Genomic DNA, 144,179 nt, shown 5'->3' with positions numbered 1-144,179 from the left:
AGCTGTCGATTCAAGCATATAATTACAATATAAACTGACGTCTGCTAAGTGCTTTATTAGGTACATATGGTCTTCAGTACGTGTCATAAAAATGGACTTTAAATAATCACCCTCTAACCGCGTAGGTAATAATGCTGAACAAACAACACAACCCTACTAACGAAATATGTTACCACACTGATTGTATATTTTGGTAACTTATAGATTTTGCTGAGTACACAGGGCAGATTGAAACACGATTGTAATCTTTTGTTTCATTTCAAATAGCTAAGACAAGCTTTTTTTGCTTGCTACATCGTTATAAGTGTTTATAATAAGCGATTTATCTAAACTGTAGGAAATTTCAGTAAATTATCATACTCATTTTCCCGTAGCAGTAACTGTTATACGGCTAGACAAACAGTGGCGAAATAAACACGGTAGAAGAAACACACCGTCCATTAGAAAGTAGAAAATGCTTTCGTACGAACGGCCGCACCGTGCAAAGTGATTATAATCCGAATACAGTGATCCGAAGCTGTAGATGGCGTAAATACAGTACCGAGTACGACGTCTTGAGAAATTTACACCATTGTATAGCAATACGTTAGCAATCAACGTTCAGGTCAAGCGCCACTGCGGGTAACTTATCCTAGCTGGACTATTCTGCCGCCAGCTGTCGCTATCTGTTTCCTTCGCACTGGATAAACAATTGTTGACAACGCTGCTCTAGAAAATACTATAAAAGTTAGCAATAATGTAGAATGGCCAGTAATAATACATCATAATACATGTAACGCGTCGGCTCATCAGTAATTAGGCATCTTTTCCAATAGTCATTGTACAAGACGCACACTTTATCCGCAATTTCTATGACGACAGCTACTATTTTGGCATGCCTCTGATAAAATCGTTTACTGGAAAAAAAAATTATATATATATATATATATATATATATATATATATGCTTCTGATAGTTAACGTTACGGTGTTAATTTATTACGGCTAATAAACTTTACTTTATTTTGTTAGATAACAAGAAAAACCACAGTGTTTATCTAGGCGGAACCTCGTGAAAAATACGTACGGGTAAAGCAAGCATTTGCTGTATAGTTGGTGAATTTACTAAGTTTAGATACTTTCGAATTAATCAGCCGTATAGTTTTGGCCATAACTAGTTTAATTTCTTACTTAAGCTATAGGCGTCAACTTGATACGTGTTGTAGAAAAAGTTGTCCGAAGTATTGAATATGCTAACGTTTTTGACGAACGATTACTTAAGTGTGCCAGGTCCGAAACTGAAATACGGACCTTTCGGCGTATATGAATGCAGTATAAGGCTTTTGAACGACAATAGCGTTCTCTCGATAGCTATAATTCTAAAGTAGCGTTCAAACGCATACCTCAAAATTTCCGGGACGGGACGTCTTACCTGAGACGAAGACGCGCAGGAAGGACGAAGCGAAAGCCACACCAACAGACTCGTTTAATTGAACTAGAGGACTAACCTAACTAGTTGTACAAAAGCGATCGCTCAGCTTTTATGACTTGGTAAGTATGGAACATGTAGAAGACTCGGTCATAGCTCAATCGCGTAGTTGTCCAGACATTTTATAATATTGATTTTATCGTACTGTATCTAACTGATTCTGCTGGCCCTACCTGGAGTTCCTTCGGCAGGCTTTTAATCGCCTTTCACGTTCCTTAACTACCTATTTTATTCGTTATTTAGTTCTGGCAACTCTGAGATTGAGATTAGCATACGCACACGACGCTAGCTTACGGGAAGCAGACGTCCACTGTGCACGCTTCATAGATATCTAATACAACATTGTAGCTTTCTAAGCTTTTCTTGTTCCTAGTAACTGCTCTAGTCGAAGTCCCGCTCAACCACAAATGTCGTTGCCGTTGCCGTTATCGTTGTTCGATATCTGAAAACGCAACTTTAGTCAAACACGTGTCGGATTATTTGACTACATAGCTTTGCAGATGTTGGCACACTGGATAATAGAGTGTATTGTGCTGTAACTCATTAAATAGAAATGATTCATTCATCGTTGTAGAATCAATTGCTCTAATCAATATTTCTTACTCTGAGCGCTTTCTAGTTAAGGTAACTGATCTGTGTCTACGTAGGGCGGAAAGACCTTTTCATGTACAAAAGTGGTGAGGGGTGAATGAGGGCATGCGAAGCCTAGCGCAAAAACCGGCTGTGCACGTCATCGCCGTGATGTCATAAGCGCCGTTGGGTTGCCTGGCTTCGCACCAATACACCCACACGTTGTGGCACAACCCTATACCCGTCGACTTTTCTATTCGTTGCTTGTCTTGCCAGCCCATCAACAAGCGCATGGGTCTCTTGACGCTTCGGCAGAAAGCAGAACTATCAAGCGACTTCTCTGGGGCAAGTGTCGATCAGCGAAAGACACTGAGGGCACATTTCAGCAGATCGCTATGGATTTTCCACTACCCTCTTGAGGGAAAAATTGGAACCCTTCTATTTTTCAATTCCTTCTCGATTTAATCAAGGAGCCGGTGACCTTCCGCTACATGCCTTCACGGTCGACCACATCGATGTTTTTTCTAATACCGGAGTCACCTTTACAAATCAACACTCTTCTCTATATTTACAGAAAGGGATAGATCTAAAGACCGTACTTTGTTCGAATTTGTCATCTTCAGGTGTTAGCGTAAACACACACAAATAGGTACTTATCGATGAACATATTTTCCTGTAGCTAAAGCATTCCGTACGGTCTCTACAATATAAGCAGGTTATTTTCAACGCCGACTCGTACTCGTATCTGCTTGCTGACTTGGTCATGTGTTACTTAGTTTGTGTGTGTGTGTGTGTGTGTGTGTGTGTGTGTGTGTGTGTGTGTGTGTGTGTGTGTGAGTGTCTGTGTACCAACGCGTTCTGGTTTTACCTCTGGTAAAGGTGCTGCTATATAAACTTGGGTGGAAGCTGCGGAAGCTGGAAGCTACGGTCAGCAGTTATCTGCCGGTCGCCGTAAGGAGGATTAGATAGCCAGCCAGCTCGGTGCCGTCTCGTGATTAATTAGCGAAGCTGCTGAATTTAGCAGCAATAGCGTCACCATCATACTTTTCTCCGTCTTTTTTGGATGGAAACTTAAATTAGGCTAGGATCCTTAAATAGTGCTCCACCTGCTGCGTGAGAGACAAACGTACCTAAATGAACCTAAAAAAAAGGAAACGCTCAGAGCGATCACTGATGAAGTTAGTCGTCGGTGTGAGGTGCACTATTGTAACCCATCAATTATTAACATCACTTGAGCCATTTTTCTGTTTTAAAAGTGAACCCAGCCTATCCGGGCCTTCTGTAGGTTATTGTTGTGAATGCAAAATATCGATCTTGAGCTCGCCACGTGCACGCCTCGTGCACGCCTCGACGTACACCATCAAAGCTATTTAAGAGATTGTGCCTCACCACCACCACCACCGCCACCTTACGGCTTGTCTTGACGTATGCTGTAGCTATAGCGACAATCTTCTATGCTTCGTTGCGTGATTCTATAGTGCTAACCAGGAGTATATTAATCTGCCCATATCTATGCGTCGTTTTCCGCTATGCTCTGCTGTTGTAGTATGTGTTTTGTTTAAGCAAATGTCTGCAATACCGTAAGCGATCTACGCTCACCCGCTCTCATGCCGGTTTTAGATCCTTTACTGAACATACAGGGATACTCCGAAGAACTCAACCGCCCAGTTATTTCAGACGAATTCGTCTCAACTATAAAACGACAAAAAGGAATTGATTCAAAAGGAAAGTACCATGGTGATGTTTAAAAATCTGTTATTTCAGACAGAAAGCGCAACAGAATAGTGTTGATTCGATTTGTTGTTTGCCCTCACTCAACTTAATTTTCAAGTGAATGTGGGCAGCTAAACATTTGACTATAATTACTGGTCCCAGTGAGAGGATCCCATGCTGCATTTGTATTACATGTACTTGGTTGTTCGTTTATAACAAAGCAATGCTGAGAAGGGCAAGTAGCTTTTGGTTCCCGACGACCTTAAACCTTCGTCTCGTACGGTCGAGATTGCAAGTCGCTATCTGTGGTTTATCGAGATTTTCGTTTTGTTAAATTGCTAAATGATTGCAGGTTTTAGAGAGAGAGAGAGAGAGAGAGAGATAAACTTGTATATATACAAAAAAACGTCCTCACCAGTTTCACCCTGGTCGACTGTTTCAGAAAGTGAATGAATTCGTTGATTATTTTTAAATAAAATTGATTAAATTTTTTGCTAAATAAAACAGTAGGGGTCTATGAAATCAGCATGCTCTTCGCTTTTTACTGTAAACATCCTCTGAATAGAACAGAAAGGCCGGCTCTTGGTCTCTTTGCTAAATGGTCACAAAAAAAAATATTCTATCCAACCGCATTTTCCAACGATTAGTAGACAACGTCATTGTCCGTAGTTTTTATCGATAGGCGATTACTCATCGTCATCGGTAACCACATTTAGCCCTCGCAGAGGTTAGAGTTGACTCAAAAGGAGCGCCATTGACCCAGGTCGAGAGGGGGTACAAGGTCAAAAATAGATTTTTCTATAATGTTAGAACAGTACTTTCTCACGTCTCAAAGCAGCGCAGACCATCTTAAGTGACTTGAACGAGAGTGGCCCCTTTCTATGGCCGCGAGGCCATAAAAACTAAACAATTGAGATCTGTATGACACATATACTTTAGAATAGTACAATTATTTAATAGTTTCGATTTTTTGTTAAAAAACTGTGGATAAGATCGTGTGTTGGGGTCACTTTCTTAGAGTATGTTTTCTCAAACATTTAAAAATATTTATCTTGAAAAAAAAAAAAGCGTCTACCTAGCACTAAACAGAATACAGTTAACCATCGTCAAAATTTGGTATATTCGTACAGACCCGTGCTAGCTAAATGTTTGTGAAAAATAGGTATGTGACAACATAGTCTCCAGCAGACAAGAAGGTTTTTCTCAAAAAAATGAAGAGGTCTGTATTCCTAGACACAACATAAACGCAATATCAGTACTCACGCAGCCGTTAAGTGGAGCGACCTATCTACAGGTAAAGCTAAAAAACTTTCTAGTCTAGAGTGATCTCTCTGAACTTCTTGCTCTAGAACGGTTCCACCTTTTCATTTTTTTTTTTAACAAAAAAGATTTGGCTATCTGGCCTATCAGGAGTTAATGCAAGAAGTTACTGGCTTATACACACGACGAGCAACAGCACCGATACTTCGCTGGTAAATTGCGCCTGTTCTTAGATCCTTGTTAGATAAAAATCTCAGATAACTTGTTTTTCAAGGTTAGGATTGATTTCGTACTCGTAAAACGTTAGAGAACAATGTCGTCTCAGTTGTTGACAGTTAACTTTAAACAAACGCCGTGATTTGAGCGAAAGGCTCAGTGAGATGTGTTCAACATCGCTAAGCAATTACTATTAGTGTTATTGTCGTAAAGCTTATTTATTTGTGGTCGTCAGATCGGTAAGGCTTTATCATACCGTATCAATGGCTTGAATAGTTAGCTGTAGTTGAAACCTTTTTTATACTGAACAGCACTCTGTGTACGGCATCGTAGAAAATTGACATCCTAATACGTAGATCTGTTGCAAACTTGAAAGGCTGTTGATCGCCTTATTCTTCAAGGCCTCATTACTTCCGTAAGGACCCAGAGAATATGAGCTCGACTTCTATTAGGGTATAGAGTAATTACTATGATAGGCCTACTTTTCCAAAATATACTTATCTGAAACTTTTTGAAGAAACAAATTAAAGCAGCGTTAGGGATGATAACTACTATAGCTGGTTAACGCTTTATCTAAAAGTTATGCTTGCTGCCCTTCCCATGGCACTGTGAGACGCCGCGGTAGGGTCAGTGGCTTCGACAGCGCAGATTTAAATGAGTCCTGTAGATGACTGACCTCTGGAAAAACGTATAATAACAAGTTATGACGGCATATTAGATAAAAGCAGACCCGCGATAATACACCATAGCAAAAAAGTGCGCCACGTTCTGTCGCGTGAAAACGATGATCACTCGTTGAAATAACCTTGCAATCGAAGAATTAGATAAATCCATTTTATGGGTTGCGTTCACGTAAACACTCGTTGCATGCATATGTATGAAGTCTCGAAAAAAGCGCTCAACGACATTGTCACGCGTGGATCTGAGTAATACTACACGTTTCTCACGCAAAAAGTTCCTAGAGAAACAACACCAACGACCTAACAGATTTGGTCGTTTAATTGAGCCGCTCGTGTCCTGTGTGACCGAAATCCATGGATCACAGTTCTACTAAGTAAAACGCTGTTGAAAAACATACATGCTAATGTATTTGTTCTATGTAATTATTGACTTCAATAACGAGTCTTCCTCGATTTATCACACTCTAGTGTTCAGTGCTCGCTGTTATTTATTCTGTTAACGTACGTAATTCGCGGTCCAACATTACCTTGGCTTCAATTATGATGTATTTTATAATTATCCTTTATTGGAGTGCCAAGCAGGCTAGAGGAACAACATCGTCTCGTTCATACACACCGAAAAACAAAATTTCAACTTTCTGTTGGTAGACCTTAAACAATGACGTAAGTTAGTTCCGAACTGAAAAAGTTGAGTAAGAATAAGGGCACCCGTACCATATAACGGCTCTTAAAAAGGGAATCGAAACGAAGCGCGACATCTGCCTTATAATGGTAATAACAATAATCATTATTATCGTTGTTAGAAGATGTAATTCTCTATAGCACTATAAATATAAAAAGAGAACGTAGATAAAAAGTGAGGTTAAAAACTTCAAGAAATATTTGAAAATTAACGGCACGTTTGCTGAAGATGGAAATTTTTTTGTTATGCACTGAACTTATTGACTATACGGAATGGGCAATTCGAAAAGTTAGGCCAACACTTAATCTCTACGATTACATTAGTGGATGTCTATTTTTTTTTCCAACTGTAGAAGAATGTTATAACCGCGACGTTTTCGTTTGGATTCTTATTCGGTCTAGACTTTTTTTTCAGGGGCTCCGCAGGCCTGAATATCAGCATTTTTAGGGCAGCAAGGTGTAATCTAAGGCAAGACTTGAGGCTGAAAATTTAACGTAAGGACTAATGTGATTGCAAAAGCGAACTTCTATTGGTTTCGGTCTTACCATTTGCCCGCAGCTAATCAGATGCGAATTAATTTATTCCTTGCATTGAAAATGAGTTCGGCAACAGATTACCGCTGGTCATCATATGTCACAGTTCGTCAGAGTTTCCTCCGGCATTCTTCTGCTATCTCTCTTCTACTCCGACAGAATCTGATTGTTCTGCTCGCTTTCGGGTGAACCTCGAGACTAACTCTGATTTATTTTACATAGAACCACTTTTCTATTTGTCATCTGCGATGCTAGATCTCCGATGCTATTGTTAGTTTTTCTCTGAACATTCTACATCGTATCGTTTTAAGGTCGTTATAGGACTGCGTGCTTTAACATTCTGCAGTTCGTAGTACATAATAATGCCAGTGTTGGTAGTCGATATAACTATCGGGCAAACAAGCCCGCTCTCATCTTCAGTATATGGACCAATGTGGTAAACGCCATAATACAACTGATGTAAACGTAAACGTCATGACAGTATCTGGGGATTAGAAGAATAGATAAAATGTTGCGTGGAAGGACTCTAGTACTATATTTCCTGTATGGAGATACGTTTGACTTCACGTCGCGCTGCCCAGACCTACTCGTGATCTAGGCTTCCGTTGTTTCTAAGACCGATTTACTCCCGACGCCATCGGAGTAAGCGGCAACAGGCCCATACAACCAGGCTCGAATCAAAGTACATCCTGGTATCAGTCAGTGTACAGTTACGTCTGACCACACAAAGGCCTTGGCTAACTTTCGCAGGACTGGTCGTCATCCCTACTGATGTTCTATCCTTTTATTATTACTTTATGATATTATAATGCATCGGTATTACCATCGCCCACCGAGTGCTAGCTAATTAATGCGTCACTGGAAGTGGTACATTTTCAGCGGGCATATAATTCAGTCGATTTGCAGCACCGCGTTTGAGTTTCAGTAATCCTGAAGGTTTGCCATTGTGGTCCGCCTTGCTTTAACAATTACAAGCTGGGACCATCAGCACGTAGCCCCCTCATCGGTTTGATGGCCCGTTTTTGGGACAGCTTTAGGGGGCTCCCTTTGCACCTGCAAGGCTTTTCCGGCATATAATCAGACTAACTCAGCGTAAGAAATCACTGCTGTGATGAAGTTGGCAAAGGCAACCGAGTTTGCGGTTATATAATTGTTGGGCTGGAACACCCTGAATTCGAACTTGAGCCCCAGCTATCTAGCCGGTACACCATGTCCAGCAGTGCTCGTTTAGTTAACACAACACGCTGGAACGTATACCGGTTAGCGGCAAAGGCGCAGCCTGTGCGGGAAACGATCGCTGAGCTTGTGTTTAAAGCTCTCTAAAGTAGTTGATTCCCGCTGCAACGCGCTTTTGATCGGCCATCATTTGGTCGATCGACAACACTCAATCTTCACTTAGGCGCTCGACGTATCGGCTCGCCGGTGTCTATATCGTCAGTCATCTCACCGCTGCCACCAAAGTAACGCCCACTATCCTGGCTTTGTTGTTGGCTGACAGGAACGAATGCTTCATAGCGACTCACGGTGATCCTATATAGCCGCGGTCATGTATTTATTCATAGATTAATATTATGTTTGCATATATATATGTCATGAACAGTTGTAACAGGTAAATAAATAAAGTACCTTGTATTCCATAATAAGAGCATCAGTGGTCGAACTTTGGAGAAGAACGCGTTGAATGCAGATTCTTTATTTGAAAGAAAATAACAGAAAGAAAAATTGCGACCGTTGCGCCTTTGGTGATGCCTGCGATTGGTCGTAAAGACGGAACGACATGTCAATCGAAGCGATTCTTAGACAGAATCCGTCTGACCCGCCTATTCATGAACGAGGTACTTCCGACGACTTTGAACGATACGATTTGGTTCCCTGTAAAATCGTAGTACCTTGTAGGCATAGCAAACGTCCTTCCTTGGCCGACTGTTGCAGGCTTTTGAGACCCTGCTACGGGAGCCACGTGGCATGTGCTGAACAAATCTTCCAGCCTTTAGTCTGTTTTAGCCTGCGAATAATTGACAATTCCGCTGGGTGTTAGTGATGTTTGCTTGTGCTATTCCTGCTGCAGCTGATGATCGTAGGTTGACTGAAACGGCTAACACCGAACAGAGTCAAAGTGCCATAGATATTATTATCTGTTACCTATTGCTGGTGGCACCAATTCTCGGTCATATTAAGAAAATGGCTCAACAGAGATACTCCGTCCCTTGTCGACAATCCAAAAACTCTTGGTACACGAAGCAGTATGCCTCTGTGTCTGTATGTTCTCGCCACGCACGTACGATCGTATCCTGAGCTCAATAACATCGCTATTGACACCAGCAGGCTCGATAGCAGCAGAAGATAAGCGACGTTCATAGTCCTTATCAGGCCTGGAAAGACAGCCGTTGTCGTTTCAAGCATTCGATGTCCATTTGGTTATAAGAAGCAGCGCTTGGAACCGTATAGAAACACATATCAGCGCAACACATTGACTATTCACTCTCCACCGCAGCCTTTACGATTAGCACGGACAAGAGATTAGAAATGCCTGCCATATTTCCTTGCATACCCAGGACGAGTTGGACACGACGCTCTTTCACAGATGCATATAGATGGAAATCATTTTCGCTGTTAGCAACTGGAAGCGGGCGAGAGCTTTTATCGTGCAGGAAGGCGGCAGATCGTTTCGACGAAAAATCGACCAAAGCGGACATAAATAACTAGATCTCGAGAGGTTGCGAAACGAGACCGATCAAGAAAAAAAAAAATAGGCTAATGTCCACCATATGTACATGTACCATACCGGCCGAATGAGTAAATAGCCAATCTTCACAAAAACCCGTAGAATAACAATTGAAGTATAGCTTTTAATCGACTGTCCTGCGTTTGCTAATGGAAATGATGGGTCTAGGCGACTTTTCCCCGGTGTCGTCTGGCAAGAACAGAACGATAGTGTCATATAACTCGGGCTGCTCTCTACGGAGCTTTGCTCACGCTGACTACGTTCTAAATTGATCAAAACAGCTGTTATAAGTCGACGCAAATTTTTTGTCAACTGCTAGTTTATGCCAAACAATACGCAATGGGCAAAAATAAGCCACTGGGAGACTGAATTGTTTAGCTGTTCATGGCCGAAACAAAGTACTAGTTATGGCTCGTCCTTAACATTGCCGTGTGTGTACCGTGAACCTTCCCACTTGAAGGGCAAATATAACCGGCATCCTAGGCCGTATCGATTATCCACGAGGGTCTAAGTTACCTAAAGCAAACGTTTCGAGTTTCACCTCTAGCACAAAGTCAAAACATCTATTCTAAAAATCACGCTCCTAAAATCAGTGAGCAAGTACGCCGCGTAATGTAATTATTACGAAAGCTATACGCTGCGTGCGCCATAGTACTCACAACGGCGTCAACTCAGTATCGTTATCGCTTTTGGCGTTTCCGGCATATTTATAGCATTTTCTCCTTCTTTACAAACGACATCCCCCATCTGGCCTCTAGAGATCTGACGTCTCTGATCATAGAAGTTATGCTATGCTTTTCGCCTGATTTCTAGTCGCATAGCTTGCTCAGGCACACCATCTTATGCTTTTCGTACCAGCCTATGTTAAAGGGATCAAGGTCAATTCTTTGTACGGGAGATTTCTAGAATAGATGGTTTTTACTTAAACGTTTGGATTCGAATGGAAGATATTATACTTCCTGAGTCAGTATGAGGGAACTCATAGGCCAGCCGTCACCTATCGGCACAGGCCAATCATATACTGACAAACGCATGACAATAATGTGATAACTATGCTTAATAAAGCATTATACTATTTATATCCTTGAAAAAAATTATACATTTCATGAATCAGTGATGTTGCACAAAAACTTTGCACTGGTAGGTAAAATATCCATGGTTTTGTTAGCGTCACAAAAATACTGACCAACATCTTAGGCTAACCATCATCAACCTTGGCCATTAGAAAAATACCTCAAATTACTTTTTGTCCTAGATAACGTCATCCGGCTGTCAATTTTGGGCCGCATGGGCGCACAGTTTATACACGTTTATGTGCATCTATATACATAACTATGTTGTGTATTCTAGTATGTTTTTCAATTGGCAAATTTTAGTTACGTCCGATTATTTTTTTTTTTCGTTGAGAGTCAACAAGATGCAGCAGGTTAATTCAAACTCTTTCTTCTTCTTATTATTAGAACAGTTTGAGAAAAGTTCGCCCAGTGGCAAATTCGACTTCAAGCTGCTTGGGCATGTGGCCAAATACATATTTAATATAGTTTTTAAGCAAACAAAAAAATATTATAAGATCATAACACTTCTTAACATAGCTGTGTGACCCTACCTGGGCTTTTTGAGCCCAATATATATGTTCAAATGCTGTGGGCGGAGCTGAAACAGTTGTAGCTCTACCCTATTTTAAGTCTTTCTGAATATAGCTGACGATTCTTTATTTTAGGCTCTCCCAGTCACTACCTCAAATGTGTAAGGCGTGAAGTATAATTATACCATATATTGTACTGTGTTTTTTTTCTACCTGACATATAATCAATTGATAGCGTTGCCTGGAACAAGCGAACTGGCAGAAATTAATCTAAATTGAGAATGTGCATACTAAACACATTTACATTAGAAAAACAAAAAAAAGAAATGCAATCAAAGCCCTAACAGATAAGGGGACCTACGACGGCAAAGCGTCACTACACAGATTGTTACTGGCAAAAAATCAAATACTCGTCGTTAGACAGCTCACCTGAAAACGTCTGGATCCTGACATAATACACTGAAGGCAAGCTAAATTACTACGAAAAAAACTTTACTACTATCAAATGGTTATATAACAGGTATCATGTAAAGCAATATCAATAAAAGAATAAGCCAAAATTGCACGTATCATAAATAAAGGAAAAAAGCAATTCTAATGATCCAGTTTTACTATTGAACCATGAATTTTATCCCTCTAGAAACCGCGATAATTACAGTGGCCGTAGCAAAATAAGCTCAGGCAGTAAGTAATTTTCAGATTCTCATATATTTACTTGATCGTTTTAACTAGGTAAGACGATTGTCGTTATTGAGCTGTCGAAGCATGGAGTACAGCCAGCGTTCGGGACCGCATCAGTCGTCTGCCGGAGACTGAACCATCCGTACAGACGTTATGATCGTCGCAATTTTTAATAGAAAAGCTTGACACATGACTGTCATCAGTGAGGGAAGCGTATTGAGCTGTAGGGCTATGATCCGCTCAAAATAAATATATATTTATAATTTTTAATCTAAAAAATACGCCAACCAGGACGTCGATTTATCCAGTCTGCCCCTATGGAATACTTCATCAGACCTCGTTGCATCGAAACGGGTAATTTTCTTTAATGAATAAATATGCCGTGAAGAACTCATTCACTTCACCCTATTTGTACTTTCTGTCGGTTAAGACAGTCGAAAGCTGCGCAATGCCAGCGTAAGGTGGCCTTCTGATGAGGCAGCACCATTCTGTGCGGAACATGTGCAGGCACATTGATGTACCTTGTTCGCTTCTACATTTTGTTCTCAATGGTATATCCACATAATTATTTTTCCACTAGGCAAGTTGTGGCGTGGTAGAGGTCGAAAAATGCTACATAATCATTTTATACGTACTATTTACCGAACGATCGTGCGATTGCTTTTTGAAATTTCTGTTCATAACAAAAGGTCGAATTTTTGACAATATGTTGAAATCAGTATGTGTTATATAAGCGACGACGTTCTTTACTGATCGCATCTGTCTGTCCCGACGGATTCTCAGCTCATACAGCTGTCTTGTATGCTTCCTGCTTAACGCCACTCGAAAGACCTGACATGGAACTAACAGTTTCAACACAAGCGATGTCGAACGCCTGAGCAGAAAAAGAGATTTTGCCGTGCTTACTACGTACGAGCTTGATAGGACGGAAGGCCGTCTTGTTGACTGTTAATTCTCACGCCGTGTGACCTCTCGCCTGCGCAACTGCCCTGCTGCATTGAACTGTAATTGGCCTGACTATCAGCCCCCATTCGCTCACATGCTAATGCATAGTGCTCTTAATGCATACCTCATATCCGGCTTTGCTTTTCGCCTAGACAGACTTAAATAGATACCGAAAGTAAACAGATAAATATAGATAGCAAAAAGAAACTGCTAGAGGACTGCCCGAAGAAGGGAAGAAACAACGAGAGAAAGACCTTGCAGTAGTGAGAGGCCACGGCCGGGTCTGGGTCAAGGTTGAGGACAGAATGTACTTTTCGATACATGCGTCACCATTACAATCATGATCGTTTGTTTTTGTTTCCTCGCGCAAGCTCTGGGAAACCGAATAGTTTGCTGGTAGTGGCAAGTCCGTACAGATGAGACCGCTGGCAAGAATATCACGTCATTGGTATCGAAAACGGAAGATTTAGAGTGATTCCAGATGACGTCAGATAAACAGTCTTCCGTGGATCGGGCAATATTATCGGTGCGGGGTAACCAAACGCCCATTGACCGTGGCTGCCTCCGTCGCATGTCCTCTGGCGGAACGTCTGCCGGTGCATCTCAGGGCTACGACAGAGTTACGACGTTAAGATTAGAGTGTAGCATTTGATAGCTGGACTCTGCGGTCTGGATGACATAGGCCGGCCATATAGACGCACACACACGTACGAGCCCATAGAGCTTTGTTTGTCGGCCTCGATTAGTGACGCTAATGTTGCTAAGAGCTGGCGATTCTCCACTCGTGGAAGTGGACAATTGCCAAATATAGCAGAATGAATGTCTGCGTATATGAAAGGATAATAATGAAGGACTTACGGAGGATTCTCTGTTTCAATACTGCTAAAGGAGCTATCAGTATGTCATATACACGCGAAACAATTCGTCCCTGGCAGATTAGATACTAGCAAAATACGAATAAGGGAAACCTTGAATGAAATTAGAAGGTGCCTTATGTGCGGCTCAGTGCAAGGCAGGACAAAAAGAAAATCTCTCCGAAGACGCGATTTTCTAACGTGTCATATTAACACATTAATATTCTGAGCTTCGATTGAAAGGGATATACACTCAATTTTATTTATGAATTGCACAGGTCACATATAACATCCTACACTTAAAGTTTTTTTGTTTTTGTTTTTTTTTTTCACAGTACAGTTATGAGGTGTTGTCATAAACAAAGTGTACAATGATTCGACTGCTGAGAACGCTTCGCTTTGCTTGCCGATTCGTTTTTTTACAGACCAACTCATAAGCAGATGATTCCAGTTACGGATTATAAGCTCACCGCTTTTTAGCACGGCTGCTTTTTTCCAAGACATCTGGGGGAGTAGAAAGGGGCTGAGGACAAAGTATCCCTGGAAGTACGAGACGCGACACTGTTGAAAGGATTTTAGGAAGACGATTGGTAGACATCTCTTCAAAGAGTGATATCTCAAACGCACTCTAATAAATGCTTTCGCGTCTCTAGCGTTCTCTACCAGTCAGATACTGTGTCATGTTATAAACCATTCTGTTAATATATCTTAAACATCGAACGGAAGAGTCCTGACACGACATCAATAGGTGTCCACGGTAGAAGAAGAATTCTTGAAGATGTTTCATCTAAAAAAAAAGCCCGAAAACAAAAGAAAAACGAAAGAGAGCCGATATGGATGTTATTTAAGACTTTTAAAAATGGATCTCTTGTAAATAGCGCGCAATGTAACCCACAATGACAAATGCTTTCACATGTTACCGAAATAGCTGGAAATCCAGTTGTAGCCTTGTCGCGTGCTCGATTCGAATGTAGGACGCGATCTCTAATCTTCGATGTGTTTGCTTGTCCTGTTTCACGCTGGCCCAGCTGATATTAGAGCAATCTCGATAAAACCGCTCTCAGGTTTACGACACGCAGTCGAATCGAGTAAGGTGGATGTCTCAAGCCGAATTGCACAATTACTTTTTCATAACATACAATGTTTATACAAATCACACCAACTGTTTATACTGACATAGTTTTTGATCGATTCAGATGATAAATAAAACAATTGTATCATTTATATTATGGAATAGAAAATACAGCAGGGTACACGGAGAAAAAATCCATCGTTACCTTTAGTAATCAATGTCCTGTGGCCGATAACCATACGCACTGTCTTAGTGGTCGAAGTTCTGCTCCTTCGAAAATAGCAAATTGTCTCTAAACATTTGATAAGTTGTCAACTTTTTAACGTAAACTGTATTTGAGCTGTTTTCAGGGTCAGCTATACAAAACTTAGCTTAAAGTACTCTAATCTTGCCTATGGTAAAATGCAACGCGATACTGGGTACTGAAAATTGGCTTAGACACATAATCAGATGCTACTAGATACTCTAATTTGGCGCTGTTGCGACTGAAGATAATTGTCTTACTTTTGAAAGCCATGCGATTAGCTACTTCAGCGTAGTACGTATATAGACGTAAGGAACTATCTTACAAGGAACAGGTTATGGAGAACATAAAATAGTATATGTATGACGGTTATCGAAGAAGCTCGACAACACGCTTCACATATATTAATACGAGTATTTGTTTTTATTCTTCCAGGCAGATTATTTTTTCCTTCATTCTATTCAAAAACGAGTGAAGTGTATAACATGCCGGTCTCCAATGAAGATCCCCAATGCGGTCCAGGTCAGTCCGGCTCCCGCTGAGTGAACGCGGCTATTTCAGCCGATGTCTGCTCGCTTCCATCTGATCGAAGCGAGTCAAACGTACGAGCACTCGGCGTGTTCCATAATGGCCCGCTGACTGACTAATCATCAACTGGCAAAACTTTATGGCCTGATCTAGTGACCTCGTGTCAGCAAATGGTCGCCACTCGCCCACTCATCGATCGATCGAGGTCGAGGATGATTTTCCTTTGACACTGATAACAGTCTTGGCGATAATCGTAAGCGAGTCAATGATCCGAAACCACCCATTCACAGCGTACGTCAGCCAAACACCGAAATACATCTATATAGAAAATGCATTTGTATTCAATGGAAAAGATATATCTACAGAGCGACCGAAAAGTACGTTAAGACTATCGATGTCTTCGATGTATCGAGAACACGTAAGAGAACAATGAGTCAATAAAATGAAGACTATCGAATGAGACCATCTAATTCAATCGATGGATCCCTAATGTTAAACAAAATAGATTATACACCGAAGTTACTGTGCCCGAGGGCGGAAGCGTAAGGTTCCCCATAAAACTACATAACTAAACGTCTTCCTCAATAAATTTTATTTGATGACTCCAGTTGTTGGCGGGTATTTTAAACGGGTTCCAAACAACCATGTCCCCTAATGATTGCCATCAAATATGCTAACAATTATTAATACTTACCAAATATTTAAGAGGATTTTTAGGGATATGAAAAAACCTGAACATTTTGCCTGTACTCAATAGCTTCCAGAAAAGCCATTCTTAATCCGTCCTGTCCTTTGAAAGAAAAATAGTACTGACTGACATAATATGCTATCGCGCTACTAGTAAGCATGCGAAAAGATACGTGCAACGGAAATCTTAAGTAGTAAGTTTACATCGTGGTAAATAGTAGTTGAGAAAAAATGAAAAAGCCTTAAATAACTAAAATAGACCATGCCTTAAATGGTCCAAATTAGGACACGTCTGATTGGATTTGGCAGTATATTTCGACAGAGAAAAATAGGTGTCGGGACCTCAAATATAGTACGGAAAACTTCTTTTCCATGGCTCTCCCAGTCACACATACAGATGCGAAAAACCAAATAAGTGATTAGCCTATATATACAAATAGAAGATATCGGAAAAGCTGACTAGCCCTGATGGCACGAGCCACAGTTTTTTTCCGAAATGGAGACAAAGCTATCGAGAGACGAGGCTAAAAGCTTTAAAGGACACGAGACAGGCGGGACCAATCAGCTGGTGATGATGGGAATGATGACGGTAAACAGCATTAGGCAGAGACGCCGCCCAATGCTGCTGCTGCTGCTGTCGTCGTCGTTGTTGTCGTCGTCATCGTCGTCGTTGTTGTTGTTGTCGTTGTTGTTGTTGTTGTTGTCGTCGTTGTTGTTGTTGTTGTTGTCGTTGTTGTCGTCGTTGTCGTTGTCGTCGCTTAAACGGTGGAGACACGGATGCGGAAGCGACTGGATACGTCCGCGGCCATCTCTACGATCTGTGCGACTACGTGAGTGTTCCTGAATGACTGAATATGGGCATGTACGTACACGCTCATCAGGACGGACGCGCTGTCACTCACTCGTGCCGTCGCTAACAGCCCACTCATGAGCAACGTAAATATTAACAACAAGACCATCAGAGCGACTGGGTCACAAATAGAAGTAAATATAACCGCATTTCTCTCAGCGCTGCGAAAAAGTGACGTGTCATCGGCGTTCGTCGATCATACGTTGATGAAAACAACACAGTTAAAACAGGTTTTGTAAAAAATCTGGGCCTATGTCGAAAATGTTGAATACAGGTCTTGGTTGACCGCCAATTTGTAAAAGATTCAAAAAAAAAAAAAGCAAGGATAGACCTACGGCAAAATACTACCGGATACTGGCTAGAGTTTGATGCCGGTCGCTCCGTACGACTTTTTCTCTGACTTACACAGTTCTAAATGGATATATTTGTAAATTCTGCATAGCGCGCCTTCAATGATCGTTATGCTATTGTAACTTTAGGTTACGTCTCGACTCAACTACTATTACCAAGCACATCGTGACGTTCGACAATATCACAGTGTTACATTTAGTAACGTTGGCGCCGAGACACCGCTTATTCCCCCCAGCTTTTCTCCCGCGTAATACTGTATGCTTTCCATCGTTTGCCATCATTTCGTCATCCGTTTATTTCGCACAATTTAGCCACGCATAGGAACATCCGATCCGGGTAAATCTAGGCAGTCGGAAATAGACTAAGATTGATTTTTAGGCAAATCCTAATAGGAGCGGCCTTTTGCCTTTATTCTTATCACATTACAGTATATACGTACCTATATGGCCTTGACCTCTACACTCGACGATATAGTCTTCAACATCGAAATGTACACGCTTTGCACCGGCCACTCCATGCAACAAGGGCATCTTAACTTCGTTATCATGGTAACTTAGAGCCATTCGGCCTCTGTGCATTTCTGGGCATCTACAGATAAACAAGTATAGATCGCAATCACGCTCAGACAGTTGTTGGGCCCAGCAGTATCAGTGCCATCATGCCTGTTCAGAAAGCAGTTATGTAATTGATTTAATATAATCCTTTAATTTAACGCTAGCATATCTGATTCAACCTTTTCCTAAGGAAAATCGAACAATTGGATTTCGTCGCATATTTCTCCCGTTTTGGCATCAATTATACTTGACCTTATAGTTCATATTGTGAGTCCCATACACCGTTATGTAGCACAATGATTTGGGCATAATGTATTGGATGGCACCCGTCCGTAATGATTATTGCTTTCGAACTCAAGATACCTGAACGCTGGACGGGCTCTAGAGACAGCATTTTACATGTACGATTACGTTTGCAACACGTAACAAATTGAAATACAAAGGAAAAGAAACGCGTTTATATCAATGGAAGCTCGACAACTAGCGCTTTGCTGTGGTACTGTAGTAAGTTCGCTATATAATACTAGGGGATTCTGTTCGTTAGTCTCAGCCGATAACAACTACTAACTAATTACTGCTTCTATGCGCGTACGGTTGTTGGTGGGACTAAGATTCCGTACTTGTTTTTTGTAGCATTGCTAGCACAGAGCTATCTTGACTTAATGAGTCCTCCTCAACAGCTACTCTGTGGTGTTCCTTAGCTCCTTCGTCAAGCCTTATGTTTACATTGGTATCTGACGATTTTGTGGGCTCTTGTGTCGGGTTGCCATAACTATCCACCAACGAATCTAGGTATTCTGGATCGCAGTGACTGTGATAAACCTCATGATGCAGAGCTGGAGGATCGGACTCCTCATCATGAGCCGGTTCTACATATCCCGGCTTATTTTCGCTTGTACCGTTTGACGGAATTTCAATGTGTGGTGAACTATGCGGAGAGCTAGGTTTTGAACTGAGCTCATCTTGTTTAGCCGTAGGTGCTAACTGACGCTCGCTTGACGTTTCAACAGATTGTCCAAATGAAGAGATCGATGGACTTAAAGGCGAGTCCATCTTTTAGGGAAGCCGAAACGGACTTCCACGGTCCTATTTTAGGTCTTGATCGGTAATGCGAGCTTCGTTATTTCGTATTGAGGGAAAGCTAGAAGAGGCCTAATCTGAATTGAGGTTGAAAAGCTACAAGGCTGTAACATACGGAGAGAAATCGATACGGGGATCTATCGTGAGCATCGATCTAGTTCGCATGGGGAAACTGTCTAGCAATCTTGTTAGATGGGGGTCCATTCATTGTTTCACTTTGATAAAGTCCAGGGCTCGGTCCCGCAATGAAGTACAATCGTAACTAGAATATGCCCTAAAGATAAACGTGATCAGCTATTTTGACTCAGCCACAGAGTGCTTCAAAAAGGTTACCAGTCTCATCATAGAGAAGTTACGTAATATCCCTGAAAGGAATTACGGAGGCTCGCTTTTTTAGAACGCCGTACTGCCGTGTGACTTAACAAACACCCTGAAGATAGCTGGAAATTAAATTCACTTGGAGATGTCGTTGCTAATTGCTTACGTATTGTGAATTGGTTGAAGTCTCACCAACAACGTGCATCACAAGTACGATCTGAGGAAGAAACAAAGCTCGTTGTCTTGTAGATACCCCCGCGATAGTATATCGATCATGCGAATCTTCGGAACAAAAAGATTGTTCTGATGGTGTTTACGCATCGGCAGGTTTTCGATTTGAACCGAGATCCGCTGTGTGAGGCAATGTGTAACCACAACACCGTATATGAAACTGGAGACATTTATTCTGGCCCGGCATTAATATAGCACACAACATCAGGTCTGATTATACTGCAGGAACAGACCTCTCCACTCTATCAGTACTAAAGGTTTGGGTCCTTAAAAAAAAAAAACACCATTCAACCCATTTGGCTATTCTTTTAACGTATTTTATACCACTGAATAGTTGTAACTACATCGAAATGTAATATTTTAACTCTGTTGTTTTTACTAAACCGATTACGATTGGCTGTTTTTCCCCACACTGCGTAAGTCCATAGTTTTCGAAACCTATTACTTCGATGGACCTTATGTGGTTTTGAAACCCGCCATTACACTGGTTAGTATTTACTTTTATAGCTAGTATCGAAATGTTTCATATAGTTAATTAGCCTTACGATGGCTGTCTCAGCAATTGCATCTCTTAACTTTAACTTCTTGTTATATATAGTGAGACGTAGATGTCAGTACCGTTGCAGCGTAAAACTGTTCTATCAAAATCTTTATTATGAGTCTATCGGAGTGATATTCAAGTGTTCGAAATTAAAATCTCCGGAACGACGGCATACAAACACGGAAACAATACGATTATAATATTATTACAGGATAATACCCTATTTGCTATTAATTTAAATTAAAAACTATCGCCACCAGAAACAACAGCGGAAAGATTTCCTCAGGCTCTCCGTGAACCCGTAATCTTGACGGAACAGTTGTAGATTCGTAAAAAATAATGATTGATCGCATAAGCACCATCTGTATATCTCTATCATGAACGTTTCGTGATAGCCAGTATCAATCATTAGTTCACGACAAGAAGCAACGTCATGCTTCGTTCCTTACCACGAGCACATATACGGATCCGATCTCTTTTCTAGAAACGCAATTAAAATATTTATCGTTATGGCGAAGCAGAAGGGGCAACGCAAAAGTAGAGCAAAGCTGAAAGATGCCAGTAGTCCCCTCGTCAGTCCTCACTTCAGCGTGAGTAGGTAAGTCGAGCGACAATTGAACTGTTACTGCTTTATGAAATCACTCCCGAATTAGGTGTGATCAACTTTTTACGGAACGTTAACGTCATACATGGGCATAGATCAGCGCTGGAAATTTATCCAAGTGATTCTGTACTGTGCCGGTAAACACCAATTTCGTATCGACCTAATCGGTGGCAAACAGAATCATTGGGCGTATTAATGAAAGGTATCAAGGCATGACATGAGCGACATTTTAGGCGTGACGCAAAACAGTGACAGGCAAAGCGTTTGCTTTTCCTTTCTCAGGTGTAAGGCACAAAACATCATTTTGCACTCGAGCTCCTAAATGCGTCTTACCATTGACGGATTGTCATTGCTCCCTGGCCAGTTGGACCGTCATACTACATCTATTGATTGCCACTTAGTGGGCCATATAGGCTATTGAGCCCAAATTTTATTCATGGGCCGGATCTTTGTAGTAGTATTTTATATTTGTATATATATTCTATATTTGTAGTAGTCATGTGACGTCTGGTGACATTTCGAACCTCAACGGATGTCGATACTCTCAGAACCGGGATGTTCGATGTTGCTATTTATCGATTACACAAAATTAGGAATATGTTTGGTCAGGAAATAAGAATTCATTCATATACGGCGCTTTAAGCCTTTGTGCATAAAGAGAGGTAAGTCGACCAGAAAAATCATACTACTTTCTTATAAACTGCATCTTATTTTTGCATCCCCCGATGCAGGCACCCCACGGACAGCCATGAATTGAACTTTCGTTTATACAATGGATTTGTTCGAAACGTGACCACTGGCGGATTTTTGTCAAAAAGTCGTCTTTTTGTCTCATTTTTGTTCCAGTATGCTCGCCAGCCCATATAAGCCCTAGAAATTTAACTATGCAATGAACAGAAGTTTTTTTAAGTTGAACTTCAGCTCCAAAAACAAACGTGCCTAGTGAGCAAAATGCGAATTTTTGGTATCTAGTCAATTTCAAATCCTGTCGAGGCCAAAAGACTGCCGAAACTGTCCGGACTACGTGTGCTTTGTGCGGCATTAACTTTGCACCTGAGAAAATCGTTCAAGCAAGAATTGCCAAACTCTATAGTGACATCTTGGAGCTAGACAACGCACCCGGCCCGGTAGGCAATCTGAAGTCAATGAGAACAGTCTGAGAACATTTTTTAAGAAAGAAAGCCAGCCGATGACTGTGAATCGACCGGGAAGATGAATTGCAGTCGTATGATTATTAGCAGATATCCTAAATCTCAAATCAAAAACCTGAATGACGCATACCGGCTAAATGAAGAACTTCTCATTGTCTCTCCACATCTCACCCGGCACCGTCCCACACAGCGCCAAGGTTCGACGTTTGGCCAAATCTTTATCCTAAAAAGAACGTCACCCGCGTGAACTTTTATGCTAGGGCATTAGGGAAGGTGGAGCTCTATGGGCCACCCTGATTTCTCTAGTAAGGAATCACTGAATATAAATGTTAGTGCTACGAACCTTTCAGAGCTGTTTTAGATGTGCATCAGTACAACTCGTGTTAGTGGATTATTTTTATTGTGTAAATTAATAACTTAGAATTCTTTAAGACATAACAAACATAGGATGTCTTTCGGAGCTTTTATGCGATGCTATATAAACAAAATAATCCTTTTTTTTTTTACCTACAGTTCCAGTTGCTTTTGAACTGCATCTCAGGGTCATTACATCAATTTGTACTATGTGACCACCTTATGAATCAGAATGAATTGGCGCGCGTATATGGATTACTGCATTTTACGCATATATGAACGTTTATGCCGTCGACTCTAATTTTACGGGAAAATTAAGGGGAGCTAAGAACCCTAAAAACACAAATAAGCTAAGTAAGAATACGAGCCTATGTGTGTATGAATGTCAGGTTAAACGGGATCATCTTATCTTCTCACTCGTTGTACTAAATGTCGTCGTTGTTGATAATAACGCGTCATTTGATATTGTTTTTGAGGCAAATTTTGATGGCCTTATTGGCATGACGCACAAAACGCTTAGCAGTATTATCGACTCGTGGACTATATTGCGAATAATTAATTTATCAAGTATAATTGTGTATATTCTCTAAGAGGTTTTACGTAACGCTGTTTACGCACGATTGGGCTTAGCAGAACAATGACTATCTAGCGTGGCCAATGGATGCGGGACTCGGTTACAAAGGGTGGCTTTTATTTTGTTGAAACCACTCTTAACACCTCTTTTATGTGTCATACTAAGAGTCCGACTCATCAGTTAATAGTACTGCAAGCCGGTCACCTCGGTTAAGTTCCCAGCTGCGCCAGGCGAGCCTTTTCCCAGGGGAAGCAAATTGTTACCTTACCGTCCACTTTGTAAACCCAGCCTTTACGCATCGTCTGTCTCGCTAGCCCGGCGAGCCTAGCTTTTTCTTCTCCACAACACTGCATCTACTCCCTGTGTTTGACTTCTCTTTGGATAGACATTGACGTCTTATGAACCCCGAACGCTCTGTAAGAACAAGGCTTCAAGGCTACGCCTGGTGTAGCCATTTCTTCCGCACTTCGATACAACGCTGTGAGGTGTATCTGTAGAGCCTTCAGGGTATAGCAGGTAGAAGTTCGACGAAGCTTTTTGATGTATAAGGCCCTTCGTTCGAAGAGTCCGTTCGAAAAAACTGCGTTAGATAGAGAGTTAATTACCCTTCCTTTCCATCTTCTAGGGCCTAATTATTATTATTATTATTATTGGTTTACGTTCTGAACGCCGGCCCCTGGTGCGAACAACGAAACGAATACTATTAGGTTTGCCATTAATCTGGTGTTGTTTCTTTTAGACCTACTAACAGGTCTGTCTGTACTGCTTATCTCTTTTTCGCTTTCAGATCTCAAGGAATTGATCCTGCGGATACGAATGCTGCCTATGTGCTAACCGTTCGGTGCGAAAAATCCCCTGAGTACTACTGTTCTTCAAACCTTGTAGAACAACTTCCGTTAGGCCCTCCGTTACAGACGGTCTTGTCCATGCGAGGGCTCCCGTGCAGAGCTATCGACTCGTCCACCACAATAAAAAGCCTTTGTTTACCTTTCCGCGATCCATAAATGTTAGCCATGATCTTTTCCAATCCTGTCATGATCTTTTCTTCTTTTTCTTTGCAGCTGCGTAACATATGTGTGCAGATTTCCTCATAGCTTAGTCAAGGATGGCCCCCAGGCGCCGCCCTATGGGCGATGTTTTAATATCCGCCTTTTTTTGTTTATCTTCGCGCATTTTTCCTCTCAGTTAACACCTGACGATTTGATCAGTAGTTATAGACGTAATAGTTACACGAGTTTCAGTGCGATCAACTGAGCTTTAGAGGACACGCGCACGTTGTCACTGTTCCTCTTTGCTTCTCACAAAAAGCGTGATCTTTCAATATGGCAATATTCAAATTTTTCAAAAGCCGACTTCACATAGTGCAGCAAGGCTTCATGTGGAAATACGGTGAACGAATCAAACTTTTATCGACCTAATTTGGCAGTAAATGGTTGTAAATCAGCGTCTCTTCTAGCGATAAGCTTAGCTTTTTTTTTTTTGGAAAAAAAGGCTAATACTGGCCCGCCTAGTTCCCTCTACTTGAAAAAAATTAGACCCCTCCCACAAGAGCTTAAGCGAAAAGTTCTTTTACGTCCATCGAAAGACATTGTCTACCACTGGCGCGTGAAATTCATAGGTAAGTAGTTGACAATCGAGAGGATCTTGAAAACTGGGTTTGTTGTTGAAATATGGGAAAATGTCGTAGACGCTCGTGGAATAATTTTTTTCACTGGCGAAGAAGTGATGCTTTTTCCATGCTGTTCAAAGTACAAACTGCTCTTCGTTTCCATCATTAGTTAGATTCAAGGTCGAAACCGCTCACAGACTACTATGAAAAGGTTCAAAAAAAAATTGCAAATGCTTATCAACCGACCGTAACTCCACGAAAAGCTACGTTCACTTCTAGATTTGTCAAAATCACATTTAAGCAAGCTTCATCCAAAATTCAGCAGACTTGAGGTTTCGTTTGGTAGTAAGCCAAAAGTCCCGAATCTCTAACGACTCAGCAGGACCAAAATGTCTAAATAACACAAAAGGCACACAAAATCAGAAGGCAACCAACCCTATAAAAGTTAGATAACCTTATCTTGAAAACAGCATCTTAGCCTAACCAAAAATCGCTTTGTACTTTTTTCGTTAATTTTCGACTTAATTTTCACTTTAATACCTATCTTGGATTTTCTGCTTTGACAGACGCATTTTTTTGGACTCTGCAGTAACTACACAATGACCAAAATGGCATAAAGCGTTCTATTTACAATTTGTGATTTCAATGGAGATTTGTCTGATGCGAAAATGTTAGGTAATAGCTGATTATCTCTCCTGTTAATAAAAGAACATTGTGTTATTGCCATGATGGTTTCTTTCTACAAAAAATTGCCCGTCTTTTGGTAATAAGAGTAGCTGCTGATATGAAGTATGCGACAATATATAGATATATTTGTGTGTGTATACATCAAAGAGGTGTTTTGTGTGCTTTCCAAATGTATTATTTTTGCGCGTGCTTTAAGTAAATATAACACTATGATTTCAAGTTAAACTTCGGACTATCTGTATAGCGATCAGCAGATGACCTTGTGCCTTACTTGTATATACGCAGCGGTAATACTGTTCTTTTTTTGTTGTAGAGCCTCTTCGTAGACGTGCTATCAGTCTTGTTTATAATTATCACAACAGCGTATCTATCGTGAAAACTCATCATACCTTTGACGCACTTTGCCCTGTCCTTTGATTAGCTTTCCATTTAGGTCGCATCTGTCTGTCGCTTTGATTTGAAGATAAGCAGGTCGTGAGTGTTGGTATGCTGGCAAGGGGGAACATTTCTAAAGATTACTCAGTAATTTCCTGAGTGTTTTTCTCAACGACTATCACCCTCACGGATGGCGGCAACATTACGTTCTATATTATAGACAGAATAATGCATATACATTTATATTATGATATATTGGATGCGTTCCGAAGTGCCGAGGGATGTTCTTCGTAAGCATAAACAGGCCAACTTTGCAACAGGTGATAATTGAAAACTCGCTATTCAATGTGCTACTACGAAAGTAGCTTTCAAATGTTCTAGGTTTATGAATAACCCAAAAGCCTGTTTCTCTGTAGGGTGGCGCTGATACAACGTTGGGGTGGCGCTGATACAACGTTGGGGTGGCGCTCTTGTTAACGCTAGCTGGACAGCGAAAAAATTTTTAGACGGCTCTATATCCCAGCACAATGGCAATCTATTATACCCGCCGAACTTGCCTGACTATAAATCATACTTTTTCAGGATGTCTGGCCTAAGTGGTCCCGAGCTACACGGATACCACCGCGCACGAATTAGCCTGTCCTGATGTAATAAAGCTAGTAAAAAAAAAACGCTGCTAATTTTTGTTCATTTAACATACAAGGGACGGCCAAGTAAAGGACTTGACCGTCCTCCGTTCGAGCGTCAGAGAATCTAGCTTTAGCAACGCTCTCTTGGTACGCACGAAGTTCCCGAACGCTTCTCCCCGGCTGCTGAAGCTAAAAAATCCGAAAGCAACGTGGTCTCTTCGCCCGGAAAACGGTGCAAAGGAAGCTATTATTTTTTTTTATGGATCGGTTCCCGTTGCCTAGCGTTCGTATCACGTCAGCGTAACCTTCTTGAGGCATGTCCTGACTCTCTGCGCTTCTTAATCCTTAAGGCACTCTTCTTGGATTATCAGACGTTCTATCAGTTTTCGAAATTTTTTTTCTTACCGTCAATCCCGTTCGTTTCGGACAATTTCCATTGAACCGTACGATTTCGTTCATTTTACAGGGCAAACCTCGCCATTAGTCGGACATGGTTAGCTCTGTAAAATTCTGCCGTATGCCTTCAATATTCAAGAACCATTTATGGTAATATCAAATATATATATATATATATATATATACAATGTAGTTTAAAGTCGAACAATTTCTAGACTATTTGGCCCAGAATAATAATTTTTTTTGCGCTCTTGTCTTAGCGCTCCAACAGCTTCTGGAGAGCTTGTATTTCAAAAATTATTCTTAAATGAACTGTTTGTTCATATGGGTACGATTCATCCGCTACTCTTGACACCCAACAGAAGCCAATTTTTTCTGAGACAAAACAACCAATTCGTAATGGCGAACACCAGTGCATCGTTTGGGCGAAGGTCAGCCACCAACCATCCAACTTCTTCGCGCTGGAAGAACCCCCACCAGGATTGAAAACCTTTCTTTTTACCCAAAATAAATGGTTCAAGTTCTTATTAATTTTCACACTGCTTCTAAAAGATCTGAGGAGAGCTTTCCTGAGGAGTTAAAGGCAAACTGGAGGCAAAATACAGTTTTGATTCATCAGTATGGCTCAAAGGGCATTGTTGATATACCTTGGGTTTTGCTATAGAAATAATTATATATTATATAATAAAAGAAAAAAAAAAAAACAATCTTTATTACTATGTTCAGATAAGCTAAAAAAAAGTTAGTCTTCTAACCTTTTCGGGTGTTTTTGCACTTTTCAACTTTTTGACCATTTTGAACTTTTCGCCTCCTATCAGAGGCATTTGAACAAGCTCACTCCTATTAGTATTGCTCGACATCAAGGATATTAAATGCTGATCGAAGAAGGAATATTTTAAAAAGGGCTCGTTATCAATTCAGATTCCAAGTTAAAAATGTAATGGCAGTAAATGATGATTATATTGAATAAACTAACGATTGCTGGGAACGATACTCCTAACCCATTCAAAAACTTTTGTTAAAATATCTATTTTTGTTCAGAGACAAAAAAATCCCGATTTGAACGTGTCACTCCGTATATATCGGCAAAAAGAGTATTAACCGTTTTTCCATCTAGATTACTAAGTACTGTATCTCAGATAATAATCGGATTGCGTATCGGTCGCAGGACATCATTTGAAAGCTAAGATTTGATGGAATTCTTCTGTTCAGTCCTACGATAAGATACTTTGAAGGTGGGTGAAACTGCCGTAAAAGTTCTTACAATTCTACTATTGATCCTCTGACTTATAAAAGATCATGTTGCGTATGGTCAAAACCCATTATCGTCCAATTATGGGAAAAAGTTGATAGAAATTGAGCGATGCAGACATGTTGACTAGCCATCTGAGTAGAAGACATATTAACTATCAAACAGTTTTAAGCCATTTGAGGAAAGCTCGCTATAAGAAGAGCCCAATGTATGATACTCCGTGCATGAGCTACGTTAAACATTTCTACCCACCAAACTCTATAGACACTGAACAGAATTGAGCCATTTCTGAAACGGCTCATCAGGGAGCGATGAATAAAAAAATACCCATTCAAAATCTACGCAAAAGCTTAAATTGACGCGAAAGAGGTTCACGCTATGTGTTTGATGGAACTTCTAAGAAATCATGTATAACGCGAGTTGCTGACGTCTGGCAAAACGATCTATTCAGACTTCTGCTAGCAACGACGAACAGAAGATCGAACAGAGCAGAAAGTAGACAGAAAAGGCGTCATCTCTTGTTCCACCACATCTTAAACTACCCGGAAAATAATTAGAGAACTCTGATTTCATTGCGCAGTGCTTGCTCTATAGCCTGAATTTCGTATCACCAAACGATCATGTATGTCGGTTTTTGCAGAACTTTCCTAGTGGCGCTGTTTTAGTTTCAATGAAGACCAATCGTTTGTCACAGAAGCCGCAGTGGTAGATCATCGACCAAACTGGTGCCTGTTTAGCTTAGTAATTTTACTTTAAAATACTTTTTCGCTACGTGATTATATGTAGTTTTCAAAAGTTATCCAATACACGAACGATGAGGTGGAAAATGTGTAGCCTTGCCTCATCCCGTTCAAAGCTACCGTCAGTAATGGAATTAGGGTAGAGATGTTAAAAATGATAAAAAAAAAAAAAAAAAAAAAAAAAAAAACACTTCTTCGGCATCATGAGATTTGCCGAAAAAAATACAAAAGATTATTGATTTTTTTCTACACAAACGAATTCATGTTGAAAATCAAAAATCATAGGAAAAAAGAGGCAAAATTCAACGCTTTTATACAACGTATTTTGTGCTTCATTTTGCATCTTGTATTCTAGTAGTTTATAGCATATTTGTAAGTTTCGCTTGAGAAGGTCGGAATGTTTCTGGCTGACGTGACTTTGGAAGAGGCAGCTAAAAACGGCCGCAAGGAGAGAGTTCAATCACCCAGACGGCGGCAACCAAGCGTATATTGCATTGCTCGTGATCGGCATCGACTAACGTGGCTTAACGGTAGGGGCTCGTGTTGGTTTTTTCAGTTCATAGGCTGTAGTCTAGCTCATACGAGACGGACATGTGATCGTGCTGATTTACGTACGTATCACTAGAAAACAGCATAATCTTTTGCCCTCAACTGAGGTGTGCGCCAATTAACCCACAAGTTCGAAGTTTATTAGTTCCTATAGTAATATTGTCGTATCGTACTTGGATAGGAAAAAAAAATAGTACTGAAAGTATAGATTTTCCACTGTTTGACAGCCACGGATACTAGCGCTTAACTAAGCAATGACGAGAGCAACAATATCAATCAACTCGTTTGTTTTATTCATTGACTGGTGAAAATATATAGTGATGGAAAGGATCTCAATGATTCTATGGAATCGTCAGCTTATAGCAACGATCATTCGTACAAAAGTCGTGAAAGCTCCTGTAGCAACGATGCTACAATATCATCACCGTCGTAGAAAGTTGTCCTAATTGACTTTATCCAATATAAATCGTCTAACTAAAATAACAGCCTATTCATGTTCATTGTTCATCCAAGTCTCGTGTAGCGCTATTAAGGGTAGGTAAAACTCGGCGACCAACTGCGGTCGATATGGACGATGCCGTCTATGAAGAATGGAAGAGCAAAGGGAACATTTTGTTCCATTTGATTTGGGCACTATTATAGATCACGATGAATTCTGGATGGGTCACTAAGATTGAGAATGAGAAACAACTATAGAATAGACTAGAGGAGAACCCTTGGACAGGGGCGTTGTGTCTGTGTGTATAGGGGGTCGGAGAGATGGCCAGATAAATTCACTCAGCACCAATAAATAGTATGGGACGAATTACTGTCCCATAATAGATAACTGAAAGAACGCACTTCATCACTAGTCTATCTGTGTCTTGTTTGAAGGATAACATATCCACTTCTCGCATGTTTAGGGTAATTTCTAATCCCTATGCCAATGAGAAGCGGACAAAAACACCCCACTATCAAAGGTGTTTCTGACGGTAGCCAACTACCTTGCGAATGTATATTAGTGAAGTCAATGTTACGATATTAACAGATGACGCTATAAATGCAATTTAAAAGAATAGAGAAATGCCCCTATAAGCTATGCTGGAACCACGTGTACATGCGAAGGTGCATTTAGGACAGGATCAACTCAAGCAGTGACAAGTAAGCTGCTATTATTGTGGGGTGTTACCATTTTACCGAATCATTAAAAGTTGTCACCAACAAGAGTAAATGTGCACATAAGCTTAGAAGATTAGGATCAAACATCATAAAATTAAACATATTACTATTTTTATAATGGCGGTATTTACAGAAGATAACAATATATCGAGAAGATCTGTCGAATATTGAAAAATCTTCAAAACATCGAAAAAAAAAAAATTTAAAAAAAAAACAGAAATGAGAATCCGAACGGAACGAAAGCAGATGTCTAACTGTATCGTTCTACTTAACACCGATTAGAAAACTCATCGTTGAGGGACAAAGAGCTAAAGTGTTTTCGATAGAAACGGATGTACAGGTAGTCTTGATATGAGCATCAAGGTGGCCGACTAAACCGGTTTAGCAGTCAGCCAAAGCAAAGCTTATTCTTCGGCATCTCTTGAGGACCGTTCACTTACGTCGAAGCAGACTGCCAAAGGCCAAAGTAAGGTCCATGTAAAGATTTTGAGAAGAACCTAAAAAAACCTTGGCTCCTTCCTGGGGGGTTGGGGTTGGCGGGGGCGGGGCGGGGTGGGGGTGGGGGGCTAGTTCCATAATTGTCGTTGATGTTGTTGTGGTTCTATTTTCAACCCTGGTGTTGGCGCGCTGTCGCTTGAGCCTTCTGGACCTGTGATGCTTGTGCAACCTGGAAAATCGTTGTAACACATTTATAAGTAGAAAGCTTTATTCATTGAAAAATACAACAATAATAGCAACAATAATAGTACCTGGGCAGCAGCGGCCTGCGCTTGTGCAGCAGTCGCCTGTGCCTGCGCAGCTTGGTTTGCTTGTGTCTGAGCTTGTTGGGCCAAGTATGCCTGATACGCCTGATAGGGGTAGGCTTGCGAAACAGAAGTCACAGGCTGACGCTGAAAAATTGTAAAATAAAGTAGGTTTATATTCATCTCTTTATAAATGTCGGCATCACAAGGACATCATTCTACTTTGATTGGGCTGGTCGCTTGTTTTTTTAGACAGTTTTAGACAGGAGTCATACCGACAGTAGATAACGTTAAGCAGAAAAATGTGCCAATAAAATATCCGTCATATTTTTAAACCAGCGAACAAATACGAAATTTCTATTAAGAACGTTAACTTCATAACCGGGTCCCGCGGAGAGATGACCGGCCTACAACTGAAAATACCTTTATCAGGTACTATTGCCGTATGTGCGATATAAATTACTAGAACTAAAAATAGAAGCAGACAAAGCTCACTTATTATTAAACATTTCCTTCTCTAAATTTTATTAAAACAGTAAGACAATCTATACATATCTGCAAAAAGAACAAATTAAAAATTTTTGTGAAATACGTGGTGTCATACAATTGCCTACCGATGCAGACCATTTTATATACTAAACTATAAATATTGATTTGAAACATCGTAGATATGTTTCAAAATCAGTTATTACTATCTACTCGATTCCGCAAGTCATGAACCAATCCCACTTCTCTAAAAAAACTTTGGTTAGTAACTTTTACGGCACTGACGTTAACATTGTAGTTTGTGATAGGGGATTTATACAGCTGGACTTTTTTCTACATTTTTAGGTTGAATAAAATGCCACTGATACATCGTTCGGATACTGTTAGCACGCCCATTCAACCATGGTATCGTTTTCTAATAAATACCTAATAAATACCCATAACAATAGTTCTCTCGGCTGTACCAAACTGTGGTATCAAAATACTGTGTGACACTTTACTGTGCTTTTCCTTATCACAATCACTAACAGAGCAAATCTATCTTGGGTGAACCGAGACCTTAAGCCACTGAACATGTGTTGACAAAAGGCACCGCCAATCCGCTCTCAATTACTCTTTAGAACTTTGCCCCTAACAGATGCGCCTTTAGGTTACGTTCGATAAAACGTGCTCCGGGAGCTATTGTTCCGAGAATTAAATAATGGCTTTAAGAGACGGGTGGGGTACGTGTGCATTTGGATGACTTCCACATGACTATGACAAGATCTCAATGGCATTCCCTAGAAAATGCAGGTTGCATTTGGACAGCGGTTCTTGGAGCCTTCAAAGCAATAGTCTGTGTCTGTCTGTCTATCTGTCTATCTGTCGAGGTCGAAAACTACTGAACGAAGACACCATAGAGGAGATGAGTTCAGCAGACCAACAGCTTTACAATAGGCCGCTAAAAATAAAAACACCCAATTTATGTGTCATCGGAGAATTATGTAATGCGGCGTAAAATTCGGTGCGGTCTAATACGGCCTTTCTCCAACCATGAATGTGTGCAGAGAGAGACCAGAGTGACGAAAATTTGCTTGTTTTTACATTCATGAGAAGAATATCACTCGTTTGCGGGCCTTCAATCTGACACGAAGAAAAGGTCGGCCACGAACCAATAACGTTTATCTGCTGACGCTTGTGTTGCTACTGGCAATTTGGCTACGACAATAACGTTTTTATCCTCGTTACGGCCATTAAATTGGGAAATGACTTCTGTTATAGTACTTTCTGCTGCTATCAAAGTGTGCTCGCTCAGCGATTCTAGATAAATTCGCACCCGCATTGATTTAGCTAAAATCATCACTGGCTGTTGTTCCGTATCTTATCTATGTTTATATTTACTGTTCTGCTGAGCTCTTCATCTTGAATGTTACTCTTAATTTATTTTATGCGTGCTGGTGATGGCAGTCGCAAAAACTTCTCAAATCTCCGCTTATTTTTTATCCTTTGGTCTAACAAGCATTGTATCGCAACGCGTAGTTCATCTGTCAGGTTTCGCATAGAGACAGCAAGCACAACATGAAAAGGTACCACAATGCTGTACACAGTCATGACGACGGAGTAGTTATTTTGGGTGATGCGAACCCCACCCGCGCCATCTTATGACACCTAGGTAGCACGCACGCCCAAACACTCTTTAACAAATGACAAGTTTCTACCCACCCTTGTCTAAACCGAAGTCAATCGACAGAGGGACCAGCGTTCGAGACATCGTTACTGCCGCTTTTTGGCAAAATTTCGCGCCCGCTACATATTTCTAGCGTGCATTTCACAAACTGCCAATTGTATTTCTAGCATCATGTGTTCCTCGTCGTTACTCCTTCACTAAAAACAGTTCAATTCATAGGAAAAAAATTAAAAGTATTGCAATTGTCCATTGTAATAAAAGAGCCAGTCAAGGAACGCTTCCGTTAGGACGAAGAGATGTTCACGGCAATTAGATCTGTGGCCTTATAGTTGGAGAATATGGCGCTGGGCGCAGACGAGTCGTTAGCGTGGCGCCTGTCTGATGATTAGCGAAATCAGGCGAGCAATCAGAAAGAACATCGGCTATGCCTTGCTTGCTTCAGACATCGAACAGGGAGGGCACAATAATGGTTTGTAGTCCCGATGATTCTGCTAAAAATCGCCTATCCCAACGAAACAAGAGTAGGAAAACAGGGAGCTAGAGCTTATACATACGGGTGATGCTTGCTTGCTTACTACGTTTCCACGTACGAACATCACTGTAATACTGAAAGGAAGTAACGTCTCGTAAAAATCTTTTCAGTAGTCTCTGACGTTCTCGCAGTCTATGGCCAGTGCGTTTCCGCTGCGCGTGTAGGACATGGAACGTGTCACCCGAATGGGTTTGTAAATGACTGCATAGTCGAATATACCGATTCATCTACATCGATGATTTGTTTGCCCGACTTTTCGTATGTTGGCCTTCTTAACGCCTCATTCATTTTTCGACAATTGGCCGTGGACGCTTACAGACCCTTCGACAACCAGCATGATTCAAATCTAAAGCAACAGACTGATCCGAACTGTTTGTGAATAGCTCGGAACACTGAAAAGGACAATGAGCACTGCTAGTAGAAACGAGAACCGCAAACAGTCGATAAGAGTGCTGGACATGCCAACAAGCTGGCTGAGAATTGTATGGGCATGACCCGGAGGCGTGAGAGGTCGGAAGGTCATGAAGGAAATCGAAAAGGAAGCTATGAAATATGGACACATTCTGTTCATGAACCAAATATCTGCTTTTGATCTGGTCTGGTATCAGCGAAAATTTGGCCGGGCGAGAACCTCTTTCACGACAGCAGTAATTATATTGCGGATTAGAAAATTATGTTGACTTGATTAAAAAGTCATATTACCTTTGATCTGGAAGTTCTCATTCATACACCCTACAGTACCTGTCAGCAAGAAATAAATCAGCTAAAACCGATTAAATATGATACAAAAATAGCAGTCAGTATAATGTGACGCAGCTAACGAGCCGATACAGACATTTTTTTGTACTATATACAGATACTTTTGTGCTGCCGCATACCTAAGTAATACTCTCTATCTGAAATCTCTCTCTCTATCTCTTTCTCTATCTGAAATGTAAACAATTATGCACGTTTTGTTATGTCAGTCAATGGCGAGCGATAGCTGTGGCGACCCGAAAGAGCTAACGACGGAAAAAGGCAACTTCCTTCCAACAGTCTGCCTAATGATCAGGTTAGCACTCAGTCATCTTCCAATGGTTGTACCTTAGTCGAGCCTAGACATTGTATAGTTTAACCTTAGCCAGGCTCGATAGCGAAGCGTATCAATGTGCCGTAACGATAGAATACATGATTGTTTAAATCCATTAATGACGGAACGTATAAACGCGGTTGAATGAAGACAAATAAAATGTGCCGTGGCAAGTTGGGTTCCAGCTGTGTGACACGGTTCCTGCATCATCCTAAATGCCTCGGTGCATGAATTCGACCCCAATGGGCCCTCGCAGCAATCGGCATTTTACCTTTCTAAGGAACTGACGAGCTTGGCCTCGAGCACATGTAGCATAATAGTAACATGGAACAACAATATTCGACACGTTTATAGCATTTGGCAGAAGAAAGCTAAATCGCTACTCAAAGAAAGTGAATGTGGCCTCTGTCTGACCCACTGACCCAGATCGAAACAGTCATCTGAAGATGGTCGACATCCATCATCAGCGTTAATACCATCAGCAACCTTATCCTTAACATCAATTTGAAAGCCATTAAGCTGCCGGCATTAAACGCTACCCGAAGGCCTCCTAACACCAACAGACAACCCATAGATAACACACGCCGATGATCGGGGCTCGCATTCCTCCTTGTAAAAACCGACATCAGTTTTGAGATTGCGTAACACTACAGCAAAAGCAACAACGACAACAACAATAACGCAGGCCATGGGACCAGAAAGAGACAGGGGACGAGATCCGTGGCCAGAGGCTTAAAGGAAAACATCGATTGGCCGTTAAGTCATTGTCCGGACAATGATCGGTGTCATGGTGGCGATCATAATCGAAAACGACACATCGCTCACTTGCTTAGTGCCAATAGACTCTTGGCCAATAGAAAATTGTAGAAGAACCTCGAACCATTAACAGACGTGAAAAATGGACAAGTACTGACATTTTAAGCAATCGATGTAGCCATCCAAAAAAACAATAGCAGAATTCGTTAAGGTCAGCCTGCGCATGTGTTTGTATCTTTGCGAAACGTTATTTGGGCGTATGCGACCGGAAGCAAATTCTCTAGCTTCTCCTGGCCAAAGACCGCACGGTTCGTTGAAGGAGTGCGTTATCATTCGTACCTGACTTGGCCGTTGCAATCTAATCTACAGCGAAAAATGTGATAGAGACGATAAAAACCACTCCGCTTATCCTTATGCGGAGACAAAGGTATAATTAGATTTTATATTCATAGTGGATCCAAAGTAATTTCCGCTCTATCATTTCGGTAATGACTTCTTCTATATTGTTACAAAAATGAGGCATGCAATTAAAAAGTATCTGAAGCACAATCGTGACATGTAGATGTTCGACGTCCGATTCGTGAGAGGCAATACCCATCAGATGCTAAATCTCTGCCAGCATGCCCCATCTCTCTATCAGAATCAGCCAATCCTGTTGTTCAAATTGTACATAGATGCCGGCATCATTCACTGTATTTCAGTCGTTTTCCTCCCTTCTCTCGAACAACGACGAGCAAATTGCCACCTCTGATCATCGGTTTGTTGGCGGGTCTACTTCAGTAAAATGATGGCCCTTAGCCATTCTTGTGATGGGCAAAACTGGGTCAGCGAGCAAAAACGCTAAACGGAAATTTTTTGTGTTCTTCTCTCCTTCGTAAGAGAGTTGCAAGCGGGGAAGCTCCACGCCCTAAGCAAATGATGGGAAATTCGCTTAGCAGAAAACGTTCTAAGGCAACAGTAACAAAGATTTAACAACATACAGCAACTAGATCTGGGTCCATGCACGAGTACGTTACTACTCGTTGTTGAACCTCGTTTTCGTGTCGTTAGTGCTCTTGTTGTTATTCTGTTTGTCGGCATTTTCCTCGCTCGCATCAGTTTTTCTTTTTGCTCAGTCTACCGGTTAAAAAAGTCCACGGAGTCAGCCCGAGGGACTGAAAGCTGTCTGTCTTCCCGTCTGAGTTAACATAGTTGCGCGAGCGGGATGATATCTGCGCGAGAAGGTGCCTTTCGATAATGCGGTGGAATAGAACGTAGTAACAGTTAATACGGGACAGCAAATCAAGCGGCTTGAATGTAGCAACAGGCTTACACAGAAAGAAAGATGGCTGTCGTGCTCGTCGACATTTTCGTTGAGAAGTTAACGAAGCATCTGACAGCTGGACGAAGACGAAGTTACAGCAACGAAACGAACTGCAACTTGTTGTCAGATGGGGTGGAGTGATTGAAAAGTTCACGAAATAAGTAGACAGAAACGCATAGGAACAAAAGGGAGAGATGGCAAATGTCTACTCAGGGCTCATTCTTGACACTCATCGTTCTACCAGGCCATTTACAGACGTCGTCCTTTTTCTCCAAGCAGTCACGTTAGGAACGAGCGTCAGCTCATTTCCGTTCTCACTTCAGTCCAAACGAGTGGCGTGGATATTGCGTGACTAAGTATTGTTGGCAACAGTGCTTTCACTTTAGATACAATCAAAATGAAGTTATTTTTTTTTCTTGCACCCGATGAACGTGTAACTTCAATGGAGATACAAAAACGTTACGCTTTCAGAAAAGTAAGATCAGCCCTATGTATGATGTTGTAGGATAACGTGAAATATATGCGATGGGTTTTATATGGATTCACAGATGGGTTTACCACTCGTATAGTTCTCTACTAGCCAATAGCTATTGTCCAGGGTGTATGTAAATCGAAACATTAAACGTTACAAACACAAACAGCACTTACGTGAGAAGCGGCAGCCGTGGGATCAGCTGACACGGGTTGTCCATAGCGAATGGCAGCATTATCCAACATTGTCATTATGTCATAAAACTCCTTCGGCACCTATTTGGATTTAAATAGTATATATAGCATAGTAAACATTTTGAGACAGTTGAAATTATTGTAAGAGTTAGTATTAGATCTTTATCCACAGCTAACCTTGAGACATTATTTAAAACCTAATTTAGTTCATATTTAATATGATGTTTTAAACAAAACGTTGGCGAGCAAGCATGCTACTGCCGACCCCTGGCCTTTATCGTCATCACGTTTAAGGATTAACGATTTTCAACGATTGGCCAAAAAGTTCCCGTTAGGTAAAACTTCAAAATTAGACAAGAGATGAATGATGGAATTCATAGGTACTAGAAGCCCGATCTAAGGACGCTTTCAAGGCTTCATTCAACAAAGTTAAAGAACTTGAGTGAGACGAAGGTTAACAATTATATCATTAACAGTATCTTCAACTCGTACCTGCTCTCCTCCAAGACCTGCAACACCCTCGTACCCAGTCCTTTTGGCGAAGCCCAACATTCCTAAAACAAATTAACAGTGAATAAGTGTCCTAACAAAGCGCTAATTCGTATTCAGAGATCTATGAAAGCTTAGATTTCAAACACACATTACGATACAACGCAAAAGGCCGGTGGTAACGAAGAAAAAATGCACGGATGTACAAAGCGTACACGGTTGATAATGAACAAAAAGACAAAACAAAACAGTGTTTCCAGAGGACATCGACCCAGGTGCGCGACGCGGACCATAACAATAATCTTAGTTACGCTGGCAAAGAAGCGTACTCAATCCGACGCATCTACACAGATTGGGGATTACTAGCAACTGCTGACGGTAACCATTTAAAGTTACGTCATTGAAAACTTTACTTTTACGTAGGTCTATAATGGTGATTATATTAAATATTGTTTGTGTGCCGTATCTCACCAGGCAGAGATGAAACGACGCCGGGAACCATTCGCACGAGTGACACAACGCCGGTTGCTACAAGAAATGGAACTACGACAGAGTTTACAATCGGTTCGAACCTATATTACAAATAAAAATTGCATCAACTTAACGTTCAAGTTACCAGGCTTAACTGTACGGTATAAGTCATCTCCAATCGATCTGTTCGCAAGTGTCATTTATTTGTGCCGTTGTGTTTCAATAAACTTCGAAATTAATAGAATGTTGAAAGGACGCTTTCAATTCTGAGTCGAAAATAAAATACTGCTACATTGGCCGCGCGAAATCAGATGTGCATAAGAAACGAGCCAAGGCTATGTTTTCAGTGTTCTGAAGATGATAATTCAACTGAAACGTAATCAGATGAAGAGTCTAGCTGGCAAACATTTTGAAGATTTCAATATATATTGAATCATCGATGATCTGTATCCGCTGCTGTGTTTGCTGATTTCGGTGCCACTACAAGGAATGGTATATTTATTTAGTCGGAGCGTTCTTCGTTCTGTGACACCAAACGACCGCATCTCTATATCATATTCTCAATTTAATGGGCACACGCGTGAGTACGCGTTCATGTCTTGAGCAACGCTATTCACAGGTCTGCCTACTTTTTTTCTTGCGAATTGTGAACTTATTGATCGTAAGTTAGAGAGTCCTAGGGCTAGAAATGATCGAAGTCTAGACAGTCGACATGTTCACTTTGGGAACTACGACTTGAAACGTGTAACAAATTTTAAGCGCAGTTTAACTTTTTTCGAAACGGTATTGTATAGGTTTCGAAAGTTCAGGCACATGCGCTTTAGAAGCAAACAGTAACTTGCAAATGAGAGCTAGTATGACAAGTTCTAATTGCGGCTTAAAGCACAGTCGAGGATGCTCTTCGTTATCTTCCTTTGACAATTCTACTTCACTTTTTTTTACGTAGATTAGTCGAATTTATAATAAGAAACATTTTTATGAAACTCGTACTAATATACTAGACAGGGTAATTTTTGTTGGTAGTACCAATTTTATAGAGGCGCGTTGCATAGCTGAAAAAAACTTCAGGTCGACGTATACGGTTCTATGAAAACCAACGTCGTCGTGTTTGCGATCACGTCACCTAACGGAAACGACTCAATCAACGTACTGGATCAGCCTCTAGCCGATTTTTGACGTCTGACAGGTTCTACCAGCCTATGACTGTCAGGGCTTTAGCTTGATTTTAGTGATTATAATTAGTTTGAAGTCCGAGTATTATTATTACTTCAAGTTTAATAATCATGGTGTTAGCTAAAAATGTGTATCACATTTATACCGAACGCTTTAAGCCTGTGAATTGGTGAAGCCATATCGGCGCCGTGCGACAATGTGCAAAATAAGAGCTTCGCAGCGGCAGCCATCTTGCTTGCCTTCACCAAAAGCTTGAAGAGATGACGACTTTTTTGTCACTGTCCTCTCCTTTTGGGGCTCGTTTAGTTTCGAGGCGAAGGAACGGGACGGATGGACGGTACAACCACAAACGAAAACCAACGACAGCGGTAGCGGCCGCAAAATCATCACTACAGTCAAGCGAGAAGTGACTTCTCGAAATCGGGAGCATCGGGCCAATGACATTTTGACACCGAAAGTCGCCGTAGTTGTCTTCATCATCATCGAGAAAAACGAGCGGAACGAGGGCGGGGGTTGAACGGGACGCGGAGAGACGAAACGAAAACACCGAGGATTTACTACGAAAACTGATTACGGCTACAGCCGTCGTTGTGGATGGCCGCAGCGGCAAATTCTGCTACGGAGATGATCGCAGCCGCAGCGGCGGCGGCGGCGGCGGCGGCGGCGGTACGAAAAGCGTTCATCGTTTTTAGACGAAGTTTAAAGCCCATTCGCAATGTCGGCAAAATCATCAGTGCGCGCCATCACTGATATTAGCGCCACCCATATTTTAGGCATTTTAAGTGATGACCTTATTTAGCTGACGGCCATAGTAGGAAGGGAGCAAGAAAAACAATCCGAAAATTCGCCCATTCCTCAACGCTTTGTGCGCTGCGCAGATACACAAAACGAGCGCAGAAAGCGCGATTGTTTAGCACGTAGTCACTTATATCTGGGGATTACATAAAACTAAGAGACAAAAAAAAGTGGGTTTCAAACGATAAATGTGACCCTTGAAGCTGTTCCAATGTACACATAGTAGTTATTTAGTAGGCGTTTTTTCGAGTATTAACAAAATTATAGGAAGTAGAAAGTAAGAACTAGTAGAAGTCTGTTTACTGTAAATAAAAAGCTTCAGAGGGCTTTTTTAGTCGCGTGATAAAATGCGAGTATCAATAGACGCCTGTTTCCAACTGGCACATGTAACGGTACTGCTAAATATCCATGTGTACGATAAGAGGTCTCACGTAAACTAGCAAAAGTTCGAATACGTTTCATGTGTCGTAATTGAAACTGTTCAAATGTTTCCCATTTGTCAATTGTCTGTCCGGCCCTAGTAGACCGGTGAAGATTTCTGTTGGTATAGGTACTGGGTGCCATCTCTTACCTGCCAAGCATTGAGGCCCTTCCGGTGATAAGTGATTTGTCCTCTTTTTTGGTATCAACAGGCACTGATAATACGCAGTGTAGCATCACCACACAGGCGATAAGCTTAAGGATCGCGCGCATTTCGATATTTGTTGATGACGTGACCTAAACGACATCGCGCAGGCGCGATGCCCAATCGTGAACAAAGCATTATCATCATTAATGGTATCCTCTGAATATAAGTTGTACTTAACGATATATTTCTCTATCTAGCGTACTCGTTCCTACTTTTCTGATTTCTGAAGTGGAAACAAAGCTGTTTCTTTATATTCATCAGTACCACTCTAGTTAGGTGAAACACTCTAGCAGGCAACACAAGAAAGACCAGCAACGGGGAGTGGAAATGTTGTAGAGAAATAATTCGAATCAGTGTCTTCGGAAGAGCTAGAAAGCTTCGCGCTTTCTGTCTCAGTATTTGTTGGACCTGCACCAGGGGACAGCAGTATCTGCTCGCGGTTTTAACGAAACGTACGATGCAAGAAAGTGAAAGCTGAATATTCTAGCAAGAAGAACACGCACGAGCATCTAGTGAGGTGACGGGCCTACCCCCCGCTGTCGATGTTTGTCGCCAACGCCGGTTTGTTTGGGGTGCATTTCTCGCACCCGAGAAAGGACTAGTAGAAAAAACGGAAGAACGAATAACCGAAAAAGAAAGGCATACCGATCGATTCGGACCTATAGGTAAGGCACCCGCCAGTTTGAGTGCACACTTTGATTCTGCTCGCTGCCATTGGCATAAAAGATGGCGAGTTGTTGGTTGTCAAATATGTATACAAGTGCTGTTAGTCGACAGGAACACGCAATGTTTGTAAAAAGGTACACAGGTGCCAATTACCATTCGACAATGAAAGCCAGCTTACGCTAGCCACTTGTTGTTACAGGCGTAGCGTCGTTCCTATTTTGTTCACTCGGCCGGTACCTCTGAAGAGTTACTACATAGATCGCACATCTTTCTATCGAAGATCCCAGGGTAAGATTTGTTTTCGTTCCTTCTAGGTCTGCTTTTGGGGTGAAAAGTTGAGATAGCTTAAAAATCAGCTGTGTAAGGATAACGATCTCACATCACGGAGTTGCAAATTCGTCGTTAGACAGGAAAAAATAACCATCTGGGTTCGATGTGATTAGCTTAAATCACATCAAATTAGTATTTAAGGGAACTAGAAGATCAACATAACCATTTGCGTCATTGCAGATGTGGTCGTTCAATGAAAGATCGAATGTTCAACGAATCTAACGGAGATCTCTAATCAGGAAGATGAGTGATCTTACGCAGGTCTACGAAAATGCTCTGCTGTTTACGTGACAAATAGGGAAAGAAATTTATCTCTGTCTAGCGTTAGACGATGAAAAAAACTGATAGAGCAGCGTGGAAGGACAGAGAAAAACTATTTTGATTATGCTCATATCCGTATTTATCACGTGCTGGAGATCGTTACGAGACGCACTCTGGTAAGCACAAACGCACAGCGTATCCGATACGAGAGTTTCTATCACATGACACTGAACAGAAGTGCGCCGCGTTATTACTTCAGGGTGCACTCGTCGCTGTGGGATATGATGTTGTGAAGCTTGCACGATTTCGAAAACTAGGTAGATGAATGGATGCAGTTGCTGTTACAGGCGGTAGGGAAAAAAAGTCATATGTGGGAGGAACGGGGCAGATGGGGGCGTTTCACCATCGTCATTGTCAGCATAAGCTTTATGACAATTGTTGGCGGCACCATACCTTAAAGCAGAAGGAATAACGAAGATTTGTGCGCAGTCTCGATTTCTGAGAGCGGCTGTTCGTCTCTGTGAGTTGTACGCTTGTTCGATGCGCGCCTACCGCTAGTCCTGTCACGGTGGAAAAAAAGAGTTGAAGCCTCGAGCCACGCGACAGTTGCTTTTAAAGCACACACAGAGCCCAACAATAGCGATGGGTTCACGATCGCGAGTGACGATGGGTGATGGCAGAATGGGGCAAGAAGGGAAAGGGCGTCACTTCAATGCATACTCAGGGGAAAGAAGAAGAAGAAGACGAAGTCGACGAAGATGAAAAGATGTTCCCAGCTGGTATGGGGAGAGGGCGTTGGGTGAGAAAGAAAAAGACGGGTCGGCCGAGAGCCAGATCTTACGACCAGCTCGGCCGGCCGGCCGGCCGGCTGGCCATCTACGCACCAGCGCTAGTGAACAGGCGCTGCTGGCTAACAGAGAGAATTTGGGCGGGTACTAGAGCTGTCAGTGGCGACTTTGCTGTTACTTCTGGCGCTGCGGCTTATCCTATTGGTGTTTGTAAGTACCTGTAAGCGCTTCTTGTATGGTGTGATTCTTGGTGCTCGCGTGTGTGTGCGCGTGTTTGTATACGCGCTCGTGTCTTCGTGGAAGAGAACGAGCGAGAGGGCGAGGTTGCAGTGGCGCTTGATTTCACCGTTAGCGCTGGGCGACGGCGTTCCGGTAAAGAATGCTCTGTCGAGAAATCCAGACACGGCAGAGAAAGGATATGCGATCTTGATGGAAAAATGTGCCCATCGTTCCAGGGGCGATGTGGGTTGCTGCTCATGATGATGCTGCCGGTCGTTGGTGGTGCTGTGGTCGCCGTCGAGGTGCGCAGCTGGTATTGATGTTACTAGTGGCTTTAACCGAATTCCAGAGCGCGGCGCCGCCATGCGGACATGCCATCGCTGCCAGTCCTCAGTTCTGTATACTTGTGGGTAAGTGAGTGTGAATGTATGTATACTTCTTTGTGGAGTCACATAGATACGAAGCAGGAGGAAGCTGGAGTAGTACTGACAGCGGCAGCCCTTCAACGCAATGAACGAACGCTTCCCGTACGATTCGCAGCTGTGCGGCTCCAGCCGCTTCGCAACCACCGAAGTGTACATGCAGTCAGTCAACGGAATCGTTTTCATCGAGAAGCGTTCTCTCACAGGAGCAGCCAGAATTTACGGAGAGCGTCGGCGAACGACGCCACCATCGGCATGGGGATAAAAATGCCGATCTAGAAGAAGATGAAGTCGCTGGAGTGACCTAGAAGCGACAATGGCAAAGCAAAAAGCCGTCGGATCAAGCAGTAGACGGTAGGACGCATATAGACAGACAGGTAAACTTGCTTCAAACAGGCAGGCAGGCGGCAGGTAAACTGACAATAACAAAAAAAGAAGAAGGATGGACGAAGAGATCTCTAGCGCAAGGGAGAACGTGTCAGGGTAAAGTGATGCGAGTCTCTTTCAAGAGGAATCAAGCGAGGATCGGGTAATTAACGGCAAGGTGCAAGCTTCTACAGAAACAGAGGCATTGGCAAGATATATATATGTATACATATTTTATTTTTTAGTGAGTTTATTGCGTTGAAGAGCCGCCGCTACGCATGTTATTTTAGCTCCCCCTTGGCTTCGTATCTGTGTGACTTCACAATGACGTGTACATGTATTTACACTCACCTACACACACATTCACGTCACTGACAAACTACATAGCTATAGCAAATTACCGTCTCCATGATTAACATCGACATGGTCGTCGTAGGAAGGAATGGTGTTAGCCTTTTGGCCACTGGGGAAACCCAGTGATTTCAACTGATGCCTGATACATTTTTCTTAACATGTCAAGGAAATTGAACAATAAACAGATGCATAGGAATAAAACACCCTCTCTCTTACTCCCCCTACTCTAAAGACTAATATGCATTTGTGTTTGTCACAGTCGCCATACGATTGTATTTTACTTGGGAATATTTTTTACATAAGAGTGTGCCTATCTTGCCTGCTTCCTACATCTATTACGGTGACTGCTGTATTGTCTAGTTACATGGAAACAGACTATCGATAATAGGGCATATTATTTGGTGAATAATGCAAAAAACTCTATTTTTGAACATTATAACTTTGCGTCTCGCCTTCAATTATTCTCGAAGACCAATGCGGACAGGCACAGTACTTCAATCCGCCACATGAGCACCGAATAGATTTGATTCATACGAAAATTCCTACATGTATATGTATTTCTATATATAATATAAAATATATAAGGCTATCCACAAAAATTCGCACGAAAACATAACTCACTAGGTACTTGTGACTTCAATTACTTGAAACAAAAAAAATAATGCTGCATTGAACTACTATGACACCCCCCCCCCCCCCCCTAGTATATACAGCACGTAACCCTGTTATCAATGCCTGAAAAAGCTCTGTTCCCTCAACTGCAACTTTTTTTTTTATGACATTGCCTAAATATTGATGCAGGAGTTAACAAAATGAAAGCTACGAGGGACAAGAAAAGTTTTTATTACTAACTAACATGTTTAGAAAAAGTGTTTAATGTTGGAGTCGCTTGAAGTTCTGGGTTGATTCATTTTTTCAAATGTAAGTAAATGTTCTCACGGAACTAAAGTTGATTTCCAACACCCATATATATTTGTAGAAAGGAACACTATCTAAACTGTTATTCTACAAAATGTTTATCACGATGGCGATGGCAGTGAGTTGCGAGTTTACTGTGATGGACCCAGTTTGTTGTTCGGTCCAGGCAAACCCCTAATAGTTAACCTCCCCCCACATAAGGTCTATAGTGAACACATTGGGAAGTGTTTAGCTGCCGAGGAGCAGCGTAATTGTGTGTATTTCATGGTCTCCTGCTATCATTGACATGAAAGTTCTTTAGCTTGCGCGAAGGTATTACCTTCAAAATACCCGGTACGCAATTCGATATTTTACCTTTCCTCTTTGCCGTATTCTTCTATTTATTCTCTAATTCTTGTCTATTTTCAGAGGTAAGCTTCGTCTTGCACGATAGTCTGTTTCGATACGTTAGATGTGTAGTGTGAGGGGCCATCAAGTTCTCAACTTAATTAAGGGCCATCTTTCTCAGAAACTTAACAAGCTCTAAAATTATCTCTTGCCTTAATCAAAGAATACTGTTTCGACTAAGCTTATGTATTTGATTAAGACGACTGAATTTGTCTATCACTAAGTCGCTATATTTAGACTGATGGGAACCTTGGAAAAATCGTCTAAAAAAACTCTGACCAATATTTAGAGGTAGAAAATGGAATACCTATGGATGTTTACGGTGATTTAAAAAGACAACGCATAAAAGATTATTGTCCTTTCGACTTAATGGTCGTTCTGAGCGATAGGTTTAGACTAAAGATTTCATGGAGTTCTATAGCCAACAATTTCGCTGGCCAAGGTTTTGGAGGCTGAAAGTTACGATGAAGAGACACGCTTAAATCTCTCAGGCTCTTAATAATCCAATAAATATTAAGAAGAAGAAAAAAAACTATTCTGGTAAAGAGTGATTCTTCTTTTGACCAACAAGGGTACACTGCGCTGGTTGCTATCTCTCTAATTTCTTATAACCCGATGAGCCAATACAATAGTTAATCGGATCATGCGGGAAGTCGCTCAGAAGATACTTCAGAGTTTTTTTATAACCTAAAAATAAAACAAATGATATTTTCATTCGGTTATAGTCACGATCGTTTTTTAAACGTGCATGAACAGCGTTCGTTACAACCCACCGCTTTCGTTGGATAGAAACCATCATATAGTGTATATGCCCTATCTGATGCTTCTTAATCATGCGGTGACTCTACCAAACCATACGGCCAGGTCCTCCTGAAGGAATACACGAATCATACCTTACTGTGAGCATTCTCCCACTATTGTTACATATATATGTACATATATTGTATACAGAGGAGCTATTGTTACATACCGCTTCGTATTGAGCGCAACAGCTGACACCACAAACTGTTTGAACTGTCAAATCGACAAATGTTTATCTGTAATCCGTTCATTTTCTATAAAGTCATGTAATTACACATTACTTAAACACAATGTTTCATTTTATTGATTTGTTTGTCGAGGCAATTTTCAGCGTTAGCATAATTTTCATTCTTTTGCCTTTTATATATCTCAATGGCAGATACTCACGTCAAAAGCCGTTGCAAAATTTCAATAGTTCTACTTTGCCGCAGTTCTGTGCTCTTCGTGTAACTTAACAGTAACAGTTTATCTATTGGCCGATTATTCCCGAAGAGCTTGGTGCGATCTGTCGTTGTGCTTTGTTGTCCAAACGTTGTTTGGACGCAAAAATGTCCATGGACGATCGTATTGTCTGTAAATATAATCATTATTTTATCCACGGTCATAAATATAGCCTTCTCACGCGTACGCTACCTTAACTGTTTAGTCTATGAGAATGTTCCACTTACCCATGACTACCCTAAAAGCATTCGAATGTTTGTACCTACTACCATTACCAAGCCTGGAAGCAAGGAAGAAGGCAGACTAATTAGGAAGCGCTGGGTTGGTCAACGCTGGACTTAAAGCATCATCGCTATGTTCATATAACGAGTGTTGGCTTAATGCAGCGGTCGATTCTTCATTCACATTTTAATTTCCGCTCAAAGATAAATGATGACCAATGTATGATCTGGTCCCTACTGAAAGTTGCGGTCCACTCGAAGATTCGTTGCGGGACCTTGTATGATCCGCAGCAACGGCTGAAAGGTAAAAGCCTTCGTTGGTGGACGGCCAACAACTGGTAGGCGCTGCCAAACTATGGCTTGCTAGTTCGAATGAGGCGCCACCTATACACAACATAAACCACATGGCGTAACTATTACTCTTTAAGAATTGGGCGCTGTTTCTTTATTTTACCACATGTATCTAATTGAATGAGGTTAGGTAGCTGCTTGAAGATTAAGCATTTAGGAAAAACGTAGCGTAAACAAATTCTCCAACACATCCGCGCGCTAAAGGAAGAGAGAGTGGTAAATCGTTGCCATTGAGATGGGCCACGTAGGCATAACAATAATAGATGAACGTTCATTGAGGCAAACTTGATGCATTTTTGCTGAAGTCACGTGTCGATTACATTGACCGTCAGAAAGCACGGGTAAACACAACGCTGTGGTAGCTCGTGCTCGACCGCTGTTTCCACGGCCGTCGCTGCCGCCGGCAATGCGCTAATATTTGCTAGGATACGAAAAGTGTCAGGCAATGGCGGATGTCGAGCCGGACAAGGACTTCAGCGAACAGCAGAGTATAGCCGATCGAAGGGGAGGAGCGGGGCAGCAGTAGCAGGAGGAACAATTATAATGGCAACCGTAAAGAAAGGAAATATTTATAGCGGGAGAGAGAGCAAGGGACGAAGGGCGAAAGTGGAGTTGCAATGGCCGGTAGAACTGCTCCAAATAGTTGCGGAATAGCTGCTGGCGTCACCGGTAGGGCATTTGGAAATACGTGAAGAAAAACGTGTTCGTATAATTTCATAAATTAGACTGGCTAGTTAATTTACGAACAAAAAAAATGGGCTATGACGGTAAAAGGAATAGAAAATTTCTGTAAAATATGGGGAACCGACATGAGAGATGTGATACGAATGTGTGACAAAAATTGTATGTGTTTTAGCAGTATTTTAGCTTCCTAATAAGCTCTGTATGAGTTGAACGCCCAACTGGCTGTCGCTGCTATGCTTGGATAAATAAAAATTACGTGTCCCTTACAGGCTATGAACCCCCGACGTTATCAAGTGGTGGTCTATGTTTTTAGTTTGGGGTATTACATGTATGGCTGTTATGCTGAAGTTATCGTCGAACTACGAGCCCTATTATTTCGACGTTCATCCCCGCACACCGCATTGATACCCTGTTATGCACTTGATACTTAGCGGTAAGTATAGCCATTGTTGGGACTGGGTGGTGTAAAACCAGACCCAGAAGGAATCAGCATGGCTCAGTTCCGTGTCGATAAACGATGAGCATATTTATCAATTTATTGCAGTAGATATACGCATCGTAACGGGCTTTTAGTCGAGTGGCTAGTACAACAGCGCTCGTCCCGATAAACAGCAAAAATTGGAGATTTAATTTTTGCATCAGCAACGCTAGCCGCAGATGAAATCAACGAGACAGAAAGCGGCCGCAACATTGATAACACTGACGACAACGTCGTGGATGGAACCGAAAAACGTGGCAACGAATACGCCGCGACCAGAAATGCACTGACCCAATAATCGACGAGCCGCTCCGACTGACATGATAATCGTGGGTTCGGTGTCGTCACCGTCACGTTGCGTGTCTGCGTGACCTATTGCTAAGTCAAATGTTGGCACGAAGAGTGTACTAGTCTCTGCTGACGCTATTGTGTATGTGTTTGAGCGGAGGTATTTGTTTACCTTTTTCTGTGTATACGTGTGTTTTATGCTAGCCGATGATGTAACTCAACGCCGAACGCCATCGCCCTCGACATTATGCCGCATCATCGTTTCACTATTTGCAGTTTGTAGTAACACTGGAAGCTCGATCAAAATGAAGTATCTCATATGTAATGAGATTTTCGCTCGCTCTTAGACTCCCGAGAGATGTCACAATAACTTCACAAAATAACTTCTCAAGCAATAACTGTTGTCATTGCTAAATGTCTCATTGGACTCTTTTACATAAATATCCGTCTACTATATCGAACCAAATCTAAGCTTCAATAGCCATAGATCTAGACCGTAACACATTGTACTTTATTTATCACAGGAAATTAACAGTGTTATTTAATTGCACGAGAGTATATGCCTTATGTTTGTTTCTACTCTCCACCTCGAAAGGATAAACTTTTTCATCGGTGACGTCGTTCAATTCGCGTATATTATGTTTGACGATTTGTGTTTAGGGTTCTCCTTTGTTTTATATCACTTCAAGTACGACTGAAGTATTTTGATGAGGTGTAACGGCGAAGGCACAATTGGCTTTGCTGGACACTGCGATTTTAATTCAGATAATCTCCGCATTGGTACAAATGCATTTTGCTATTTAGGTAAGCACGACCTGATTTTCCTGATAATGACAAGGACGCATAGGGTCACCAAGTTTTATGAGCTCTACCTTAAACAGTTTCTCGAACATCGGTGTTGTTCCAGGCCTCGTTTATGGGATAGTCGCGTAGTATGTGAGAGGTTCTTAATGCGTGACAGCTCCCCCTAATTGCGCCCCTAAAACAAGCAAAAAAACCGTAGATCATTAACAAGCTGGGCTTTTGTTGCTAGATAATTTGTGTTACTATTATTTTGGCCGATTCTCCTTAGAAAAGAAGCCAACGAATAAATTGACTATAATTAAATAAGAGAAAAAAAAATTATAATAAAGAATAAATTGAGTGAGACAGTCAAAGACGGGCCTTGCGCTGCTGTTGTGTCTCCACGATGAGCTTACCATCAGTCTTTGTTACAATTGTAGCTATCCGAGGGGTCATATAATAAAGGACGATCTTGGATGGAATAAAGGACTGTTTTTGTGCGTACAGAGATGCTTTTCGAATCTACTGTAATCTTTTTACGTACGCTCAAGGTTCTTTTTTCACGTTGAGACGGTTGCCTCGGTCGTCTTGACGAACACCGTATCGTCTGCACTATACGTCCTTAAGCGACAAAAATTGATGATATCGTTACTCGCTCGAAGCATCGTGACTTGTGACAACTAGATCAATTTGTGTTGCACCAACAAATAGAACTCTCCCTACAGCCATTTTACGGTCTACTGAAGGATCAGGAAGGGCGTCCATGCTACCTGCTCGGTGCCTCGGTATTACGAGATTTTCAACCAGATTTTTCCAGATAGATTATATTATTTCTAAATAGACTCAGCGAACCTTGACGCCTGTTAGCAAACAGTGTGCATAAAGAAACGATTGCGATCGGTTCGATATAATTATCCGAAGGTATCTTATCACCATAAAATTACGCGTTTATTAGATTCATTCGCAGAGAGTGTATTGGTGCCTAGAGGCCTTAGGCCTTTCTAATATAAAGCAATAACGAAAGCGGGTTACCAACCAAGCCAAATTGTGAGTAGCATTCAGACGCGTAGTAATACTTTCCAGGAGTAATTCATTATCTTTCTGTTATTTACAGTATACTATGATTCACGTATGGATAAGACGCCGTGCAACAAATATACAATCGCATTTATGTGACGGTGTAGTAAAAGTAGGCAATTTTGAAGGTCTGTTTTGAAGTCTTTTCCTTGGATTTATGCATACATATCATTACAGCTGTACTGGGTACTGAGCTCCTTCGATATGTGTTCAAGGATAACGACACCGAGCGAAGCAGTTCGTTTTTTTTTCCTTTCAACTTCACCATCAGTCGCTCTTTAATGAGGAAACCATTGCACAGAGCTTGTTGTATCATTGCGTAATCCGTCACAGAGAGCAAAACCGTCTCACTTTAGTACACAATGGCAAAATTTTTTCAGCTTTCACTGGCTAGCGTATAGTAAACGGTGAGCAAAGCTTCCTAAATAAGCATTTAAGCAGTTTCTATCAAAGCAGCTTTGTCATAGCTACAAATTTCAAGCTATGGATAATTCACTAGGCACTTGCAATGCTTAAGTGCTGTCTACCAAATTTTAAGGTAAATAATTTTATAAGTATTATAAAGAATTGTGTCGGAATTTGAACTTTTTAATGTTATTCTAGAGTGATTTTATAATAAACTGGACTCTGGCTGGTTTGGCGGATTCCAGTTCGCCTTCAGTTGAAGAAGCTTTCATTTGCAAGCGCTAATCTTTCTATGTACTATGTCTAAAAGAAACCACATGAAATAATCTTCGGAAGCTTTAGATTTGTCAGACTACTAATTGCAATCGAGATCGATCTTCCATTGTACTATGAGAAGATTCCTGCTGTATTAATGCCAGTTAATAAACTGGCATTAATACAGCAGGAATCTTCTTTATTAGTGTGGATTGATGTTGTGCTTAACGGCCTATTATTCGACACGAAGTCATTCCTATAACCATGCGATGGAGATGGACGCGTTGGCATCAGCGTTGCTAGACGCGTATCAGTCCTGGCCCAACAACACACACATCAAGGTGAACTGATGTAAATATCGTCTTGTAGTACTACCAAGTGAGCAATATTATCCATATGATTCCTTTTTTTTTTCTTTTTAATATATCTATATGCATATATACGCTATATGGACATATGCTTAACGTCAAATGAAGTGAAAAGTCTTTCAAAATGTATTCGAGAGAATCGTCTAACAGGATACATTTACCTACACGATGTATACGTACTACTATAATTTTCGTGCACATCAAAGAAGTACATAATGTAATCATTTTAACTGTGGTACGTGCGAGAACGAACAGTTGTACCGTTTGTACGTTCAGGCCCATAGGTCTTGCATGTTGTATAATTGCTATGTTAGTATACCATGTAGGCTATGCAATTGTACGACAAATGAATTTTGTCTATGGAAGTATTTTTCAACCGAAACCTTTCCGGAACGTCTCCCTATTTATGAAGAATCCCTTGATCTAGCTAACCTTGCTTAGCATACTTCGTCGGTCCGTCGTCTTTTCAGGCGTTGAAGATTCTGCGTTCGCGAGATCTGTTAACGAGGAAGAAACTATCTCAATAAAGGGGAACAACGGTAACGATTTTTTATGTCGTCGATAGTGGGCAATTAAATGTGTAAAAGGCGACGCACTTATCAATGCGCATGGTGTTGAGGTTACCTTCGGGGAAGTCTCATCGTTTGATCTTACTAATTGCCCTATATTACTACTCGAGCTCAAATCAATGCCGACGACAGTATAGATAATTGTAAGGAGCTGCTTCTACGGATATGTAAACGGAAGCTGCAGTTTGAAAAGTGCAGAATGGTCCTTTTGCTAGAAAAAACTTCGGCAAGAACGCGTCCCAAATACGTCTTGCGTATGTAAGTAGGGATACGGCCAAAACTAGGATGAGAATAGAGGCGGGATTACAACGTCTGCGCCGCTGGCGTAGCGATGGATCATTCAGGCAGGTGGAGTTAGATTCTCGTGGCGCCTTCGGTTGTAAACCGCTCCCAGTTCAAATCGTGCAGAGATAACTGAGGTATATGCCAAAGAATCAGCTGTCGTTCTTCTGTAACCATGATACACGATGTAAATAGGCACGATCATCTGAGAAATAGTAGTATGAAGTAAAGGAGAGCTATATATAAGTGAAGTGTTTGTTTTAAAGCATTAGTAGAGTAGAATTTTAGGCACTCGTTGATTTTCCGAGTTCAAAGATTCATTAGTCCAAGTCTGCCAAACGCAACACGTGTAAGTACAGCAGTATACTATACCATAATCCATTAGATAATCATTCGGGTAAAATTGTATAATGAGTACCTGGAGTTCCCGTTGTTGCAGAGAGGCAAAGAACGATACACCGAAATTTTTAGGGCATAGAGATTAAGTTAAAGTCTAACTCTCCGAGTTGGACTTTAACTTAATACAAAAAGCGAAGATCCTTATCAAACGTTTCAGACTATCGTGCTAAAATTACGTAAAGGGTTATATCAAGATGTCTTGACATCGATTTGTGGCATCAAATACTTTCTCTGAATAGCGAGCGAATATTGAACGTGATATAATTATAACAAAGTATAAAATAATAATTATATATATATATATAAATATAATTTTTTTTTTTGCGCAAAAACGCCTTTAAAGTACCACACATCTCAGCTCACGTGTTTATGTTTTACGGTAGTATTTTTTTCAATTGTATTTAAAAGCGTTAAAAAATGCAAAGCTGCTTAGTTCTGATTAACCCAAAAGTTATTTTTTTTTGAAGTTAGTCTTTTGGAATGAAAACATTGACGACTGCAAATACATACAAGTATCTATCTTGGAGAATCTGACTCAGGCATCCAGCTCCCTTTACGTATACCCTTAATTAATTCGTACCTCTAAATCCAGGCGAAGTATGACAGTATATTAACAAAGTGGCACTAAGTTTTTCATTGTCATCTGCTTTTGTAATTTACAGGCAAGTTATTGCAGCTTAATTGTCTAACTTACCGTCGACACCTGGCTCGACTTAAGTACCTGATAACTCACTAGCTTGAAAGACAGATCAGAAGTGTTCGGATCCGTATAACTCTGTCGGAAGAGGCGATGAAACTTGCCGATGGAATTCAGTGACGGTCATACTGTATCTAATTAGGCTGACGTCAGGGACGGTTGTCGTTCCGTTAAAACAGGACGGGTCGGAGTTATGGTCAAGGAAAACGGTGATTACTGGGCGCATTGTTGCCTCCTTTCGAGGATTGTACTTTGCCAACCTTGCAACGATCACAAAAAATAACCTAGCAGTTATTATTGTCGCCGATGACCTAACGATCCGCGTATCTGCAGAGTTGAGACTCTCGAAAATATACTGGACAGATGCGTAGACATCATAAAGGATAACATAGATAACATTTCCGCGTAGAAAGCTCAAATTTTCGACTCAAAAGGACGCAGCTGAAGGATGATGATGACCTTCGCTAAGTGTCGTGCTACGCTGAAGACTCAACAAAACCCGACTGACTTCGAGAATTAACATTTGTCTCAGGATAGGAATTATGAAGTTAACAGACATGTGTTCCTCTGAAGACACGCGACCCATAACAGCAATATTTAAGTTCACAATGTTCTCTTTTCTACCTTTCTACTATGTCTTGAAGCTCGCTTCAGGCGACAGAATTCGGTGTGAAGTACGTACAGCATGTTGACGGCAAGTTTAAGAAATCGATGCCTTTATAATTAATAGATTATGCTAGACTACAGAGTAAATGGACTGCGCTAAAGGCAGAAACGATTAGAATTAACGCAGGCATTTGCGATTAACAACGCCATGCAAAATAGGGTTACGAAATAGAAGAATGCTGCGAGCTGTTCTTCATATCACTGCCTCCCTTCTCCTGCTGAAGATATAGAAGTAGCAGAGCTCTAGGGAGTACGGTGTTAAGTAGAACCGTACCAAATGACATACACAAATAAGCATTACGTTTATGTATTTAATTCCGCTACCGCAGTAGAATAGATACTGACATATTTTGTTCATACACGTGATACAGCCACCTAAATAAATAGCTGTCCCTAAAATTACGTTTTATTATTCTAATTTCGACGATTTATTTCACGAGTAGGCCTTTCACAGGACCGGTGTCCGAAATGCTGAGCATTATACACAGTCCAGACAAACAACAGCCAGCATTGGCACGCTTCCTAAAGCGTCTGATGAAAACTACAAGCATTTGAATCAGAAAGCTTTTCTACGAAGGATAACATCGAGCATGAGTTAGCTAAGGACAAATGGAACACATGCGATCTGGATCCTGGTATCTGTGTATAGAATCGATATACGTATGTCTGTACGTATACATGTATCAATAACTTCATGTAAGCAGCCAGATTGTACATCTTATTGTCTCGTTATCTAATATAGCAACAAAAACTTCAACTATGCTAGAATAATGGCCTTCACAGCCACTCATGCATACGCGTATATATATATATATACATATATATGCGTATTTGAGCTATTCTTGATTATCGCTCATGTTTTTTATATATTTATTTACTATTTGAAAGCTTGTGGAAGTTATTTCTTGGCACCTGTATTGTCGTCAATGTACCATGTCTATACTACATCAACGTATATTACGTAAATTAGGTAGTGAGATAAGAAAGAAGAACATAACGCTAACGAGCAGCGTCGCAGATGTATCCATGCGTCTTGAAAAACTCCCATTAGCTTCTGAGCGCGTTTGAAAATCTCGAGAACTGAACGCAGGGGTAGCTATGTACTTTGCTATCCGCGTAGTTTGAGACGATTAAGAAGCCTGGGGCTCTTTGGTAATTGATCGCGTCGAGCGGCTATTTGAAGTTACCTGGACATTGTTATGAGCATTTTTTGATGAAATCTCAAACTATAAATAAAACGCATGGTTATTTAATGTTAAGAAATTATATATATGGTATCTACAACGGCATAAAACGTAAGTAGACTGCTTGTTAGATTCAAATTTGTTTCAAGCGCCTATAATAAACTTCATATGTTTATTATAAGTTATAATTTATAACTTCACATAATAATAAGTTCACATAATGTTTTATATTTATTTCGTTGCATTGCTTAACACGGGCAATAATATTATACAGTGTTTTTATAGCATGCATGTTTTACGTACGCGCATGCGTATGCTTTATGTATGTATGTGTATATATATATATATATATATATATATATATATATATATATACAAAATTATATGCGTGTTAACAGTATTGCACTGCTCACAGGTTCTGCACTAATGTCAAAAGCGGACTTACCATAAATGTATGAGTAATGATGAGTAGAAAACATGCACGTGCTCGATGTGCATGACACAATGTCAAGGTTATACACAGATCTCGGGTAGTGTGTATGTTTGAGCTTTTGGTCGTGCAGTTCTAAACGCTCAGAACTGCTCTAAACGTGCAGGAACGCTCATACTTTAGCTCACTGCTGAATTTTTAAAGCATCGCTAATTGCATAAATATTAAGTCGAACCGCTTTAATGGTTCCCTAAGTTATATTATCAACGACCGTACCAACATGTTCGTTCCACAACATGGTAGCCAGGTCCTATTTGAAATTAGTCTAGCATATCCGTAACGGCGGTAACTACAGACAAGGACACTTGTGGTTCAACTGCACTTTGCCCATTTCCCGGCACGGCCTTAAACCAGGTGCAGGATCGACATGCTCTTTCATTCATTTATGGCATTTCTTCTTCTCGTAGCCGCTTGGGTAGTATTTTACGATCTCATCGGGCCTCGGAACAACTTTAGTTCTTCTGTTTATTCGTTAAATACCCCATCAGATCATATTCGTTTAACAAAGTCAAATCGTGTAACTGAAGAAATTCAAGTTTTATTTTTAATATTAATTTTACCTGAAGTCGATTGATAAAGTTGATCTGGAATACTGCTAATATTACCTCGGGTTTTCATATGAACGTCATTGTGAGTAAACTCAAGTTTATCCGGAAATTAGGACAAGTGTGTTTTGATACAAAAAAAATGCAGAGACTGATGAATAACGAAAAGGCTCAATTAACATAATTTGTTAATGATTTATTTTCTACCAAATCGTTAGTGATGCCTGTCTATTCGACTGACTACAGGGTCCGTTTTTAATTTTTCGCTTTGTTGAGTGGCTCACTTTGGGTTGGATGATGCAAAAGTTGATAGGAATCGAGCTAGGCGAATCTGTCAGACCAGAAAGAAAACGTTTTCTTTCAATGAGAAAAAAACGACGTATTTAAATAAATCAGAAAATTGCGATGAGATCAATACAAATTACCTTCATGTTCATATACCACGGGCTTCGTATATAGATGGGACCAAAGCGGAGCAGGTAGCAATAATTTTTCGCCGCTAAACATGAAGGCTCTTTGAGACATAGTGCCAATGACACCACAAAGCTAACTTACCGCAACTACCTAATACCGCAAATGACTATCGCACGTATGATGCACGTAACTTCTGTCGCTAATCAATTAAGCGTCCATCATTGCCGCAGCAGCATATAAACAGTGCCTGATTGACACGAATAGCTGGAGTTAGTAATCGATATCTGACAGCCCGACTATGGTGACCACCGTTGTATAATGGACCCTAATAAGAGGCTCTACGCTGTGCAGGCCGAAGACGGCTAGCTTTTTTACGAGAACTTGTTGCACACTCGAGCGCCTCATTCTAAACGAAGTTTTTCAGCTTTCCTTCGTGCGAAGTTCTTCTACAATGGGGGATTATTCGTGTGGCCAATCGATGACGTTCGTTTATCAATATAACAATGGCAACGAGCAGCGGTAGCACTGTTCCAGAATCCGTCGAATCACCACGATATCGTAGAAATTTATACAAGTTCTGTGCAGATGTATACACGTACACAGATCGAAACCAACCAAACAAACAAACAAAGCCACACCATTTCGAGTAGGCTCACAAGTTTGATGAACGTCAACTTCAGAGGACGTCTGCTGTTGCCAATTTGATTTTGAAATTGAAAAATATATATGCGCACTAATTGTGGGTCCTTGTCCAATGTCAGTTCTTATCCATTATACCCAAAACACAACTTTATTTACAATGATGTTGATTTTCCGCACCGGAACCCCGTGTGCATTATCAAGGTTACTTCGATCATCCAAGTGGCAAGCAAGTAGGCACATAAACTTGAATAATCGTGGTGTAGGGCGAATGCTTGCTTCAGATTGGCTGCAATATCCGAGTCAGCTCGTGACGCCTGATCATAACGTGTTAAAGATTTACAGTAGCTTATAACTGAATTTACAGTGAAACCTAAGTGTAATTTCCTCACATTGTTGTAATCCACCCCGTCGTAACCGAAACTACGCTTCGTTTTTTATCTCGCGTACGCAGTCCGTGAATACATTGTACAAACGTGCGTATCTTTCGCCTGTGTCGGAAGAGTTTTTAATGGACGCAAACGAATTCCATTGTTTACATTTCTCTGATCAGAATCAAACCTAGCTCGATATAGGAGACAACCAATGGCAACAGTTGACCCAGGTCACGCGGATCGACGCAGCCGGCGAAAAGCTGTTTGCGGCGAATCTTACGATCCTGCCACCGACACGGAAGCGATACCCAAAATAACACCGAAAAGTCCCGAATTGCGCGATAAGCTGCTTGATATCGCAAGCAATGTCGTCGTATTCATGGGTTTGGATGATCGCCAGATGAGTGAGGTCATCGATCATTTATCGGAGCGAACAGTGAAGGCTGGTGAAGTCATAATGAGGCAGGGCGATCCTGGGGACTACTTCTATATTGTTGACACCGGGAAGTTTGATGCAACGATTAATGGGAAAAAGGTGTCAACCTATGACAACAAGGGCTCGTTTGGTGAGCTGGCCCTTTACTACGATCAACCTAGGGCAGCAACTATTACGGCTGTGACTGACGGTAAGATAAAAACACATAATCATCACAAATAGAACCGCGTATTTCCATTTCAGTGTTAGAAAGGTTTAAAACAATGAACTGATGAGAAGTTTTCGGCCGGTCCCCCGCAAACATTAAAAATACGACCGGAGCCAGTTCTTCACTAGTAGACTGCTATAGTGCAAATTCATAATGGTCCTATATGATTAACGACTGTGACATATAGATTGAAGAATAGAATTGACGTTCAATACAGGATTGTTTTCTTCTTCTAGTAGCTAACGTCAGCTAATACACTGAGGGTAAGACTGAAACTGCAGCCTGAAAATGAGGCGACAGTGACCAGATGGTGAGGAGACGAAAACTCGGGCCATAGGTTGCTAATCGATATGGTGATTGCGTATACTTGTCTAGGAAAAATGTGGAAGATTGACCGGACGATGTTTCGCCGAGTAGTTCTCCGTAAGGCCTACGAACTGCGACGAGGCTATAATGAACTGATAGCTTCGGTGCCTATTTTCGAGTCACTGACCCCCAGGGAACGACTAACTTTATGCGACGCACTCATTCCAAGACTCTACAAAGATGGTGACGTTATCATCAAACAGGGCGATGAAGCTGATGGGATGTACTTTGTGGAACAAGGTAACGTAGATATATATGTGAAGTCGAAAGATGGAACAGAACAGTTGGTTAACACTCTTGCGAGGGGCAACTATTTTGGAGAACTTTCTTTACTGACCGAAAAACCTCGCGCAGCCACAGTCATTGCTAGGGGCGATGTTCGAACAGCCTTTCTGTTTGTAGCAACCTTTGAGCGGCTGCTAGGCAAGTGTACTGATGTTATGCGGCGCAACATCAGTAACTATGAAGCACAGTTAATAAAATTGTTCGGGTCAATGGACGCAGTCAACAAGCTCCGTTAGTTGACCTACAAGGACCTTTATCTCGCAGGCCCGCGAAGGATCAAATGGCAACAGAATATGTCAAAATGCTTTTTCCAGTAAAAAGCTATCGTAATAAATATACGCTTCTGCTGATTCGTGTTTATATTAGTTGTTTTGTTTGTTCGATTGTCTTTGTGATTGGCTAGAATGATCATACATCCTGGGCTTAATAGAAGGCTTGCCGCTACGAAACTATTGCATATTTCATAAGCGTCGTCTACGGTAGTTAGCGTACTTGAGACCTTCTGAAGAAGAGCAACATAGGCAGTGAAAAAGGTACCCACAATGTACGATTTTTACTAGTGCTTTGGATTTTATGTTCGTTTATTGACAGGCTGGATCGGTTTCTTCAGCTAACCTCTCCGGAGTTATAATGGATTTATTCGTTGTCACTGTCCATGACTTTTTTCCCATCTATCAACAAGAAATGGTTAGGCCTGACGTTGAACTTTAGGCTGTAGGACCCAATTTACTATTAGACGTACAGTTAGAATTTCATCTGATTACTGTGCGTTATCTGAAAGGTCTCGCAGATGAAAACATCTTCCCATTCAAGCTCTCATAGGGCGGCTTTCAGAATCTTGCGGCCTGACATGGTTGTTAAACAAGAAAATTTTACCTGGTCCATTGGGTACTTCCGTATTATTTAGCCTCGTCCACTCGACGCGGCCAACTACATCGAATAATCGTCGAATATGCGTACTCCTGTTTACCGTCTTGTTGTCGCTGTCATACGTTTTTCTGTGTCTAATAACATTCTAATTGGCCAAACGCCTTTTGGAACGGAAATTCAGCTAAATCCTGGCAGTGAACATCAATTCACTTCTTTGCTTTGTCGACGTGAAAACGCCGCTCCTTATCACAAGTGACAGAAATTCTGTATAAAAAAAAACTGTCACTGTAGCTGGGGTTGCCTGGGGCAAGGTGGGGCGAGACTTTGAAGGTCAATGAAAAGTCTTTTTTCCTGCTACGCCTCACCCAGTCCTTGACATATTGAGGCTTCTAATTTTGTATGAAATTTTAGATAAACAAGATGCTTGATAACAGTTTGGTATTCACAGCTCATCTTCTCTTTAAGGAGCTGTTTTTGTTCGGTATTCTTATTGGTTCGGATGGTAATGGCTACACTATTCAGGTCTAAGATTTTTTTTTAATTTAAGGACAGGTTTTTCTAGCAGTCCGCTTCATTACTGGCTGTATATGGCACAAGTACCCCAAAGTGCGTCAGGGTTTAACCTCGGTTAAACGCGAATGAGTATATGCCGAGAGAGTGCACGCTTATGCACTTGGAATTTTTATCGACAGAGCCATTATTTCGAGATATCTACCATTTCGAAATATCTATCGAACTATAAATAGAGTGATCTACTAACTGCACCACAGAATTACAACGGGCGTACAGAGAAACGAGTACTTCAAATAAAATAAAATATATAGAAACAAGCAAACACTCGAGAAATAAACGAACAGGTAATGTTGAAAATGAAACGACTTTATTTATGCCCAGAGCTTCTGAACCCATCATGTAGAAAGTAAACTATAATCTATGAAGCACACGGTAACAACTAAATCGTAGATTTTTTGACTCATAGTCGAGAGATCATATGGGTCGTACCAATAAAACTACATCAAAATAATGCCGTGTACAATTAGGAAGTTACATTCATAGCAAACGTATTGTTGTTCGGCGTGCCCTCCTGCGGTTGAGAATGCTTTTCTACGACATCCGAATTTAAAAAAACAAAAAAACTGGCAACTATAATTACTTAATCCTCGTTGCTGGTTTCGTAGTAAACAGGCACAGTCATTAAAATTTTACAGTTATTGTAAGCTTATATTAAGCTTAAATGTATAATACACAACCTTATGACAAATTATTTTCTATCCATTGATAATATGTTAGATTTTCCTTTTTGCAAGGATACGCATATGATGGTGTGATATAACCAAAGACATATACCAAAAGAACATAATTTGGATAACATTATTTTTAGACGAAGTGGGCTTTCTAACATAGCATACAGTATTCGATAGCCTTATGCTTCTTCACGCATATAACGGCCACTAGTGCTTATTAATAATACTAATAATTCGCAGTACTGGCCAATACGAAGCTTCAAAGCCAAACATTAACTAGCGTATCTAATCGGTACTTAATGGAAGAGTGCTTTGAACACAGTCACCGCAATATTATCTTCTCCTCCAATGGGGTATTCACTTTTATGTCCGGAGGCTACAACCGCACTTCCACGCTCAGAGTATCAAGTAGACTACGTCAAATCAACACTTAGCCCTGTACTTACGCTTCGCTTTCAACTAGAAAACAATAAACCCCTAAGGAGGTCCAACATTGTTGTTATATATATATATTGAGTAGTATGTTGAGCTTTTTTGGGTACAGCTCTGACCAAAATTAGACCTCAGTTTGCGACATAGAAGCGCGAAGCTTTATCACACCTATAGTTTTAAGCTGTATTCTAGCCTGATGGTAATTGTTTCTTAATTACTCATTAATATTAAGCTCATAGGTTTAAATCTTGACTGGCTATAAAAAATGAATGCGTTTTTTTTTTTAGTCTATAACACGTAATAAGTAATATCAAAAGCAGACGTCGAGAAATTCAGATAGATTTCGTGCAGCCAAAAGCTGCTGATAAGAAAAGAAGCTATTTGTGATAAAAGATAGAGAAAAGCCGTAATTGATGTAATACTGGAGCACAATAGCAATGGGCATAAGGATTTTGAAATGACTCTGCTACGAGTTGAAAATTTACTGATACGTAATCACATACGAAAATCTGCTAATCTTGTTTGTTATTATGACACCTATGCACACTATGCGTTTATGCATGCCCATTTCCCACTTCCTATATTTTTGAACAATGAAAGAAACCGAACGTACCTATGCAAAGCGTTTCTCTGGTCATTAAAAGGCTCAAGCTTTTCGATTACCTATGTAGGGAGCACCTTGTCCCAACTTCAAGGAGCGCTAATCATTAACGCCTCTAAATGCCACTAGCCAACTTGAAGTATATCTTGCGGCTACATCAGTTATATTCAAAAACGGACTTGTTACAATTTATCTTTAAGCGTTAAAATCAAATCGGGCGTTTTCCAGAATAAGTTGAACGATATTGACTTCTGCAACGAAATTCAAATTTTTGCGCGCTTAGTCCACTTGTAGAATGCGAAGCTTTTCTTGCTGCAATATTGCAGCAAGGTTAGCACGTCAGTGATGAGGGACGAACTAGCAGATAGCAGAAGAGTCTTTGTGCACTACTTAAACAATATGATTTGGTTTTGTTACTTGATTTTGCATAAATACAGAGCAATCATCGTGAGGTACGTGCTTCTAGGCACGGCGAGAACAAAGGATAAATTTAACCATAATGATCAAGTTCTAGAGGTTTGTATATGAGAAAACGTAATACCTTACTAATGAGATTATTAAGCCTACATCTCGTGGACTTAATTTGTAGCTACACAATCGATCCCATATAGGATGTCTTAAACGGTAAGTTATTCTTTCAAGGGTTACCCAGTTACTGGAACATTTTTCCCAATAAAGCCGCTAGGCGCCCATGTATTAGTACTCTGCTTAAAATTTTGTTTGAAAAATGACGTGGCGAATACTTTTAACGAAACGTGCGATGCTGTATGATAAGTACTGCTTCAAAGACGCGCACGTGTAGCGAGGAAGCCGCTTCCTTGCTAATTGCTCGTCCCTGAAGTAGCTGATATCTTCGAAAATATGTATCGTCTTTGTTGAGTGGTATCAGGCACACGTGATAGTTAACACTCGCGGTTTTTTGACCTTTGTTGTGAGTTATCACCGGATTTGCTAAGGTATTCAATCATGTCTAAAAAGCGGGTCGTTGTTGCTTTTACACATTGAATGGATATTGTTTGCTCAGAATTCAACTGGCCCCATTGGCTTTTACACGACATCAAATGACCAAGCTGCCTTAAATGTACGCAGATATTCTGAACTACATTAAAAAACACATTTATTTTAGAGTTGATAAATTAAAATAAAAATATTTATGATTCTTCCACTTTCGATCCATCACTTTGAAACAACTAGATGAAATTGGAAAATAAAAACAGGCTTTCCTCATTTTAGCTAGCAAAGCATCCGTTTCCACGCAATTACGTCATTTCCAATTAGTCGCGTCGATATCTTCGAAAAAAAGCTTCCTTAACGTCCACTTCTAGTCGTTTATTGGCATGGCAAATCGCTATTAATTAGATATAAATTTCTGCATGTTGGCTTCAACCCGGAGAATTTACCATGGTGAAAAAGTTGACGATCATCTCCTTTTGTTGGCTGTCTAGGTCTCTTGTACTTTCGATTATAATAGTTACGCATCAGACTGGACTCCGTCGAGGCAGTAGAGGTTCCCGTCGAGAGCGATCATCGGTTAGTAACGAAGCTGCTTATTGTTCTGAAAGCCTTAAACGTCAGGCTTGAAAAGAGTTAATTCCGCTCAAATATAACAGATTTTATTTAAAATATGTCCGCATAATGCGTTAGCTGACGTAGTCTGCTAATAAACTGGCCATTCGAAAAATAAGAGTCAGAATATATAGTAAGTGCTGTCATTTATCCAAAATTTGTCTACCACGTTTTAATGTCGGCTGAGAATTCTAATGCATGGAATGGTTCCTATTCTTTGTATCGATCTTGCAAACTATATATATATATTAAAGTTGTGTGTAAAATATAAGAAACGTGACTGCATTGCTCTAGCATTACCATTATAATATATTCCATCAGTCAGAACATGAATCAGTAGAAGATGGTTCATGGTCTGGCCTTTATCATGGTTAAACATGATACTAAAATGCAACTTCTTCCGTCGTATTGAAACAAACACGTTTCGGTTTTCAACAACATAAATTGGGCCTTTTTGAGCCTCATCAAAAGGGTACAAAGACGACCGTGACATACGGAAATTAAAGTCAGCAAAGCGCACAAGGAGGCAAGCGTAGTAATTATGTTGGGTGGCTCCATCCTACCTTTATAGTCTTACGAGAAATACGTAGCTGAACACTCCATTCTGCTACAAGACAGCGTAATTCAACTTAGATGGATAAAGGAGAACCGAGTTTTCGAAAATTCTGATATAGGAGTAGATCCAGCTTCATGTTGATTGTCCTAATAATATTGGACTCTTTTAGTTTCCGAGAAGAAGCATTTTCAGGACTTTTGTTTGTGCCAATTACGTGTCGAAAGTTGCATAGTTGGTACTCATAACTGTTATGTCGCGTATATAAAAACAACAGTAAAAATCGTGGTGATCATTGCAAATATAGGGGAACAACGCAATACATTGTCAGAGTGTCTCAATCTAATACATTTGCCTAAGTAATCTGTACCTGCTGCACCCCGATGATTCACATATCAGGCTATGGCGTGAGTGCATAATGATACTCACGCTAGCCAAATGGTATTGCGACTTACTGTGAAGTTCTCGTATTGATTGAGAAATAACTTAGATTTTTACTTAGGGTTGCATTCACGATGTAATAACTGTGACACTCCATCTTACAAACACCTCTTAATCTAAATAGTAATGCCTAGACATAGCAGCCAAACATAGTAAAGCTCTCCAGACTAGAAAAAATCGTAGAAGCTTGCGCCTTACCGATCTCATCGGTGTAAGGTACGCAGATAATACGCCTGAACATGTTTATACGTAGTATAGTAAGTACACAGTACGCGTCAACGCTGGATGATCCGAAGCGTAAATAAACTCGTAATGTTGACAACTTTAACTGTACCAGCGTCGTGTCGAATTCGCCTAATGGTAAATTCTGAACGTAAAGTTTGCCGCAGCCCATCAGCACTGAGCTTATTATACGTTCAAGCGAAGGGTGCTACATCGTTTCGACAGTGTTATATAGCAAATATATCTACTATAAGGTTTACGTTTGCCTGAGATCCTTGAGCTTGATATGATCTATTTATTTTTGTAACAAGCTAACGACCTTTAATAGCGTCAGCAGGCGTTTGAGGACCTAGAAGGGACGAAGTGGTAGAGGCAATTGCAGTTGGATTACCTGAACGGGGGTATAGGCATAAGCGTGCACAATAACAGTCCCTGAAGTGGAATCTCTCCTCTTGAGATCAATACAAAAATTGAATTTGATACAGAATAGAAATACAAAGCTTGCGGATTGTTTTAGTCGAAGCTAAAACCGCTGTGCACATATATATGCTGCGAATAATTTAAAGGTGGTTGGGCGAATACAGGTTTTATCGGCAACAACTTTCCGATACGGCTCAGGGAAAAATTTTGGGAGATGATACAATGATTCACGCCTTTTTTTTGCTCGATCGAAAAAAAAAAATTACGATAGCGTGTTGTAACACGTGACTACCCATTTCTAGTACAAATGCACCATATAGAATTTGCAACGGGTTTGTTTCTTCGTTCTGATCAGCTTGTCAAAACATTATATCAAAAATTAAGACAAAAACCATTATTATATTTTTTAAGTATCGAACGCTTCGTCTATATGGCTTCCGAATCGACAAGAGTCCATTCCGTAGGGACAATAATAAGCGTACCTCTTTCTTTTTCGCAATAATTTCATGTGTAAAAAAAAATAAAAAATCTCCAACTATAAAAATAAATAAGTAAGGAAATGTCTTGGTGTTCGGATTGGTGTTACCCTAGACTCCTTGATGATTTCGAGCAGCGTCACGTTACAACGTCAGCAACTTGCAGATGCGTGCTGAATTGTGGGTCAGAGGTCGTTTCCGTCCAAGTGACAGCGCGACCTACTTTGGCCTGAGAAAAATTTCAAGGAAAATATGGCATAACAACATTAGCCGCTTCAGCTGCTCGGATCGAGTATCTGTGTAAAAAGTTCGGAGAATTTCTTCTAAAACGTGCACGCATTCGAAGGACTAAAGTCGCACGGCCAAACCGTTAGACAAATCTTTGGTCAAAAAGCCCTAAAAAACCAACGATTTCATTTTAAATTAAGAGAGCTCATTTGATCGCACGTATGAGTAAAACGAACCATACACCGAGTCGGTGTTGACTCCGGTTGACCTCCACCTTTTCAAGTAATCTCAAATTGCTTTACATCAAAGTACATCATCTTATTATTTCCAAAATTGGTGATTCTAAAAGCGTACTCGAGTGAGCAGAAAGATTTCCCTAGCTCTACTTTGTGCTTTAAAGTCGCTGCCATTCGAGCTCACCCAGCATATAGCAACGTATATCATACCCGTGAAATCAGTACGCCATCTGTCTGTCTATCATACTGTAACCATTTGGTCTGATTTTCATCGAAAGTAAACAACTCAAGTCAAGGTTCTGTACCGTTATAAGATCATTGGGGTTCGCTGAGCGATTGGTACCTTACGTGGGTAAAAGTGCGTTTACAAACGTTTTGTTCGTATAGAGAAAAACGCAGGTTTGCAACACCTATATCCTATATTTTGGGCTATTGATGATGCTTGCAAGACTCGTTATTAACCTTTATTAAACACATTTGCGGACAGAGGGAGGTGCAATTATTGCGTGGCGAACGTCGAGGTTGAATCTCTTTCTAACACCGCTCGAGTGCTTCATTAGTCTAGTGTACGTTAAGGGGTATTTATTAAGTATGCTATATGACGCTAGTTCTCCAAGCCGTATCGTACGTATTTCGTACGCCAACGTAAACGAAATTTCTAACGTAAAACTAAGAAAACGACGACCGTATTTGCCCCTCCGTAAGAAAAGGCCCTATCACATTTTGTTATCATAAGACCACGGCCAAGCGTCGTTATTTCTTACGGAAAGGTACCTGATTTTCAAGTGATTCTCGAGTACATTTTGTACATGGACTACAAAGTGAATCCGCTCTAACGACTACATTTCAGTTTGTCCGCTTTTGATCGCGTACCTTTAGAGCACAAAAGTTGACAGCTTATACCCGCTACCACAAGTATATCACAACCAATTTTTTACGGTATGTAATTCAGGTTAATTCTTAATAAGTAGCATCTCGTAGTCGACGCAGTGCTATGCCGATATCATTGTGCTTTTGTTATTGGAAGTTTTACACCATCATGCTATCATTAGATATTCTCTGCTGTATCAGCGTGCTGTTGCCCCCCTCCCCCCCCCCTCCAACGTACGTAGATAGTAATAAGTTAAGTGTTTAGTTTCCATAACGGTTGTACGGTCGTTCTTATGCATACCTATTCCGTATAGATATCGGAAGCAAAGAAAGGTGCAGATTTCGTGTTTTACTTTCAGATGAGGCGAACGTTTGAGTCAGAGTAGCCACTGTAACTAACAATTAAGGCCGTAAAATGTACTTAACACCTGGTTAAGTAAAATAGACAGGAGGTCAAACGTTCAAACCCAGGTCATTCACCTCACTGACATTTGATAGAATTTGAAACTGTAATATAATAAATAGACTTAAAAATAAAATCACTTGTAGCAACTATGAAAAAGTGTAAATTCTGCTCGAAAAACTGCTGTCAGCTTAACAAAAATCAACAGAAAACAGAAAATGATATTTTTTTAAAAATTGATTCTATTTCAGCAGAAACCTTCTCAGAAAACTTTACTACTAAATACGAATGATGATAATAGCTATTATTAGAAAAATCGATAATCATAGATAATGTTTAAAAGCTCAGTCCGGGTTATAGGTTCTTTACGCGTATCGGAGTCACTCTCGTTGATTCAAAAATATATATTTTCCGTAAATTACGCTTTATATCACACACATCTGGAATTTTCTCTGTTACTGAAGTTTTTCATGCTTCACCAAACGTGAATTTGAAACGCTTGAATCTTGACGGCTGGCGTCTACGCCTGCCTTCGAACACAAATCACCATATGTCTCTAAGTTTAGCAGGCAAACACATGAATAGAGCCGTCGATAGCAATAATAGAGTCATGTAGACTCAAACAGAAGAAATTGTTCCTAACCATTTGTTGGTTGGAGAGATTAAATCGTCCGTGAAACAGTCCACCATGTTTGTGGACAAAAACACGCCAAGACACAGAGCTGGGCTTTGATTGCACAAATCATACCAAATGCTATAAATAGTATCGGTTATGGTAAAAATCATACTTTGTTCTTGTCGTATTTCCTTACTAGAGAATCAGTTAAGACAATGAAAAGTCTGCGTTAGGTTTTTTGTCTAGCAATTACTTTCAACCATCAGATTTCGAGCATAAACGTCTTGTTTATGCAATGTCTCTCTCTCATCATACGCACGTAGAGTAAAACATGTATTGCACGAGTACAGTAAAAAAGAACGCACGCTAAAACGCTTGCAGGTACACTCTAGGCACGTTCCATTTGTGGGACAGAAATTTCGCAAGCCAGAGTTCCGTGTATACAAATAAGCAATCATCTAAAATTGATCTTCGGCCAGCATTTCGTCTACCACGGAAGACTATTATTTTCTAAATTTGCACTCTGCTTTTAACATACTAGATTAAATGGTCTGATCATGACAACCATTTGTTTGCATTCTAAATAGCTACGTATATCTGCACCCTCAAAAAACGCACACTCTGTGCGCTTTCAATTCTTCGCTGACGATCTATACATTAGAGGACTTGTGTTGTAGGCATTATGGTTTTCGTCTGGAAACGGGTACGGAATTGGTGTATCGTCCAGCCGAACGGTCGTTGTGCTGACCCCCCGTAAACAAGCTCTATCCATGCCTGCCAGAAGCCTCTGGAGCTTGAATCTGAATTTGCTGATTTTAGCCAATGCGTTCTGCGGGCTTCGTTGAGCGGCAGATTAAATCTCTGGAATACTAACTGTTGCTCTGGCTACCATAGCGGCCGCAGTCCACTCGACGCAAATCTCCCGCTCGAAAGTTAAAACACGTCCGTTCGTGACGGCGGCGTACGACCAGCTATTCTACTTGTGGCTTCTACCACCAGGAGGCACTTGTCGCTTTTCAATGTTTTTATGGCTTTCCGAGATGTGCCATCGTTGCCTCGACGTCTCGAAGCAAAGTGGCGTTTTCGTTGGAGCATTCGTATCTGTAGAGCAATGAATCTCGCCGTATGATCAGTGAGGCCCCCTGCCCCACCATCTCCCTCAATAGGGGACTCCACTTCATAGTAGATAGTTGAGCACTTAAGACACTTAACTTTTTAGCCTACGATTTAGTTATGGCAAGATTGTTGACAACAGGACGAAGACAGTGACTTCCCCTAACTGATGTACAGACACGGTGGGCACAACTCCGCTACGATTTCGTACGCCGTACCTGCCCACGCTGTTCGTCACGCAACAGCGTTACGGCACAATAGCTTTTACGAACTACTGAATACATACTTGCCTTATTTTTGCAGTTTTTCAAATGTACTGACAGATGCGGATACATTTGAAAACTTGCTATAGCTTCGAAGCGCGCGAAGAAAAAGAACACAGCATTTTAGGATGTTATAGCTTTATTGATGCAGCATCTTTGACGAATTTTTGTCCGATTGAAATAAATTACTTTTTACAAATTAAAGATGAATCTTCAGGCAGCGATAAATTAATAAGGTATAGGGGCATAGTTCTTGAAAGAGGCTACGGCGTAACCAGTAAAACTAATCATTTTATTAATCCCATATAGGCAGTCGTTTTGGTAGACCTGAAAACTAGGGAGCTTTCAATACTTCCCTAAATTTTTCCCTAAATAAAAAAGCGATCTAGTCAAATCGCTATAAACCTGTGCTTCGCTTAAAAAGTTTATTATTGAATATAGTGAGATAATCAAATTTTCTTCCTAAAGAAGGATTGTGCACTGCAGACATAATAAGACAGCATAAATACTCCAGACAGTCATATCTACGATATATGTTAGAAAAAATCTCTATATATGGGTTTGGAAATCTTAGTAACGTTCCTGGTAGCATCATGCACCTCGTAATCCAATTAGAATCATTCCCTGTGCTTAGAAAACGCTATCCGATGAAAAATCTCCATCATTGAAAAAGGAATCAAGCTGGATCTTCTTGATATCAGTAGCAATAATGTATCACTAATTAAGCACTTACTGAATGTAGATGCTATAATTTGTTTTGAAAAGGATTCAGGATGAAAAGGAATCAGGGGACGAGACCGATTCATTGGAGTTACTTCGCGAAGATTAATTTTTTGCAGTCGAAACTATCAGTGTCAATGTTACTAATGATAGACAAAAGTAAGTTTTCTGGTTAGATAATTTGTTTTTAACCAGTGGCCAGAGAGGAGTCGTTATACTGCACATGAGTAGAAGCGGTACCTTCCAACAAGTATCAGCGAAAGGGGATCAAACTAGGATCAGGATCAAAAGCCCATCACTTCTAAAACTCCAGATTTAATTCAAATTATGATGAAAATCGGCTAGAAAGGTTAGTGATTTAGAAAAAAAAAAATGTCAAAGATAGTTTTCTAAATGCATCTATGTGTTCTTAAGACATCAAAAATTATGTCTTTGTGCTAATCTTAGAGTTCACAGTTATACTCATTGATTAGGCTTGTATATCAGCCGAAAAAAAAATCGATCAGATAATAACTATGGTAACAAGAACTGTACGAAGTCCTAAGAAGCGTTACGTACCTATTTAAAATAGGTATTCTATCCTGGACACAAAGCCCGGAGTACCGTTTCGTTATAATTATTTAAATCGTCATCCAGATGGGGAAATCCGGCCAACCGAACATATTTTTCACGTTGTAGCATTACCGCCCTAATTGTCACCGACGGAACCAAAACTGGGGTAAAGGATCCAGGATGATCCTGTAACGTGCTACGGCCGCTCAATCTGGCGTGCAGATAGATTATGCCACACAATGTAATATTTTTAGGGTTCAGTCACCAGAAGCCATTTGATTGCCAATCAGTTATCTATATTAACGGGAAACCCATCGCCTCACAGCTGACGGGCACGTCGTTAACCCCAAAAAAAAAGTTACTGACAAACTCCTCGATATTATAACAGGTGAGAGATGTAGCGTATTATAAGTTACTGAAATGTTGTACATTATACGGTTAACCCCTTAAAAGTACTGCGTTGCTTTCTGCCAGTAACAGTAAAATGTTTAATGGGAAAAATCAAAATGTTTTGCTATACCCTTTTGACAACTGGTGTCAATCGATATTGTACGAGCTATGGTGGTCTCCTCTAAGCAAGCAAAATAAATAGCAGATTTACAGGAACGATTAGAGTCTGATTTGTGATCGAGTGCTATACTGCCCTCAGCTAATGCTGGCGTTTCAAGTACCGCAACGCATGGTAGCTGCCGTTTCGCTATAAGAATATAGACAACTTCATAAAAACTGTAACTTGCCGACTGATTAGTTACTCGCTATCTCTAACGATTTGAGTATCTCGTAATACAAATCTCACTAACACCTGTCAACCAGCGCCAGCACTTCCCCTATCAGATCGATGCAAGCTAACGGTAAGACCAAGATTCGTGCTCTAAGATGATTAGTCATGAAACGCACTCGGAGCATACCCAGAGACTGAGATAAACCTGCGTATTTTCACAGTAGAACCTGATTGTTCCATCTGTCCGTGAGAAATTATCTTGTTTTGAGCTTGATACCGCGAAACCGATTAGGATCAGTGGAGAATTAGCAGCTAAAAGCGCCACAGTTTCCATAGCAACGTAAAGCTTAACGAACATACTTTGTCGAAATAAGTTGTTTATTGTTTGACTTAGGCTGTGTATGTGAACGTACACATTAGTTGCCAAAAATAACAGTACTTATTGTGGAAGAAATGGGAGCGAAAAAAGAAAACATAAAACGAGGCAGAAATTTCAGCTCAGTGATGACGAAGCGGGAGGATCATATGGATTTCGTTCACATTTATGCTATACGAACGCACGAATAAATGTCGAAACACAACTGAAAAAGGCAGTTCTCGGGGGCGTGTCTTCCGTACGGTGGGTCTGCGTCGGCTCAGCTCACGGCTAAAATACTACTCTCGAGAAAACGAGGCTAGATCAGCGAAAGCGCACACCAACGTCAATCAGATTCTATCGGGTGTAAGTGTTGTTGCAACAAAATACCAAGTCCGACTATGGCGGATAGAATTGGAAATGGAGAGTAGTACTTATTAAGCACAGTATCTAGTGAAGGGCATTTATTGTTCAACTTGAAACAAAGTAACTGCAACAAGTGAGGAAAACGTATCTAAAATCAGTCTACACGAAAACGTCACATGACATATGGGTCGCCATATTGTTCATCAATGACAACTAAGTGAATATACCTGAGAAACATAGTTTAGTTTTATTATAATTATTATTGTTATAATTAGTTTAGGCTTTGGCAATGTTATATTACAACAACGTTTTGATATCCGTCGTTTATGGACTAGATGGCTACTCACAGCCGACCGTTTCCCATCAGCCTATTGTTGTCCTCCTTTTACTCGTTCCTTATTTCGGCGGTGATTAGTTAAAGGGTTATTTGTATGTTACACATACGCTTTCGGAACAAACTTGATTTGCACAAACTAAACGTACAGAACAGAGTTGACGCTGAAAATGGACGATTCGATAGTATGAGGTTATTAGGGATAGAATGGCACCGTACAAATGCTTTGTGTACCCTCTTCGCACGCTTCATGCCTTACGAGTCGAACCTAGAAAATGTCTGCCTGCCTGCCTGCCTATCTCGGCTACTACGGTCGCAATGCTCTTCTTCTGTCAACTATTGGCAGCGTTTGTCTTCTCACAGGCGCGTCGTCGTCATCCATGGGTGACCGTGATCAGGACACGACAGTCTATAATAATATCATAATTAGGTAATCGGTAAGCTAGTCGGCTAAAGTTACGGCTACTTCTACCGCTACTACTGCTGCTGCTGCTGCTGCTGCTAAACGAAAGCACATGTGTTAGTTTAATAACACGACAGTTAACTGACAGTTACAGACGTGTGTTTAGGTACAATTTTTTCTTACACTGGACTGAGTTTGTAAACAAATGATCATTGCATATATTGTGAGATCATGAACGATGTTCGCGTTCTTCACATGTCAGATCTATTTATTCTCTTCATTTCGTTAGATGTGTGTGTGTGTGTGTGTGTGTGTGTGTGTGTGTGTGTATCGAAGGGGTAGACATAGTGGTTCGGGGCCTCACGATGAAGGGCCAAAACAGACGCATCGTGAGGATATGATACAAAACAAACGTGACGAAATGTTTAACGTATCTCTCGGCGTGATGTCTGAAGTATTCACAGAAACTGTTGCTATGCAAAATGCACATTTAGAGAAAATGGTCGACTATCGAAATGTGAAGACAAATTAACCATTGGATCAGCATCGTTACATATTATCATGGGATAGTGATAACAATGACAATGAATGGGTCCCTGAGGGATAGCAAACTATTGTCTTGTCATAATTATCAGCATAGGAATATAAATGCGCGGATGATCTGGTGGTATACTATCAGCTCATCCGAAAACGATGAGTAGATTACTATTATCAACAGTGCATCCTTAGTGTATTTGCACAGATAGCAGCACCACTCAACTCAGCTAGGAAAATCCGATATTTTCCATTCGTTCGACGCTAGATGTCACAGGTCATGATGATTTCAAACATCCATCATGGGCATCGTTACCATTATTGTCATTCAGACGTACAAGCGAACACATCGAGGTACTTCATCTTTCGCACACACAAGCCCAGACACAAAAGTTTCTCAAACATATTCTTTCTTTCGTTATTTTTTTTGTTTCGCTTTGAGTCCATGCATATACTGCTGCTTCTGCTGTGTCCTCGTCCTATTACACGTACCTTTTTCACTACTTCAGGACAATACGGCCAAACTAATGTCGATCGGTTTCGGAGAAACTAGCAGCAGTAGCAGCAATCGTTCGATAAAATAGTGTCTCAGTTGTGAACGTATAGCCACCGTTTAGCTTGATTTGTTGGAAATTATTACGTACCCGGCACGCGCTGAGATGCTGTCACTTGTCCAGTGATTAAGACCGAACACGTCGTCTATCGCGTCTGCATTTACTTGGCATGTCAAATAGCATTAGGTAATTAAATTTGGCATTTTCATCTTTCTTTACTATAATGACTGCGTACATATTTCTGCTACGACTACAAGTTCTGCTTATGGTTATTAAGGACTGCCTAGGCCTCTACACATGGTGCGGGGTTAACAATAAACAGACCCGTCTATCATTTGTCCTTAGTCTTAGAATTCTTCTTCTTATTCCCTTGTTGTTGTCGTTGTCGTCGTCGTCGTCGTCGCCACCGTCGTTGTTGGCGGTGTTATTGTTGCCGCTGTCGTGAGGCGTCATTCTGCGTTCGTTGGCCTCCAAACGACGTTTGACCTGCGGACCGCTATTGTCGATATCTTGCCTAATTGATTACCGGAGGCGTTTGCTGGATGTTTGCAACTTAAATTGGCCTAAAGAGGGACAGTTCTGCGGTAGCTGGTGGACGCAACTCTGTGAAGGCACCGTGGACCGGGGACTGACTGGCGACAGAGGCCGTCGGAGTCGAAGGGGGACTGCGACCCATCAGTGCGCTGTGGCCCTGCGGCTCGAACTGATCCGAGCTCGGATCATGTTTTGTGTCGCAATGCCGCTTCAGGTCAATTTTGCGTTGGAACGCCTTATTGCAGATGCGACAGGTGAACGGCTTGAAGCCAGTGTGCTTTCGCATGTGCGTGATCAGATTTGATGACTGACTGAAGCATTTACCGCATATTGTGCATTGGTGCGGCTTTTCCCCTGTAATAGACGAGCCAATGGAAACATTGGGTTAGATTCTAATCGTTTTTGCCACACACACACACACACACTGATCACAGACGAACATTTTTATGCATGCTGAAGTAGAGCCAGCTAGTACTGCTATGGCATACAACATAGTTTACCTATGGAACGGATAATGTTTCACTACGATTAAAGTCTGCTAGATCAGAAAATCAGTAGCCATTTTCCTACGTACCTGTATGTGTGTAGGTGTGCTTTTTCATGTCGGATTTTTGGTGGAATCTCTTGCCGCAATATTCGCACGGATACGGCCGTGTGTCGGAATGGATAAGCAAATGCGTGGATAACGTCGACGAACGCTTGAAGCATTTCCCGCATTGCTTGCACTCGAACATCTTAGACGGCGCCGATGGCGACGCTGGCGCGTGAGGATCGATTCCGCAGCCGCGCCGTAGATGAGACTGCAGTCCTCCAGAGGTGCTGCAATCAGAAACAGAGCGCCGTTAGATTAGAATCGAGCCGAACGATACATGATCATCCAGTTAACGCTGTTCTGCTACGATGTCCTTTGCCATTCTTCACATATGGATGGAAGAGCTACAAAATATCGCTCTATATGACGTTAGTCTCCTAGCCGGAGCTGTGTACCGCTTATTTACGCATTCTGGTTCGCGTGTCAAAGGAAATGCGCCATTTACTTCAACTGTCACCCATTGCATTGCATCTACACCACAGTGTCATCTCGTCTCATCTCATGGTATAATCAAGTCGTTTTACGCAGATTTACGCGAAGCGTCCTTCTTCTCTCCCCGCGTACCCTCACTTTTTTTTCTCTCTGCTTGTATATGAGGACAGAGCAATTTTCAACTATAATCTGACGCAGACAATAGTCGCACACACACTTTGTCTAGGGTGGTTCAGATTAATGTCTATAGCTGGCCCATATCTATTCTTATAGGGTGCATATATATATATATATATATATATATATATACATATAGTATGATTCTAAGGATTTTAGCCGCGTTGGGCAAGGCTGTGATCGATAACACTGGCACTATGACCATCAGCGCTGTGGCTGCTGGCTTCGGCGTTGAGCTCTTGTGCGATTCGCTACGGCCACGTGCAATGCTTCTATGCGATTCGCAATGTACATACAGACTCCCCCCGTTGCCTTTCCTACCTTCCATTTGAGCAAATCCGCGCTAAGCATCCTTCGCCATCCTGTTCGAAAGGCACGACTTGTGTCCTACTGAACAGTATGTGCTGTGCACAATGACAACAGTGCAGTCGTGCAGTGATATGGCCGTACATTCTTGGTCGACGTCTTTAGCCCAGTCTGGCCACATGACACAGACCAGCTACTAGCGTCTTCAGCTTCGTGGAGGAACTCGACTCCTTCTAACAGCCAGTGCACGTCATGCTCGACTGCGAGCTAACCTTTCGGGTAAGGAAATATGCGCTTAGATATACATATGTAGTTTATACCAAATATACCTACTTCCAAGCCCATGTACGAATGTCCAGGCTGTGCTAGACCAACTAGGAACAACGTTTTAGAGGTGGAACTCGCCAAACACACGAACCAGCATTGATGGCAATGGCGTATCGAGGTAGCGGCGGGTGATTCGTCGCGCAGCGTTGTGCAATTTGCGCGCGGAACAACATCCAGAAGAAGGTAGCCTATAGCCATTCTACAATTTAAGCCTAATCGCAAATGCGACAATAGCAAACTGTACCTAACACACACAATTCGTGCCTAAGAAAGGACCTCTTCGACCAGCATCTGCGCACCTGCGATACAAACATGTTATCTCAACCCTGGCTTTTGTCAGCCTCGCTCCGAGCAAGATAGAAAGAACTACGCCAGTCGTAATGCTCTTGGAATGTCACGGTAATAATTTTTTTCCATTCCCTTATGCTCCATTTAGGCAGTGAGGTTGCTAACATCTTGCGTCTCGATGATACATTCAGCCTGATGTTTTAGTTGTATAACATAGCCTATAGATTTTGCTTGTTTTTCCATTTACTCTAATTGAGATTTAGCTTGAACTAAAAAATGTATCCTACAAACTTCCACGAGGTTCGATTTGCGTAGCTCTTTAGTAGTACAACCTGTATTGATATCTGCTCGATTCAAGCAAACTAGAAAAGCTCTGAAGTGGATCGAGCGAAACTTCACCAGTAAATATTTTGACTAAAAAAAATTTCTATTCAACCGCCGAATTTATGCCATAAACATATACAGAGGCATATCCTGCTGGATAGTCAGCGTTTACTGCCTAAAATCAATTGACTACTACGTGTGGCACGTTCGGTAATCATCGACGGTGAGGAGTCGGTTACTGCTGAATGAAAGTGGGCCGGCGCGCCTGGACGACGCTACTGCCATAGGCCGTCCCTTATAATGATGACATGTGGTCGCTGCGGGGACATCGAGATCGGTGTCCTGCCGTCGTCGCGTATGGCCATTCTCTCGTGTCACTCTCGTGCTATGATATATACACACTGCAAGGATTGCATGCATGACGCAGAAGAAACGCGCCCAGCGCCATCCTCGCCCCGATCGTGGCAGTGTAAAAGCTTCCTGCCGCTATATAACTATTGTGTGGGAATAATGTGCATGCCTCTCTATTGATACGTGGCTTTGGCACAGATTGTGCAGGAAATTGCAACGGTGATGACGATGATAGAAACCACGATCATGACGAGACAAGATGGACTGAACAAAAACGGTCGCTGCGTTCCACCAATACGATACATAGATGGTCGCTTTCAGCAGGGAAGCTCATCTGCCGGATCCATCACTCTGGCGCGTTCAATCTGCATCTCAATGGAGCGGCAAGCTCTCGGTTGGTGCTCGTTTTCGTACAAATAGAAGATATTTCAATTGAGTATCATGGGTAACGATAGAGGCGCGTCTCGACTTGAGCGACTCTGCATAGCGAACAGCTCACCTTGTAGCGACAAGCTCTGTCGGTCGGCAAATTCGCTCTATCGAGAAAGTGAGAGAGAGAGAGAGAGAGAGCCGAAACGGGTACGAATTAACACTGGCCGTAGGCGGGGGTTAGCTGATGGCTAGTAGTCACAAACAGAAACCCCCGTCGTGAAGAAGAAAACATCACATTGGCTTTGATTGTAACATCAACCTCAGCATTTGGTATTGATACACAGCGAGGGAAGATGTTACGATGCTACTTGCTTTGTTACCAAATGGTAGTTACTATGAGCAGAGCAGTTCTCATAACGGCACCATAATGCTAACGAAACACAAACGTCAACAATGTACATGTATGTCTATGAATATGTCTTATGTAATATTTATATTCCTTTTCGACATTTGTTTATTAAATCGGATCGTATTCGTTCAGTAGAACGAGTTCTTAGTTTCGACGGGACCCACTTGGGCAGATAAGCCTGGTCTATCAATAACCGATGTGAACAAACCCGATTATATATAAAAGGATAATTAAAATAGAAATTAAAAAATTCTATAGCACACTTACTATTTCATGTACGGAACTCTTTCTGTGTGAATAAATCAAATGTCCCTTTATTTAGCTTGATTTCAATGGAATCGGGCCCCGTTATGCGTGCTAAGCACCAAACATGGCGAATGCAGACAGCAAACCTAATCTACATGGTGCTTTTGGGACCCATTAACAACATTTGAATTCCGTAGTGTTTGAGAACTTGTGTCATTTACGACAGATCTCGTTTGCTCTTACTTTTAACAAAAGGGCTAATTTATAAAAGTGTTCACGCTATCTCTTTTCGAAATTCAGGTGAAGCCATTATCCATTCTATTAGGATATGGTACGTGGACGCTAGGACCGGGAGGTTGCTAGTTCAGGTTGTTTAACGCGCATATCTAAACATGCGCGTCAATAAAGTCTTGAGTAGGCTTTAACAGTCCAGCAGCCGAAGAACTATTTATGTTAGCTTAGATAAAATACTATAATTATTGATACGCCCCAATTGGGCGAAATGCAGAAGCCCAACATTTGCACTCTGACTAGTTAGTGCACGTTCGACTATCGATTATACAAAGTATATGCTAGCGCACAGATACTCGTCTTGATATGCCCTTCAATCGGGCAGTGCGTCGGTCAGCTATGCCCCATCTATATTGAACCACTTTTGTTGTTGTTGTTGTTGTTATTATTGTTTTTGCTGGACTTGACTGACTAACTAACTAGAAGCTGCGACAATTAGTGCCTAGCTACTCGGCTACATACACAGCTCCGGAAATCTTTATCATGTTTTTTTGGGCAAGCGATCTCTGCATATATGCGACACAGGACCGATTTTGGCCACCTGTAGTGACCACGAGCCTGCTGGAGCGTGAAAGGCTTATTACGTCGTTAGGAGAGCTAACTAGGACATTTGTTGTTATTGACGCTGCCGTGTTCTATTTCTTGAATGCATATTGTGACCAGATTGTTTAGGTGTATAGTTAAAAAATGACTGAAAGCAAATCTATATTGCACCAATAACGGTCGGGCCATACAATGATAACTAGAATGTTTTTACCAGCTATTAGGTAATGCAATCATAATATATTATTGATATTTGGGCAGGATTCATGCTAAGTGAACAAAATTAACAACCTCTCTATACCTCTCGAAGCATTGCTTGGTAAAGGAAGAACTTGACAAGCCAAGTAAAAATAAAGATGAGCTCGCCAGATCAAATGAAGTATGAATATTTCTACAGTGATGTACTGTTCTTTGTAATTGTTTAAATCCTGTTTAAACATATATATATATATATATATATATGAAAAATAAACATGTTAATGCTGTTATTATACGAATTTAGGTTGTCGGAATTCCGATTTACCGGCTCGTCACAAAAGCTCAAAAATGCATTATGACTGTTTACTTACCTAAATTGCCTTTGGCAAACGTGACAGGTGAATGCTTCCGTGTTGAGGCCAAGTAGGGCACGAATACTGAAGTTGTTGGAGTTCGAGGCTGCTGCCAGAGCACCAAATCGCGCACCAAGTTGGTGCACGCCCAAGCCGCCTGGTGGGGTAGCTAGGCCGACCGGTCCAGCATGGCCACCATTTCGGCTATTGTCAGTTGTCCCGTGTTGTTGTCGATGTTGCTGTTTGACAACTGCTTCACTGAGCTTCTGTTGCAACGACTGTATACCATTGCCACTGCTGCTCGGATGCAGAAGATGACTATGAGATGCTGGCAGCACTCTCATTAACGGTGGTGGACTGTGTTGCGGTGGAGATGGTGAAGGTGGACTTGATGATCGTTCGGAACCGTCTGACGTTTCAGGGGCATGTCCGAATCCAGCAAATCCAGCTGATAGCAGATGGAGTCCGGTGGCAGGTGGCAGGTCTGGATTGGACAGTGTTGTCGGACTGCCCCCTGTTACTTGGCTGGGGAACTGGAGTTGAAGTTCGCGGAGCATCCGAAGGTAGAATGCTGGGTCTATGTATGTTAAGTGACACAGAAACATACATAGATCGACCAAATGACATCGAGCTTGACATTAGCGACGTTTGTGATGACTGAGTAGTTGGAAGTTGGTATAACTTTGCCTTTGCACGTTAATTCTATTTACGTAGGTTGCGATCGGTTTAACATTTTCATGTAAGGCCGTACGTATAAAGGCTATTTATCTTTGACTATACTTTTACCGAGTTAGTAATAGAATAGGGTTGAGAGTCTCATTGCCAAAGCTAAATCAACACATACAGACACGCTTTTGTTGATGAGAAAGCCTTTCACAACACACATTTGTTATCGAATGGTAGTTAGCCTTAAAAACACTCAATTCGATATCCTAATTGACGCGAAATGACCTAGTCCTAACCATCGCCAAATAGGTATAACCATGTCTTTGACGAAAGGTCACTTTGGCACGATTTATTGATGGCCTAATCAAGTTAACCGCATCATGGCCAGCTTTCGATTTTCACAATGACTCAGATGACGAATACATAGTAAGTTAAAGATCATTGAAGGCAAGACTGCATAAATACATTGAACAATTGTACAAGTAAGACTAAATAATAAGTAGTTATCATAACATATATAAGCATGACGCGCTTGAGACGTTGCCGCCGCTATTACTGCTGTCAAAACGGAATTCATTTAGAAATATTGTGCGTGCAGGCACCAATAATAAACTGCCATTTCGTCAGGTGAAGACGTTGGCTGGCCGGAGCGTGTCAATTCAAGCGCTTATGGCGACGTTGGGGAAAAGTCACGATCTGATTGAATACTCTTTACTGTTTGTCTACAATATCCAGCGTCTCCGTCGAGGGCACTCGCTTGGTGTAGCGTCGATATAACAGATGACGGCGACCGCAACGAGAACGCGACCTGGCGCTCGTTTACTTGATTATGTGATTCCTCGTTGCTACGGTCACCATAGTCTATTGACAGCTGTACGGGAGTAAGACAACGTTTTAACGGAGCAACTGTTGCTTCTTGAACGTATAGATTCATAAACAAAAAAATACTTCATCCAAAAAAGCACGTTTCTGTTTTTCGCCACCAAAAAAAAGGCAAATTGCTAAAATTTTTTACACGCCTTAATAAATAATCATTACTCAGTTCTTCAATGCAACGACCCTCCTTCCCCGTAAAAGCTTGAAATAGAAGCACAAAAACTATAGCGGTCAGTTTCAACTCGACAAATTAAGCCCGGTGTTGGGCGTCATCGAGATGATAGGTCAGATGCACGATTAATAAGGCAAGCTTTTTCAAGAGAGAGCTAGCTATCCTCTAGAGTGGGTCTCCTTCGAGCCAGGGAATTATTTGCTAGGTTTCTAGTAGGAGGATGATAGGATTTCTAGCACCGCACTTATCCATTTTAATGTTTTTCTTATTTAAGGCCCCATTATCATTACCCTCGGTAATAAAGTACTTTCTGATCTACACAGACTACCCAGTTGGCGGTCTCGACCCGAACAGCTAAACTTTTAACAACAACGTACCTATTTCATAGAATTATAACTCTGCCTTTTACTTTTTATAGTAAAAATGCCAAACGTCATGAAAACAGGTACCGAAAAAAATGCTTGACCCATTATAACTTTTCTTCTACTGCCATGTAACTAAATGGCGAAAGAGTAACTATTTATGTTATACATGTAGATATGTGGTAGTTCAGTATCAGCATACATACTACATTTAATTTACAGTGCCGTATTGTGTTTGGATCGAAATGGTATCCACCGTTGTTTTTGGCTTATCTAGACAAGAAAGAGGCACCCCTATGGACCCCTGTTCGAACGAACGCAGTTTATACGTAATAGGAAAGCAATCACAGTCAACGGTCCCTATTTGGTCAAAATAGTCATCGATGTCGCAGCAGGAGCAACAATCGGAAGGACTTTTACCAGCGACCACTTTGCCGCAAACAATTAAATTATAGATAAAAAAAATTTAAATAACTCTATAAAGATAAAAAATTTAAACGGTGACTGCTGACAATTAGGCCATTATGTATTTAACACAAATACTTGGCTAAAATCATCTTCCTTTTTAGTATCCATATGGGAGATCAGACAGACGTCGAAGTTAAACTTGAAAAACCTTCCTCTACAGTTAGCTATATGATATGTGTTCGAGTTTGGACAAACGATATACAGGACAGCCATTTCTACTGGGGGCACACTGACTGTGTTGAATACCATTTAATGTGGTATATCATTTCTAAGCCGATTCAGAATAACATTTCTCTTCAAATAAATTTAAGTTACATAGCACCAATTGTCGTACAAAGCCGAAGAACGTTTCCATAATAATATAACAGGCCTCATCGGACCTACCGACACTTCGGCAGGACTTCGGCTGCGTACGAGCGAGCCCTAGACTCGCAATATCCTGATCTTATACTTCATCGTGCAATATGTGTGTAATAATTATATCGACGTTGCTGTACTCACCGTATAGCATCGTTTGACTGGTTCCGCCTGCCAAGATCGACGACTGTGTGGGCGCTGCTAACGAGAAGTCAAGCGGTTTGTCGTCCGGTTCGGACACCACATCAACGTCGACTTCCTCCTCTTCGTCATCGCCGGTCACCTCGCCCTGGCTGTGAAGTTCCGTGGAGTTTATATCTCGAGAGGTCGTCCCGCTTTCACGGTCCATCCTATTGAGGACGCCCAGCGCCTCGCGCGCCACAAGAAGCGTGCGTGGCATCATCCCGTTCGGTTGTTTTACCGTCGCCTAAGCTTAATTGTCTCAACCAGCGGGGCAATGAAGTCGTACGAGCGAGTAGAACTTGACAGCTTAGGTGAGGTGGTATCGCTGTTCCAAAAGCGACCTCCCTAATGTTAAGCAGATCGCTAGCGATTGCATAGGACTGCAGATACGGGCATATATGCTGATAATACGAGCAATCTACTTCACTAGTTTTAACGGGAACCACTGTTAATTGCACAATGTTCACGAATCATCTAAGAAGAGCAATAAGAGTCAGGCAGCGTTGCTGCTGTCAGCCTAGTGCTTCGTTCGCTGGCCGCGCACGTCAAGCTGCGTGTGCGTTTCTATCACCGAATATAGTCCTGAGGTTTGAAAAGCACATCGGAATAATATAATCAAGAATTGAAATAACCTGAATAATTCTCCGACGACCTTTGTTGTAGGGTCTCTTCAGGACGAGCCACACAGACACCCGCACATAGACATTCAAATGCACACACACACACAGATGATTTTCACTGCACAGTGTTCACGTTGTCACAGCTATTCAGTCTTCAAGCTCAATTAATAGCAGCTGCAGGTGGACTAGTGCTGCTAGGCGGCAAGTGACGACGTTGACGTAATACTTCGGACAGTCCTGGTGCTGGCAACAGTGTTCGTAGGCCAATGCAGCTTGCGACAGTTGTCAATGTACGTTGGTATTACTTCGAATGTACAGCATGCGTTGCTGTATATATGCGAATGGCTGTTTCGGTCTGTGTATCAACGGCTGAGCGTCGTTATACTCTCGCGGTTTCCTCGTCGATGTCTGCTGCTGCTGCTGCTGCTGCTGCTGCTGCTGCTGCTGCTGCCGCCGCTGTTGTCTATGCGATGAAATGCGCGACGACGCGTGATGGGTCTCCGCGAGCTCAGTTGTGGCGCTTCTCGATTTGGCTTGCTTTGTTCTGCTCTAACGGAAGCTACCCCAGGGAACCACTCCTCTAGGAAAGGGCCATCCGCCTGTCCTCTCCCAGCGCTTGCGCTCAAGCTCCGCCCCGACGCGTTATCATAATGCTATTACCGGAGGCGGAGGGCAGTACCAAACCACCGCTACGACCACTATTGCCGGCTGACCGCCAACTAAGCCATGTCGATGAAGCCCGCGAGCCTTAGCTGGGGAGCTGCTGCTTGATATGGGAGTTCGGAACGTACGACGAGAATTCGGCTGAACCAAGCACAGTCCAGGCAGGCGCACCATGAGCAGAACGGGGCCGTAGAACAGAGTGGGCTAGACTTTTTCGCGATACCCATCACCCTCACGTACATACACGTCTTTTGATTGGCAAAGACGTCTCATTGCGCTTAGCGATTGTGATAAGGTCTGTCGAGGATCCCAGATTACTCCATCGGTGTCCGCGACAGATCCGCACAATAGATTTTCGTGTACAAATTTTAGTCATCGCATATCGCTGGTGCTTCGGCACGATATGTAAGGAGTAGATAGTGTGAAACATTGAGTCTGTTGGAAAATAAAATAAATCATTGATACTATGAGTATAGAAAGGATAGATGTTACACTATATCAATCAGCACGGTGTAACTTCCAAATATATGGTCCAACCGAACAAGGATTAGTTAAAGTAATACACAGATGAACAATTAGATTGTATCGCCACCGTGCAACGACACATCCTAATTTACTCTACTATCTATTCAGAATTGTGAGATTTTATATGACGGAGTACAGCAGTTTTTTCTTGTCACCGTAACCCTTTACGTCAGTGATTTGATCAACGAGGTGAGTGCCTCAGGATTTGAGCTTCATCTCTATATATGAGTGTCATATAGTTCTTTGAGTGATTCACTAATTATAGATATAAAGAGCCTTTTCTCGATGCCTTGGCTGTAATTATCATAGTACGTTTATTAATAGAATGGCTAAAGCTAAATTTGTGTGACATGTTCACTTCAGGCCAGCGTGTCAAACGTTTGACCGTCATTAAATGTTCGCAAACTTCGGCCATGGGCTGAAATTGCTAGCCGTTAATCTTAAACATGCTGGACGCAGCAATTTTTCTACTTATCGCCACATATAGAAGTATGGAATGAACTGGGAAATGAAAAAATGCCAGAGATTAAGTATAATTTCTTGTCGTTTTTAGCTTTCCTTTGAAAATACACACTTTATTAATATAAGCTAATTGAAGCGGTCGTATGATGATCGGAATACCAAGTGCTTACCTGCCGAAAGCTGTTACTATAGACTATTGGCGATTAGTCACAGTTTCAACAGGGAAAGCTACATGTAAAAATCATAGAAACGTTGAACTTGAAATAAAGCGTATCGTATGTTTTTTTATCGTTGTTTATAATTATATGCCGCTTATTTACAGAGGTGTGCACATCTAGAGGCCAGATTTTTATTCGAGACAGCCTATTGAAGAATGAAGCATCTTTTAAATGGTAAGATAATGCTCTAAGCAGATGTTTCATCTAGAGACACATCTGTGTAGCGTACTGTGAGCCACTTTGACAAAACTGTGAAAGAAATGTTTTCAACTTTTAACTTAAACCGTTAAACACTGCTTAAGGAAAGATAAGGAAACAGTAACAACATCACAAACGCAATCCACATACACAGTCGCGATAAGTTAGTTCCTATAATCCGACGCTTATCCTGTAGCTGAGATTATTATGCCGTCTTTAATAGGTAAAAAGATGTAAAATCTAAACAAAAGTATAATAGCGTTATAGGCGCACCGAACTGATCTCAAACTGATATCGGCTGACGAGAGTATCTTTTTATCTATTTATTTTCTCAAGCTATACAATTAGCTATTATAACTTTCTGTCAATCGTGACGAACAAAAATACGGATTTTCAACCAATTAAGTGATTATGAATATATTTATGGTGGAGTTGTTACGTGTAGCCTGATTGCGGACACATGGCCTATTCTATAGGCCACGTTGAACAAACTGTTTGGACTAACTGTGGTACAATTTGATAATGTGATACATTTATTGATTCGTTCACATTAGCGTACGGACTATACTGCGGCGTACAGAAAATCACGATACATTTCCATAATGAATAGCTATTTTTTTTAATATCTTCCCTTCGTATAGAAGTAAGCATATTGTAGTCGCTCATTCTGTCCCTACCCTGTTTACAAATGTGGGAACTGGATCCTAAGAGACCTGGTTAATTCACTAACGAGTTCCCAAACGTATTTTATACTCTTTTCGCACGCGTATAAGCGAGCAGACTGCAACATCTGTGACATACCTTTATTGTCGTCATCTGGGCCGAGTGTTACCAACAAAATATAAATCAATGTTAAGCAGGTGAGAAGAGAGACGGGTTATCTCGTTCATGGAACAGACCATACTGTAAAAAAAAAATCGATACCCGCAGGACATTCGAACACGACACGAATTTCCAAACATTTTATTTAACGTCGTTGGAGAGATACTTTTTGAAAGCTTTTCATATATACTATCAGTGAACTACCCAGAATAAAGCGAGTGGCTTCGAAGCAGTACAGGCACTCTAAAGCTCTGTAACAGAGGCATTGATCGCTCTATATAAACGTATTATACTGGCGTACAGTAGATTTGCCCCCGAAATGTCGGTTACCGGCTGGTTTTGCTCATGAAAAAATAGACGATAAAAAGTCTGCTGGAGTTAGGCCTTGGATATGCCCAATTTAGATATTTTAGGGAAGTGCAACAACTTGTTACCGAACACTAAGCTGATCATTAAGGATATTGTTCAGTCCAGGTAAGATCTTCTCTTCTTTTCATTACAAGGAAGTTTATGCCACGCTTAATAAAAGTAAAATGCTTTATTGCTATACTAATTCTTTAACTTACATGCAGTTTCTGGTATACCCAGATTTCAGATATAGTTCAATTTGAGACCGCCCCAAACGTGCTGCCATCTGCTCAATGACCAATTTCTTGGACATGATGCGTCCCCTTGTTTCTTGTGGCCCATATTATTACATAACAGTTTACACATCTGTAGTACAGCTTTTTTTTTACATAAACTATCATACATTTAGCTGATTCGGTCTCCGATAATAAGTTACATTCCAAACTATATAGGGACATAAATGAATTTGGTCGTACGGTCTAGACAGAACGAGGTCAAGAAAGCCAAAGCGACATGGGAAGGAACGAGAGCATCTTTAGGTTTTTAGAGAAGCTCTTGAAACCTAAACCGCGTGCTTCACTATTTCGCCTGGCAGTTGCTACCACGTGATATTATTTATATGACAAAATCATGCAGGTTCAAGTGTAAGCCTATTTCACCTTAAACTAAATCCCCTTGAACATTGCAATCAGTGTCTCTTCTGACAAGCGTCTCCGTGCGCCTGAATAAATATTCAAATATAACACGCGCATTGATGGAGTGTTCCTTTTAAGCCAATATGATCAACTTTGTCACGATTGTTTTTGTCCATTTAATGTAACTTCGTTATAAGATTAGGCAAAGGCTGCGTATTTAGAACGTGCGCACTGCCACCTGTGGTACCCAAAGACTTCGTCTCAATACTAGAAGATATATCAGAGAGGGCAAATTGTCGTAGCTGACTTGCCTTTACAGCGTCGTCTTCCAAATCGAACATTTTCTATCAACTCGGCCCAGTCGCTCAGCTCGAAACTGGTCTGTATCACAAAATCTGCAGTCAACGCATATTACGGTTCAGATTAGCTAGGTACGATGCCAGTATATATACCTTTAAGTGAATCTGTTACTAAGCAACAGCAATGACCCCTCGTTCGATTTGACAAATAGATCACCTTTTTAATGCAGCAAAACTTCATTTTTGAAACTGTTGATTCTTTAATCCATCATCCAAATATAATATTACCTCTTGCTATTACTAAATATGTTAATATTTGATTTTTAATTGCTGCGACTTTGTTCTAAATAAGATGCAGTAAACAATTTCTTACCAAGAGAAACGGCAGGTTAAGGCTGTAAGCTATTTTCTTCGTCTACGCTACACCCAGAGTAAAAGTTGCAGCTTCTAGCCAAAGCAGTAGTCTGTATGGCCTACTTAATTCGTCTTAATTATATAAGACACGACATCACGTTAAGGGCTTAATACACGTAGCAGGTGCTAGATTTGAAATGATAGTCTTCATACTGCTTATATGTTTGAATTAAAAAATTACACTAACGTTACATTTGGATAATTCCAACAGAGATTCAACATAGAGCAGAGATCACAAATAGTTTATCTACATCGTTTAGCTGTTTTTTCAATGTCAAAGCGCACCTAATCTCTGCATTTTTTTTTTAAAACGTCGGTAGTGTACGTTTTACCCAGATATGGTGACTAAGTTCCTGGCCAGCGAGACCGTCTGCTTTTACAACCCGGTTACGCTAACATTGGAAATTGCCCAGCTTCGATTAGAGCGGCGTCGTTGTTCCAGTCATCATAGAGGGGTCAACCGGGGGGGGGGGGGGGGGGGCAGACGCCGCGAGACGACCACACTCACCCTATTTCGTAGTCGTTGTACATCGACACTGGAGTCAAAGCGTGACCAGAGCAAACGCCCGAGAGATAGCAGCGTCAGTGGCAGTGGTGCTAGGGGGTCTCCAACACCCCATCGGAAAATGGGGGTTTTGGGAGAAGGCGATCCGCAGCACAGGCAGCGGAGGAAAAGAGAAAACTGCAGGGGCCGTTGGCAGTCCATTTGTCCGTCTGACTGTCGGCTGTTAGCCTGTGGCTCAGCGCTGCATGCTTTGAGTGATTGCGCTCACCTACATAGTGTTCTACCTATCTTTCAGCGTATGCTCCGGTATGGCGCGTGCCGGAGAAGCCAGTGAAGCGTGAGCGTCAGGTGGCTGGTGGCAGTCGCCGCTAGAGTGGTGGAGTTCAACTGAACGCTCGCTTGGATGGCTGACTGAGGGTCTGGCTAGTTGTTTTGGCTCGCGCCCGTGCTCCGTTTGATGGGCGCCCCGCTCGAATGCGCGACTACCGCGTTATAGCGGCAACTCACTGTAGCCGACGGGTTAGGGGGTTCGTTCGGATAGTTCAAATTGACAGACCAACAGACTGACTGCCGAAGAACACAAAACTCTCTGCAGGTTGGCTGATGCGCGATAATACATATTGTCTACTAACAGTCGCTAGGCGTTTCTGTGGGTACCGTATCGGGAAGTTTGATTCCTACTGCGATTCGTTGGGCGTCGAACGTCGCGTAGAGCCAGCAGCAAAAGCATCGACAACAATAACAACGACACGCGCACTGAAAAGCACGAGTGAAGAGCGGTTCTGTCTGTATGTGTGTGCTTGACGTTGACGTTTTCGTGTATATTGGACCCACGGACGCGGCTACTGCTGCCTTAGTTGTAGTGGACATTAGTTCAAGGTACGTCTGGAGGTCGCAGTCAAGGTTGGTGTGCAGAGGGACTAATCGGACTCCGTCACCGTCATAATAACGGTTCATCAATATCAGCTGAAGTCAGCTCGTGCAGAGCCTCTACGCGCCCTTGTTGGTGTTGTCGCTCTGAATCTTCTTCGCCTACGACTTTTTTTTGTCATACCTCTCCTTTAGCTCTGTCGCTCTCTCTCTGCCGCTCTGAATGCTCCGAATCTCGTTCATAGTCAACATCATACGCACGTCGAGGAGTCGCCACTTCGACAAACGGTGCTGGCAATGGCGGCGGATGGCCGGCGGTGATCCTTGTGGCACTCCGTCGCTCTCGGGAGCGTCAACCAGATGTTCGACAGAGAGCAGAGGATCCTAAGTGGCAGAGAGAATCGTAGTAATGGTAGTCAGTCGATTGACTTCGTCGCTCTTTTTTTGACGACACAAAAGTAACGCAAAAGTGGCGCACGACCACCGAGCATTGAGTAGCAGCAGAAACGGCGACAACAGCTAGCAGACGAGTGAGCGGGCAGGCGGGCGTCCAGGTAGGCGCACGAGGGGAAGGGGGTAGCTGTAGCAGACGTAGCACATACATCAGCTACTGACGTAGTAGCCGAAACTGCTTGACGAATAGCAGCGATGGCAGAAATGTTAGTTATAGCGGTAGCCGTCACGGCAGCATACGTAGATAGGGCGGATTATTGAGTGTGCGGGCTGATCAACTAAAAAAATCTATAAGAACAAAAATCACTCGTGAAACCTGAGCGATTTGGCCATCGGTGATTACCGGCACCGACTCGAACAATTACACCGGAATGATTGCGGTAACACTTACTACTCGGCTATTTCGGAGCTCAAAGTTAGCGGCTATCATAAACAGGGATTCCCTGTTCAGTGACACAACAGACAGCAGAAAGAAACGTCTCATCCCATATGCTAGTCACTAAGTTGTGCTGCAAATATAGAATAGTAACTGTAGCTCCTTAAATCGCGTGACCTCACCGTAACGGTAATGGTACGATACAAAGATGGCCCAAGCTGCGCTCGTAGTAGGGCGTAGCAACTGCTCTAGATTACAGAACTTCACTAGATGCTGTTGGGATACAAACTTGTAAACAATAGCGTGTCACCGTGTACGTGCCTATTTATCAATAGTAGCCTTTAGTTGGCTTGCTGTTTTTAATTTCGGACGAACAGTCAACCCGCACGGATGCCTAAAAAAAATGGCGGATACGAAGAACATTGCTTATGTAGACCTAATCGGAAGCCTGCAAATGTCACGCGTATTCTTGCATTACTGAACTCGTTCAAAAAAACAAACGCCTTTTTATAAATTTGATCGAAATAGCCGGAGGAAGTAGCGGAAGATATTAATCGAACTTATGCTATCACTGGGCTTACTATATTGGTTTGTGGTAGTGTTGAAGTTTGAGAACTTCCTATGGCACTTCACAGAAGTGGGGAACGCGTTTTAATAATCCTCTGTTTATATGTGACCAATGTTTACGTTAATCAATACGAAAGCAAATGAACGCTTGTAGCGCCAATTCTACGGAAGGTCCCGTTTTTAGGTGCCAGCTAGCATTATGTAACATCCTCAGATACGTCATAACATAACTGTATAATACACCCAGTAAAACGTTCTCCTATTTCTAGTTCTTCATTCGGCCATTTGGACTGCAAGTCGATCAAGAAATAACAGAGAATAACGTGTCTCTACCTAGAGATTTTACCTGGTGTCGTAACGTATGGACAGGGTACGAGATAGCCATACAGGTTCGAAAGGTGCGTGACTAATATCCTATATCTTTCTTTTTACCATGGATGTTTAATCAGCATTAACGATAATTTGTTTTGGAGCCAAACGTCACCATATCACAGGCATGAAGATCATTACGAGCGTATTAATTACGAATGGTTACGTAATCAAGTAGAACAAAAAAAATCAAAGGTCTTCTCTTTGCCTGAGCGAGGTCTTCTGTCTATTGTGCACAAATTCCCATAGCATCGCATGTCCGTCTCTATAAAATCATTGGTTCAAGAATCCGTTACCAGAGTTGGATTGGTTATCAATTTTCCAAAGTGCTTAGCGTTTTTGTCGTTTTCTAATCAATTCGTGAACACAGCTTTTCAGCGAAAGATGGGCATCGTCCTAAAAATGTTAGCCTGAGTCCTACTTAATTTTAGCATTGGAAAAGTTTTTATTTTTTAATGTATGAAAGACTGTTGTAATATAGTCGTCAGCTATATTAGGTTAAGGTATCCTTTTACTACTACTATAGAGAAAATCAGTTTTACACCATATATATGTTTTGTTTGTGGGCACCGTTTACGAAGAGGGCAATGCACCAGTGATTAAACTCAGTATCACCTCTGAATTGAAACTCGTGGTCCAAATAAATAATCAATGGGCAACGCATAGAAATATGCGCCTGCAGCGACCTTCTTCTTCAAACCGTAGTTATGACCAGTGTGGCCAATCCAGTCGGTCACAGAACGGTTAATGCGTATTTTTCTAATAGCAATAGCGGTAATGTCAAACGTACATTTGGGGGGCGGAGGCGGAGGTAGAGGTCCATTCAGACAAACAGCTGATGGGTTACTTCTGTACAGTGAAACAGATTGAGGGGTTGCCGGGTTTTTTTTTTGACAGTTTTTATTTTTGCGAGGCGCGTCACATGATGGTGTCAATTCATCCCATTACACACAGATCACATGTAGAAATCAGTAGCGATAGAGCGCTGGAGAAAAAAGCGAAAAAAACAAATAAATAGAAAAAAATCAGTGAGTCTAGTTGTGTATCTGTTGGTATACACCATTGCTAAAGAACGGGGAACGTTTGGTGATTTGCGGCAGTATCCCGTTGTTGCCTTTATTGTTAATCACGGTCGTCACTGATACAAACCCTATTTCGAATAACATCAGCTTTTCACTCCAATTAAGCGGTGATCCTTTCTGTCAGCCGTCGGGAAACAATTCCCTTGTAGCCCTTTAGTCATCTGCCTACAGAAATGAGTTCGGCTTTTGTCTCTATATGTGTATGTTCATGTGTAACGGTGCATGCAAACGTGTGTCCCTATGCACGCACCGACAGCTACTCTATTTAGCAGATACGTATATAGCACGCCATGCACTTCTATATGCTACTTCATTATACTGCACTATCTGTGTTACCTTCTGTCAGTGATATTCTAAACCACGCTCCACAGCGTTTCGCCCAGAGTAAAGTGTCGTCGGGCAGGTACTAACCCGGATCGACTTTGAGCTCTCTGGGGGCTTTTATCGTTAAGGTTCACATCAGGCTACTAGACATATTTGCTCACTCGTCCTTATACGCCCTTAACGAATGTTCATCACACCTGAGGGCTGACTGTATTCTATATTTATCAGTAAAACGGTCCGAAAACAGACATACGCTGACTTTTCTCTCCACTAGCACGAACCTCAAATCAAGAACGCCACCATTGGCGATCACCGTTGCTATATACACGCGTACACACGCTCATACAGAAGAATAGAACAGAACAGTAACGGCCAGCTGGTAGTAACGCTGTTGATGGAAGCAATGGCGGCTGCACTGGCAAACGCTGTTATAGAGCCCCTGTAGTACCGAAATCCGTCGTGACCGGATCCCTTTGATTTGTGGATAAGACCCTCATGCGCTACAAAACTTAACTATTCAACTTCCAATGGTTTACTACAGTAGACTAGTTACTATGTTTCACTAACATCAGTCCGCATTCGATCACGAAATTCCATCAGAACAAATCTACTTCTAAATGGGGCATAACGTAGAATTAAGAGGAAGAAAGGTTAGCGTTAATGGTGTCCGCTCAGTACAATGCGACATCGATGCCGGTGTCGTTACCGATGCCAATAGCAAAAAACTGACAAAAAGTTAGATTACAACTTGTATTATCTGAGTGAAACGGATGTGTGAAACGGACGTGTGTGATAATCAATAATCAGTAACCAATAAATGCTGCATGTATGAATTGTAAGTAAATAAGGTATTATTTAGTAAAAAAATTTTCGATCTCGAAATCCGCTGTAAGCGAAAAGTACCTACCCACTGGATAATTCCTCTTGCGCGTTTACAATCGTCACGTTAACTGTGTAAGTTGTATGACGCCTCATTGGGGAATCCGGTAGAACACTTTGAAAAAGACTCGTAATTCAATTATTCGGCACCTGAATAAATACGCGATCAATCGTAGGCATATGGCTAGAGCTTGGCTTATCTAGTCATGAGAGATAGCTATATAAAACGTGTGCCTTCGAATATTATAAAACATAAAAATATCCATCTGTCACAATAACGAATAATCGAAACGGTACTAAGCGTTTCTACATGTCCTGCAAACTGTCTAGAGTTCCTTAGTACTCGAAGTATTTTTTTTATATATAATCAATGCATAGAGACAAATATAGTATGTTGCTAAGAACTTACCTAAGAATAGAGAATTTTAAAACAAGTTCGGTTAAGTAAAACACAGGTTTCACTAAGAGGGGCGATAACTCAATGATCATAAGCTATTCCTAGGGATGATACACATATTTAAGGAGGCCAATTAACTAAATCTATAGAGGTCATATATATATCTATAAGATCACACTGTTCGTAATCTTATCTGATTCTATCTAATCGTCACGGTTCTTAAATGCACAGGAATGGATAGCTGCGTACATCGAATAGTTTATAGTGTTATTTCGATACAGGTTCATCTGTGGTAACAGATGTGTAGACGCTTTTTATGTGATATCTGCAGAAAGCTAGCTTTAAGGATCTCCGGGAGCACCGCAGCTCCTAACCATTGAATCGGCTAGCTCGATCCGCTATTCTTAGTTAAAGTTAGTTCGACTAAGTTTTAACTAGTTAAACTGGGCTCTCCGGTCTACCTATGTACCTACGCCAATCCTTTCTCCATTATACCTTCCTCCTGCTATAGCCTTCCTCCTCTACGACTACCCGCATTTACCTATACGACTCGATGGATGCATTTTCGCAACGGTTCTGTCATTGTTCTCGTCAACGATAATGGCGATGAACTGGCGATCATCGTCGCCGTCAAGCATCTTGATCAGCTGATCTACCACCCCAACACGCGCTAAGGTCTGTTCTACCCCAGTGAACGTATTCCATTTTTCATTCAGATCCTGGGACCTTCCGATCTAAGCACCGGGGAGGTCAGCGAGCATCACGAATGACTAAGATCACCAAATAACGGGGCCAGGATAACAGAGTAACAAAAAACTAAGGGAAACAGATACGCAGACAACACATGATTGAATGAAGAACGGCTGTGCGGTACGAATAAAGGTACTGGCAAGGGTGGGCACGATACATTCACGACAGCCTACATAGTACAATAGTCGTAGCGGTCGTCGCATAGTGTAATAGCTGAAATTGCTAGCGAGGCCTGGATAACCAATAATAATAATAATAGCGCTTCGCTTTTTTGGCTACCGATCAGAGATTCGCGTCGGCTGACATGATCTCTGACGCGACCTCTACATGTTCACTACTGATATCTAATTTTCGACGCTAACATAGAGTGTAAGATTAAATTATTTGAATTTTTCGGTTTAGGGGGGCAGGTATGGACGCAAGGAACAATCATTCATCAATAGGAACGTTTTTGCCTGAATAACTGAAATCTGAACTTGGTGAGTAAAGGAGATGCGTGCGCGATAATCTTGTACAAGAATGACGCGGAAACTATCTAAAGCCAATCGACCATAAACTTTCTAACCGACAAGGGGCAGTTTATCGAATTTACTTGGCAAAGTACTTAATAAACAGATAACTAACATTGGATTAAATATTTTGAGCTATGATAATTCAAGGCGTATTTAGAAGCCCGGTCGCTTATTGTTTAATGCTCAAGCGATACTTTTTAACACCAATGAGATCAGTGAGCAAAAAGTGTATTTAGCGGCTCAGCGATGTTAAATCCATCATCTTTGGTACTAATACAGTAAGACCTAAGTGCGACGTACAGGACCAGCAGGCTATGTGCTTACTTTTTACTGAACAGTAGACTGACAGATACTGCGTAAGAGGGTTCACAATTACCAAAAAGAAAGTAAATTCGCATCTTTATTCAGTCGTGAACCTCTTTTTCATAACTGCGCACATACATACATACATACACACAAAGGGGATATTAAAAAACAGTCGCATCGTTCTCTATGTATATATATATATATATATATATTCACTAAACATCTTATGTAGACCGCTCAGCACTGAACAGTATCGCAGATTGTCAAGAAAGAGGCCGAGCGTATCATATGTTTTCTACTCGACTGGCTGATAGCTTAAATGTATTTGTTTGTAAGGATCATACGAACGGTTGAGGCGACTTTTGGGCAGGAACACATAGCAGCTCATAGATGCGCTAAGTAGGTCTTAATTGTTTTTGTTTTTTATCATTAAACTTCTGAATAATGGCTTACTTAAATATTCAGTCGAGGCTGTGAGTCGCATTGAATATCATCGAGTAACGATCAACTTGGGTGGGCACAAAGTTACTGTAGCTCATTCCATTTTTGGTGCCGACATGCGCGAGAGAGTTGAAGGTGATGTACCATGCTTTTCACTCTCTTGCACTCACTCGCCCCTTCATTTTTGCCTTATTTCCTAACTGCAAATAACGCTTTCAAGAAGGACCAGCCTTAGGTAGAACGATCGTTGTAACGGTCTATTCGCGCACCGTTTGATCTTCTTGTATCGCCGCCGTTTATGAACGAATCTTGGTACATATAGACGCAAATACGGGAGTGTATTTCTGCTCTTGTCAAACCGCTTAGTACTTAGCTTTGAAAGTGGTTCGCTTGCTTGTTCAGTTTTAGTGTGGAACGACAGGCCTACGACAAAAGAAACGAAGTTCCCTACTGCGCGCGCGTACTCAATCCATCTATGCTGTGATGTACTCACTTGCTGGTGATGGCAATGCGGTCGGAGATTTCAAATGCGAACGATCTCGCACCCCGAAACCCCCGATAAGGTACCACGACTATTTCGCCTATTACTAGCACTGGTGCTGCTCATATATTCCTACCAGCGACCCGGTATTGTGCTCCCCAAACAAGAACACCACAACCATCAACTTACTATTGAGGTGGTCCCTGCAACTTCTTCCTCGGGGTGGCAAAGACGACAAATTATCGCACGATTATTATTATTATTAGCCATAGCAGTATTCCCCTGCCGTAGTATTATTGTCACCGTACTTACTTTGCTTCTTGAACAATACTTAGAACCAAAGTCGGGGTAGCAACTGTTTTGAGGAGAGACTTGAAATAACTTCAGCCAGAGGGGACACGAAGGAGGGAAAGAGAGATAGAAAAATAAAGCACCCCATCACGATATGGTGACGACCCGCCATGGAATATCGGATGTCTCAATATTAGCCTGCGACTCTTCCTTTCTCGGGTCCTATTTGGCCTATGGCGTTGTGTGTATCTCGCTGGCTCACACGAGTGTCATTGTCGCCGTCGTCGACGGTGTCGACCGATGCAGTCAGTCGGTAGCTGCTACGAACGACGAATCAACCAATAACGACGACAAGGCTGCAACCGAGCTCGTTGTGGGCCTGTCGAAGCTAACAATCCGAAAGGACGAAACGGCGACGAGGGAGAGAAAATAGACAGGCAGGCAGGCAGGCAGGCAGGCCGGGGAGATGACTGAGGGAGCAGGCCATCGCGAACAGGCCGGAGTTGGCTACGAAATTGAGAATCGTCGCGAGTTTGACTGTGCCTGCCTGCGCAGAGCTCTGTTTGTATGTGTGTGTACAATAAAGATATAGAGATGCCGGTGGTGGTAATGATGGAAGATTGCTATGCATTGCAGTGGCAGAGTGTGACGCCGGTAAGGATACGGCTATTGCAGCTTATGCTGCTGATGCGATGAAGCCGCACGGTAGCGCGCCATCCTGACGCAGCCCAAATCGCAGAACGAACGAAGTGGCAGGGTAATATATCACTTGAGCGCGCGAACGATTTGGTGCATTGGACGGTACTTCACACTGGACTTAGACATGCTGTTTCTGTAGGTGTATAAAGCCGATGTTAGACACATAAGATACCGGTGATCCAAACGTCAGAAGCTACACATCGAGCGGAGTCGATGGTTTCGTAGCGTCGAATTTCTGGCTTAAACATTTATTAGTATAATATTAGAGTTGAATTTGCCAATAAGAGTAACGTAATAGAGTTAGAGTGATTTCGAAAGTTAAATAGGACCAGGAAAATGGGACATTTTCGACAACGACATAGATCAAATGAAAATACGTATCTTGAAACACTTTTAATTCAAGTCAAGAATTTCCGCCATGTCGTTTACCTTGATCAAGATTACTATGCCGTGCATTGAAGCTTGACTGTTCGGTTTCAAACCCGCGACTCGCCCATAAAATGGTAAAGTATTTTTTTTATATTCCGGAAACAAGCTCCACACATTCTCAACAAGCCTTTGCATGCCAACGCTTACACAGCTGCGAGATAAACTGCATATTCTTATAGAAATCACTTATTCTGCTCACGTTGCACGTTGCCAGAACATTATAACAAAAGTTCAGCTTCGGCCTGAAAAAATACGGAGAAGTAATCCTTTATCGTTCCATTTAGCCTACTTCACCTGCCCATACAAGCCATCACACCTATTAGAGGGAAGTTTATCTAGCAAATCTACACGATTGAGTAAGTTACCTGATTCTGAAAACCAGAACTGAAGGCCGAGAAAATACTACAATGTCGCGAACAGTCCACATCGGCAATGGCAGCACGAACTAGAGAAGTAGCCAGTGAGGACCCAACAAGAGTCTGCTCTCTTTCATTCTCGCTCGCTCGTTCCTATAACGTAAGCGGACCTCCCGTGGTGGACAGAGAGGTAAATTGGCGTTCAGATAGGTGGTGATAGAACGAAGTTATTGATGATAGCCACTTTAGTTCTCACGGCGACAATACACGGCAATATAATCATCGATCCGGGTTTGTAACTCTCTGAATCGGTGAAATCTTTGTTGCTATTGCTGTTGATGTTGTCCTTCAGAACGCCTAGCCATCGACACTCATTTGAGGGTCAGACGAACCTCTTCAACAAGTCTACGATTGAATCTAGTTCGTAGAGTAACGCTTCTTTTAAGCGACACGAGACCCGGTTAAATCTAACAATCAGGGTAGTCTACGCAGACAAAAGATGGGAGAGAACTGTAATAGAATTGGCGCTACGCAGGCGACGAAGCTGAGCAATCGGACCTTCTGGTTTGTACTCAACTCAATTCTTATTGCAGCCACTTCTCTTCCGTATATTTACTGATCTTCAGGTGCTTTCAACACGAACGGATCGTTATTTGTTGAAGCCCTTTAGACTGCTGACAACAAAGAAATTGACTGATTGTACATTAAGCGATCTGCCGAGGTTCTGATTTGCAACGTTTGCAAATTAGCTTCACTATCTCTCTTTCGAGGCAACCTCATAGGCGAATCTCAAGAGGCCCCCCCCTTCTTGACTTTCTTTTGTGTACTATTTTATTATTCTTTTTTGCTGACTACTTAACGTATATACTGGTAAACACATGGTGTATACAAAATCGTCCAAAATCATCGGTTAGAAAGAATGTACCTGTTGTTCAGTAGAGAAGATTTATGCCTCTAGATTTTTGGGAGAATGCGAAATACGAAGTGGCGACCAATTTTTCCAATGATTCTAGAATTAATTTTGATTATACTGCCCACCGCCGACCGCAGTCCGTTTCAGTAAACTAAGCCGGTTCGTGTATTAAGTACCGCTATTGATCTAACAGGCCTTATGGCTGTTTGGTACCGGCTGATTTCTATCAGTGCACAATATTTCCTATGATCTGTATTATGGCTATATTTAGTACTTGGTATTTAAGATATATTTAGGAAAATTAATATTTTTTAAGATTGGAATGAATATTTTCTACGTATAACATTCTCATAGGGAAACACGGAACCCGCTTGGAACAGAAACTATAATATATATAAACATTTCGCACAAATGGAAGAGTGGTTTCCCTCTGCAACATGTTATTAGAACATCGACTTTCAATACTCCAAGCCAGAACGTAACGTGACGAAGCTCGCTATTGGCCGTGTATATGTCGATGCACAATTCCAGCATGAAAGAGAAGCCCTAAATCCTATTTGAGGTGTCTGTCTGTCCATTGCGTTTACACGTTATTGTGTGTTTGAGCTCCCAAACAAACACGAGAACCTTTCCATTCGAAGTTAATTGAACACTGATGCACGTACCGTTCTCTTTAGGACATTTCATACTTCGATACCTCGCTAACGTACAAAATAAGCAGCTTTTGCTGTCTCAATATCTGCTTGTTCTTTTATAGCGAAACAGAAGATAAATCATGTTCGATTGAGATTTATATCGTTTTCAAGATGTGTGTTTCTTTATAGCAGTTTGTCACATGTCAGGGAGATCCTCGCTTCAACATTTCTATCAAAAACCTAGGGGCAACAAAAAAACTATATTTTTTATTTGTACTGATGGCTAGAGGACAAACAGTTCGACAGCTGTATAGCGTACGAGACAGATGAACGAGCCAGATAGTTAGAACAAAATCAAAGAAACTAGCGATGTACATTATTTCTATTGCTGTTTTTTGTTGGTTTTCAAGCGACTCATCGTGTGCAAATAGAAATATTGACGTGACTATGTTCACCTCAGTGGTCTACGGAGCTAAATGATTCAGTGTTGAAAGACGATCTGTTCCTCTGCTTCAGGGCCTTCGATGGGAGTAAGCTATTCAAGAAACTAAAGGAACATATGCCCTGACCTCGTTTGCTTCTTGGTGTTTCAAATGGCTCTTGAAGATCGATGTTAATCACAGGAACGGTCATGTCCGCCTCCTAACAGTTGTGTGAGTAGCTTAATTGATAAGTTAATCAGAGCAGTAACTTTCAATACTTAGCGGAGTCGCCAATCCTATCACGAACAAAACTTCATCATTGGAGTTCACGATTTTGTTGAGGAGCTCAAGTTAGAGGCATCCATGAATGAGCCACTACAAACGCTGATTTTACATAGCTATAGGAACGTACGTTTGTGCCAAGAGCATTAAGTCGACCCTAAAGATACCGTTTTAGGATCCTGTATGGAAATGTAGCATCCCAAATATTTAGTCAATTACTAATATTTGGGCTTGATATTAACATACTACTACATTTATAAGAAAAATTAGCTTCCACAGAGATTTTACTATTGTCCCATATACACACACCCACACACACACACACACACACACACACACGTACTCACACACACACACACACACCCTGCGCGCATTTTAGCGCTCGACCGTAACATATGGGGCTGGATTCTGTTTATTTTGCCCCTGCCAGACGCTTGAGATATTTCACTTTAAAAGTTCCGAAGACAAGAGCCGATCAGGACGTTCTGCAAACTTTTGCCTTATTTCATGATTTGAAAAGACAAAGTAAATACGTAGTTACGAGTCGCTTTTTTCAGACTGCAGTTCCGCCGTCCAGGTTCCAGATTCAGAGAGGACGGTCACATTACACAATCCGACCATTCGGAAACTCATCATTGCGTTGACATTGAACGCAACAAGCATTAGTGATAAGTTATTATCAGCGATAGACAATCTCATGCATTAGCTTAATGTAGAGCCCCCTTGACCCATCTCCTCCCACCCTTAAAAGCAAAGAACAGGAGGCTCAATCGTAACGGACCATTGACTCATCACTGTTTTAGCCTCTTCCCAATAACACTTGGTCTCTGGCATCGCTACCGACCTGATGTCGGTTTACTACTGAATGTGAATCGGCCGTCTATTATCGAGAACATACTGTTTGAGACAGAATCTGCTAGAGGAAAGTCGCTGAAGCGGAGCGTGCCTCCGGCAAAGTCATCCTCCACTGCGGACGGGCCACTGTCTCGCACAATCGTTACTAGCACTACGACGACCTCTAGTCGAACCCCCCAAAACCGAACATGTCAAAATGATACGAGCTAGGACCTCACGTGGGGTAACTCTGCTCTTAACCAAGCAGCGCTAACCAACTCAGCTTGCCAGTGCATGATGGTGTTAGAGCATCAGGAGCACCTGAGTTCCGCCAGGGCGGCATGCGCATCTTCACTACTAGAAAACGCAACAACTAACCGGTCTCGCTATGAGCAGTACTAGCAACCAGTATGTATATGCGAATGGTTGCTTAAAGCTCTTCGTCATATATGAGAAGAACTGTTCCGCACAAGCCTCGGCGACGCGACGTCTGCCAGCTGTGCATCAGCCACCATACGCTACGAAGCGCTCCATCCCGAAGTCATCATCTCAAGTACAGTTGAAGTCACTACAGAAGCTACTACTAACAGTATATCTCTACGGTTTTTGGCAGAACAACCTCTGCACTATATGGCATTATCCGCGAAAAAGGCTAACTCCGCTAGCGTTCTCTATGCCACCTCCGCTTCTCCCTACTCATCCTCCTCCCCCTCCCCCACGTACATAAACACCCATAGACACATATAAGACGTCCACCCTCTTCCTACCTGGTCCGTGCAATTACCTCTCACGTCGAAACAACTGACCAGTAAACTAACGGTACGTCTACAGACCAGTAAGATGCACAGATCTTGTCTTATTTTTTCCTTCGTTGCGCTTACACGGAATAGAGTACATGCTGGCGTACTAAATAACCTTGTGCATTGTTTCCTCTGTGGGTAGGCTAGCATAGCGGTTAACCAACGTCTGGTGAAGGATCGACCGACCAGTCGATCCTTACCGTAAAGCTTCATTTGTATACCTTCACCTTACCGTCACGAAGATTGACTGTTGTCTGTACGCTAGCAAAATACGGCGATATGTTGTGGCTACGGTAGCCGTTCAACGTGCTGAGTGGTAGAAATATTTCCGACGTTCGCAGGAGTATGGGGTCGCTGACCGCAGGCACCATTAGAAGAGGTGGTCGTTTCAAACTCAATAAACGAATTCGTAAGATACACGATAGATCCATATCGACGTACGCATATGAAAGATAGTTATCCTATAATAAATTTTCTGTAATGGTTCGACAGCGTAACACTAGTTCTTTCTCTCCCATCCTCGAACATAAACGCCAACTCAACAGAGCGCGTCGATTCAAACGGCTAAAGGTCAAGGCAGACGAATACAATAGTTAAAACTCTGACTGCCCATAGATAAAGTATAGGCACATGGACAATTGTGACCAGTTCTATAACGGAGAGTCAGTTAAATCGGAGCAAATCAACGCGTACTTTCGTCACAATGATACAATGAGCCTACGTAATCGTTGGAGATGTGAAACCACTCACGCAGCCAAAGCCAAATTATGAAGTGATTAACGGTGAGGGCAAAAAAAAAGATAACCGATTGAATCGATTAGTTTATTACGAAACATCCCCATAGACACTTTCGCTCGTTGATGGGTGAATCCAGCCGCCTAAACGTGTTCACTGAGAGAAAATTCTGGCAGGGGACAAAATGTTCACGATGTCCCGTAAGCGTAATGGTACCGTTGTCCATAGGTGTCATCAGCTCTCTATCAAAACCTAGCCCCGCATTTTGTTATTGAAAAATGGCATAATATATTTTTGTTGTTGTCGGCTGTAGAAGTCATGATTCATTTATAGGCGTCTAAGCTGCGTTACGGATAGGCGGTAGCCGTTTTCTGTCAGGCACTTACACAGATCCCGAACCGCAGATCTGTGCTTCTAGAATTCATCCACGCATTCAATTACTACTTGAATTGGCAGGGCTAGTTTTGGCCTATTGTGCCCGTTAATCAGTCGGCCCGTCTGCTAGTTTTGGCTGTTCCGTCTCAGACAGAATCGCTCTGCACAATCGGCTGTCAACGACGGCTGTCTCGGCCGACTCTGTAGCACACAATGATGACGGTAGGCGGCGTCTACTTTGTCCAGCCCCGACTTGGTCCATGTAATCACATATCTGTTACATTTTTCGCTCGTTTTTACCCGCTCGCATACACATTTTCGTGTCTCAGCAAATTTGCTAGGTACATAAAGGATGCACATTTGCTTGATGTATACTTGATGGTAGCACAACTTATCTGTGCGATGACTGTGACGCCATACGCGTACCAGACACCGGAGATCGTCGACTACGCGAACAGACGACCCTGTCCTATTGAAGAAGAAGAAGACGACTATGCTGACTCGTTAAGTGTATCAGAATCGTAGGTGTGTAAGAAGAAATGACTGGCTGTATGCGATTCGATATCTACGGGTGTGTGCACAAAAGCGGCTAGGGAGGTAGATAGCTATGGCGATGTCTACGGGCCAAGGGTTTACAATTCACTTAGGGTGCTGGAGGGTAGCCCAGCAGCTATTCAGCTTCCAGGCATTAACTATGCATCAATAACAGTGGCCTACAACAAATTTAGGCTGCTGTTCATTAGAAGTTCAGCGCTTGTTTCTTTTTTAACTATCCACCAACAATCACGCTGGAGATGACAGGCGCAACAGCGACGACGACGTCTCAGGCTCGCCAATTATCTGTAATCATATAAACTGACCAGCGCGCTGAGCGTGTTGACTTCAAATAAAAGTGGCGAAAGCGTTCACTTAAGATAGGACTGCTGTTTGAATCAATGCCCATAATTTTGCGAACAGATTCGTGTGCGACTTCAACGAATTTTGCTACACTCTCACCATCAAAGTCACTTCGTTTCTAACATGATCCGTTACACGGAACATAGTTTTTCTGAGCCAAATGAAACGGTATGGACCGACTAGTGTACAGCGGTATTGTATATTTGGACTATAAAAAAATCATTTTTTAAAAAATGTTTTTCCACTACTTGCGGTGAAATTAGTATTGTAATTAACATTATCGCGTCCTGTTAATTGGTACTGTTCATTATATTGTACAGAGACACGAAGATCGACAACAGAAGTTACACGTATTTGACGGCATTAGTTAAGATTATAGTAATTCTGCTACCGTCTGGTCGGGGTTGCGTAAACATAAATAACCACAACTAAGCCAACAGGCTGCTTGACTGGAAGTACTTAAGACTATTGACGTTAAAGAGTCGATAGCGTGACATTCTGTTGTAGGCACCTCTGCGGTCAGATATAGACTGTCGTTTGAGCTCAGTAGAAGGCACCATACGTTGAGTGAGCCTGATACCACCCACAGGTAACCAGATAACTGCAAAACTGAACAGTCGAGCTGACCATAACAGGAAGGCAACCTATATACATTATATAGTTCGGTTACGATGCGTTTGGTACCAAGAAGGGTCCGAATCTCGTTCAGTGCCTTTCACAGGTGGCGGTACAGTCGGTCACGTGACCCAGCTCCCTAAGCTAACGAAGGTCACCAAATACAAACGCTGTTGACCTAATGACTAAGGGTCCCTTCAAACTTTATCTACCTATGTCTATGGCTATGGGCGGCGTAGGTCATGACTCAAACTTTCTAGCGCAGACATAAGCACAACTGTCATATTCTGATGCGGACCGATAATCACGGGTGTATTGCGGAAGACCGATTAACCCTACTCGGCTTTTGGTGAGACACTCTAAAACCAATGTCCAGGATGAACACCAAGGTCTGTATGATCTGCAGAAATAAAGATTTACACTACGTACCGTTCCCTATATATTAAAAACAAAACAAAGAAAAAAGTACATTTTTTCTTTTTCGGTTCAACATCCTATCAGTTAATAGTAGCTGTTTAAGACTACACCTGAGTAAAAATGGATGTTGCAACAAAATGATATGTGTTAAAACACGGTCGTGTTTATTCCATGTGGCCGCCATTGAGCTTCAATTTGGAACCGAGACAATGGCGTATTTGGCAATATTTCTTCGAAATATCTTCCGTAAATAAGTTTTAGTCGACAATAACTGTATATGAAACGATATTTCTAGGTACAGTGAAAGCGTCGGTCAAATAGGTTATATACGAAAAATTAGAACGAAATTAAATTTTAGACTGATGGCAGGCCGGACGTCCCGAAAGTGCCAGAGAATAAAATGTTAAAAAATCTAAAAACGGCATAATATAGCAAAACTATCTAGTCTGAACGATTTATTCCTCTTCAAAAATAACCGTTAGACTATATATAAAAGTCCAAATATATTAATTTCGAGTCAATTTTTGAGCCCCTTAAATCTGGAAACTGTTGGGGATTTTCCGGTTTGTCTCACCTTCCTTGGGTTTTCGCTAGCCCCATTGGAACACAGCGTCGATATTTACCGTTCGAATGTACAGGTAAACTACGACGTGAAAATGATAAGATTATTTGTTCTCAATTTGCCGCCTGAAATTCAATTGAGACCGCGCTTCTGGTTAAGATGGAAAGGGAAAATTGGCGCAAGCGAGAAGCGCTAATGCTGACTGAGTGACCGTTGGTGGTGATACAATTAGTAAAGAAACAATTTTAAGCATTTGTTTATGAGAATAGAGCCCCTAAAACTATTATAAAATCTGTAATACAATGGAATATTTAATTAAACCTAAAGTTAGTAAGCAAACATTTTGTCATTGAATACTTTTTGAAAACGATTATGCACAAAAGTACACTTAGTTTCGTCATGGAAGAGACACATTGTCCTATGTTCGTGTTAGCGAACCAGAACGAATTTCAATACTGCGCTCGGTAGAGCGACATGGCTTTATCACTATAAAACATTGTTAGAAATAGAATTTCTAAGAAGCCTGGTTTCGGCACTTTTTTCAGTTATAGGCCAGACTAGAATAGTTAAGCACGAAAACCTAAAAAATTAATATTGCGATAGGGGAATAAATCCCTAATTTGAACTGCTGCTATTTAGCCTTATCTTGAAAACATCTGATAGCGAATATAAATTAGCAGCAAGCTCACATGTTGCACAGTTTTTATAATGAGATTCACGAAACGTTGAAAGACAGATGCATTTCTTGTTGAAAATTTATGATTTGGGCTACGCAAGATTTCCCTGTCGTTTATCGGACTCATTCAGAAATGAGTATTAACGATTACGTGCGTAGGAATAAACTGCCTGAAACACGTAATTTTAAAGCTGATCTGCTAAGGTCAGGAACAATAATTTAAAAGTATATGGGGCGATGTCGAGAGAAAGTACGTATTCTGCGTTTCCATATTTGATCCTGTAGATATTTGATGTAGATCCTGAAAATCTTCTAAAAGAAGATTTTCAGGATCTACATCTCAAAAAAGAGAACGCGCTTGTCGGCTTCCGTGATCAATGACTCTGTACAGCGATAACAGTGATCATCTAAACGGAAGCAGTAACAATAAAGGCCATTTCTAACCTTTCTGCGATACGCAAACGGTACGCATACGGTACGGTAAAGCGATACGCATTTATCTGACGGGCTTTACTAATGCAGTCAACTACTCCTTTTTCCGTTTCTTTCTTACTGAGGTCATCTATTGAGATTCAGTAGCAGTCTGCGCTTCACAATATAGGACCTCCTCCATTCCCCAGTTTCTGGCCAATTATAAGGCTCCTTCCCCGACTTTTGTTCTTCTCCTTACAAGGGGCATCAAGCGAAACTAGGAACAGAACAGGTAAAGCAGAGGAATAGTCCTTCGTACAGGACTGATCATCCAACAAACTGAATGAAGAAACAACACATTTTTCATAGATGTACCGAGTACGAAAGCTGGCAGCAGCGGTACTCGTGGCCCCTTGGACTGCCAAATGAGACCCCGCCCCATTGTAATATAGTTGATGGGGCCAGTCGGTCCTCAAATGAAGATGGACAACGTTTCAACTTGTCACATCAGCGTTCAGCCAATCTGCCGGTAGCATATCCAAATGTTTCTTAGCTCGGAACAGTGCTTATCGATGCTCGTCGGAAAGCGGCCGTGGGACGCTGATGAGCTGTCTGTGTTGTCGACAACAAGTACGCTTCTTGCCGCGCCTGTCATACGGACATCTGGCTTATATGTTTACCTAGATAGCCAAGTTTCACTGGTTCTTGGACAGATCCGGAGATCTCAGTGGAGTAGTTGATATTTACTGCTGTATAACTAATGTCTGCTGGAAAAGCTAATGACGACCGCATTCGTAATGAAGTGATATTTTCTTTATCACAGAACACGTGAACGAAGGATCGCGTATACTATCACAAATAGAATTAAATGTTTTAGAGGTACTTGTGTATAACTCTGTTACAATTTGCAAAAGAAGGTCAGGTTTGCAGGATAGGTTGACCATGAGGCTCGTTGTTCACGCTGTAGTAGACTTGATCTGGCCGCGGTCAGGCTTCGTATACACGAGGTAATACTTAATCATGAAGGATAATTCTTACCGATACTTTCTGTAAACGGTTTCTGCAAACTCATTCTCCGTTATCATAAGAGATTAAATGGCTCTAGAAATAGCAAGAAAGATACGAGGCACTCCAGGCCGATGGTCTGCCAGGAAAGAACTTCACAGAGCGCAATCGTCGACCGATGTGCAAAAATAAATCTTGACTTAACTCGATACGATGAACATGAAAACTAATTACATTGTCCATCATTCTAGCAGGGTAACCCCCCATTCAACGACATGGCCGACCCCTCAGTCTCTCGAGGGATTTTGTAGAATTGTGAAAGACACTTACCAATTCTATGCATACACATATATTTACTGGACCCGTTGAGAAAATTGTACCGAACTTCAGCTCCGTTAACAACTAATCCGTTCGGTACGGATAACTAATACTAATATTGGCGATCAACGTAATTTATCAGATGGTTGATAACAGAGGTTATTGTTGCGCACCACTCGACTGATTAACCCGTGTTAGGCTGAAAACACTGGACCCTATCGTGATACGGAGATCACTGTATCAGTTTTTATAGCAGATTATATATACAGTAGAATTAATGTCTATTAGAAACTTTTCTACATAGTTGCAATCAAACAGTCGCGCTTGCTTATGCCATGCAAGCAAACTATTAGAAGTTCCTAACAATTTGGTAATGATATAATTCAGCGCACGAAGCTTACATAAAACATATAGCTTGTGTTGTTTTTTTTTCGGTATACATAGCCCTCCCAAGTTGTTTCATCAGAAAGCGATTTGCTCCACATTCGCAGCACAAACGGTTCGAGTGCATCCGCTGAACGGTCTCTCCACGATAAAATGACGCAAAATGTCTTAAGCGCTTTGGTATGAAACATCTGTGTCGTCCTTCCGTACGAAACATACTAACTTTTTGTTCCAGTTCTAGTAGAAGTGTGCAAGGATGTATTATAACACTCAGAGTTTATCACCGCCTTCATTTGGGGCTGTTACTTAAAGATGTCCTTCCCGTCAACGACGGAAGTTTCATCGCGCACATCTGCGAAAGATCCAGTGAAAAGCCGAACATATGAAGCGCATGCATGGAATACATGCAGCGAAAGATGGGTTTGGGCAGAACCTCTCGTGAGAACTGCGTGTAGATGCCCAATCCAGTCTTATTCTTCCTAATATGCATCCTTCAGCCTGATCTCGGTCAGTGCGGCCTGTGTATGATGGACACGGACAATAAACTCGATAGCTCGGCATGTTGTCTTTTCCAATCGCAACTAACCCGAATGTACAGTTGACATCTCCACGATATCTGCCAGTGGGGTTATGTATTAGTAGTTGTTTTTGTATTTATTACCTCAGTCGATGCAGAGCTCCGTTCGATGTGGCTTCTGGTGCCAGTGAGCACGCTATCCTTAACGATGAACGGCAGCGGACACCGGCCCGAGCGAGTTCATGTTTGTGAGTATCGAGCGACCTATCGAAAATGCGAAACTATTTGTATGTTTGGGTCATCGTATCGCCTCTTGCTTTACGCAAAGAGTGTCTCACAGCACGTCGCCTAAAGATACGATCACCCCTTCATGCTACCCGTTTAACCCCATGTTTATAACCATTATTATCGGACGGCACATCCCCAGTTTCCTTTGCCAATAGCCCCACAGCGCACCCCGCAGAGCTTTACCGGAACTGGTTGAGAATATTGTTACGTCTCTTAGCTGTTAGAGCTACAGCGGTCGGAAAGGACTACCTTTTTGTCCCGTGCTGTTTCGGTGATGACCTCGTCATTCGGAGATCATCTCCTTCAACCTTAAATATACGATCTGCATGTTTCGTTGTTCTTGGGCCTTCTTTATCCCGATCCCTTCCTCACGGATCCTTCCTCTCCAACAATGTCGTAGCTGTTGTTGTTCGTATTTAACTGTTCGGCCAGCGAGTCTATTGGTCTTACCAGTACTCCAACTGCTGTATGTCTAGCTCCATGAGAATAAAACTCGATCGTATATGGAAGGAGGCCAAAAAAAAAAAATCGCCATATAAATCCCAATTAGTCTGACTGAGTGATTCTTCTTAATTGCATTAAAGAGTAGGCAACATTTCACGGGCCAGCACTTATACGAATGGAACATGACTGCCTGTGCGATCGTGGATCGCGCACGCGCGTTCTGAAGCGGCCCAGGTCACAGAAAAATAACGGTGAAAGAAGCAGACAACTGGGCATAGACCGACAACCGATTGGGAACAAAGCAGTCATCAATTCTTTCTTAAAGCCGTTAACTAATGCAGGGAGAGTCGTAAACTAGTTAAACTAGCTGAAACCTACTGAAACTAGTAAAATGGATATTATCAGACAGACACTAAATCGAACCGATAATACGCTTGCTTTTTTGACATTTGCCCAGAGGCAAGCATAAATAATAAGGTGTTCAAGATACTAATAATCAGCGAATATGTTATATTTGACAATAGTGTTAAACTTACCAAGCTGCATTTGGTAATTATTTTTATCTATGTTAATTTATTTTCTTAGCTCTGTAATTATTCTGTAATAAACCGTTAATGAGAGATGTGCGGATTTTCGTCGTAGGAAGCTCTGGTCGTTAGCACGTCAGGGCAAAAATTGGCGTCTCTCTACTGAATGTACGAAACAGGTGATCGCACGAAACATCCTGAAATTCGTGAAACCCTGAATAAAACCACTAGAGGACCAAAAATAGGAAAAAATCTATAACTAATTATCACTGTTATATCAGCAGCGTGTAGTAGTGTCGTTTTATGTCAAATTACAGAGGGGCAGATTGAATGATGAGCTCCGAGGCAGACGATAGGGTGCGTCGTTCCGACCCTTGTTCAGGAAAGCCATCGAAGCCAATAGAACATATTGTGTTGCTAGTAATTAGTCCCGTTACGCTAAGGATACTTCTAAACTTTTTTTTCTTGTCTTGTGCGAACTTACATTGAACAACTTAGCTTAGCTTTGTGGATCAAAATGACACCAGTAATAATAGTTGCACAGTTTACGAATTCGTACAAAACATACACAAACGGAACGCATAGCAACTTCTAGCCTCTAAGAAAGAAAAACTAAGATCCTTAGTAAGTGAGAGTATCATTTGATGTTGTCGACACCGCGCAAAGAAAAGCTTACTCTGCCAAACGATTACTGTTGCTTAGTTGTCGCGACTTATGTTATACATACATCCGTACAACTCGATATGGAATCGTGTATCTCGAGCGAAATCCGACACTGAACACAAATGCGTGCGAAACTGGCCTGGCTTGGCCTAGGGCAGGCACCCTCCCCAAAGCCTCCGACTGAATACAGCCCTCGGATACACGCAACGCGTAGACAGGCACAGGCAGACATACTTATAAACGGATACACTCGCGCTCGTACCCAATACTTCGTTCTGCGGCAGTACAGCGCGGGTGCAATGTTCACACTGGCGTTTCCTCGCCTAGACTGCGCAGAAACGCTAGAGCATAGATCGTGGCTGGGAGCTGTATATGAAACTGCGAGGATAGAAGGGGATAAAAATCCCATCCCTCTACCGTTTGGGCGGTGCGTGAAGACCAGTGGTGAAGGACTAGCGCTCATTGGTATTCCGCCTTTGAAAGTCGACACCGTCAGCTTCCCATTTATTCCTTCACGATTCCACATCGTTCCCCACGGCAGCCGAGTCGAAGCGGATCTTCTCAGTAGTAGCAGCAGCGACGGCACCGAAGCGCTCGAACCCTGTGTGCACCCCCCACCACTGCTCCCTTCCTGATACCTCTGCCGGCTCCATTCACCAGTTTTCTGTCGACGTGCGAACAGCTGATCCCGGGAGGGAGACCTAATCGCAAATACGTGGCCCTCCTCCAAAGCCATTTCGTCTCATGCACAGCAGCTGATTGGAGCTTCAACATGTCTAAATTACATTATTAGGCACACATATAGCTGCCTACACAATTATGATCCCCTGGCTCGGTAATGTAAAAGAGTTTAGTTTTATTTGTTAGCATTGAAAGGAAATATCTAGTGAATTTATGAGAAGCAGATTTTCAAAAGACTTTTGGTGTTAAAAGCTTTTCGAATAGAAATGTTCGCTATTATCACACGCGTATTAAGCAAGCTGAAGCACACTACCTAGTGAGAACGCGAGGATTTTCAAAATGACCAAGGCAGTCCTGACCTTGTATGTTTAAGAACAGCAGTAACGCTAGAAACGCATATACACTCCAGCAGTCCATCAGAAAGCTTTCCAAATGAGACAGGCATATCGAGAAGTGTCGCTTGAATGAAGAAAAAAAACTTTGGCCACATAAATTTCGGCGTTCAACACGATGTCCTATATACGATAATCCATCGGCATACATTAGGACCGACTTCATTTCACATCATTTATATTAATGTAGGATACCCGGCGAAATTACAAAATATGTGTAGCCTACGTAATAATCGATTTTAATATATATGTGTAAGCTTATGGTCATTTTTTTGCGGATCCAAATGACTGGACATGCTGGTTCACTGATCTGATAAGCAACACTGGCGATATAATACGCGTGGGCCTAAACATATACAGATCTCGTCGTATCCTCAAGTTTCCCATGTTACGGAAGTCACACACCGCGAATCCTGGTTAAGCGTTTCAAAACACGATGAAAGTATCTAGAAAATTGTTGCCATATAGACTCTTCAATGGGCCCCTAACGCTTAGCGTTGCAAAAAAAAAGCTGGATTCTGTATACTCTATACAGTATGACAGCTGCTTTCATCAACAGTTTTTGTCCCTTTTTGACGTTAAAGGCGGATTCATTGTTTCCCTAATTCTTTTTTCATAGCATCAGCGCATGACTACCCTGCGGCTGTTGGCGTTGTTGTTAACGTGAGAGACATGACTGAGTTCTTCATTTTGCTTGTTGGGTTCGAACGAAGCCAGAAACACTTCATTAGTTGGACTTCCACTGCCAATTCGAAAATAAGATTTGTTCAGGCATAATTTGCTCATATCGTGCATTCATTGTAAGACTGCCCCTGTGTAGAGTATAGCTGAATGCCTTATATATATACACGAAGGCCTATTGGTCTGCGATACTAACATGTGAGACTACGAATCCAAGTCGTTGTGACACTTTCTATACAAGCAAGCGGGAAAATAGGATCGATTTCAACTTAGTAACTGCGTACGGCTGTTATTCGTAGCAGAGGAATACAACTATCATTATATTGTGAGCTTAAATGCCAGTCTGGACGGTGTATATATGTACTTTTAGAAGCGAAATATAAATATATTCGTATTGAAACCTTGTTGAAGATGCTAATTCTAACTCCTTAACTTTGTCTTCTGGAAAAAGTCGGCTCTGTTTAGGTAGGCATAGTATACACCTCTATTACATCGTAACGTCTTTGTGTACAGCGAACACCTTTATGTACTTACCAACTATAGTAACTTTGTTTTTTCTTAGCTTTTCCAGCAGATAACCTCGTTTAACACTATTAACGGAAATTAGCAATGGCAATACACTGAGTCAATATCCTGACTTGCGCGCGTCCTGCCTAAGGACATCTTGAGCTCTGCCGACGCAATCAGGAAGAAGCTATTTAATAAGTGCTCTCTTTCGTATCGATGGACACGGGATGGTCGTTCGCGTTTCTCGTTACGATTATTTCTGGGTAGTAACAGAGCAACAGTCGCGGTAGCAGTACTAGAGAAACAAGAAATAGGCGTGATCGTACATTGATCTAGCTTAGTCTAAATATTATAATTGTACGCACTCGTTGTTAACATTTGTCAAGCTTTCATTTCGCTGGGAGTTTAAGCGAACGCGGTAGCTCTTCCGCAGTTAGTCTGCGTCTAGCATTGGATGGAGTCGCCTGATTGATGGAACTGGTTGACGAGTAGGACGGCCCTGGATGTGGTTTCGTGTTTCAAGTGCAGGCCAGATTAGCCTAAGGGAGGGAGGAAGGAGGCTCGCAAAGGGAGGACGCGTTCCAGGAGATATACCACATTCAAAGACGGCTACATAGAATCAGGGAGAGAGAAAACTCCATACCCTGCACCTATATAGTGGTTCGACTGAAATCGAATCGAGCCTTAAGTGAGGTGAAGTGCTGAAGTGAAATGCCAGTGAGGTGTCGCCTTACCACCCCCTCTCGGTTTACCGCTGACAGCTCCTTAGCCTCGAACATACAGCCTTGTTTTGAGGCAGTCGAGTCCTCATTCTCCGTAAGCGGCGCAGGCTTACCGCTCTAGCTAGCCAACAAACTATCCGACAATAGGCGAACTAGAACTTCACTGTTCTGCAATTAGCGGAATGGTTGCTGCTTGAAGGGTATAGCCCGCTCTAGCTGTTGCCGAGGAGTGACCCGTGAGCAGTGCACGCTATGTGCCCATGATGATGTAAGTGAGACGAAGCCTTATACCTTTGGCCTGCTAAAGGTAGCAGCATCTACGTAGAGGTGTATTTCTGAGGTGATAAGTGATTATAGGTTGCTTCTCATCCGACATGTCCTTCTCTTATTCCCGGTTTGTGCAGATTTATTGATTGTGGTGATAGTAACAGAAAATGAATAGAATTAAAGCCAATTTCAGACATGCAAAGTAGATGTAAACTTTCAACTCACCGTTGTAATAGTTCGTTGCGTTAAAATTGATCTTTATGTAGTAGTAGAGAAAGATGCTGATCAGATAGCTATGTCAGCTAAAAAACATATCGCGTCTGAAGAAGTTGAGAGCGTGATAGAGGACAGATTTTTTTCATGTCGGAGTGTGGCGTGTAGTACTTGATTGCATAGTCTAGGTCTATTGTAGTAGCACTGAAGTACTTTATCTTATTTATATTATGATGTATTTACTGACGTAAGTAGATTCCATTTCTGAGAAAGTCTTCGATTGAAAAAATAGTGCTCCTTTGGCTATTCGACTATTGAAATTTCTCTGCAAAATGGAGCAAGTCCAAGAAAAACTAACATTCTGCATTTCAGACACAGATCATTATCAGGCGTCGCGAGCATGACACCACAGGAAGACACACTACGCTGTCTGATACTGGTCCCGTCTGATCAACACTACACTCATCATAGTAAGCCACAATTCCGGACACGAATGAATTGTTCGGGCTGTTTGCATAGCATGAACACCGTTCAGCCAAAGAGACTGACCCGAAAGGTGTACTGGTAGCTTAGCTGAATGTATCGGTGTGTAAAGGAATCGACAGTTTTATATCACTTTATCAGTATGTTTTCGCTTGCTAGAGCAACTGGCGTATCTATGGTTAACGACCACAGATACTCTTTAGGCATCAGAAATAAGTAGGTGTGAAAAGTCTGTCAGAATACAGCCTTGTTAGGTTTTTCAGTGTGATCCATACACTAACTGCCGAGAAACGCGCGACACAAGGTCTACTAACTTAGGCTGACCATCGTTACGACAGCACCTCTATTTTAGGTACGATAAGAAAAAGATCAATCGGTCCTTTAGTAGAACACCATGACGTCCTACTCTGCACCGCGTTTCACTCCGTCAATTTAAGAAATATAAATAAAAATCTATAAGGTATTAAACAAAAAGTATCTTTGAAAGCCCTGCACATTTCGGAACGGAGTAGCTGTGGAAATATTTAGGAATGAATAGGATCTGTCATGCACAATTCACGAGAACACCTAAGGCTCAAAAAACGCCACTCAGCAGGTACTTTATGCCTTGCGCTCTTATATGGCATCGTTTGTTTACCAACCAAGCGGAACCCAGAATGGTTAAGGGGTGGTCTACCACTCTGGCGTGCGTCTCTGGCCCAAACACAAGTCCTTTGCATTCTATCCCGCTGTGTCTTGTCTAATGGACATCGCAACGTAACGCCTGCCTCCCCTTCGCTGGGTAACTAAGAGCTATGCATGAACAAAATGAACGATATTCAGGTACATTTACACGTTCCTATATTTATGCGTATGCATAGAAAAAAAAAATACCAACTACGACGAAAGCTTTCAAAAGGCCGAGGCTATCCTTCGTGGAGGGTGACGACGAGGATAGCAAAGGATAAGGAACAATGGACATGCCAGCTATCCAATAGTCATACTGAACAGCAAATAACTGCACAGCGGACTGCATTAGTCATACGGAAGGGAGAAAGTTGTATATCGTCCGCTTCCTTGACATTTTGGACCAATGAACATAACGCACAATGGAAACCTTACCCGGCGTTGAAGAGCGACAACTCCGCAGTGGCGTGACGATCGTCCACTAATCATGCTGGGTCCTGTGCGTCGATATCCTCCTGGGTAAGCCAGACGGTTACTCTTATAGTTGCGGCAGCGGCGGTGACCTTTCTGGTGCGAGAACATCGTTTGTAGTTACGACAAATAAAGTAAAGTAAAGATATCAATATGCTATGAGTAACTCTCATTCTATGCTTTTATTAATAAGGGTACTTCTTAGTCGATTTTGGCTTGTCGTCTAAAGAGTTATGTTCTTCAGAGAGACAGCGTTCGAGCCAGCGAGGTTCAGTGGGTCAACAAAAACAAAACACGAACCTTAATAAAATCGTCGTTAGTGTATGATAAATAAACATGAATGGCAGCGGCGTAAAAATGCTTTACTGGTTGAATTGATTTGTTGTGTTGTTGGATCATTGTAATGGAGATCCTACACACTTGGATGGAACTCCTGCTTCAACGCTAGGCCTCAGTAAACGAGGCTAGATCCAATTGTCGCTTCAGCTATATGTTTCGTACGGCATACGTCCGTCGAGACTAATCTTTCGTAGCAAATCAGCTATTGTGGCATTTACGTTTATCTTCGCCAAACTGTCAGTAAGTCCGAATAGGATCCGTCGCGCATTTATGTCACTCAATGTTTCTCTGATAACCATCGAACAAATAAGTAGTGGCGCCTATTTAAAGGGGTGGGGAGGGAAGGTTAGAGTTGAGATAGTCAGCTCAGGGTAAAGGCGGAGGCGAAATGAGGTCTGAGCAGGGTGTGGCTAGCCTGAATCCCAGCAGCGGGAGACCGCAAAAAGGACAACATCCGAATTGGGGCCACTAAGGATATAGTGCTTTTAAAAAGTGATGATAGAGCTCTAAGTCGCTGGAACGCGATCTCCAATGACAAAGTCTCAAATGATTCACCTATGTTCTGCACTTCCGCGCCCTTCAGAACACACCACTGTGAGCTGCAGTCGGGCGATAGCGCGTGGTTGCGTACGCGGACTTTCCTTTAATGTAATTTATGGTGCTTTTATAATATATATGGCAACAATTTCGTGAACATCTCGATTAAGCTCTGATCGGTCTAACGCCGCAAACTAGGCTATGTCTATCTTTGTAGAATGCTGACGTTAGCTATCTAGGCTATCAGCGATAAAGGCCCGTTTCTGTTTAGATAGCTCGTGGGAAAGTACGAATATTCCCCATGGAGGTAACTGTTTGTAGATATTGATCAAGACCAATTTCAAACGTCAACAACAATAAGCGTCTTCTAGAGTTGGTTGACGATGAGATGTAACTGACGAGGTCCATTTGCTTTCTACAAATGTAGTATCTGCGAAACATTCTAATTAGTATGGTAAGCTAGCGAACGAACAGGGCGTCTGAAAAACTAGTCCGAAAGATAATTAAGTCAATTGTGCAAAGAGCGAGTTATGAAGCTCCCTGGGATTATATGTGCGGCGCCAAAACAGACGATCTTCGTTTGCGCTACCTTCCCAAGAATCGTCTGTAAATTCAGGTTATTCTTTGAAAATCAAGTAAGGGCATAGCGATCGCAGTAGCTTGTATAGTTCTGTCATTGGCAAATTAGAGATTCTTTACTAAATTCCGCCGTAAAAATAAAGACCTAGAAGATCAAAATGCCCTCGGCTACCTTGGCAAGGGTATAGAACATTTTCATTCCAGAACAACATAGAGTAAAATAGTCTAGGAATTCTATTGTTGATCTGAGACAAATGAAAAACACTATGCCACTGTGGGCATTCACTGTCGACAACGGGTCCAATGTTCTTTTTTTTGTTTATCATCATCCATGGGATTCCGTCTATGGAGCGTCCTCCGCCGCCTGTTCGCATACGGACGCGAAGGAGAGCTGCTTTACAGCAGCAACGAGAGAACTGTGTGAGCCTGCAGGGTGTCCTGCCTTCATTTAGCTAATGTTTTCCTCTTTTGCTGTGCGAGGACTTCTCATGTTGCTGATTCTCTAGCGCTTACTTTTGTTTTGTCATGTTTATTACTGGTGAACGCGTTCGCGTCTGACCACAGACAGTCTTCATCCTCCACAGGAACCGCCTGTTGTTTTTGTTGAGTTGAGACACAATCAACGACTATGGATAGCAGCAATATGCCATACACCTCCTAAACAGTGAAACAATATCGAGCAGACGTTTTGATGTAGCCCCCCACATGTCCATTCCACACATATTTGTCGGCTGTACGTATTTACATACATGCGTACACATGTATGCATACATATAGTGTGTGTATACCAAAGACATTGTGAACGTGGTTGGCATACCGCTATGTACCTGCTCGAATTGTAGACGCTGAAATGTTTGCAGCTTTTTACTGTGGCCGCCATCATCGTCAGGCTTGACAGAGGAAGGGGGTGCTTCCCAGTCATACGCGCCATGCGAATTGCAAGCTGCTTCTTTAGATGACCACTTCTGGTCTCCGGGCGCACAATCGGTAATGTATCCTCTTCGTGTTAGGCCAAAGAGCATACGGTAACAGGGCTAACATAAGATTGCCGCCATATATATGCTTTCTCCTAAGCTGCCATTCTGATGTCAACCGTAGAATGGGTGTCGTACCTGTCTATGAGTGTGCGTTTCTGTGTACGATTAGGGTACGTTATATCGCTGCCTCGTATAACTCTACACTGGTCATTGACGGCCGCGTTGGAGTTAGCTGCTTCGACGGTTCGTGCATTCGCTAAAGGCCTACAAACAACCCTAAGTGGTGATAAGTAATAATAATTACAATTAAGATTAAGCCAACCCGCTTGCTCTGCCGAGCTCAGAGATCGTATGCGTGAGGCGCAGTACATGAACAACACAGTTTCATACCGCCGCGACAACAACAATGGTACATAACTGACTTAATTACAGTGACTTTGGTGGGCCGCCCTCGCTCTTAACGTTCGTCGGTAACAATTAACGTACGGATAGCGATGGCCACCGTACGATGATACGTCCATGATAATACCGACGCTGACGTGAATGGCGAAGCTGAACGCCACGATCTCAACGTGAAAGGCCAAAATAAACGGAGATCACTATTGCGACTATTCGGCGGTAACTGCTTCTTTACCCTGCACCACCTTCGTATTGGCCGATGGTAAGGAACGACGACAAACGACGGTGTCCACGGCAACGGCCACCGCCCCAGAGACGACGCGTTAGGTGGCGTAGCACAAACAAACAGCGTCAGTGGTAGCGGCCTTTTCACTGTGATAATGACGATTATAATGACAACGCCAATGGACGAGTCACATCCGTAGTATTAGTAGACCGACACAGCTTCGGACTGATTGGCCTGGCGCCGCGCTCATCAGCGGGAAAAAGAATACGCAAACGCGCGAGACGCCCGCGCACGAATCGGCAGAGAGCGGACAAAAGAAGACGACGAAGCGAGCGATAGAGAAATAGCAGGGAAGCAAAACAAGAAGATATAATAGAAGGCAAGAAGAGCGGCAGTGTCAGGCGATCCAGTCGTCAATTCGGTAATGGCTTTCTGTCGAGCACCACTGTCGCTTATAGTGCCCACTAGAAAACTCTAGGGTCCGTGTGAGATATAAAGGAACCAAGGGCGAGGGCGGTGCTGGTGTTAGCGATGAAGTACATCAAGTGGAGGAGCCGTCATTAAGCGGACCCATCATAATACTGTTTGATCTAAGCACTACGTACGATCATTTTACTGATTATCAACGGCAAACAGAAACAACAGTGACGCGCAACTGTTTTTCACGTGACAGGCACGATAAGTTGACAACTTTAACGAAGTTCCTTATTGATGCGGCCTCGAAAAAAAATCGTTCAGTTCACGAAAACTGTGGAAGCGACCGACGGTGGCGCAGTAAGGGGTCAAGAGCCATAAAAAATAACTATCTTTCATTTTCATCCGAAGTTCGTTCATGAGGTCATCCATTTAGCATACTTGATCTCGTCATCTACTTCATAGTACTACACGTGAAAACTTAAAATTTGCGGGCAGAACAGGCATTAACATAACTTTTAAGTACTAAAAGCTTGTCGAGAGACATATTGACACAATTACCGGAATTGAATACTCAATTATTCTTGCTCAGGAAATAGACCTGTTCTGCTGTTTTCAGATAAATAACCTATGCCTAACCTATGCGAGGCTTTTTAAATGTGGTTTCGTCAAAACATGTCATACATCGATTGTATGTTTTCACTACGTTTATACTACATTCATAGCATACAGCATAACGTCCAGCAATGCGAATGTGAGAAATCAGACAGGTAGACACCTAGGTTCCTAATCTGAATTTACTTAGGCATCAGCTAAAGTCTCCGGTCATGTTCATCATATAATCTGCAATTACATATAGACGCGTCTCCGATCTAGACAAACTTTAGTTCCTTTACGGCAAACAACAACGATAAAGATCTGACTGACGAAGGTAAGATACAATAGCCGATGGTAAGTGGCGAAATTATTTAGTTCGCTGATCTGGCTCAAGCACGCTCAGCTTCTACATGGTTCCACCTGATCGGTTCTGGAATTCGACCATTCATTCCTATAGTGGCAGTCGTGTCGTACGTTTCGCCGCGTCATCGACTATCAACGCGGCCGAATATATATATATATATATCGCCAATGCAATATAATAATTTTTGTTACGATATGCCCCTTCCCATAGGCTAGAAGCATCATTAACCCAGAGAACAGAAACCGCAAGAACAAACCGGACGCGACGCGAACATGTCAGGATAGTAAATTATCAGAGAATATGTCTATCTCACACTGGCTCTTCACGGGATATTGACCTTTTACCTAGTCCTTTAGCTTTAATAATGCGACAGAAGGCCTAAAAAATAGCTGGATGTAATAATATAGCAGGGTTTTGTAAAAATTTAGCAAATCTTTTTTTGCTTCCCTTGGCCCAACACCATGTGCTTTCTTTTTAGGTACTTAAGCAAACCGTAAATATTAGTAGTAAAAAAGTAGAGTATACGCGTATGCCGAAGCGAATCCTATACAAGAAGTTTTGATGCATACAGAATGTACGTACAGAGGGGCAATATAAACATACCCTTAGGCCGCACATGTGCCCTCCGCAGTATAAAACTAAATCTAAAAACTGTGACTGCTGTTGTGCAAATTAATCGTTGAAATATAAATAATCAATAAAAACCATTATCGTAACCGCTAGCTAAGGTGAGGCAGGAACGCTAGCGTCCGCTCTAACTTATCCAGGGTGACGCATAACACCGACGCAGCGTTTCATTGGTGATCGGTGGGGCGCATATCCGTCGGCCGAGATGCTCTGCGTCGAGCAGGAACCTCACAGAACTGGCCAGGTGTCGTTATCAGGTCAAACTACAGAAGCCTGTAAGACCGTTTCAGGAATCTGTCACATATTTGCTTGCCTAGTTCTATTGTCAATGTCAGGGTATTTTATTAAGAGTGATTTTCCGAAAAAATTTCAAGCTAACCGACACATTGGCCTTACTCCATCGTTGATTTTAAATTAGAATGCCAGTCTTAGACAATTTGATTTGATTTCGTTCGAAATTAGAAAAAAAACTAGCGCTGTCTCAATGCAGTATCAAAGCCAAGTAAAGTCGCGATTACATGCTCTGCCCTAATGTCGTACGCACTTTATGGAAAAACGTGTTCAGATCAGTGATCTGGGCGTTGTGCCGTATCTGACGACCAAAGGCTACGCCGCCTGAAAAGACACGCGCATATATTCTATAAAAATATTATACACTGTAGACACGTAATAATCATTATAGTTTTCACTGCAAGCATTGTACTCAAAGAAGCTATATGGTAAGATAGAAACTTCGACACCTGCTGGAAAAATCTATAGGTACGCAGATTAGAAGGGTATATGAAATATTAGTTCTCTCAAGCACTTTTGCGAGCTCCGTAATTAGCGTTACGGTACTATCGGTCACTTAAGGCCTGTACAGAGCAAATGATAATTTATTTTGCACAGGCCCTATTATGTTTTCTATGGAGTGGAATTAAGTCTGACCGAAAAACATGAATGTTTAGAAAGAACATGACCGCTGTCAAATTTCTAATGAGGATCCCTTTAAATGTGTGTAGAAAATTGAAAAGGCCCATTATTATATAATAATAATAATCATCATATTTGCCAGGTACAAATGTAGCAGGTGGCTACGAAATGACCAAATATGCATAACTCGAGGCAACACCTAACCATACGACAGGGTGACGTTATTTTACTCAGTCTTTATAGCAGTATTTCAACATTTTTTTTCTCATGTCATCATTTACACGACAAGCCAAGAGACAGAACTTTTATGAATGATTAAAAATCTGTGAGCTATACGTATTCGGAGAACAGAAGACAAATCCTGGATACCCCCTATGTTCAACAATGTTCACAAGCCACTGGGTCTCAAATAGCCTAAAACTGGGGTCACCAGTGACATTTCCTGGAGGGTTCAAGTATTTGGCAAACTATATCATGCACTGACCACTTATGCTATGTAGAAAAATGTTTCAAAAACACCCTCGCCTCAAAAACACAACGGCAGCGTAAATAAGTCATTGAAACTTTCATCATGATTGAAAGATCATTGACCATTTACTACAACTTTTACTTATTAACATATATATATACTTTGATGGCTGTAGTGTTGCGCCCATTACTTATCTCAGTTGTAGATAGCAACAATAGCGGCAAACCCCCTAGTAACTATATGCTGTAAATTTTACGTCCGCTACCGTCGTTAGGTGTTCCATCAGACGGGCTGGCTCCTAGCAAAGTCCACAGTAACTATGTTAACTACAAAGCAATTATCGTCGGATCAATCCGATGAAGTGTGGCACCATTTCGATTATTCTTTTTCTATCTTTTCCATTGTCTCTCAGTCGATTGAAATCGTTGTCGGTGTTAGCGGCCGATAGATAGCGGAATAATGGACACAGCCATCCGTTAGTCAGTGCTCAAAGCTGTACCGTTTGTATTGTTAGCGACCTCTGTAAATCAAAAGCTCATTGAATTTTCATACATCAGCCACAAAGGATGACGACAATAACGACTAACATACTAGAACGCTGAATCGAAAACGTGCGCGGTCGAAACAGCGGGTCACGGCCTATAGATAGTATGGGTAGAGCACCGCAATGGCTGTGCATGAATTCGCCGTGTCCTGTATATGAGTCTGTATCCCATAAGCGATATTGTGTCCGCCGGTGAATATCTGAGCATACAGAACATACATCACGGGGGCTGATGCTGGCCGAGTTACGATACGAAACGAAACGGCCCATACAACTTTGTCGCAAACAAGGCTCTTGACTTGTAGCAGATTGAGGAGTCGTCTGCTATCATTGTTGCTGTTATTGTTGTTATCGCTGTTGTTATTGTCCACAAAACTTTCGGTTTGACACTGGGAGAAGGGACTACTCGAGTGGGCGATGTTCAATTTGGTATTGGCACAATCGGAAATAATCGATCGCGTTGCTATGGGGGCTAGGGGCCGGGACAGGTCATCGGGTGGATTCGTGTAGTTAAGAAGCCTCTCGAACGGAAAAGACGTCAGTTATTTAGCAGTTGTCGTAAATCGACCGGACCTCAGCTTCAATTGTAAGTCCACCAACAACATTTTATAGAAACAAAATTTAGAAGGGGCAAACAGTCCTTGAAAAATTATTTTTTTTTTAAATCACAACTGTTATTTACTGTTCTCATTGTCAGTCAAGTTCTAACCTAGACGATAAAAGTTCAAGTTTCCTGGTTAAGTTGATCCACGTATATATATATACATCGTTAGATACTGTCGACGTTAGAGATCTAAGACTGCAAAAAAAAGAACACTTGTCATTCTAGATTATTTTTAGCTAAATCTATGCCTATTAATAGAACCATGAGTTACGGAATACTGGGTTACTCGATAGTAGTGATAGTCATGTTGCTATTCGATCGACTGGAAATCACTAAGATAGGATAGACTTTGAATATTAGCTTTCCTATAGCTTTATGAAGACCACTGCCTCGCAGTTGATGTTGTTACTCAACATTTCAAATGTTTTCCATTGCGTTTTAATGGAAAACATTCTATGCAGAGCCTTCAGAGGAAAAATATTTACCCATAATAATAATAATAATAAATTCTAAATTATACAGCTTTCCATTTAAAATAGGTCAATGGCTGACCAATGTTTAACTTCGAAATTGTTCGAAGTGTGTCAAACGAACCATTGCGAAATGCTACTACTTAGAAATTTAATTTTCAAGCAACTCTGGGCCATCGAATTGGGCGTCTGCTCGATCATCGACAGAAAATCGAGTTATCGTAAACAATGCCTTCGAAAGCTTTGCTGTCCATCTGATATAATTCTGACATCAACACATGTTTGACAGTAATATGACGAATAGCGTTTAAATGTAATGCGAAAGCATTTTCTAAGAACAAAGCTTGCCTTTACACGAACGGTTTTTAATATTTCCTTGTCACGCATATGTTATAATTAGCTATTATCTGTAACCGTTCATTTGTTATCTAGATATGCTTGCTTTGCTTCAGCAGCTTGAACTATATTGGCATATGGACAAAAGCGATGTTATTCCAGAGCACCCTCATATCGTCCCCAGTGGGTTCCATTAGATGGAATCAACGGTTCCTCCGTTCGACCCGATCTTTTTGCGCATTCACCTACTGACGCGTGCCCGTCATCGCTGACGGGAGCAGTAGCAACATCACAATCATTGCCGTCCGTCTATTGATACCAGGCTGCTAACGTAATTAAACAGAGCACAATCCGTATTGGTTTTATGGCCTTTTTTTCAAGTCGATCAATAGATCGACACGGACACAAGGCTGAATGTTTTGTTTATCCTTCTACCCGCCCTGAATGCCGGCAGGCATTTTACAATGTAAGCTGTTATTGAGGTTCGCGTACTTCTGTGATACATACTATGTAGTGAAACGCCGGTTCAGCGTTGATCAATGTTGTTGGGAATAAAGCCCATGTGCACCGAAAATAAGATTGATAGGTGTAAGTACAAGACGCTAAAAAACTCAGGACCATCAAGAGCGGAGCCTGTATGTTTCCTGTGATCCGGTTTGCATTTGGTATCATTATCACTGAGATTAAGCAAGCACAGGATGTTTGAGCTTCTACTGAAAGTTTAACTTTCCAGATATCTTCTTAGAAATAAGTATAAGACGCTACTAGCTAAATCAATCGGGCGCAGGAATTACGTGGTGAACTCTCCGAGTTTGCGTTACAGCTATCTTTGAAATCCCTAATTATCCTATATCCGTTGCGTCAAAAATCACGAAGTATTCCGTTCAGAATTACGGAGATTTATCGAGCATCGCTTGTGTTTTTTAGCGTTGACGCCGTTTCTGTTGTTAGTATACGCTAGTTCTCTAACATAAGATTGCAGCATAAGTCTTGGTTGAGCTCAGTTTGCTCATATTGAAGCGATCTTTGGCCTTATATGTTTCTTTGAACCGAATTAAAAATTTTATTCCAAGTCTATTGTCTTGTTTACTAGACAGCAAGTTCAGGCTCACATCAGTAAGGAGCATTGGTGGCTTGATGTCTTTGAATGCTTTCCAGTTTATCTGCCACTACATTGAAACCTTTTTTTTTACCTTGCTTGCCAATAGGATTGGAGCCAACTCAGCATCTATACAGTCAAGATTAATAGATAATAAACAGAAAAACTATCAAATTTTAAAACAGTCAAGTAGAAATAATACTTCAGCAAGATTATTGCCTCATTGCACTCGCACGGTATGCCCCTGTACCTTAGCCAGCAATAATTTGATTGAAACGTCACCTAAAAGTTCGCTAGGAGTCGGCTTGAGTTTTTTCAAAAAAAAAATCATAGCTAGTTTTGAGCGTTTTTTTTTATATGGCAGACAAATCTGCACTCAAAATTTTGTCAATTCAATTTTCTACGTCTCCGTAAAGTTTCCGAGAAAAATGCCCAGGTTCACTGTTCTGCGATGGGACTTTTTCAAAACTACCACTAGCAACACAGTGCACCTGCGTACAACAAATGCTTTTAATGAAAACATACGGATTAACGAAGTACCAACATTATACGAAGGAAATCTAATCTCATTTAGAAGTAAAGCGAGCTCGAACTCGTGTTTTTCTTTAATGTAGGCAGCTTGTCTAGGCGTTGTTTCTGCACGATCTAACGAATAGGCGTGGGTTTGCATGCATTAGTTTAGACACGCCCCTTACGACAGAGAATGTGTTCTACAAAAATGAATGTCGCACTGGAGCACGCAACACGTGTGAGGAGCTCACGAAGCTTTGCCACCTGTAGCTTCCTTCGAGGGCATCCTTATCAACTAAATGAAAAATACAGTCTAGTTGGCTCGTGATTAGATTTCTAAGCTAGAGAGAACTTGGTAATCAGCAAACGTAGTTGTAGCTGTTTCAGGAGACGTGAAATGATAGGTTCAGTTTTTAATTAAATGAAGTATTCATCCTGAAGAATGCTTTTGCTCTTTTTAAAGGTTTTGGAGGTGGGAGTTCCTCAGTGTTAAGGGCATGATTTCGGTAATAGTGTCAGTTCATAGTTCCTACTATATTCTAAGGCGTCGAGTAGTAGTAAATAAAAAATAGTCTTCTGTATCAAAAATGAAAAACTTTTTCCAGCTTTACAACTGACTCGGCACGACGTGTCTTTGTACATTTAATGATATCTATACCAAATGCCTAGATGTAATGTGGAGCAGTACGTGTATTGCCTCGGCACGATAACATGCTTCAGGACAACTGGGCGTGTAGAAGAATCGGAGGCAGACGCTGTATAGGAGATGGGGAAAAGAGAAACAGGGCCGTTCGTTGTAAGTTGCAGTTAACAGTTTGGCGTAGAATGGGAAGGCAGGTAGCGGGTTGACGGTTCGTGTTTGTTGCTTGGTCTCACACAACACAACTTTACACTCTCAGAATTATTCCGGCGACTTTGCAGAATTTTATATATATATAACTCTTGTTTGCGTCTGCGACTACGATTACCACAAGATGATTGTCCGTAGCGTAGGCGCTCTGTAATCAGCGACTAAGGGGCGTGGATACTAGCAAGCAACGCCATGCGTTAAGCGATCGCCATGCAGATTACCAAAGCAGATAGTCCCCCGGACCACCGCTTAGGCAGATAGGTTGTCGTGTAACTACGTCGTGTTTAACTAGAGGACATACATAAATCTATACGGCAACGTACATAATCACGCTACGGTGCTAAGTGCATTGGGAGTTAAAATTTATAGAAATAGATGTACGACAGTATAAGAACGAACATCGCAGCAACTATCTATGCGTTGCCATGCATTACAATATATTCGAAACGCGGAATGAATTTTCTCTCAGGAGAGAGCAGACGAATTTAATATGTGGCTATACAGACTAGATACTGCATACTCGTCACACTGCGAAAGGTGCAGATTCAGTCGTCTCCACAATGTAATTATACTGATATTGATTGGGTCTGATCATACGTGCACGGTGAGTTAATCACGCTTCAACGGGAAGCGACGAAGCGCGTGGAATCTCAGACAGTCGACCCTTCGTTAGCGTCACGCCTAACGAACCCATGGCGCTCGCGACGACGATGAAACTAATGATCCCTTAATGTCCATATGACCGTCAAACGCGCTCGACATCGCAGTACAATAGGTCGTATCACAAAGACGCATTTTATGTTCGATGCTCACCTTGTCGCCAAGCACTAGCCGTCTGGTTGATCTACTTTGATGGCGTTGTTCCCAATCGTCCTGGCCGCTTTTGTCGCGTCTTTCTCTTCACGAGATTCACTCGAAAAGCTGAAGAGCTTATACCGGCAAAGTTTAAACCTGATCATTTTGTTGGCACCACCTTTGCTAATCCAACAAATGCAATCGGGACGTAGCGTATGCATGTTACACGCTCCTGTGCCGATAGATAAGTCCTGTCTTTTTAGGAGCGCCTACATGCGGAGCGACGCTGAAGAGCATGAAAGCGAATAATGCGCTCAACAAGAGACTTTTCAGAGCGGATCGGTTAGCACTGAAAGAGCTACCCGCACAGACTTCCTCATAGCCAATTGGCGACATTGTATTGGTACACTCGGAACACCGCTTAAAGCGTAAGATGCTCGTGAGTACCGCATGTAAGTGATCAAATAGACGACGATGATGGTGATGACGGCGTAGAACTGGAGCCATGATGAGACCATGACGAGATTGTGTGGCGTTATCTCGGCTGCTAGGGTCATCGCCAACATTTTACGCATAGCCCGGCGCCGTGGGCCCACGGATGTGCTGATCCGGTGAATCGAACTCGCGCTTCACGACTCGAACGACGATACTTTGCTCGTCGGGGGGACTTTGAATGTACCGTAAAGAGCTAGCAACCCATTAAATGGCCTAACCAACCAAAAAATCAAGTACTTTTAGCTAGATATATTTATATATACTTATTCGTGCCTCATTCTGAAGAACGGTGAAACTGCAGTAGAATCTAACCAAGATTCGTAGAAGAGAACAGATAGAGTAGAACGAACATCAAAGCGACACCCCGAATGGCGATTAAGGCTAAAATGACTCTACGGTATGTGGCTATACGGAGTTCACTTTGCCAGACTATTGTGATGAGCTCTGAAAGTCTGGTAGGAAGTATTACGCTCATCAACAGCGGCGGCGGCAGCAGCAGCAGCAGCGAGGAAACTCGGAACCGAGCTTCACGGCAATATTACTACGCTTTAGAGGAAGTGAGTCGCAATGTCATGGCTGACCCCCTACGGAAACTGATTGAGCACGCACGGACGGGTGGACGTATAGTGGAACGAAGGAGAAAATTATATTTGAAAGATCGTACGGGCCGTACGAGAACTGGCGAACAGTCTGAGTTCTTACTGAACTGAACTTCACTGAGGAAAAACATGTGAAGCCATGTTAAATGTTCCGTTTGGTTCTATAACGTAAGACGTGACCACGATTAGTCATCATTTTATTTCAGCGTGATCATGTTAAATAATATATAATACAATTCTGAGTCAGGTGTCCTTCATTTCTATTCAGAAACATTTGTCTTGGGCCGACCTGGGCATGATGTTACTTAATGTTAATTACCTGGAAGATGTTCCAAATTGCTGCCGAGTTTAATACAAATTCGATCGCGAGAAATTGTGTTCTTCACAAAAAAATTGTTCCACTGTATTTCTTCTTTCTTTCTCAGGCATCTCTTCTCTAGGAAGTTCTTCCAGGGATAAACTAACTGTTTCGCCTTACTGACACTGCAACAACAACAGGCCCATTACCGGTCCTGTTCTCATGTACCATGTATACATATTGAAGCGTACTCTAGTTTGCAGCGAATAGGCAATTTTCCATATTGGCATGCTTGCCATATCGCCCGCGTCTGAAGAGACGCTTTAAACAAAGCAAGGTAAATTGATAAATTCCGAGACTTAAATTATGCGTATATATATTAGGTCCCTCGCAAAGTTTTTCGGCGGGTTTGCTAGGCAGCAAATCCTACTAGCACCACATTGATTCATTACCTATTCAGCGTCGGATGTACAACTGAGCGTTTCCTTCGCCAGTGATTCAAAACGGTCATATTCTGTCAGTACAACTTCTCGAGGACGTGCTGGGGGCAAAAGAGATCTCACGCTCTTGCGCAGCGGTGTTAATGGATTTTGCCATGTATACGTTGGCAATGGCCTGAAGAAGCACAACCTTTTCTTGTCCATCGAGTCTTCCCTGTTGGTAAGCCTGCTAAAATCGAAACGCTTATTTTAGTCATATGACCGGAGTGAATTTTCTAGGTCAATTCTAAAGTTGTTTGCCAATCGTCTTTCGGACGGCCAGTCGAAGCGAGGTCTACGCTGTTTTTTTCTGTTCTGAGAACCGGCCGTCTGAAGTAATGCCTAACAGCATAGGTATAGGACGTAAATGCACACAATCACACCCTACACACAAACTACAACGCGCTTACGAAGTAGAGAATGAGAAATGTTTCAAATTGTATATCGACGCATCCACGCAATGCAAACGTACGTAAACGGTAAATGTTAGAAAATAGTCGTTAATTATCTAATATAGGTATTAAAAAATCTCATGTCCCATACGGATTTAGATTGACGTAATTTTTCTATGATAATTTTATCACCAATAGTCCATCGTTGCGCTAAATCTCTTAATCCGTTAAAGTTATAGAAAGAGCTTATACAAATATTAGAACGATTTGTTTGGAACTGTATTTCGTAATGGGAAAACGAACTTTTCCTCAATCTTTTTAAAATTTAGGATGTTCTTGGAAATGTCCAAAGAACCCGAAGATCGGACATTTTCATTAGCTTCATCATAGAGGCTAGTTCGAGTGGTCTTGGCTTACACGCGTTTCTAGAAGCACACTGAGTAAAGAAGCAAAACAAACGACAGTTATGCTAAGAGAGCATATCATTGCGTATATCCGCGGGTAGGAGTTGTGGTTGGCAAGGGAAAGTACATTGGAGTGATAGGCTCGACTTGCGTTGACACTGAAAGGTTCTGCTGCGGACCTTCTAATTCGGATAGTCGCCAGTAAAGTGTCTTTTTCCGCGCATCGCTTGTGGCGCACTAACCAGTATGTTTTCGGTGGAAAACGGTCATACGACTGTTGCAGACTAGATCGAAGGTGTATGGCTTTGCCCTTAACGAAAGCATGTTATCAAACTAGGTCGATAGGACCACAAGTAGCCCTGCGGAAAATCAACTCGAGCCTTATTCTTTCAAACCTGTTGTTGGAGCCACTCGAGCATTGTCAGAACAGTACGTCGAACGATGGCATACTACTTGGCCCGGGAGATATGGGCTACAGCATATGAGTTCGTATGCAACTGCAATGTCTGCCGGCTCGCCGGAAAGACCAACGAAGGTGCGCCCCTTCGCTTTGTTGACCAGACATCCGTGAAAGATAGGCATACCTTACTAAGCGGGGTGAACAACCGCTAACACTACAAGCATTACCACGACAACAATGCAGTGCCGACCGTCGGTAGGTAGGTTTGGGTTGCAGGGCCTGTAACCGCGGGCTCATGCAGGACCAGCCTGATCGCGTTAGAGGCGGCCAGGTATGGTGCTCGTTAATCGGCTTGGAAATGCCAGTACACAAGCGCACGAAAAGACCACAGAACGATTCAGAAAGAGTGACGTTACTGGGCGTCATAGGGTAACGACCACGGAATGAAGACATCTCGCCGGACAAGCGTGGCCAAACTGTAATTAAGTACATTTCCTATTATTAATCCGCCGCTAAGTGCACGTCTACTATTATACTTCAATTACGCAGAGAAGATCAGAACGAGTGGTTCTGGAGTGTTCAGTCCTACCGGTCAATGACAAAGCTGAGCCGGCCCGCCTCTAAATATTGCAGCTTCTGCCTGAATAACCTGTTAAATTTATAACCCGCTAGTTATAACATTGACTATATTGAATCAAGTCAGAGTAGTGGCTTAATTAACGAGCGATCTTGAAAACTGTATAAGCGCCAAACTTTTACTTAGAAGAAACTCTTTTCACCTTATATAAGTTAATAATGATATCAAAATAGTGGGACATGAAATGATAGCAGATCTTTTAGTTTAAGGAAGAATGAATTTATATTTAATATAGATTAATCTTCTTTAGTAATCCAAACGAACTCACACGCGTTTTTTATATGTTGTGTACTCATTTCTGTGCGTATCAGACCCGGTATTGGTAACGCTTAGTCCCTCGCACCATTATGGCATGGGTCCCTTCAATTACAGAAATAACGCACTTTTTCCGGAAAATTTAACGGCGGAGTAACTTAAGACTTTTGTTGGTACAACATCAAACTTTAAAAGCTCAAGTATTTAATAAGATGGACAGAATCTAAACTTCATTTTTATTGGCCTTAGACAGTGATAAAAATCAACTTAACATGCACAAGTTTCGAATCTCTCTTCTTCATCTTCATTCGCCGTTACTAAGTACGGCGATACAGCGCTTTAACCACTATACGTTACATAGAAGGCCATGCAGATAGCTGGGCCCATTATGATTACGCCCGGTAGCAGATAGTTTCGGAAATCCTTGAAAATAATCTATGCGAAGGTGGAAATTTCTTGCTGGTCTAAAATCGTTGCGAATAAATTTAATACGCAATTAAAAAATAGGAGGATACGCAATTGGCGTTGGAACTTAGAAGCTCTCCCTCCAAAAGGGGCGCAAAAGGTTGTTTCTAGTTATCGTGAAGCCCTCATGTAGGAATTGTATGCTATGTTAAGGACGATCATATTTACCACTTAGGGGATCGTAAATGGGCTTCTACAATTGGCCTTTTTGATCATTTGGACCTTTCAAGTATCAAGTACTTTGTTTGAGTAGCTTACCCCGAGAAGCGCTTAATTAAAATACGTCTGTTTTTTGCACAGCTCTGCCAATGAGACTTGAGTGAACTGAAGTACACGACTATTGAGTCACTCACGGATACTGTTTAGAGTTCACCTGTTTCAACACAACTTGTAAGGCTGCTAACGAGGCTTAAACAAGAAAAAGATTTAGGGATTTCGTCAATTTAACGACTGTGATTCCCCTTTCGAAAATAACTTCTTATGCTGCAGAAAAGTGTCGGGCACATTATGGCGATTCAAGACTGATGAAAAACAAGGGGAAAGAGTAGAGATTTCATTGGAGACGTTTATATGCGGGTTTTTCTAATGATTTCTATGGTAGTTCTTACATTTAGGTTTGCATAGCGATGAAAAGTGCGCATACTTACCTAGCTGTTCGTACATTGCATTATATAAACAGAGTTTGATGCCCTGAAGACGGATTGGGCGTTGGCGCCTCGAAAACCCAACCCACCAAATTATGGCAAAGCGGGATCCAAAGAATTAAAAAGTCACAGCTTACCTTTCTAATACAATCTTAAAGACTGCAATTATAAATGCGACACATATCCAGTATTTATATATACAACTATCTTTCAATAGTTTACGTGTTTTGTTGAAGTTGTACAAGTTATATATATATATTAGAATGTATACAGTCTGGCTACGCTGTGAGGCGAACTTGGTTTGCTTAGGTAGTTCAGGAGAAAAGCTGAATGAAGAATGAAGACTGCGTTGAGTCGCTTGTATGACAAAGGGGCGTCTTTGGTACGTTTTGACAACAGAAATGCTAAAATACACATGTGAGTATCACAGATGGTTACAGGTGATCAAGGATACAGAATTAACTAATCAGTATATATTTTAATTAGTCGAATAAGGACTGGCTGAAAACTGCAGAAGTCGACGCAGAAGAACCCTTAATGGTCTACGAAAAGCAGCTAATAAAAGCTCGACGGATCGTGGAGAGCGAAAATGTTGGTGGCCATAAGAGATCGCTTACTTTCAATTTTATGTGAATATTTCAATAAGACAAATCGGCTCCGAAGCTTGCCAACTATGAATATAATCTATGATTATTGGTACAAGCTACATTAGTTAGCATGCAAATCCATACGAAAAGAAGACAGTTCTTCAGGTCAAGATTCAGGCTCAAACATTGTGTTTCAGGTCGGTCAATGTAGCCAGGTTATCCTTACACTCCCACTAGTTATACAGCTGCTTCGATCCCACAAAGTGGTACATGCACAGTCTTTATCGCATTAACGAACTATTAAATATTGCAGATGGTTGTTTAACGAATATGAGCACAGTTGATCGTGACATACAAAATGCTCTGCTGAACGCAAAAAAATCATATGGTTTTTTTTTTACTTTAGACACCTATAGAATATTTGACTCGAATTATACAATAATTCGTTATGTCAACAAATGTTTATTACACTCTAATGGCCGTACTACGATTGTCATGAACGTTGCAGGCTTCTGTTTTGTTTCATCTGGACTCACGTGACCCGCTTTGTAATATCCTAAGAGTCTGCGCTTCTAATAGCTGTGAATCATTGTCGAAGTGCAGGTGTACAGCCCGAAGCAAATATCGACGAGGTGTGGGGCGAGGGCTGTTCGAACACCTACAGCCTTCACGGTTCGCCCCCATAGCTTTTCCTCCACTTCGTCTATCTTTACTGAGCTGTTGGCAGGGCTTCGCCATCGCAGACTTAGCGTGCAATGCCTCTAAGATCTCATCATCATCATCCTCAGCATCATGTACGCGTGATCCGTTCAGGCTCTGTCGGTGATATGGGTTAGACTATAGTGGCTACGGGCTATGGGAAAGACCGTCTTCATGTTCAGCTAGACGAGGTAATCAAGGTGAGATCTCGGTCGGTCGCACAGACATCTCATCGGACAGCAGAGCCGCGAAACGCAGCGAAGGATAGGACATTGACGAAGCCGTCGTAGCGCTACCGTGACATGTTGTCGAGGTGTCGTCGGTCGACGAGGTCGAGCTAAACAATAATACCACCACAGCCGCCGCTGTCTCGGCGATTCCCTCGTCGCTTCTTTGGTCAGCGAACGAACGAGCAAGCTGTCTCCTCGGGTCTGCTTTTCCAATGCTTTCCTCGACTAACCACGCTCCGGTCCCAGGCTTCGTTTTGTCTTTCGTGAAGGAGTAGCAATGCTAGCAGCAGCAGCAGCAGCAGCACGACCAAGCCGAATTGTCTTCGTCTCGCTCAAGCTCTCTTCACAGCCAAGCGACGTTAGCCTAACAAACATTGGGTTGGGTTGCTCCTTGGGAACCTAAACACTTGCCCTCGCCTTTGCTGGGCTGGCCGCGACGTCTCCGTCGGCTGTTTCCCTTCTGTGAAAGACCAACAGAGGTCTGAGCTCAATCGAGGAAAGCTTAGTTTCTCATTGCTGCATCTATATAAATAATATGATACGTATTAGCGAGCTTGTGAAGAGTAAGGGCTCATACCACTTCCACCGAGCGACAGAGCTTAAATGTACTTTTAGATCGGTACGTCTCGAATGTGAGTCTAGAAATAGTTTGGATACGCTCCTTATTCACAAAGCAAACGTGTCCCTGGAGATCTGTGAGTCTCCTTTGATGAGCTTCTGGCTCATAAAAAAAAGCAGTTCATGCTTACCAAAAAAAAACACCTTTTTAACATTGAAGAACACTTTTTATATATTATCTACGTTTCACACTATACGACTTTGCCAATTGCATCACAATTGATATTTGTGAAAAAGAAATAGATTTTCCTTACATCGTAACGGGCAGGTGGAAACGTTAAGTAGGACTATAGGTAAATACCAAACAATCAACCCTGTAATAGTCAGCCTAAAGGATATTTTTACTGCATAAGGTGTCACTGACATTTCGATACGGGTTCGATTCTGTGCGTAAACATTGCGTAGCAATTATTGCCTTAGTTTGCCAACATTTATAGGGGACAAATGGAAATGTAATATCATAGATGCAGTGCTGTCATGCACACATGCATATATGCCGACGAGATAATGATCACGGAAGCTAGCTCTAGATCATTCCCTGAAGTATTTTTTCTTGGTGATCAATCGAATTACGTGTCCACTGAAAGTACGATCAGCTGCCAACTTTTACCGATAAGGACCAAAATTTACGCGATGATTAGGCGCAGTGACGGCTATTTGAAGTAAAATGAGTGAAGTCAGGAACATACTTGGGCAAAGAAAAGTACAACGAGATAGAATAGGGGGTTAAGCCGTCCAATAAAAAATTATTAAAGATTTTTGAGGTTCTTTAAGCTTCCATTATAATCTATTCATCAGAAATTTTCATGCAGAGCTTTTTTACAAACACCAGGTGTCATATTGAGACGGTTGCCACGAGAATGTGACAGAATTGCGCTAATAAAATTTACTGAATTTACACGCTTTTCCGTCTCTGATTCGAGTATAAGGTCAAAGGATGATGAATATTTCAGTTTCTGTGGTTCACATATACAGCCAGATAAGGTCAGGCTTCACTTGACCACTGCCAGTTGTATAATGCATACGTATTTTTCGCGCCTCTTAGAGAATACAAGCTATGAAGTCGATCTAGTATAAAAATACTATATATCCGCCTATTGGCCAACAGGATTCGGGCTCGGGTCGATGATATCAATAAGGAGAAGTTTAAAATCATGACATTTCTCTAAAAATTATATACGAAAGCTGCAAAACTTCTTTCGAGCCATAGTCATGCTAAATAACACATTTTGAAGCGATATATACTGTGCACCATTAATTCCCTCGCTTTCCTTGGACTGACTAGTTTTTTCTTTAATTTAGTTGCATATGCTTGCTTTAGAAGTTCGCTAAAGAAGAGTTTCCTTCCTCAACAAAAAGTTCTTAGATCAACTTCTGTGAATATCTACCAATTCGAAATAGTTCTTGCGCTTGAAACAATATCAGCGAATATAAGGCCACAAAAAACTATGGAGCCTATGTAAGACACGTTATAACTTTCGGACGATACTTTTTTAGCGGGCGTATTGGACGAGACAAACTTGAGCCGTATGAGAAAAAAACTATCATTTTTTCTCCGGGACAATCCTACACTATCTGCTCATTAAGACTACTCAGAGGCAGTAGCAGAAGCGCATTTCGCTTGCTTCGGACTGCCGATAACCCCGTAACTAGTTCCATTATACATAAAATTTCTCAAACCTTTAATTAAAGGTAAGCATTGGTAGTATCTTTAACATCAGAGGGCATAGCCAGTCAGCCGGAGTTCTACTGAGATTTGCCCCGCCCAACTAATGCGGCGAATGAAGCTGATGTGGAATCAGCCAGCCCCTTAAGAGCAGTCTGTTACTTCAGTGATGCCCCGACCTCTCTCACTCCCGATGGGCCATCGTGCCACAGAGTATGTGAAGTGTATTGTCATACTCGGCTGACGATGCACCTCCTCATTGGGACAACAGAGACTGGGACTAGCGAACGAATCCTCGAATCACTGCACAGCGCCGTCTCCATTTCTCCCCCCTCGCGCTCCTTTCGACGGAGCGGATAGCTCCAATCTCAGCGGTCGGTGACTCTCACTTGACGACCACACACACCCACGCTAGATATATACATTAGATTCAGCATAGCGAATCACACTCTCGAACCCATCAGGCCACTTATGCTGCCACCACACTCTTGTTAGCTAGTTAGATGATGTCCCCGTGGTAACCTAGTGGGTAAAAGACTCAAGAAGAAGTGCTGGCGTAGGTTCGAATCCGGGCATCGATGCATTTCGTTTCGCGGTGGTGTCGAAGTCTTATAGCTATAGAGAGCTCCAGAATATTGTTCATGTTATATAGGGTTAGATGTATATTGTCGATTCATGTTTTTGACTAGAATTTTGCAAACTCATACAATTAGCTGCGTTCACTTTGATCCCTTGATGACTCATTCATTAAAAGCATTGATCAAGCATAGTGTTTCGTCTCATTGGCCAAACCAAAACTATCGACAGACGGCTCTGACGACGCTTGTCCAAAGCTACCTTTTTTCTTTCACCTAAATACGGCCAAGGAACTTTAACGTTTTCAGCTGGACTGAAACTTCATGACTCTGCTTTTATGGATACATGTTCGTTGCCCATGGTTACCTCTGTTCCGAGATCGGAATACACGTGTTCATCATCTGAGATGCTTTGTCCCTTGATCGTGTTTTTATACATTTCACACTTCATAGAGGGGCAGCGTAGTATTAAAAGAAGCCAACATTCTTCTGCCGTTCTTTCTATTGTTACTTTAGCTGTTGTCATGGGTCGGAATGGAAGACAAAGCATCAATAAATGCAGAGCAGTCTAGACGGTGCTGTTATTTAGAACAAGTAACGATGGACGTAACTCCTTTCAGGGACGGACTATTAGCCATACGGGGTGGGAGCATTGCTGATGCGCTACTGGGCACTTAGCAAAATGCGCGCTCTGAATCTGTAGCTCTTCGGGGTCGATCGGTGGGAGCAGAGAGTGTAGGGGGCAAGTTACGAATAAGATCAAGGTGACACGGACGGCGGTACCACTACCGCTGTCATCGCCATCGCTGCTGCTGTAGACTCGACGTTTCACAAAGAATAAGATTGAGCAGAAGCAAAGCGAAAGAGAGGGAAAGGAAGAGAGATAGAACTAGCGCCGGACGGAGTCGGGGTGCTGATTAATCGAACAGCGGAAAAACTTGTAGTTCAGGACCCGGACGTAGGACAGATGATCCATCTAGCGCTACATCGGCGAGCAGGGAGAAGAAAGCAGGACAGACGAGAAGAACAGAAATAGAGGGCATATTACCATGAAAAGCCAGACAATGACAGGACACCGTGTCCTGTATGCGTCACAATAGTCCGAGGTGCTTCTTTTTGGTGAACCTTCCTCACTGCCGCAGCTTCTCGTGGCAGACCCTTTGTTGCTTCCTCCATATGCTATGCTTTGTGAATAAATATTGCCCTCCAACGTGTTTCTTTTCCATCGACGGGAAGTACTTTTTTTAGATACAACTGCGCGTACCCAATAGATAGGCGTACGTATTTATCTCTAGACACATGAAAGTTTCTTCTTTTTTCAAATACAGACGGCGTTTTTTAGCGACGCTGGCGACATCTTGCGGCTTGTATTTGGTATCGGCTTAACTTAACGTACAATGAACAAGCAGCTGGCGGCGATTTGTTAATACTCTAGATAGCCACAAGGTCATTGTGTTAGGGCGGTCCATAGTCAATGTGTTTCAATGCAAATCCACGATTCTTTTACTTCAGATCAAATGTATTAGATTATATTGGACGGAAACGATGTGACTATTTAAAAGGAAGTGTCATGATCAAAAGGTTTCGTGTTAGCTAAGAAGAGGTAGGAAATGTGTTGCTAAATTTTTCTGTATATAATTCTAAGGCCTAAATCATTTTGAAGCTCATTTAAAACTCATAGGTAACTCAGAGAAATATCTTTTCGAAGTCTTATGATTCATCTCGTAGAGCCTCCCCTCATACATAGTGGGTTGTTGGCCCCCATGCACGTTGATTGAATCCAGTAAAAATTCGCGATGCTCTCCCAAAATATGTCGTCCAATTTCATAAACTGTGATATAGTCTTGGAATTACGAGTGAGGAACAAGGCTCGAGGTGGGACTAATGCTGCTGCTCTATTCAAACACCGTACACAGCTCTTCCGGGAGGTTGATCCAACAAACTTTTTGTTTGATTGAAGCCGCGACAAACGTGAAGCTCAATCGATGGTACCGCCGAGACGAATGGTCGACAACTTTCTTCCATCCATCATCACCTTTGTTTAGAATGGCGAGTTCGTTTAGCTGTGGTACACTCAGTTAATTGAGTGATCGCATCGTATCAAAAGAGACAGCTATCTGAGAATGCAATAAGCTCGCATCTATCCGTAATTTAATTGATATTACGTATCACATATGTAAAATATGACACTTTTCTGTATAGTCCCGTTTGTTTTAAGAGCACGGAAGGATGACCAATATCCTTAATGTACGCAAAGACCAAACAAACTACAGCCTCGTTGTTGGTAACGGCTTCAGTCGGGTTGAGGCACGCACGCCAGAGTACAGATATAAACGTTCATTTGATGCATATCAACGAAGCAGTAAGGCTACACACTTACGTGTGCGCCTGTGGTTTTCCCGATTGAACATTAAACACTTCAAGCAGTTATGTAGAATATGACGCACAAGCAATTGTGTAACTACATCACTAAGGCTAGTGGGGGAAGCCTTGTTTCCTTTCTGAAAAAAAAAAAACGAAATATTTTAATAGAACATATACAGTACGATTAACACCGTGCATAACTAGTAATCCCAAAAGCCGCCTGATTGCAGTTATCGCTATGTTGTAGAACATTCTGTTGCGAAGTACTACCGCCTCTGACCGAAAGCTAACACTGATTCTGGTTGGTTTCGGTCTACCTATAATAGTTTCAATAAGCGTAGCAATGTACTGCAACATACAACCTAGTAGTTAATTGCAGGCCTTGATGCACGCGAATCGTTTCAATATTAGCCGTCTCTTAATCAAGTTAAAAAATAGTTACTTCAATCTATGGCAGCTATTGAAAAAGCCACCATTGCTTACAGATTGCGCAACCGTACGTTGTTTCTAAAAACGTTTTCTATTCCTACATTTTTATTATCGCTTATATGGCGATTTATGAAACAGCGACAGTGGGACAAATGTTCGTCGGTGAAATACTTGTCAGTTTATATATAATATGTAGAACCTAGATCGTTTAGTCGAAGTGACTAATGGCTGCGGCAGGGCAGAGATGTTGCTAGACACAGGCTCTGGTTGGTGGAAGAGGATTTTTTAATCAGTTGCTATCCACTCTGGCAAGCAAGCAAGCTCCGAGCGATGGTGATCCATCCATGATGCAAGCTGGAAGTATCTCGGCAAAGTGCGGGGATCTTTCCCGCTTGGCTTCGATACCATGGCGGAGGATACGCGGTTGTTATACGCTAGCGACTGTGCCCCTTTTTTTCTCTGCAACTATTCGCGACTGCCCCAACAAGCAAGCAACCGACAAAGAGCTAACGGTCGAGAGTCCGCCTGCAGCTAACTGCACAGATGGAGGGATACGAGCGGGGTCTGGCCCCAGCGGGACCCAGAGCAGCGCAAGAGAGAGCACAGCGACAGCGAATAGGAGAGCGACGATGGAAGGAATGAACGAAAAAGGAGAGGAAGGAGGGCGGCGAAGAAGGAGTCGCGCACGCAGGATAGCAAGCCCAGAAGCGTCTAGGGAGATGGACGCAGATGGACAAAAGCTGAGCCGAGATGAGAGCAACGGCAGTGATGGCAGCAGCCGCAATGGTGAGCATTGATAGTGCTGCCCAGCGGCCAAGTCGAGGGATAGGGGAACGGTATCGGGGCTGTTGGGGTCTGAGGCCTGCAGGGCTTCCGCTCCGTCTCTCTTTCACGTTTTCGTGCCAGTAAGACGACGAACACGCAAAGTGTAAAACCGGTGAAAGGGGCGGCCACCGCTACTGTTGGCAGCGTTGCCGCTGCCACTGGTCAGGGCCTCTCCAAGCTGAGGCATTTGCGTAGAGCAGCAGCTGAGGCTGTGTAGGATATACGGCTGGAGTGTGGGGTGGCCGGGTTCGCAATTCTGAGCGACCGAGCGAGCGAGCGAACGATGGCCCTTCCCGGCCGACCGGCAGGCAGGCCAGCCAGTCCGGCTTCGCCTTGGTCCTGTCCGGTCGTAGCTGACGTTCCGCTCTCGTCTAGTTCGTTTGGGTACCAGGTGGCGCCGGGTTTAGCCGAGCTTGCGCCGCCCGGATTGGCCCGACTGCGGTTAGGAAGGCGTCCACCGATTGGCCGAGAGCGGCCTCGATCGAACGAGGCGGAGCCTCAGAGCAGTGCGCTCTCCGCGACTCTCCTCCAGCAACTGCCGAGAAGATGACGATCACTGGCAGCAGCAGCAGCAGCATCCAACCAGCTACCGCCGCTGTCTATGACAATAAGACGAAAAAATAAACTTTTTGTCATCCTATAGTTATCATTATAGTACACTCGAAACTAGGCCCTGGCTCGAAGCGCACGCCTCCCCGGCAGGCCCCGGCGCCGCGCGGACAAGACGGCGCAGGACAGCAGTGAAAAGGCCGCATCTGACATAAACTACCCGGGAAAAAGGCGGTTGTTATTAAGAAGTCCAAGTTGACGTTTCGATCGCCGCATGCTTAAGCCGTTGTCCAGTGAAGTGCATTCACATGCGAGCAAGCCAGCCATCCAGCCATCCAGCTCTACAAGGACAATACGACACGGTAACGGACGCCCGCCCTTCGTTCGTGTAAACTAGAAGACAGGTGGCGACAGCGGCGTTTATTGATGGTGCCCTTCCATCTGTGATTATCCACTGCCTAAGAGCGGACAGCGTTCCGCTCGCAAAAATTTATTCCACAGAGGCCGTCAATCGATGTTGTTGTCAGTTAGCTCCAATATGTGTTGCATGTGAATAGGTACGTTGAGTAGGGAACTGAGTAAGTGGTGAGAGTAAAAGTGGCGCCGAAGATCGAGTAAACAACAAAGGTCATCAAGAGATAAGTGCAAAACTATACGAAGATAGAAATAATAGAACGGGATCAGGCGTTCGGCACTGGCAAACAAGGAAGTTGTAGCAGATCTAGTTGACAGGAGGTAAGTTATAAGATCGAATACGGGAAAAGGAGATGCGCACTCCGTAGCACCCTCGTCCGTGGCGCGGAGGGATGCGTAGCAGACATCACGCTCTGTGCCATCAATCGGTGTCCCATACAACCGTCTTGTGCTTGTCGCCCACGTTGTTCTCACAGCGTCTTTGAAGCAGAAGTGGCTGAACGTTCGGTCAGCGACAGTAACAACAGCCAGACACGATCACAACAAAATGACTTCGTTGGACGGAGTCGGTGAAACAGCTGACGATTCAGCGGGTTCAACATCTGCAAGCGGTGGAGGAGACGGTGGCGGCAGTGATGAAACAACAGCGGGGGGAAGCGCGTTCCGGTTAGTGACACCCCGCCTACATCCCGTGTCTATGACGACGACGACAACAACAACGAAGACGACGACGACGGCAACAACAGCTGCAACGCCAATGGCAGTGTCAGCTCAGCCACCTACTCAAGCTTTAACGACTCCGCATCGACATCACCACAATCACCATCATCATCACTCTCATATCCACAGCAGCAGCAGTAGGCGAAGCAACACCGGTGAGTCACTGAGTCTGTCGATGAAGTGAGATTGTTGACATTATTCATTAGTTTAATTAGTTACAAGGTAATGCCTGCCAGTTTCAACTGTGTATATTGCATAAGGTCTTCCCGTGTTTACAAACACAGCCGATCATATGCTGCTTACAGCTTGAAGTGTACCTTCGTCGACAACTTTAACGATAACTTTTCGTTAAACGTGCTCGATACCTCCATTTGATTTAATAGCATTTGGGACGTTCGTCATATCATACCAACTACGTATATATATATATGAATATAATCGTTTTCGATAGTCGACCCATATGGATCTATACCGAGATAAGCAAATAGATAGAATCTATAGACCTGCAGAGTCGCAGATTTTGTAATTAATATCCACTTTTTTCTTTTTTTAGCGCATAACCAGTGTCCGTACAGGACGTCCTTCAAACGACTGTAAACCTATCATTGTAATGCTCTTTCGCAACATACCCCTGTATTAGAGGAATAAACTTAAACTTTCCGAGCTGAAACTGACTGTAACTTAGCTTTAAAAGTAAATGCTCGAAGTAACTATCCATAGAGACGCGCAAAGCGATACAGCAAAAGGCGATACGCAGTTCGCAAAAGGTATTTCTAAAATGAAATATAGTCGCAGCCAAGATAAGTTAATTACAGTATTTAAGGATTATTATCCGGGAAGTATAAAATTCAATGATTCTCACTTTACTAGCGCATTGTATGCGAGCACAGTTACATCAGTCCTAGTGGGACACTGTAACTTGAGTGCCATCCTAGAAAAAAAAATACTGACCTAATCCTGGTATCTGTTCTTGTAAGCTTCGTCCGTTAACTTCATGTAAGCTTATTCTTAAAAAAGACAGATTTTCTATTGTTAATGATAACTTAAGTTCATTATTATATCTAACTAGTTTTATTAAACGCATATCATTCAAGCTCCGAATTATTCATGAAACATTTTTAGTAAATCGGCAT

General features: G+C 42.0%; 6 protein-coding genes and 1 long non-coding RNA gene across 21 annotated transcripts in view; 4 read left to right on the top strand and 3 right to left on the bottom strand.

Moving 5' to 3' along the window:
• Nucleotides 1-2,819: 2,819 nt before the first annotated feature.
• On the top strand, nt 2,820-24,078 carry LOC147759028 (uncharacterized). 7 transcript variants are annotated; one of them, XR_015328002.1, is made up of 4 exons: nt 2,820-11,897; nt 12,165-16,047; nt 18,073-18,192; nt 23,839-24,078. XR_015328002.1 is itself a non-coding variant. In XM_086989656.1 (2 exons), exons 1-2 carry the CDS (start codon nt 20,878-20,880, stop codon nt 24,053-24,055), a joined length of 306 nt encoding a protein of 101 aa, XP_086845782.1. In that variant the 5' UTR covers nt 20,091-20,877; the 3' UTR covers nt 24,056-24,078. The 7 variants fall into 7 exon arrangements, 1 of the variants encoding a protein (XP_086845782.1); XR_015328003.1 differs by lacking the exon at nt 18,073-18,192; XR_015328001.1 differs by lacking the exons at nt 18,073-18,192; nt 23,839-24,078 and having other exon boundaries at nt 12,165-12,467; nt 15,664-16,213.
• On the bottom strand, nt 16,947-19,661 carry LOC111242990 (uncharacterized). The gene is made up of 3 exons (XM_086989651.1): nt 18,819-19,661; nt 18,084-18,306; nt 16,947-17,454 (listed from the first exon to the last, which is right to left on the bottom strand). The coding sequence occupies exons 1-2, from the start codon at nt 19,249-19,251 to the stop codon at nt 18,266-18,268; spliced, it is 474 nt and encodes a 157-aa protein (XP_086845777.1). The 5' UTR covers nt 19,252-19,661; the 3' UTR covers nt 16,947-17,454; nt 18,084-18,265.
• Nucleotides 24,079-29,558: 5,480 nt separating the features above from the next.
• Nucleotides 29,559-43,354, bottom strand: LOC111252913 (uncharacterized). 2 transcript variants are annotated; one of them, XM_022811578.2, is made up of 7 exons: nt 42,934-43,354; nt 41,167-41,312; nt 38,628-38,728; nt 38,160-38,221; nt 37,650-37,748; nt 31,196-31,336; nt 29,559-31,113 (listed from the first exon to the last, which is right to left on the bottom strand). In XM_022811578.2, exons 2-7 carry the CDS (start codon nt 41,286-41,288, stop codon nt 31,054-31,056), a joined length of 585 nt encoding a protein of 194 aa, XP_022667313.1. In that variant the 5' UTR covers nt 41,289-41,312; nt 42,934-43,354; the 3' UTR covers nt 29,559-31,053. The 2 variants fall into 2 exon arrangements, with proteins under 2 accessions (XP_022667313.1, XP_022667304.1); XM_022811569.2 differs by lacking the exon at nt 42,934-43,354 and adding an exon at nt 42,043-42,889.
• A 7,587-nt stretch (nt 43,355-50,941) lies between these two features.
• On the top strand, nt 50,942-55,105 carry LOC111252924 (uncharacterized). Of its 6 annotated transcripts, none has more exons than XR_015328072.1 (4): nt 50,942-51,028; nt 51,925-52,096; nt 52,557-53,074; nt 53,999-55,105. It is a non-coding gene; the product is annotated as an uncharacterized LOC111252924 (long non-coding RNA). The 6 variants fall into 6 exon arrangements; XR_015328069.1 differs by having other exon boundaries at nt 50,952-51,028; nt 51,969-52,096; XR_002674414.2 differs by lacking the exon at nt 50,942-51,028 and adding an exon at nt 51,086-51,596 and having other exon boundaries at nt 51,925-52,069.
• A 3,364-nt stretch (nt 55,106-58,469) lies between these two features.
• LOC111248550 (cAMP-dependent protein kinase type II regulatory subunit-like) lies at nt 58,470-60,000 on the top strand. The gene is made up of 2 exons (XM_022801028.2): nt 58,470-58,971; nt 59,365-60,000. The coding sequence occupies exons 1-2, from the start codon at nt 58,557-58,559 to the stop codon at nt 59,874-59,876; spliced, it is 927 nt and encodes a 308-aa protein (XP_022656763.1). The 5' UTR covers nt 58,470-58,556; the 3' UTR covers nt 59,877-60,000.
• Nucleotides 60,001-73,132: 13,132 nt separating this feature from the next.
• LOC111242874 (uncharacterized) lies at nt 73,133-84,708 on the bottom strand. 2 transcript variants are annotated; one of them, XR_002670188.2, is made up of 5 exons: nt 83,522-84,708; nt 80,495-81,053; nt 75,842-76,086; nt 74,824-75,621; nt 73,133-73,651 (listed from the first exon to the last, which is right to left on the bottom strand). XR_002670188.2 is itself a non-coding variant. In XM_022787791.2 (4 exons), the coding sequence occupies exons 1-4, from the start codon at nt 83,778-83,780 to the stop codon at nt 75,287-75,289; spliced, it is 1,398 nt and encodes a 465-aa protein (XP_022643526.1). In that variant the 5' UTR covers nt 83,781-84,708; the 3' UTR covers nt 73,133-75,286. The 2 variants fall into 2 exon arrangements, 1 of the variants encoding a protein (XP_022643526.1); XM_022787791.2 differs by having other exon boundaries at nt 73,133-75,621.
• Nucleotides 84,709-141,925: 57,217 nt separating this feature from the next.
• Nucleotides 141,926-144,179, top strand: part of LOC111248207 (uncharacterized) — a 69,225-nt gene continuing 66,971 nt past the window's right edge. Inside the window, exon 1 of one of the 2 annotated variants that reach the window (XM_086989558.1) lies at nt 141,926-143,201. In XM_086989558.1, coding sequence (XP_086845684.1) covers nt 142,874-143,201 — 328 coding nt within the window. In that variant the 5' untranslated portion in view covers nt 141,926-142,873. The remainder of the gene's footprint in view (nt 143,202-144,179) is intronic. The other variant, XM_022800126.2, reaches the window with a different exon arrangement.

This window comes from Varroa destructor, unplaced genomic scaffold, assembly GCF_002443255.2.
Source record: "Varroa destructor unplaced genomic scaffold, Vdes_3.0 BEIS01000001.1, whole genome shotgun sequence".
NCBI classification, from domain to species: domain Eukaryota; kingdom Metazoa; phylum Arthropoda; class Arachnida; order Mesostigmata; family Varroidae; genus Varroa; species Varroa destructor.
This window is presented reverse-complemented; position numbering and strand designations above follow the sequence as displayed.

What these genes read in the sequence shown, in the direction of transcription:
- LOC111252913 (XM_022811569.2), bottom strand. An exon ending in CAGGTCTTGGAGGAGAGCAG is followed by an intron (nt 37,749 to 38,159) that starts GTACGAGTTGAA and finishes AAATCCAAATAG; the next exon opens with GTGCCGAAGGAGTTTTATGA. An exon ending in CCACGGCTGCCGCTTCTCAC is followed by an intron (nt 31,337 to 37,649) that starts GTAAGTGCTGTT and finishes ACAATTTTTCAG; the next exon opens with CGTCAGCCTGTGACTTCTGT.
- LOC111242874 (XM_022787791.2), bottom strand. Translation starts at nt 83,780, where the DNA reads ATGATGCCACGCACGCTTCTTGTGGCGCGCGAGGCGCTGGGCGTCCTC. An exon ending in CAGTCAAACGATGCTATACG is followed by an intron (nt 81,054 to 83,521) that starts GTGAGTACAGCA and finishes TAACATACATAG; the next exon opens with ACCCAGCATTCTACCTTCGG. An exon ending in GTTTGCCAAAGGCAATTTAG is followed by an intron (nt 76,087 to 80,494) that starts GTAAGTAAACAG and finishes TTCTGATTGCAG; the next exon opens with CACCTCTGGAGGACTGCAGT.
- LOC111248550 (XM_022801028.2), top strand. Translation starts at nt 58,557, where the DNA reads ATGGCAACAGTTGACCCAGGTCACGCGGATCGACGCAGCCGGCGAAAA. An exon ending in TATTACGGCTGTGACTGACG is followed by an intron (nt 58,972 to 59,364) that starts GTAAGATAAAAA and finishes ATACTTGTCTAG; the next exon opens with GAAAAATGTGGAAGATTGAC.
- LOC111242990 (XM_086989651.1), bottom strand. Translation starts at nt 19,251, where the DNA reads ATGGACTCGCCTTTAAGTCCATCGATCTCTTCATTTGGACAATCTGTT. An exon ending in AGCAATGCTACAAAAAACAA is followed by an intron (nt 18,307 to 18,818) that starts GTACGGAATCTT and finishes CTTTCTGAACAG; the next exon opens with GCATGATGGCACTGATACTG.
- LOC147759028 (XM_086989656.1), top strand. Translation starts at nt 20,878, where the DNA reads ATGGCGAAGCAGAAGGGGCAACGCAAAAGTAGAGCAAAGCTGAAAGAT. An exon ending in CCTCACTTCAGCGTGAGTAG is followed by an intron (nt 20,967 to 23,838) that starts GTAAGTCGAGCG and finishes TTTCGCTTTCAG; the next exon opens with ATCTCAAGGAATTGATCCTG.